We start from the raw sequence: 115,026 nt of genomic DNA on the forward strand, positions 1-115,026 counted from the left end.
AACATTCAAGTCAAGTCCTGGCAAGTGAAGACTAAAGTCATATATAATACAACTTGTACCATGTGCAGTAAAATCTTGTCTGAATAAATCCAATATGGATAAGATTACAAGACAGTGTGTTCTGATCTCAGAGGGAGGTGTTGTACAGTTTGATGGCCACAGGAAGGAAGGACCTCCTGTGGCGCTCAGTGGTGCATTTAGGAGGGATCAGTCTTGCGCTGAACGTACTCCTGCACTTCAGCAGCACGTGGTGGAGAGGATGGAAGCTGTTCTCCAGGATCCCCTGCAGCTTAGACAGCATCCTTCTGTCTGACACTGCTGTCAGGGAGTCCAGCTCCACCCCCACCACATCCCCGGCCCTTCTGATGTGGTGGGGGTGGAGCTGGACTCATGGCATGCTACGAGCACGTCACGTCCCCTCCCTGAACATGACCGGCTTGTTATATGCAAATTAGCAAAACCCGCATAGTAGCAACAACTCTTCCTCCTCCGCACATGTTCACTTAAACTGCGGTTTCTGCTGTTCAGCAGCGAAACGTCTTTAAACCCTGTCTGTCTGTGTCTGTGTGCACTCTGCAGTCAGAGGGCCGTATGAGTTCTGCACACACGTTTTAAAAAGTCCGGGCCGAAACGAATTTTGTTCTCGTCACCTCGGGAACACGAACAGATTTCTCCGTTCTCAGGAAGTATGGAACAAGCTTTATCACACAGCATCAGCTCTGCGCAGCATATGTCCGCGTTCTTTTTCTGAATTTTCGGTCTCGGTTGACCGCAGACTTTCCAACCTTCGGCACTAGCAATGAGTCCTCGGAGGTCATTAACTTCCTCGAGCAGTGTGAGAATTACCGCTGCCGCTTTCCTCCCTACGGATTATATGAGTGAGGTAGAAGAGAAGTTACGGTCTATGGTGCAACAGCCTGATCAATGCCTCAGAGACTTGGCCTATGATTATCAGGCCCTATACCTGAAGTGGAAAAGAGACATGTCTGAGGAAGACATTGTGTGGCGCATTCTCAATAATATTAACCCCAGAGTTGCTGGATGTCTTCGGGGAACTGTCTCCACTGTCGCTCAACTGGTGAGAATAGGCTCAATGGTGGAGAAGGACTGCTCGGGGGCTAGGGAGTATTGGCAGAGAGTCCAAGCTAACTCAGAAAAGCCAGCAAGGAGAGCAGTAGAGACAAGGGGGGCGCAAAAAGGAAGTGTGGGGGTTACAGTGGTACAACCTAGACCAACACTGGAACCTACTTTATTGTTCACTCTTGTCTCCATCAGAGAGGTGGATGGAGTTGCTGTAGTGGACATGGGCAGCACCTTCACACTTATGCAGGAAAGCTGGTGGCAGCAGCTGACTTGCTGAGGAGCCCTTGCGACCTGCTGGGAGACCAAAGTTCGTTTCGGCGGATGACACTGCACACCCAGCTCTAGGTAGGAAGACTCTAGGCATAAACTGGCATGGTAGGCAATGGACTGTTGAAGTCCATGTCATGGAGGACCGTCATCTTGCTTTTCAATTGATTCTAAGCCTAGATTTTCTTTTTCAGACTGGGGCAATTCTTGACCTGGCTAGGAATAGGTATGGGTTGAGAACAGAGCATGGATATGAGTATTATTCATTCCTCTCTAGCCAAGAGGCCAAAAGGCATTGGGAAGGAACAAATGCCTTTACAGCCTCTACCCAGGTTCATCTGTATTATGCCCTACAACCGGGGGAGATGCCTCCATGCTGGGCGGATATATCAGGGCTCTAGAGTGCGACCATTTTGGGCGCACATGCGACCTAATTTCTCAAAGGTGCAACCAAAAAATATCAGAGGTCGCACTGGTACGACCAGCTGTAAGAGGGAGATACGTTCTCCGCGACTCTCAAAGGTCTCCAGCAACAGACACACATCGGGCCCATATTGTGGTCTAAACCAATCGGAGACGGTGAAGGGCGGGACCTCCGTGTGTGTGTCTTTGAAAACGTGTCTGCTGCGGTCAGCTGAGACCGAACATTCAGAGAAGAACGCGGACATATGCTGCGCAGAGCTGATGCTGTGTGATAAAGCTTGTTCCATACTGCACGAGAACAGAGAGATATGAACAAAGTTCGTTTCGGCCCGGACTTTTTAAAACGTGTGTGCAGAACTCATACAACCCTCTCACTGCAGCGCGCACACACACAGACAGACAGGTATTAAAGACGTTTAGTTTAAGTGAACATACAGCGGAGCAGCAGGATTTGTTGCTACTATGCGGGTTTTGCTAATTTGCTGTTGACCTGAATGACTGATGATAACGAGCCATAATGTTCAGGGAGGGGGCGTGACGTGCTCGCAGCATTATAACAGAACAGCAGGTCTGACGGACAGTGTTATCTGACCTGTGAGGTTCATCCATGAAGGCTGAGTCACTGACTGACAGCAGTCAACTGGTGTAAGGAGTTATAGTACATGGTTACATGATGAACGCCCAATTAAACAGTATTGTTATTATCCTGCTATAGTAGAGCATTGTCTGCCAGTATGATGTCTGCATACAGCTAAAACTGTAACAGAATGAAAAGTCCGTCAGCTGCAGCTCAGCTTTAGAAAGAGAGGAGACAGAGAGGAAGAGAGGAAGAGGTGAGGAAGATGAGAGAAGAGATACTGTAGCTGCATTAGAAACGTGTTGAAGAAAACAAAATATATATCTCAATCACAACTATTAAATAAATAAAGGTGTATGTAATTTTAATCATTTTTAATTCACATTGCCAGATAGATAAGTGAGGAGCGACAGCCAGAAAATACAGAGAGAAAGCAAACAGGGAACTGAAGAGTGCTGTAACTTTGAATCTTCATTATGGATTTCTGACAGGCAGAGCGTAAGTGCACAACTCTCTGGGTTCCTTTCTCTTTTTATCACTGTAGCGTAGTTTACCGTAACTTAGCGGTTAGCATTAGCAATTAGCATGGCTTCTTCCACTCGCTCTCCCTCTGCCTCTCCCTCTCCTGCCCACTGCAAGGTGTGTGACATGTTTAGCTATTCCTCTGCCTCCTTTAGTGAGCGTGAGGTGTGCACAAAGTGTACCGTATTTTCGCGACCATAAGGCGCACCGCATTATAAGGCGCAGTGTCAGTTACACGGTCTATTTCTGTCCTCAGCGCATACACAAGGCGCACCGTACTACAAGGCGCAGGTTACGCTAAAACATACCAGTACGTAAATTCAGTAAAAACCGGCTGGATATCAGTGAGGAGCCGGTGCAGCCTCTCTCTCAACGGTGGCAGCGACAGAGAAACAGCGTGTGTGTTTCTATGGGCAGAGCAGTGGCTGCTGCTGAATGCCTGTTGTGATTCCAACTTTATCTTTACACTTTATTAACAAATAAAGACCATCTTCGGATATAAATTGCACCACAGTGATTCCTAATTCATTATTGCTCTGAAATTATGCCGGCTTTCACAAAAGCTCGGACAACAGTCACTGAGACGCTAAGACGCAGAGTTAAGTCGAACTTTATTACAGCTATGTACAATACACTCACATTTTAATCAATCCTCTCCCGCAAACCCATCAAAGTCCTCATCTTCAGTGTCAGAATAAAACAACTGTGCGAGTGCTTGCATACCAGCTTCCCTCTCATCGCTGTCAGAGTCACTGTCGTTGCCGGCTGGCTGTTCTGAAATTACGCCGGCTTTCACAAAAGCTCGAACAACAGTCAATGCAGAAACATGAGTCCATACGTCCACAATCCACTCACATATGGTGGCGTAACTCGCCCGGCGCTGCCTCCCAGTCTTGGTAAAACTGTGCTCGCCGTCTGCCATCCATCGCTCCCACACCGCTCGCAGCTTAGCTTTAAACGCCCCGTTTACTCCGATGTCCAGCGGTTGAAGTTCTTTGGTTAACCCTCCCGGGATAACGGCAAGCTCCGAATTCGTCTGCTTCACCTGGTTTTTTACTCCAGCGGTGAGATGGGCGCGCATGGAGTCACAGATCAGCAGCGAGGGTGATACGTGGAAAAAACCACCCGGTCTCTTTACGTAAACTTCCCTGAGCCACTCTCCTGCGATCGGACCCTCGCATCTCAGCTTTAAGACAGAGTTACGTTGCGCTGCAGAAGCGAAAACCCAGGAAACATCCTCCGCAAGCCGCTCACATCTCTATCAGCAGCGATTCAGTAAAAACCGGCTGGATATCAGTGAGGAGAGCCGGTGAAGCCTCTCTCTCGACGGTGGCAGCGACAGAGAAACAGCGTGTGTTTCTATGGGCAGAACAGTGGCTGCTGCTGAATGCCTGTTGTGATTCCAACTTTATCTTTACACTTTATTAATAAATAAAGACCATCTTCGGATATACGTGGTCCCGCATTTTAATCAGATGCACCACAGTGATTCCTAATTCATCCTTACCAGTGGCTGACTGTACAGAACATTTATTACAACAATAAACAGGAAACAACTGCGCGAGTTCAAACCTGCCAGCTTCCCTCTCGTCGCTGTCAGAGTCACAGCCACACACGTTGCCGGCTGGCTGTTCGGAAATTATTATTATTATTGTTCGGAAATTATGCCGGCTTTCACAAATGCTCGGGCAACAGTCACTGCAGAAACATCAGCCCATGTGTCCACAATCCATTCACATAACTGACGTAACTCGCCCGGCGCTGCCTCGCAGTAAAGCTGTGCTCGCTGTCCGCCATCCATCGCTCCCACGCCGCTCGCAACTTTACTTTGAACGCCCTGTTTACGCCGATGTCCAGCGGTTGGAGTTCTTTGTTAACCCTCCCGTAGTGTACGCTGGCAGCAATTCACCAATCGGCTGAACCGGTGTGTTATGTAGTATCCATCTGATTGGTTCATCGCTGCTAGTGTATGTAGTGTACGTATGATGTACTTAGAGAAGATTGAAGCAAGGCGTCTGGACTTGTAGAGTTTTCTAGAAGACGTTTCGCTGCGCATCCAAGCAGCTTCATCAGTTCTAACTGATTGCTGCCAGCGTACGTAGTTTACGTACCACGTCCCCGTGTCTGGTACTCAACCCATACACAAGGCGCACCGTATTATAAGGCGCAGGGCCGACTTTTGAGAAAATTTTAGACTTTTAGGTGCGCCTTATAGTCGTGAAAATACGGTATATGATTTTAATCATTTTTAATTCCCATTGCCAGATAGATAAGTGAGGAGCGACAGCCAGAAAATACAGAGAGAAAGCAAACAGGGAACTGAAGAGTGCTGTAACTTTGAATCTTCATTATGGATTTCTGACAGGCAGACCTGTTGGCTGGTTTGTCCATAATTTGAATGAGTACTATCGGTACATGTATTTATTTATTTGTATTTACCTGTGTTCATTAAACAAGGTCCAAAGTCAGTTTAGGATGATATGTTATTATTAAGCCCGTTCATATTTCCTAGAGATCAATTTTTGGACCTCAGTATTTCTAAAACTTTGGCTACAGCCCTGCGAGGCCGTCAGGTAAACAGTAGATGTAGCTGCAGATGATGAGAGAAGATGAAAAGAACTTCTGCGTTAGGATAGGTGTCAAGTTAAGGCCTGATCGATAAAATATATGGACAGCAATTAAAAAACAAACTGCTGTGTGATGTGTGATGCGGTGCACCTAACTTTTGTGCCAGTGCACCCAAGAAAAAAAGGTTAGGCGCACCGGTGCAACCAGTGCAAAAAGTTAGTCTAGAGCCCTGTATATCTAAATCAAAAACTCCAGTCTTTGAGGACACCGATTGCCCGGCAGAGCTACAACAGCTTAAGGATGATTGGCCAGCTGTTACTTCTGGGGTCCTGGGGAAGACCACGATGGAAAAACACAAACACAAAATTTTCTTACAAGATGAGGTGCCAGTAAGAACTAGGGCATATAGGGTCTCCCCTATAAAAAAGCAAGTTATTGAAGAGCAGGTGGCCAAGATGTTAAAGGAAGGCATAATAGAACCATCACAGTCGGCCTGGTCATCACCTGTGGTCTTAGTTAAAAAACCTGATGGATCCTATAGGTTGACTACAGACGGGTAAATGCCAAAACCTTACCTGATGCCTATCCTGTGCCCATCATTCATGACATCTTAGAGTCTCTAGATGGTGCCACCTGGTTCAGTTCCTTAGATTTGCAGTCAGGTTATTGGCAGGTGGCCATGGCAGAGCACAGTAAACATCATTGTATATTCCAAGACCCGTAAAGATCATCTCCGAGACCTAGCTGCTCTGTTCCAGAGACTAAATTTGGCTAACTTGAGTCTTAATATGAAGAAATGCCACTTCTTTAAAAGGGAGCTGATGTTCCTGGGACACATAGTCTCGGAAAGAGGAGTCGAGGTCAACCCGGAGAAAACCCAGGCAGTGGCCGACTTTCCAGTCCCAAAGGATTTAAAGGCTTTACAGCGGTTCCTGGGCCTGGCAGGGTGGTATCACAAATGTATTCCCCATTTTGCTAATATTGTGGCTCCTCTAAACAACCTCAAGAGTAAAGGGGTCACATGGAATTGGACCAGCGAGTGCCAGGATGGTATAACTGCTTTAAAGAAAGCTCTGCAGTCTCCCCCAGTGTTGGTCCAGCCAAATTTAGATTTGCCTTTCCAGGTCCACACAGATGCCAGTGACGTGGATCTAGGGGCTGTCCTCACGCAGGTGACTCCGGAAGGAGAGCGGGTTGTCAGGGCTCAGAGGTCCTGAGCGTAATTATTCAACCTCAGAGAAGGAGTGTCTCGTGGTACTGTGGGCAGTGGAAAAGTGGTGCCATTATCTGGAGGGAAAGGAGTTTGTGGTGTTCACGGATCATGCCGCTCTGTCATGGACAGTTAACTGCACAAAAACAACATCCCGTCTTATCCGTTGGATATTACGCCTGTAACAATTCCATCTCACAGTCCGCTACAGGAAGGGATGCTTTAACGCTGCCCCGGATGCTTTGTCCCGGATCTCTATCACAGAGCTACCCTCTCCTTGTCTAATTGTTACCACCAGGAGCCACTCGGGTCTGCCCACCACTCTTGCAGCGATTGCGAAGGAACAGGAGAAAGATCCAAAGGTACAGGAGTTAGGGGAATCTTATGCTACATCTAAAGTTTCCCCGGGTCGCATCAGTTATGTGCACCATCAAGGAGTGTTATACCGGAGAATCCCTCTAGGGGATCAAGGGGAGAAATTCCAGCTAGTGGTGCCGCTCTCTAGTGCAAGAGTTCCTGCGATATTTTCATGACAATCCCTTGGGAGGGCATCTTGGGCAGTTGAAGACTCTCCTGAAGGTACACGTTAAGGCATGTGAGACCTGGCAGAAGTTTAAGGCTGCCAACTATAAGCCTTATGGGGTATTCCAGAACACTGCCCTTACGGCACCGGGAGAGATGATGGGCATTGACCTCATGGGACCATTCCCTAGGAGCAAGAAGGCCAACACATTTCTCTTGGTGGTCATTGACTATAAAAGTGGGTGTAAATGTTTCCACTAAGAGACAGAAAAACAGAACGTCTCAGCAAGATTCTTAGAGAGGAGATCTTCACCCGCTGGGGGGTATCTGGTCTCTGACCGAGGACCCCAGTTTACTAGTACTCTCTTAGAAGACCTCTGTAGAACTTGGGGAGTGATACAGAAGTTGACCACGAGTTACCACCCACAGACCAATCTGACAGAATGGGTTAACCGGACGATAAAGACTATGATAGCTTCCTTTGTGGGCCCACGGCATGACACATGGGACCAGTGGATACCTGAATTGCGCTTTGCCATTAACACTGCCCAACACAAGAAAAACCCCTGCAGAGTTGGCACTGGGGCGAAATCTCCATGGACCCCTTCAAAGGCTTCTCGATAAACCACCGTCACCTGATCAGTGTTCCGCTTACAACCTAGTGGAGAGACAGCAGAAGCTGCTTGAAGAAGTAAAACGGAGAGTAGGGGTACACCAAGCTCAACAATGCCTGCAGACAAGATGTGCACTTCCTGCCGGGAAACTTAGTCTGAGTTAGGTCCCATCCACTTTCCAAAGCCACTGATAAATTTGCAGCTAAGCTCGCGCCCAAGTGGGAAGGTCCAGCCAGGATTCTGAAAAGGTTAGGGCCAGTCAACTATAGAGTTGGGGTGACCCACAAACCAAGGAGGATACCATTAACATGTTCAATTTGAAAGCATATCATGGTGTCATAACTTAGGAGCCTTTGGCTGGAAGGGGGGGACTATGTAGCAGCGCCACATGTGCATTATTTTTTTTATGTTGTTTTCAGGGGGGTATTGCCATATAAAATATCTGCTGTATGTGGGGAAGTGCCGATTAAGGCCATGGGATGTTTTGTGTTTGATTTTCTATTATTGCGGTACATGGACGTTTTTTTTTCTGTGGTCAGCTGATATGCTGGGGAGACAGGGGGGAGGAGAGAGAGAGGACAGAAGAGTAGAAAGCAACAGAGGTGGGGCTTCAGCGGCGTCAGAGACAACGAGGAAACGGGGAGACTATGAGGGACCTGTGAGTAAGTTAAGGAATACTACGGACCATAACGGGTGAGAGGATTTTTTTACGGACTCTGACGGCGGACTCTTTCCTATATTTTTCTCTTTTTTTGTTTTTGAACCACGGACGCTCTGGTGGAGAGGACCACCCGCATGGAGCGTGGCTGGAGTGGCTTTGTTTGCCAGTGGACATTTGGTTTAGCACTGAGTGGACAATTATTTGTAAATATGGATCGGGTCGTGGGGTTATTGTGTTGTGATGAAAATATGAGTTTTGAATGAATACATCAGAAAACATCACTCTTCATGGGTCTGTGGTTCATGTAATGAACAAAGTAGAAAGACAGTATAATCCAGGAGAGTCTGATAACCCTGCTTAAAGGTAACAAAACTTTTGTTGATTTTGGGAGGTTGTTACACAGATAATAGCTACAAAATGTAATGGAGTAAAAGTACATTATTTTTATTTAAGTAAAGTAAAGTAAAATAAAAATTTACTTAGTACAGTAACGAAGTAGTAATACTTTCCACCACTGGGCATGTGTACAGGCCACACACACTACTAAGCCTCGTTTTTTTTACTTGTCTTGAGGAACTTCCACTTTTATTTTGAGTATGGTTCCAAATCCAGACCTCCATGGGTTCATAATTTTGATTTACATTGATCATATTTATGTTATTTTGTTCTCAACGTATTCCACTATGTAATGAATGAAGATTTTCAACTGGAATATTTCATTCATTGAGATCTAGGATGAGTTATTTAAGTGTTCCCTTTATTTTTGAGCAGTGTGTTGTTGGAGAGAAAGAGCACAAATAACTGCATCCTCCTGTGTATGTTACAGAAGCATCATCTAGCGTCATTTTTGATGTCCAGCTGCTGAATTTGTGGGTTTTGGTTGTAGCTGAAGTATTATGGTGGCCCTTGCTGGATTTGTCAAGAATACACTTCTTTATATAGCACTACAGCCTCTTCTTAGCAACTGAAGGCATATAGGGATATTTATGCACTCATGGTGCTTCTGCCGAGATTACATGAATGATAATGTGCATGTGTGTGGGTGTGTGAAGACCTACAGCCTGCATCATTCCAGTTCTACCACCTGGATCATAGTGTGCCTTTACTACATCACACAAGGCAGTGGAAAACACTTTTAATAAGAATGTTTATGTAACCTTGGTGACATCAGTGTGTCCTGAAAGCCGTTTATCAGGTAGCAGAGGTGTGTGCTGCTTGCAGTTGCCTCCTGTTGTGTTTTAGCTCATTTTGCTGCAATCCATTATGCATCCTGCCAGTGTCGCGGTGTGACAGAGGAGGAGATGAGGGTCATTCAGACAGATTGGCCTGACAGTAAATAAGCTCATTTATTCAAACGCGCTCTTGTCCCCCTGCTTTTGTTTTGCTTGCATCCCTGCATCCTTTCGTCCAGGTGTCCCATCCAGATGGAAGGGCTCGGCTGGCTGTCCCATAAATCCCAAGAAAAAGTAAACTACAGGATGAATGGATGACTCTATTTTTATGGCATAAATATGTATACAGTTTATTTTATTAGTCACACTCATAGATCAGAAATCATAGAATATTGAAAAAACATGAAGTTATATTTCTAGTAGAAACCTCCCTAGTATGTAAATAAGGCATTAACAAGTGTAGCTGCTACACTGCTGTCTGTGTGCATCATTATTTGAATGCACAGCCCTATAGAGAAAATTCTACCAAAACGTTTTCCACCAAAGATACCATCATTTTGTTGTGGAACTCTGTTTTCCAAAGGTCATGAACATTGGACACAAATCTCACCTGATGATGGTACTAGTTCCCTAAAGTTAGTTCAGTCTATCATTGAGGGGCTATAATATGTTTGCTATAATAGCTATAAAGGCCTTAGGCTAAATTCTTCTCTGAAAGTGAATTATATCCTTCTTTTGAAAGTGACAAACAAAAATAAATTAAGCACTTTTTTATTTGGAAAAAATCGCTACAAAACAAAATTTCGTTTTTGCTTCCAACTTGTAACAAGCAAAATTAAGCTGATGATCATCAACCCAAGAAACAATGAAGATAATAATTTGGTTTAATCAATATTAAACATTTTAAGGGGGATGTTTTTCCATTATGTGTTTGCAATTTACCATCTACCTGGATTCATTTTGGCCTTTTGTAGCCCCTTGTCCCATCAAGTGCATTTGAGCTCAATTTGACTGAAAGATAAATCCTCCGTTTCGCCCTTCAATTCTTCTTCCTTCTCCTTCAACCCCCCCCACCCAGATACCTATATTTCTTCCTCTGTCACACTGTGCTTTTTCATTCCCTCTTTCTCTATATCCTTGGGGTGACTTTGCAAATGGATCTCTTCCAAATATAGAAAGAGCAGTCTAACCATCACTAGAGGTATAGCCCAGAGAGTAGAGACATTAGCACTGCGGAGAATGCTCCACAGGGGAATCCTAGCTGCAGGAAGGCAGAGCAGTGACCCACTCTATTGATCTGACAGGAGGACCAAATTACACCTCTTGTGGACCCATGCATGCAGAGCTGGACAGATAGATAGCCACGTGTGTTCCTCATGTGCTGCACTCAGGAAAAAACACTGCTTATGTACTGTCCAGTACACAGTATGTTTCTGCAGCTGTACAAACTCTGAATCTCCAAACACACACACACAGACATACTGTACTCACACACAGGCTGCAGATAGAAAGATTTAGTTACAGGAAAACCTTTTATAAAAGGGACATGTCCAAGCTGATCAGATAGCAGGAACTGTAATACGGTAAACTGGCAATAGTACACCTCTTGGCAAAGGTTTTTTTGTTGTTGCAGTGAACAAATAAGAAAGCTGGGTGACACTAGTACCTTCGAAGTCACAAGAAACACAATGCAATGTAACAAAGTTCAGCATGTGCATCTTCACTTGTGATATACACACAACTTTCATATGCTTTTTTTATATTAGGAAACCCAGGGAGCACAATTCACCTGAGATCCAGGGAACACAGTTAGTCTGCAGGGCATGCTTGAAAACCTCTTATCTAGGAGAACAGACCTCCCCATGTCCTCACAAATGTTCCTGTCAATGTTATTGTTCATTGCAGGTGTAGATGATGTTAATGTGATAGTATTTTTCAATTTTTAGACAGTGATGGTATTAGATCACAGATTTTTCTTTTTGGGAATGAAGTGTATAATAAGGCTGAGGTACGGTTTGGTAATCTGGCTGTGGCCATAAAATCAGTTGTGGCCAAGAAGGCTTCATTGTTCCCATTTGGTTCATACCTCCCTGTATATTTAAGTTTCTTGTTTATACCTGTATCGGCCCAATATATCGTGCAAGATGTGTTGTGTGATGAAGCTGCTTGGAGAGCAGCAAAACATCTTCAAGAAAATTCAAAAGTCCAGTTGCCTTGCTTCAAACATCTGAATAAAAATGACGTGGATGACTGAGAATCTTCATCGACATCCCTTACTATTCTGTCATATGGCACACAAGAGGTGTAAGATGCCTGAATATTTATAGTAGGATTATTGATTTGTCACAGTGATGAGGCAATTGCACAATCAATATCATGGCATACTGTCACAGTGGTGATAACTATGACACTGGTGTACTGTGCAGCCTTACTTCGTGGTTTCCTTCAGTAATTCTAGCCTCTCTCTCTGTGTCCCCAGATGGGAGTGCTGGCAAGTGTTGAGCACAGCTTTCTCAGCCGTTGAAGCTTTTGGTTGATCTCTTTTCACATGACTTTTTTTTCTCTTTCTTGAGCCCTAGCTTCAGCTAGGGCCGGGCGATTTCGCTTCAAAATAATTTTTTTTTTTTTTACACAAAATTAGATTTACAATTTTAATTTTTTCCCCCATTCTTAGAAACAACACACATTTTAAAAATGATTTTTTATAAAAAAATAAATCGGCCTACAGAGCCTATTATTAATCGACATTAATCGATAAAAAAGAAATCAAGCTTTTGAGCAACTTGAAACCAAAAGGCCTTTTGTCTAAAGTAAAATCCCATAAAACTGTGCAAAGACATGAAGGCAATGAAATGGCAATTTACAAATGATTTCACAAAAAAGTCAATTGTGTTCATTTACAACTAAATCTGCAACAAAATAATAGTTGCACACAACATGAAGGGGCCTAAATACTTAACTTGCCACTCTAAGGTCATTGTATTGTACATAGAAAGGATCCTTCTGTTTGTTGGTAGTGTGTGCAAGTGCATGTATTATGTGGGTGAGTGTGTGTGTATGTAAAAGAACAAGAGTGTCTGCACTTGTGCGCTACAGAAGAGGATGTTCCCACACGCAAAAACACTCAGTACTAAAGTGGAACAGGTAAAAGCTTTAGGGAGTGAACAGGTGTGTCACTGTCTTGTGTGTGTGTTTACGTGTTGGTATTAATGCATACACGGTAGCTTTGTGTGTGTGTGTGTGTGCACACAGTGTACTTCAAATCTCCCAGATCCATCATTCAGTGCACTCAGGTGTATATCCGAACGTACGTGTTTGCCTGTAAGCACTCTGAAGAGAACATTTGCCTCGGCCATGCGTGTCTGTGTGTGCGCGCATTCACATGTGTGCTCACATCTGTGTGAGTATAAACAAGAAACCTGAACAAAACACTCCGTAATCTGCTTATAGAGGACAGGATTATTCATCCAGAGGGTAGCAAGGATTTCTTTAATACAACCTTTCCTGTCTGGACACGCTGCAACTCCTGTATACACTGCTTCACACTCAGCGAGCTACACAGGTTTAAATTGAATCACTGCATTCTCACACACACACACTGTGGTTCATCAGAGGTCAACCACGAATACACACAAAGCTTCAACACAGCATCTCCTGCAACAAGATAAAAAGGCTGAATTCATGCTAGCATGATGGTTACAAATTCATCGTAGGAAATGAATGTTCCTCAAAGCTAAAACACATTAGCTTCACAATACCATTAGGATATTATATATTATATAAATAATACAGCAGTTAAAACATTAAATCTTACTGGAGGACAAAGACTAACAAAACTAGTCCTTCCGTAAGCTAACTTGCTTGCCTACAGTCAGAGCCGGCCTTTATGGGGCCCTAAGCAAAATTTCATACCACCATATGGTGGTAATGGTTAATATCATCTCGTTTGTATTAATCAATGTTATTTTTTAAAATAGAAAATAAATATATTTTATCATGGACTTTTGGTGTGTAGCAAATATGCTAGTTATTATTGATAGCCCAGGCTAGTATCAGAAGTTAGGAAACCGTCTACTGGAGGGAGACACAGAGACAGAAGATTTGTGTTTTGATGGTACCTTATATTACAGACTTTGCAGACAAACAACATACACATGAAACAAATAATCTGAATGGCCATTTCAAGTAGTTATCAATTTCAACATTACATGGTTACAATCGATGTGATTGTGCCTTCAATGTTATTCATTCAACTTCCCAAACTCTCCCAATGTCCATATGCCACACAGCGGTGTGGAAGTTGTCTGTGTGGAGAGAGACGTGGCAGAAGTAATGCAGGTGGGCAAAGGTTTGTGTAGGCTACAGGAGCTTCCTACCAGCCTACCTTGGAAAGGGGAAAGGGGTTTGAGGTGGAAAAGACTTCCCATCTTGTTGAATTGAGATGATTTAAGGCTGTTCCATACTCCACGAGAACAGAGAACTCGCTCCACGGGTAGTAAAAGTAAAAAAAAAAGTTTGTTTCGGCACGGAGGTACCATACTCTGTGAGACGTGTGTGTGTAGAACTCCTCATATGGCCCTCCTACACGTCACACACAAAAGGTTGACAATGCAATTGTATTGCAAATTGTGAGCACAGTCGTGGTTACCTGGCCTAACGAGCTGATAATGTTCAGGGAAGAGGGCGTACAGCATGACAATAGATAGAAGATCAGTGTAGATGACTGTAGCAGGCCTCTGGTCTGTGTGAGTTTAACTCTGTCAATGTGTGGATGACTGTCTGCAATAATACATCCCGTCTCCCGGTGTTTAATGTGCGCGAGCCACTGTAACGCCGTGATCAATACTGGGGTTAGTTTTTATCGCCACCTTTTGGGCAGACACTTTCCTCTGTGTGCCGTGTTTCTCCTTCCAGGAGCTGTTTGCCAGCTGCTCATCTAAACTGTCCATCGTCGTTGTACTTCCTCCTTCTGTCTGTGTGTTGTGCACCTGAAGAAGCTCTTGCGCTTCTCCACATTGGTCGGAATTTATTGTGGGCGTGATCAATCACAGCATGGTTGACGCACAGCCTTGAGAGAAAAAGTTCTGCCCTGGCCATGTGTATGAGAGAGCTGCACAACGGGCAGTCCGAGATAAAAAATGACGCCATTTTGTGGGCGTAACGTCTGCATGGGGAAGGGAGTTCTCTGTTCTCGCGCTTTATGCTCTTTTGCAAAGAGGAGCCTGAACAGTCACAGGCTGCTCCTCCCAGCGAGCAGGACCAACAGACTCAGAGACTCCTTTGTCCCCCGATCCATCAAACATTTATTTTATTACATTAATATACAGTTTTGTTAATATACATTAACAAAACTGTTAGCCTGCATCAATGTATATTGATATAATATGTACATTCTGTAATATTGAACTATGTTATTTTACAAAAGGCATTAAAACAATACTCTAATGCACAGTGCTAATATAGGACAACAACAAATTTAATCAATTTGCATTGATAAAGTTTCGGTTAGTGGTTAGTGGTATGTAACATTCAAAGAGTAACAGGACATTGTTGGAGTTATGGACACTTCATTTAAGTTTGCATTATTTGAAAAACACAGCTTAAAAGCCCATGCTAACCGGCCCATTCAAATCAATAGGTCCGGCTAGGCTAGCGATAGCATTACAATAGCTCGCGGCTAAGAAGTCAATGCAAAACAAATGAAGCGGCTAATGCTAACGTTAGCTTCGAACAAACAAACACTCACTGATACAGTTCGCTTATGCCTGCCTACAGTTAAAGTGTTATCCATTTAGTTTGTACAACAAATTCAAAATGTTTGACTTTAATCATATACATATTCAATTGTAGTCATAAGAGAAATGGATTTCAAAAAATGCTAAGGCTAATTTAGGCCAGCTGAACAGTTCCTGTTTTAAAAAAATGTTTTTCAATCAATCAATGTTCTCTGACTTGGTTACCACATAATTATAACCAACCAAAATCCATGTGCCATTTAGCAAACATGAAGCCAAAGGGTCACTGCTAACCCACAGCCCACTTTAGAATCCACTGTAGTGGGCTGCTTTTAATTCATCTTCTTGACTTGAGTGTTGTGATGTTATTTTTAGAAACTACTACATTTATTTATGTATAGAAATTACATTTGTTAATCGTACTTCTTGGATTAATTTTTAAAGAGAAGTGGCACACTCATCACCTTAAAATTTAAAATATAGAGGCCATTATTGCTTAGATCAGTAGCTCACTCCTTTTGCTTGTGCTTGGTTTTTGGACTACAGAAAGCCGACAGTACCAATGATGCCTCAGTCAGTGAGGGTGGGACAGTCTTCTATGTCTCATGTAATGAATTTCAAACACACCCAATCAATCTTCTATCGAGGGAAAAAATCCTTTTAACTGTTCCAACCAAATGCCTGATGATCAAAAGAGGCGAGGAGCTGCTTCAATGGTCCACGCAAAAAAGGAATAAACATGGAATCCTGGAATGATTTACAGGACAATGCCCGGACCAACAACACATCAAAGGTAGGTGTAACATCACACTACAAACACAGTGTGTGTATGTTAGTGAGCAGTGGGCAGGTATGGTGTGTGTCTGAGAGAGGGCCGCAGTAAAATCAAGACTTCTGATCTGATTCTCTGATGTGGTCTATGAAACCTTTTTTATATCAGAGACATGCATTCTGACAGGCCTTTTAAAGCACGTTTTCAACAGTAAATCACTTTACTGAATATAACAAGGCTGTTTTACATGCTGTCCCAGCTGTTAATAGATGTGCTACAAAACATCATACGACCAAAATTTGACAACATAATAGTCAAAAACTATGCATCATGAAAATGCCTTCTGTTCCTAGTAATAAAGCTGGGAAACTCATCAAGGACTTTTTGGTGTGCAAAAGTTCATAATTGGCTTCAAAGAAAACATGTGATCGAAATCTGACCATATTAACAAATAAGAACTGCAACATTAACCCTGTCCACCTTCGTTCTGACAGGATGAGCCAGAGTTTGGGGATCCATCAATGAGTACATATCAGCCTACCCCTATGAAAACCGCTGTCATCACCCATCCAAGAGCTGCTGACTGGTAATGTTATGCCTCATTTATGCACTACATCTTACCTGTCCCTATGTGGTACACATTTTAGGCTGAACTGCCCTTGTACATGTTCATGCACTGCATATGTAGCATTTGTACAACACTGTACTTGTTTAAAACTGAAAACCTAAAAATTCTTGATCCTGAAAATCAGCTAAGATTAGGACTGACAGCCCATCAGGATTTTGTTTGGATTCTTTACAGGTCTCAGATTTTATATGGCACTTGAACTGATCATTTAATAAGGGTTAGGGTTAGGGTTATGATTGAAAATGTAGCATATCCCTGAGTTTTATAATTGTTAACGATCATCATACTTTTATGGTTGTGATTTCAGTAGCAGTTAACGTGTATATTCTAAAAATAAGGACAGGTTTTAAGTATTTAGGTTTATTTTAAGAAAGGCTGCTTGTATACAGTTCATTTGTAGTGTAATAATACCAAGTCATTTTTACTTAGATTAATAATGCCGTTCTTGTTATGATCTAAATTTGCTACCATTAAGAATACAAAAAAATATGATTTGCTCACATTAAGCACATTTCGCATATTACTGGACTGTATTGAGTTTGATTTCAAGTAATCTTATTGAAAAATCAGCATTGTCAGCTTGTTTGAACTCCTCTGAATATTTGAATATTTGAAAATTTGGGCAGCAGTGGCTAAGTGGTAGAGCAGGGTTGTCCAATAACCGGAAGGTTGGTGGTTCGATCCCAACTTCTCCCTAGTCACTGTTGTGTGTCCTTGGGCAAGACACCCGCATAGCCTCCAGTGTACTCACTGGTGTATGGTGCTCTTTGCTGGGTTGCCTTAAGCAATTTCCCCATTGTGGGACTAATAAAGTTTTCAAATTTAAATTTAATTTAAAATACTTATTTGGACTGATATCTAGATTTAAAAAAATCATAGACAGAAGACAGAAAATTCTCTCATATTTAGTGTTTATATTATATTTTATAATTAGGCCACCCTTTTTGCAGTGTAGCTCTCATAGGTCCAGCTTTGTATGTTTATTGTCTGATTTAACACAGGCAGAGCTGAATATCAAGAGTCACACAATCACAGACTGAGAATAAATATTTAGTTTGAAGGGGTGACTTGATGAGAACTGTACAGCCACAGCACCAACAAAATGTTACATATTACAGAGAAATAACACTATTACAGTATATCGATGAAGATTATCCCTCCAGGTCCATCCAGGCTCACTTTCATTCAGACCTTGAACTAATGAAGCTATACTATTTTATGTGCTTTGCTGTCTCACAAACTTCCTGAATAATGGAAGGAAAACACACTTAACTCTCAGTATTCTCTCATCAGCACTGACCAAACTGTGCACTTTTAACATTCACTGTGCCTTAATAACTCTAGGTAGGATCAGGATTTTCCTACACGTATATCTAAACCATAGGCGTCGCTACCATTATATCAGAGGGGGACATGTCCCCCCCACATTTTAAAACGGCCCGTTTGGACCCCCCCACATTTAGTGAGTAGGAAACTCCACCTAACGCTGTTTCGATTGCTCGTGAAAAACTCCGTTCCACTTGGTTCATAAGAGAATAACCTCACCGCTGAAATCCACTCCATGTTTACCACAGCGCTGCAATACCGTTACTATAGTAACAGACCTAACAAAGCCAGTGGTCTCTTCGAGCGAGTGTAAAACACCGTAAAGAGAACCGTCGGTGCTGGTCGAAGCTGGAGGAGGTGACGTCAGTGTCATCCCACAAAGTCCAGCTCATGCTGAAGCCTGACTGTTTGTCACATGGCCCCAAGTGACGTTAGGTTGATGTTAAATCAACTTAGAAAAGTTGGGAGGAAGCTACTGTTTACTGTCAGTTACAGTAGACGGTCTTATTTGTCTGATGACATGTTGTTGCCTTTTCTGCTCCCTCCCCACACACAATGGACATGAGGAGATTCCCAACAAAGACACGGAGAGTTAGAGTTGTTTTCAGCATTAACCCATGTTGTAATAAGGGCCAGGTTAGCTCCTGTTAGCCTGCTAGCTTCAGCCTCGCCGAGCCAGTGCACACAGTCACCTGCTCCTATTCTTATCAGCAAGAATAAAACACATGTGATGGACGTCAGGACACAGTGGAGCATTATATGAACAGGGACACACTGATGTAGCAGATGAGGCAGCGCATCATTATAAACACATCCACAACGTTTGTTGTGAATTAAGTAGTTTTATAAGCAAATACAAATAAAGACATGCATCTTTTTGTAAGTTAGTATCTTTAGTGTTTCAGTATTATCTGCATTAAGCAGTTTGGTTCATTTTTCTATGGGATTTGCCAGTTTTTTGTCTCTGTAAATGAGAGAAGGCCTCAGATATGGAGGCTGTTAGTGTAGTAGCACCAGTATGTTTGACAAAACTGTTGTTTCACTTGGAATTAGTTTCTGTTTGTCACCAAGTTTTTGTTGAATCTGTCTCTGAAATAGTCATTAAGTGTTTACTTCTGTAGGTAAAATAGTTTAACAACCTGCTAAAATCCACAGGAAAACGCAACTACTCCATATTATTATATTATATTTCATAATATACTGATGTACTTTTTTTCACCACCCACCCACAGAAGGTGTCCCCCCCACATTTTTAATGCTTCCTACGCCACTGGCTAACGTGATGCTAACGTGATGCTAACAGGCTCTTTCTGCATTTTGAAGCAGTTTTTCTTCCATTTACCGTTGATCTGATCTGACAAACTTGATGTGGATACAAAGACTTTGTTCTTGTCGATGGTCGTTATCATTATGGGTGCTGCTAAACATGCTGCGTTGTCTCTCTGTTGTTGTAGCTGAGGACGAGCAGAGCAGCGTCGTCTGTCATAGACCTGCTGCTGTTGTCATTGTTCAGTTTACTGCTGCTCTCTTTATGTCTTGCTGTAATTACTGTACATTGTGTAATTGTGATATTCTCTCCACAGCTCTGTGATCTTATGACCAGACGCTGCACCAGACCAGTCTTCACCTGCCTGAGGACAGCACGTGATAATAATTGTTATCACTGTTTTTGTTCTATCCTGTATATGTAATGCATTTATTATTCAAATCCAAATACAGTAAACTGTTGCCAGCATATCTGGGTTTCATTATTTGTGCAGCATTTTAAAATAACAAATGTAAGACATTGAATGTTTAATGCAACAGACCACACACACAGTTACAGTTTTTCAGTGAACAGATTATTCTCATGTATGATCAACAAAAACAAAAAAAGAACAGAAGCACCAAACATGTTAGAAGCTGAAGAAATAACAGGTCAGTTCCAGGTGTGGGACGCCTCCCTGCTACACAGGCAAAGCCAGTCTGGTTGGCCTGGTCCGCAGTGTCTAGCTGAAGAAGAGAAGTCAGCTCCTCATACGCCATGACGCCTCCTTCCGTTCTTTCTTTGCTTGCTTCTCTCTCTTCTTGCAATCCTTCTTTTCCTGCTTCTCTCTCTTCTTGCAATCCTTCTTTTCCTGCTTCTCTCTCTTCTTGCAATCCTTCTTTTCTTGCTTCTCTCTCTCCTTGCAATCCTTCTTTTCTTGCTTCTCTCTCTTCTTGCAATCCTTCTTTTCTTGCTTCTCTCTCTCCTCACGTTCTTTCTTTTCCTGCTTCTCTCTCTTCTTGCGATCCTTCTTTTCTTGTTTCTCCCTCTGCTCACGTTCTTTCTGCAGCTTCTTATCTGCCTTTTTTTGCTCCTTCTTGGAAATCTTAGGCTCGCTGAGTTTCTCTTCCAGGAGCCTCTTCTCCTCTCTAACCTCGTTAAGGAGCTGCTGCATGCTCTCAAGGCTTTCGTCTTTAACTGCGAGCACCTCTTCCAGGTGCAGCAGTCGTGTGTGCATCACCTCTGTGCTCTCCTTCAGTTGGCAGTCGAGAGCGTTTTTTTTACTGGTCATAGTGATGATGATGTCTTTATCCTCTTCTACGTGGGAGTGCAGAGTGCTAAGTTCACAGGTCATATCAACACACCTCCTGTCCAAAATTATAGACCATCTCATAGAAACAGCTTTGTAGACCTGCAGCTCTTCCACAGTGTCTCTGAGGCACCGATTTTCATCGGCGGCTTCTTTGAGCTGCACATCCATAAACTGTTGTTGTGAATACATGTCCTCATGCATGCCTGCCAATGCACGCTGTTTAATGGCCAGATCCTCCTTTAATGCTGCTGCCTGCTCCTCCCACTTTTGCTCCTTGTGGGCCATCTTCTTTTTTAGAGAAGCCAGGTCGGCACGCAGCTGATCGTTTTCTGCACGTAGCAGAGCAGCACTCTCACTCCTGAACATATCTTTAGTTGAAGAAATGATCGTGAATGCTGGAAATATTGTTCTGCTGTGTTCTAAGAAATAGTCCTCACTCAATGGAAAATAATCCTGAATGCTTGAATCACTGTGTGCCAAAATGCTCTTGTTTGTGTACTAAGCTCCACGGCGACAACCTTTGATGATGTCATCAAAGGTTGTCGCCGTGGAGCTTAGTTCAGTGTTTTGTTTTGATTGTGGTGTGCCGTCTCCATGGTAACTTCACCCGGTTAGTACGGTAAAATAACACATGAGACGTTTCAGTATATTCACGGCATTCAGATTTGTGATTTTAACAACTAGCTAGCTAGTATGGTATCCAATGATACCAGATGTCGCCTTTCCCTTTAAGCCTCACAGCATGGGATGTCCTGTCCACCATCTGATTTGGTCCAGTCCACCTAGGCTCCGACCACTTCCTTTTTATCACCTTCAGGAGGACCCACTCGGCTGTGTGTGGTGTGGCTCCGCCTGGACTCTCCGTCTCTCCTTTCACCTGTAATGCAAAAGCTGACACCAAAGCTTTAAATTCATTATATTATGGTTTCTATTAACACCATACTGCATACTCTTTCAGTCTCAGCGGGCCAGCTGGTCCGGGAAACTGTAGACCTGCAAGAAGCTCATAGGTTGTAAATCATATGGTTATTAACAGAACATCATACACACATCAAGTCAATAGAAAATATTTGAACCCATGTTAATTTGGTCTGTGCACAGATTTTAGCCCATTTTTTGTTTTAGGTTTTAGTTTCATCCTTTCCACTTTTCCCTGTGACTGTGGCTGATATACTGCACCATACCTATGTTTTAGGCCTAAAGCCTGCTCCACCTTGCAACCCCCCTGCAGAACCTGGGTCAAATACATTAATACCTGTCTCACCCTCTTTTTTTCTGGAACAGAACACCATTCACAACTCCACCTGTTTCAGAAACATCCAGATAAAATGGAGCTAAGTGATCTAGGTGAGCCAGATCGGTGCGTAAAACACCGTAAAGAGAACCGTCGGTGCTGGTCGAAGCTGGTCGAAGCTGGAGGAGGTGACGTCAGTGTCATCCCACAAAGTCCAGCTCATGCTGAAGCCTGACTGTTTGTCACATGGCCCCAGGAGACGTTAGGTTGATGTTAAATCAATTTAGAAAAGTTGGGAGGAAGCTACTGTTTACTGTCAGTTACAGTAGACGGTATTATTTGTCTGACGACATGTTGTTGCCTTTTCTGCTCCCTCCCCCTTTTTTGTCTCTGTAAATGAGAGAAGGCCTCAGATATGGAGGCTGTTAGTGTAGTAGCACCAGTATGTTTGACAAAACTGTTGTTTCACTTGGAATTAGTTTGTCACCAAGTTTTTGTTGAATCTGTCTCTGAAATAGTCATTAAGTGTTTACTTCTGTAGGTAAAATAGTTTAACAACCTGCTAAAATCCACAGGAAAACGCAACTACTTCATATTATTATATTATATTTCATAATATACTGATGTACTTTTTTTCACCACCCACCCACAGAAGGTGTCCCCCCCACATTTTTAATGCTTCCTACGCCACTGATCTAAACTTAAATGAAGAAAGAACATCTTGAGCCACATACTTCACATGTAGGCCTCTATACTGAAAGTACTTTATTAAAACGTTTTTGCAGCATGTCATGATTGCCAGTTTAGTTAGCGTTGTTTTCCTTTAGATCCTGCCCTGATTGTTTTCCCCTGTGTGTTGACCCTTGTGTATTTAAGTCTTGTGCTCCACTTTTTCCATTTGTCCTGTCTTGTTCCTGAGAGGATTCTGTGTTTCCACCTGTTGTTTCCTGTTTCTGCAGTTTGTCTAGGTTTTGACTTTTACTTCTAGCGTTGCTACCCGTGTTACTCTCTGTGTCTGTTACTGTTTCGTCTTGGTTTCATTTCATTTCGTGGCTTCATTACTGGTCGGTCTCTTAAATCATATTATTAATCAATGTCACATTAAAGTAAAAACTCTATGAGCAGTTGGTAACTCACAAACATTATCAAAAGTTTATTGATAATATACAGAGGCTGTGATGTCCCTAGGATATGCTTTCTATGCTGTTCTTTGTTACCATGAAATCGTTACTAGTAAATATCTGAGTTACGCCAATGACTACACTGTCCTGAGAGACAGTCATTGTTTATACCTCAGCAACTGAAACTGCAACGTCACTAGCAAACATGAGCTAACTAGCACGTAATTCCATTTAATACAGTGGTAATGTTTTTAGCAAGTAGCACATGCATTTACAGGGCTTCTGCAATCTCAGTCCATTTTTTTCACATTACTACTCTGCTATGATATGTTGGACAGTTGATATTGAACAGTGGAGGAGTCCTTGTTTTGATATTCTCACTACTTCCTGTCATCTTCTGACACTAGTTCCACTGTCTCACTCTCTCTTTTTCAGTGGCTTTTGACAACACGTTTGCAGTTGGGTCTGTGATCAGTGATCAGTCATCACACTACAGGACTGCGTCCAGACTCGGCAAGCAGAATCCAAACATGTTTGAAAGACTGTGACTGAGGTCGGGTCGGTTCTGTTCCCCTCATACACTTGCAGATTTGCACCTTCACCCCGACACACTAACAGCAAAATATAAAAATTTTCTTCTGTACATGGGATAATCCAACTTCTGCTATAATAACCAGCTGGTGTAACATGATCCATAAATAATTACACAGTGTGCATTCTGCATTTCTGACTGCTAAGGACTTTTGGAGAAAACTCAAATTGATCAGATTTTGCCTTTAGCAGCCTTGTAAGAGGTAAGATTATGTTTAGTGAAGTGGTGAATATAACAAAATTAACATTTTTACAGCCCCAAAAGTCCCCAATTACCAGATAACTGAACTTTAACCCTGATATAATTACCCATAATCTTATGCACTTACATTTAATAATGATGAAGTGGATTTTCCCGAACATAATGAGTTAATATAAGAACACTTCTTGTTTTAATCCTGTATGCTGTCTTTTGACAACAGATTAGGCATTCACATCCCTGCACCCCCATGCTTCTTTTTATACAGCAGTATATACTATATGATATAGAAGATGTGTTATTGATATGATAAGGAAACTATGAAGTAAGTGGTTAAATAACTTTTTTAAAAAATAAAACATGTTGCTCCTGCAGATTTTACCCAAAGGGATGGAGGGTAGAAATCCCTCACTGCCTCCTAATCCAGCACACTCGATATGTCATTGTCATTGTTTCGAATCACGGCTGTCAGACGCTATTGCTCAGGATGAGGATTATACCCAATCCGTCATGAAGGAAGTGTGTGTGTGTTTGTGTAAGCACGGGCCAAGGGACTGAGGGTGTAATCTGGGAGCTCATTCGCTAATGCCACGCTGCTGTCTATCTCTCACATGGCATCATGAGTCTCCAGTTTCCGTCCGTGCAGCCATGACATTATGACGCACCTCTGAACTGAAGGGAGTTTTCTGCAAACACTTTACACTACAGTGACACGGTGTCCTCCTTGGTGATTGTGTCAACTGAATTTCAAGTGACAATCAGAAGTGCCCGACTATTGACTTTTTTCTGGTCTTTAAGAAGATCCAGCTGAGAGGTCATAGAGTGTGACCTTTGACCCCAATCAGCTGGAGTGCTTTTGAGCGTATGTGCATGTTTCAAAGGTGAAAGCGCAGCCTCATTGTTTTTAATGGTTAATGGTCACAATGTCCATCCCTTTGAAGCCTTCTGCAGAGCCATCATTACAACAGAAACGTCTACTCATCACTGTGTTTTATTTTCCCAGAGACGCATTTAAGAACTGTAACTGCAGTCATTTTTTAAACTCTGCTTAACTAACATAATAAATCTCTGTAGGTCCAGACGAAAAAAAGACATTACAACTATACAGTGCTTACATATGGTTATATGTTTTTTTTTTGAGGGTGAAATAGTGTAAAAGAAAAACTAATAATAATAGAATTAAACGGATTTTCACCCACTAGTGGTATGCAAATAAACACTGAGAACATCTTCTCATCTCCAATTACACTTCAATCATTCTACTGATCTTTTCTGATACTGTTCGGATACTCATGCACATTCGAGGAGCATGCCAGATCTGTAGTGAGGTTTTTAAAGCAAGTGTCACAATCTGTTTTAGCAGTGTTGCCATTTGCCGTCACTGCTCAGCATTGGTTATAAAGGGAGGAGCCAAATGGTCTTTCTTTAACACAATACATTTTATTATGTTGAGTCCATTACAGGAATGTCAATTAATGGCTTTAATAGCGCACAACAACCTACAAAAATTGCGCATTCCATATATATACATGCATACGTGTGTATTTGGTTTGTGTATTTGCAGCTCATTCAGAATGTAATTGCTCTATAACTTTGGCATCTTAGTGTGAGGCAGATATTATTGGTGTTGTCAAATGAGTGTGTCTTTGTGACATCGCACTGCACTGAGCTTGCGGGCCCACGGTCTGTTATCTCTTTCAGATCACTTCACTTCTTTTCTGTACACTTCAATGCACTCCACTGACAAGAGAGTAAAAAATATATAGCTGGTTCAATACTACTCTGGCTCTCACAGAGTCTCCCCCCTACTTCCTCTTATTGTAACATCTTCATCCCAGCAGCAGGACATCCAAACAGCCGCGGAGCTCCGGCACTTCTCCCTGAACATCTACCCCGAGATCCACCACTCCTGTCCCGGCTTATTCACCCAGGAGACCCGCCCTCTAGCAGACACCGTGGAGTGGCACTTATCGCACATCCTCGTCTATCTTCGTCTATTGCAACGAAGTTACCCGGGAGAATCCGAAGGTAGATTTTCAAAATAAAAGCAGCTAAATTATTGCAGATTGTTAAATCAATCTCGTTCCGTTCTGTATCCACATTAAGCGTCATTTTGTACACGTTTGGCAAAATACTACAATGAGGAATTGTGTATTGATATTGTTATATGTCTTTTGATGATAATGTTATATAAAACTGGGTGGATTGGACGACTCAGACGTGTTGCTCATTTGTGCATTAATGTTCGTATTTTCCAGTAACAATAATATCCCCAAGACACAAAAAATATTTCGAGAAAATGTAACATAAAACAAGGGTTGGCTTGCTGCCTAAAATGTAGCTGAGACGCCCCTGGCTGAACGCATTATTTTGAAAGTCCTACCGGAAGTGTTATGTCTGTGCATTTTGGAGGGCTTTACGAAGCGGCTTCGACGAACCAGTCATATCTTCTCCCGTCGAGTGAGTTCAGGGCTCACACAGCGTACCTCTCTGTCTCTGCCTCCTCGCTTCAGTTCCTCGTACCTTTGCACCACCACCGGGGGTTCCGCCGGAACGCTCGCCGAGAGAAGAGCGCCATGGCCCGCGTGGTGGTTGAAGGGATGCCGGAGACTGCCGGAGGAGTGATGCTGAATCGGCGGAAGAGCAAAGCCAGGCGGAGAAAGCGAAAGGACTTGTTCGCCTTCCAGATGTGCTTTGCGGGGGTACTGCTGGGGCTCGTCGTGGGACTCCAGTCGGTGGCACGGAAAGCAGGTGAGAGGCAGTTTAACCCCTCCCTTCTTTCTGCAGCTTTGGTTTGTTTTAATGTTCATGTGGAGTTTGGGAGCAGAGAAACAGACTGACAGTGGGTACATTTCAGATATGTTTGAGCTCCACAATGTGAGCTGAACATACAGTAAACCTGTGTATGTTCAGATGGGAAATGGTACAAAATGTAAAATATTAGCACAGGAACTGTTAATGCTAACTGTCAGCAGTGTTTTCACAGCTTACATTAACAATCACTGTAAAGAACACAACAACAGAAAGATGCCTTCTTGTAGCTCAACATCTGTAACTAATCATCCCCTGGAAATGGTAGCAGTGACTGTGCTGCTCTGCATTGCCTGAATGACTTTTCTCTACCATTTTGCCTTCAGACAGCTGGTTTGATCAGCTGGGGTACCTGGCAGGCTGTTTGTTCTGATGACAAGCAGCCTTCTTCATCTGAACTCAAACAAGCTGAGAGGATGCAGTTATGTTGTGCATTTGTATATAGTGTGAGGATTCAGACTGTTCAGCAGCTTTATGGGACCAGCTCTGAGCTCAGCCAATGTTTTGGTGTCTTTTGCCAAGTAGGTCTTGTTAATGGTGGAGTCAGCAGTCCAGTGAATGTTGCTGAATATGATCAGGCGTTGACTCACACTTTTTTTTATGCTGGTAGTGAGCTGAAGCTTCTATTTTTTTGGCGTGCAGCATGTGAAATAATTACAGAGGCATCAGACGAATGACAGATGCCTCAAATGTAAGTGCGGAAGGCAAGAAATTGTCATCAGTAACCCCCCCCCCCCCCTCATGGCTTCACAAAAACATGCAGGAAATGTCCCGAGTCTGGGTACACAGTGTGACATTTCTGTGTTCATCCCCAGTGTTTACATCAGCTCAACCTGTGCTCTGAAGAATACGCATCTGAATGAAAAGAAATGTGCTGTAAGTGTGCACGTCACACTACGTAATTGAGTGATGAATAAATGCAGAAAATGATCTCACGTTTTAGTTTATATTGGAATAGCTTATGTCTGGTGTTGTATAGATGAATGTGATGAGTGATTAGGTCTTCTGTGTTGTTACAGACATAGGATAGCAGTGACAGCCCTATTAGACTTTCTGAACTATCGGAGGTGATGAAAGTCACAAAATAATTGTGGTTTTGTTAGTTTGTTTGTTTAAATGTGACTACTCTCTCAAAGTTTTGAGATTTAAAGTTTCCCAAAGGTAAAGTTCAATGTGGAGAAGTGAAGAAATAGTCGTCTTTTTTATAATTTTGTTGTATAAGCCCACATACACATAAATGAAATATATGTACGTTTTTAGAGTCAGAATAAAACTTTCAACTTACGTATTTTTACAAAATTCTATACGCCTAGGTGTCTAAGAATAAAGTAAATCTGATTTTAGTCACTGTATGCTGATTAAAAAGTTAGATATCTGGTATTAAAAAAAGTCAGATATCTTAACAAAAAGTTAAAGTTTGAGCTTAGAAGTCTGGAGGAAAACAGTCAGAATTCTGATCTTAGAATATTAGTAGTTAAGTAAAGGGCCATAGAACAAATATATTGTACAGTGGCATACATCCTCCTCTGTACTCTTTTGTTCAATATAGATATGTCATTTCATGCCACAGTAGCCTGTTTATTGGAATAAAACTAAAATGAATCAAAATCAGAGTAACTCATGCTTATGTAAGCTGCTTTTGCACGAGGTTAACTGTTGGTATAATGTCCTATAACCTCTGCCACCTCATAACACTCCAGCACTGAACTGTACAGTCATTAGACCAGACTCTCCATGTCCAACTCCCCTCAGCTAGGTGTAAATTGACGGTGTTTTCACACACAGATTCACACACAGGGCGACCAGTTCTTCCATCCATATAGCTTTCACACACATGTGGAAGTGTGTGTCTTTCTCTATGGACAGGCATGTGGACAAGCACACACAACTCTTCATCTCCCCTTGTCCTCCATCTGTCCTTATTTTCATCGCCATCCTTTTAACCCCATCTACCACCTCCCGAAATCACAAGGTAAAAGCCAGATCTGTGCAGGACAAAAGCACTATAGGGGGCAGGATTACCCATACGAGTAAGCATGTGTTGCCACTGCTGTTCACTGCTCTGCAATGTTATAATATTGCTGAGTCCCTCCATCATCCATCTGTGACAAACCTAAAAGGCGTGTGTACTGACCAGACAAATGGTCATGCTATGGAGCAGCCACTAATGGCTGCTTGGTATATCTGGTATACAGCATTAGTCTCCAGATGATCTCATTACATAACTTAAAGCTCTTGTCGGTGGGTCCCTGTCTCTTTGCACGCTAGCAGAGGATGGGAGGGGAGAGCGGAGGAGCACAGACGGAGCACTTTGCGCTGACAAAGCCTCGGGACTTGGAGCTGAATTAGACAAAAAGGAAAAGAGACAGGAGTGGAGGGGAAAGAGGCTGTATGTGTGTGTGTTGGAGGCTGGGGGTTGATGTGAAGAGCAAAAGTGGGAGCAAACGAGGACAGCAGTGGCAGTGATGGTGAGGAGGAGGAGGGAGAAAGTGAGATGAAAAGGGTCAGCGGAAGGAGAGAAAAGAAGCGGGGGTGGACGTGGGGGGATCGCCCATGTGTAGGTGGACCAAGTGAGGTTGGGAGTAAAGGCGGCCGTGAGTCAGAGAGCAAGTGTGAGGATGAAACGAGAGGATGGAGAGAGGGCAGCTCGAGCTGCCTGATCTTCTGTTATGTGACCACTCTTCCCCCTCTCCTCTCTGAATATCAGCTGTGCAAGCTTTTTCATAAAAAGTCCAAACTAATAATGCATTTAGCTCGCAGGGAGTTTCTTCAGCTTCTAATGAGTGCAGCGGCCCAAAAAGCTTTCCTAGCAAGTCAGATTAAAGGATAACTCTGCTTTATCACAACGTCTGTGAGCACAGTGACATCACAAGGCACATTTGTTCGAAGAAACATGGCTGTTTTAACAGAATGTGAGCGTTTGGTTCAGTTCTGTTTCCAGGGCTATTACTTCATCATATGTTAAATGTCCATTTTTTTCCAGCCAATTTGCTCGAACATTTCCTCCTACCCTTACGTTTCTCCCCTCACTCCTGCGACACCTGTAGTATTCTTTAAAATGTGTATGGATATTAGCATGTTGCCTACAGTTGCTGCCATTTTAGTCAGATATATTTGACATGTCTCTTTTATGTGAAATCTGACTCCTACTGCTCCATGCTCTGTGCAGAGCGTTGGGTTTTAGTATAGGGTTAAAACATGTTTTCTGTCCTGTTAAGGTTTTTTATTCCAAGTTTCAGTCTCACAGCAGCAGTCTAATCACGTTAAAGCACATTTATATGCATCTCCAATGGTGTGTGTTTATTCACTTGTGGAGATGCGCTCTAATTTCAGGTCTGATCAGGGCTTCAGTATCTAATTGCAATGTCTGCGATATTGTGATCAAGGACTGATAACAAACTGAATCTAACTGAAAATGAACCAGGCTGCACTGTATTTTTCATTTAAAAACCCAATGCCCGTTAGGCAGGGTATGTAATCAGCATGTGCTCCAACACAGAGTAATGCTAGTAACAAGCCTCTAGAGCAGTAAATGTGGCTGTGATTACAGCACACGATGCACACTTAGGAGGCAGGAAGTGTATATCAGTCTATACTGTTGAAACAGCTCATCTTTTAGGATCGTCATCATCGTTAGCATCATCTCGATCATCACCATTTCAATGGTGACAGTGTTTTCAAGCAATTTAATTGACTGAGGCCATTTAATGCTGCCATGTTTACAGCAAAGTAAACATAACTAGCAAAGAAGGATGGAAAAGGATGTTTGCCAATATACAAATAAATACCTCTGCAGTGACATTTAATACCTCCACACACACACATAGATGACACAAGGCAGTATAGTCAGTGTCAACATACCTGTCTATTAATATCTACCATCTATGTCTTTATGTCAGATCTATGTTTTGCCAGTATCATGGTGCATTCCTCAAGACATTATTTATGGCTGATGTCATAAGATAATATTACAGCAAATGTAGTGGAAATGATGTTACCTTGCCCTGTGATGGACTGTTGACCTGTCCAGGGTGTACCCCGCCCCTCACCTTTAGATAGCTTGGATAGGCTCCAGCCCCCCTGGAGCCCCCCTACTGCAGGACAAAGCAGTTCTGTTGGTTTGTCTAACCATTGTCCTTTTCTAGGTTTCTACATCACATTTTATGTTGCACAGTCATTTTTTGCTTTGACAGTGGTTATATGCCTCACTGTGTTCACCCACTGAACAGGCAGACAATTATCAGTTCAAAAGAAGAACATTGAGTTCTTTAAGAAAAGAAAGAAAGAAGTTAAAAATACAATCCTCTGGATATGAACAGTTCTCGGGTGCATTCAAGAAATACTGATCCAGTCAGAGTATACACTTTATTATCATCTGCCAATGATTTGTTTTGTTGCCATTGATGCACTGTTCACTGTGTTCATTTTTCATCTTGTGTCCCTGCTGCCAGTGGGCAGATTCTGACATTTCCCTCAAATGGACTGCCGCTCTTCCCTGGGTGGTGCCTTTATTTGTGATTGACAGGTCCATTAATTAGCTAGTTGGACTAGAGAGAATGCTGACAGAGCTGCAGAGGTAAGCGGCCCACAGGAGGAATATTTTGTCCCACTGGATGCCAGACTAGACAGTTTGTCATAAACAATGACTAAACTGTTCATCTAAACAAACTGAATGTTCTCTATAAATGCAGAGTGTTTGTGTGTATGTTAGATACTGATGAAAAGGTCAGGAACAGGGAAGGACACAAAGGGACACCTCAGCTGTCCCCTCCTCTACATGCCTCCTTCTGGTTTCATAAGACTTTGGTATCTATCAGGGCCTGGATCAGGGGTTGGCTGGTAAAGAAGACCTGTCAGGGACTGGTTCTGTTCCTGTACCTTGATCTGTGATGCAAGCAGTTCAGGACATTGGTGGTGTGAATACAGGACGTAGTATCTAAAGCTGCAACACTGCTTGGCAGACATGCTGTCATGCTGGCACACACCAGGGCGCTGCACTGTCACCTCTTCTGTTCACCCTCTGACATCAACGCCAGCTCAGGAACACTCTACTAAGAGAGGTCCTGGTTGACACTTGAACCGCTGACTGTATTGGAGCAGTTTGTCCTGTCAACAGATACAGTTTCTATATGTTTCTTGTGTTGGCTTCTCATGGGTTTGTGCTTTAACATTTGAGGATGTTAGCGTGAAGTGAGTTACAGTGTGTGGTTTAGTTAAGCATGCCATTGTTATTAGAGAAGTATCATCTCCCACTTCCTTTTTTTAAGAGTTGCTATGTTATCTCAGACAATCATAAATGTATGCATATGAAGCAAAGATGCGGAAGCAGCAATGTTTTTAACACAAGTTTACACTAGCCATGATGTGATGAGTCAAACTTTAGCTAGTCAAGTATTTAGCAGCTAAAGCTTTTGTTCCTGACCTGCTTGAGGACAAATGGAGCTATAGGAGCTAACCTGTTGAACTTCCATTCATTAGGTTTATACAAGCGGGGATCCAGTACAAAATAAATGTTACTGTGTGTCTCTTTGATGTGTAAACAGGTGTTCATTTGCCATTAACAAGTGTGGTACTCAGCTGCTATGACTGTAAACAAAATTGCATCTTAAACTATCATGTAAACACAAGCATACCTTTAATATAAAGCACAGAAGGTGCTTCAACACCTTCCATTCAGCACGTCTAATAAAATGTGTTTATATAAATCCTTTAAAAAAGAAAACTCCATGTCTGACTGTTGTATTGAAGTGTGTAGCACCTTTTGATAGGAACACTGTGTCAATCTTCATCTCTGTGTACCTCAAGCTCTCATACCTCCACTGTCATCCGCAAACACACACATACACACACCCTCGCACCCTCATGGGACTGTGTCTAATTCAGCTGCATCTGGGTCAGCCTGTGTGAACAGAGAGCAGCAAAACCCCCCCAATCTGAGGCAGGCACAAAACAACGTCTCTCCTTCTTCTATCCATCCATTTGTCCCTCCTCTGCCATACTCTCTCTCTATCATTCCCTCCATCTAGCAGCAGCTACTCTCTCATCTTGCCCCTCTCTCCATCCATTTCGGTGGCACTCAGCTATCATTTCAGTATATCCCCCTGTAGTTGTAACCCTTTTGCCCTTCCTAGCATCCCGGCTACGCAGCAGCTTTTCGGCTTTCCTGCTTTTTTTTCACCCTCTCTTGCTCTTATTCTACCACTATCATCAACACACAGTCTTCTACAGGATCAATTCAAGTACAGTTTGCCTGTTGACTCCACCACTGTTGCATTGTCACAAGCATGATATTCTCCTTCCTTTAAGGTCAGGTTTGGTTTCTACCATCTGGTTCTTTAAGTACCAGAGCTTTCTTGGCCACTATCATGACATAGCATCATGTTTCTGTGATAATGCAGCTTTCTTTAAGCTCTCACTGTGTAGTCTGCTACATCCACACTTATTCCAGGGAGGAAGCATATGAGGCAAGTCCATCTCGACAGGGTTCAAGCTGTGTGCTTACAAAGAATGATAACTGTTTCAGCTTTCAAAGATCCTTTGGCTGTTCAGTTAGTCGATGGTTTAAAGTAGCCCGATTTATATTATGATTGACAGATGGTTCATCCAATCACCTGCTCAAACTAACTAGTTTTAAACTGCAACTACTTAGATGATGCTGTGCAGTAAACACTCTGGTGTGGCATTTTAACCTTCCATTACTGTTGGGCTGACTGGATGCTATACTGGCATGTAACTGGCACATTAAATCAGTCTGGCCTAAGACTGACGTCTTTACACTTTGTTGACAACTTTAGTTTGTAGTCCTTTTGAAATTGTCACACTGCTCCTTTAAAGACACAAAATGTTCTCTCGATCTAAAGGGGATTTGCAGATTGAGGTCATAATTCATTGGTGGTTGTTGTTATGGTTGTCTTGCCAGTATGATCAGCACCCTTCACATTTACATACATTTAATCATTTTAATATGAAAATATTGATCGGTTGCATATTGATAGTAATATTATGAACTGTCCATGAGTGAGTATGCAGAAAGGCAAAGATATGAAGTACGGTACACACGGATTAACTTCTCCACTTAGCTGTGAGTGACTGTGCTAAGCACAGATGAACTGACCTTGTTTTGCACATTTAATACATGCACAACAGGGTTATCCAGGCACACAACATCCACACGCAGTCTTTGTAATGTGTTAATGTTTGTCACTTCCCAGAAACACGCAGACACCACTGTGCAGTAAACAGACGTAAAATGCAGGGAGTACAGCAGTTACATGACAGGGAGGAAGTGTGTGTGTGATGAAGTGGTCAGAATATGAGGTGCAAATGGCCTGCTGGCAGTCATCAGGGAATACAGTGTATGGATTTCTCACCCTTGCAGTTGCTTTTTCTTTCTTTCTCTCTCTCTGTCCCCTACTACACAACCCTGATCTGATGGTCAGATTGCACTTCATTATTGGAGCTCTACTTTGTGTCTTTGTGACATTAAGGCCCCGTTCACACTGGAGAAAGTCATTCCAGCTAGGGTAGGATTGTATCTGGATAGTCTTTAATACCCCGTTCACACTGGGGAAAAAAATCTGGCTAAAGCGGGATTCGGGACTATCCAGATGTTTTTTTTCCGAGTGTGAACACCTCGAATCCGGCAGTATCCAGTTTGATTTCAATCCGGCTAGATCTACCTCTCGTAGGTGGATCTAGCCGGATTGAAATCAAACTGGATACTGCCGGCTCAAATGTGGCTCAGGTGTGAATGCAATTGTGGCTAGCGAATCCGGCTAGTGGCATGCTACTTCAAAAAACTGCACGGCGCATGCGCACACGCGGTCCTACCGCAGCCTGAATGGACTCTGTATATTACGAGGCGCCACCTAGTTATTTGGAGGACAGCAAACACGCTGGATGAAGCCGGATTGAGTGCGGACACAAGTGTGTGCTAGCCAGATTTGAAAATAGGTCTGAACGTATCCAGCATAGGCCCTGTTCACACTGGAGAAAGTCATTCCAGCTAGAGTAGGATTGAGCCCAGACAGCCTTTAAGCTGGATGCGTTCAGACCTATTTTCAAATCTGGCTATCACACAAGCGTGTCTGCACTCAATCCGGCTTAATCCGGCTTGTTTGTGGTCCTCCAGACCACTAGGTGGCGCCTCACAATATACAGAGTCAGTTCATGCCACGGTAGGACCACGTGTGCGCATGCGTCGTGCGTTTTTTTGTCAAGTGTCGCTCCCCGTGAACTTGAAGTAGCACATCGCTAACCGGAAGTATCACATCGCTAGACTGATTCGCTATCTGCATTTGCGTTCAGACCTGAGCCACATTTGAGTCAATCCAGCTAGATCCACCTCCATGAGGTGGATTGAAATCAAGCTGGATATAGCTGGATTCGCAGTGTTCACACTCAGAAAAAGGATATAACCAGATACGGCCCAAATCCCGCTCAAGCTGGATTGATTTCCCCAGTGTAAATGGGGTATATGTTTCAGTTTTAATCGACTTGTAATAAGGTAAGCACTTTGCCTGTCTGCTCTCTGTTTTTGATTTTTCCTGAGAATGAACTGCCCGAATGACGGACAAGGTGTACGCTCTCATAATTATATTTCACTTTAACGATGTATGCAGCCACGGTTGTAGTTAACGCTCCACTCTATTATCACACCGGACTGATATAATGCCTCACATTTATAGCTGCATTAAGGAAGCACAGAAGTGTATATCGGCACCATTATTTTAGATTTTCTTTCATCTATAGCAGCAAATGGTGGTGCTGTACTTAAGTTGTTAGGGGGTCTTTACATAGTGAACAACAGTAGGTGGAATGCGAAATGTAAGAGCAGGTTGTTATTAAACCAATCTGTGCTGTAATTCCATGTGGTCACATCACACCAGAGAGGTTTTATGCTGTAGAATGTTCAGTATTAGCTCAACATCTATTTGCATAACAGTAGGTACACAAAAAATGGTCCCCAATAACTGTCAATGGCATAGAGATAATCAAAGTGCAAATAGTGTCACAGAACATTTGTGATGGAAAAAAACAACCTATTCCTAGAGTGCCAATCGACTCTAGGAGTGTTTAGCTTCAAATACAGAAGTGTTAGGTCTCTTATTCAACTTAATTTGTTACTATTGTGACATTCTTGACATGACATTCAATTGAATTTTTTATTATAATGTGCAGAATACTTCACAAACATGCTTGGTGTTATTTAGAAAGTCCTATGAGAAATTACAGGAGGTGGCTGGGGCGAATGTGACATCATGATGCTCTATGGCTGATTGAATAGTCGATATAAGCTAGGATTGTTTATTTTGCATTGTAGGTTTACTAAGGAAAAGGTCACTCCCAACGTACCATCCTAGAACAGTAGAACCTACAATTGGCAGAATCATTTCTTATGTACTTTTGATGCTGGAAACACATGCAAATAATACATGTACATACATTAGGATAGTTTTGCAGGGCAGTGTATTGTCAGCTTTAATGGGGACTCCTCCTAAAAGAGGAAGTTGCATGTTTGATGATGGATTTTTATTGCAACAGTTTGACCAGTCAGGTTTTCACCCTTTCATAAGCAGATGACAGCAGAGATCTGCTGTTTCAAAGGAAATGTGAGTGCTTGGTTATTTATGGGTTGGGAGTTATGGGAGGTTTTTGGTTTTGTTCTCATGTAAGGCAAAAAATAGTATTTAACATTGAAATAGATATAGTAATAACACTAATGAATAAGAAGTGACAGCTATACTGCTTATATGAATGGTAAAATGTCCCAAATGTAATCTTTGATGGTGCCTGTATAAGCTTCAAAGTTCAAAATCTGCTTTGTATAGTTGGTAAGTGAACATATCATATTGAACATATCATAGCATATTTGTTGTAGACGTGAGGTTTGTACTTCAGTAATACTGCTACTCGGTCGGTTGCAGTGTTATCTACAGCTGTGTATGTTTAGGAGGTTGCTGGTGTGATGTAGGTGTGCCGCACATACAATGCATGTGTAATAAAGTAAGACCTGGATTTATTAGATACATAGACAAATATTTGCATTTGAGTCATGTGTGAAAATGTGATTGGAGAGGGTATCAGTGTCACATGGTGTTTTGCAGACTGTTTAGATTCATTCTCTGACTGCGCACAGCAGCATTTAGTTATAGCCCAGTTTAACCTGCAGTGTACCGCCTTCATCTGCCATGGAATACATTCTTGATGACTGAAAAAGGGCTCAAAGAGTTTCCTGACATCTCTGCTGGGAGAAAATCTGTCTAACAGCAGAAAATTACAGCTGTCACATTTGATTAGCCCAAAAAGACAGAATGGAAAATGCTAAACGTCTGACAGGAGGAGGTGTTAGTGATGGATTTTAGTTTTACTGGTTTGAATCCTGTGCTAATAAGTCAATGCTGATACGGACTCCATGGGTCACAGAAAGCAGACTAGATTGCCACAGCTTCCTAGGTACAATGGAACAATGAAATCAGTATCATTGTGTCCGTGCATGCAGACCCCACAGATGAGAGCTTGTCAGATGGGGGGTCCAGAGAGGCTGTAAAGTGTCATTGTGATTGGAATGAAATGTCAGCACTTTCTCTTTTTCCCCTACTCTCATTTAACAATCTACCTTTAGCAGTGGACCAGTGGACTGCAGGTGTGAGTCACTCGGAGCTCATGTGCTTCCATTGAATGAATGTGTGGGTGACAGGTCCACGCTTTTGTCATTGAATACCAGGCATTAACCCCACAGGAGGCCCCCCGAACACACACCTCATACACAGTCGTGTTTGCGCATAGCACTCCGACAGGCGCTGATTATCCTTGATTGGGCTCATTTAAAGGAGAAAAATGCTCCTGTGGGATGTCGCTCATCTTTACATAGATTTCACCATGTGACTGATACAGGAGGGAGGCCACGGTCAGCTAATATTGGCCTCTCACAGATGTATTGGTATTGGTGTATATGTTGACCAATATGTGGATGATATGTGCCGATTTTTATTTTTACAGAATGTTCTACAGAAAAAAGATATACTTGATATAGTGTCATTGCCGAGCTGAAGATGCTGCTACTCCTTTAGAACTCATTTATTTACATGTCAGTGAGTTTACAAACAGTTTGCATCATGGCTGAGCAGATAACCTAACTGTTGCTAAAATTAGAACATTTCATTTGCCATGATTCAAATTATTACATTTTTTTTTCAAGGGCAATATTGACAGTACTGTGGGGGTCATGTAGCAAGAAGCTGTACCAACTTGGCTGCTAAGATTAAGATTTATTTTATCAATCCCTGTGGGGAAATTAAGTAGACGTAATGATGTGCCTCACATGTGACATACAGAAGTACAGTTGAGAGAAGACAGAGTGTGTCTTGCTCAGACTTGAATTGTTTCAAAATTACTGCATTAGCATCTGTTAAACAGTGGTCCAATAGTTTGAACTGCTGCAGTGTAATTAGGAAGTTGTGTTATGGGGTCATTAGAATGTTCAGTAAGCTCAATTTAATAATATGCACACAAACAAACTGATTCTCGCAGGCTTCTGGGAAATACTGAGGTTAACGCATCGAGTCCTGTTTTTTGCTTGTCTATGTTTAATTAAAGCCTGGAGATAAATAATGAATCGACACGGGAGCTGATCCTGTGTGCAACATCATGGCTGCATGGCACTTTGAACTGAGGCAAGACTTTGTGTTGGTGATGCTGAGAGGAAAACACTATGATACAGAACCTCATGCATTTCAAATCAGACTGACAAAGAGGTAGTAACACTGCGAGAATAATGCTACACACAGAATTATGCATGCGAGAGTGCAATAGCACAAGTGTGTGTGCGCGTGCACTTCATAGAAAGCTGCTGAGCTGATAATTAAGTAGCCACTTGGCTCATCCAGCAGTGGCCAAATCTTACACTAAATGCATGTTTGTTTGCAACGTCACTCTTGAATGTCAACTGAAATAATCAGTTTAGGTGGGTCCTCGATAATTTAGTTCATTATTAGTATAGCATATTCCAGAATACAACAAAACAGTAGTGTGGTGATTTACATGTTGTACTTTAGTGGGATAGTATTGTATATTTTAGTATTGTGGTGTGTAGTATAGTACTACAGTATAGCATGTCACAGTATGGTAAGGGTAAAATAGTGCAGCATAGCATAGCGTAGCATTGCATAGTATGTTCTTTGTGTATTTTATATTCAATTTTGGTATTAAAAACAAAGTACACACTATTTAAAGTCTATGGTTTTACTTATAAGGACATAAACATCAATTGGTCAATAGCAGGTTTAAAATGAGGTCAAAAAACCTCAAATGACACATGAGGAATATTACACTGTCATTATTTATTTAAAAAAATGCTGGAGAAGCCATGTATGACAGACAAAGCATGCCCCATAATTTAGCAGGAGTAATCATGTCTATATGACTTTATCAGCCTCTCATATTGTTGTGGAAGAATGTCTGCCTACCGGTACTCAAACTACAATGTTGCTTTAGCTCATTGAGGTTTTTGGGATCTTTTAAAGGTCCCACCACAGAATTTCATACAGACTGAGGTTTGGACTTTGGCTGAGGTGTTACAATGGATGCAACATTACAAAGCTTAAACTGTGCTGCCATGAAAAAGCTTTCTCCTGGCGACCCCTCAAAACCAAAGCAAAACCTGTTTAACCTGACGAGAACTTTAACGTTGAACGTGCCAACTGAGGTTTGTAGAGTCTGGGATGGAGCTGTTGTTTTTCTTTTTGTGTTTCTCTGAGCATTGCACTGTCTGACCTTGGGACAAATTTACTGGGTTGTGCAATTCTGGGAAGATCAGCTTAAATGTTATCCACTTGTGAAATAATCTTTGAAAAATGATGGACTTCTACTTGTTGAGAAATTGCCCTAGAACCTTTCACAGATTGATGGGCAGCAGCCATTGCTCTTCTAACATTGCTGATATCTTATACGTAAAACCATACAGGCTGTATTTTCTTGTGTGATAAAGTGTTGATTTGATTCAAATAACTTGGCATATTACACTATAGTTTATAGCATGGTTAAGTAGTAAAGTATGAAAAGATATCGAATAGTGTTATGTATAGAATGTAGTGTAATTTGTAGCATGATAGAGGCATGATAGAGAAGTATATTGTTATTACAAGAGAAGCAACAAGCCCTCCTATCTCCTCATCTGAAGACCTTTTTGTAGGTGTGAAGAGATTTTGTAGGTATGTCCCGATTGTTCTCGCTCTGTTAAGTCACTGCGTCTCTACCCCTGAGGAGTCACTCTCACGTGTTCGTAATCAAATCATATGGACGTACACACAAACACATTTACAGCTCATTTATGATGGATGAACAAATCCAAGCAGGGGTCACTGAGTCTGTCTGTGGGCCATGTACACTATTAGATCTAGCTGTGATTAAACATTAGGAGCTATTTTCTATCTCTCACTCTCTGTTGCTGTCTCTCTCTCTCTCTAATCTTTCTCTTGCTCATCGTCGCTCCCCTGCTCCCCAAATACGCCCTGGCTAATTCATCACCCGGCTCAAAGCCTATTTTAGCACCCGCCATGTGTATTCTGGGATCCTCGCTTGGCTCAGAGACAGATGAAAGAGGAAGAGTTGAACAGAGGGGTCCATCCCCGAGGAGGAGTACAGCCATTGTATAAGACTGTGTAGACCTGCTGGTCCTTTTTCTTTTTTCCCTTTAGGTTCTCCTTACTCACTTCCTTCCTTCATCTCCTCTTTCCTTCTCTAGTCTGCCGTTCCCCCTCATTGACTGTTAGGCTCATTGTGCCTGTTCTCACCATTAACAAGTGGCTCAGTTTAACACTAAGCACTTTGATCCATTGTTAAAATGGGGGATTTAATGTAATGCTGCAAAACAGTGTCAATGCTAATCTTCACTTTGAGGCCTACTTGGCTTACTTTTCCCTAGATTTTGACTCAGTGCTGTCTGTGAGGTGTAGAAAACAACTGATCCTCAAAACTTACCACAGAAGCAACAATCCATGAACATTAACGTTTCTGACATTTATGTATACCTAATGTCGATGCCAATCAATAACAATACATATTTGGCACTTGTTCCTTGTATAACTGAATTTAAAAAAGAGAGGTGTGTTTGCTAATGCTAACTGTTGGAAAAGTTATGCTATGTCTGTTTTTTGAATACTTCCTTTATTACAGCTACAGTGCTGCTTGTTGTGTACATTGTACAATGAGTCACTAACACAGTTCAAGAATTCCAGCAGGGTAGTGTTCTTTCTTTTTTTTTCTTAGAAAGCAAATCAGGAGAAAATGACCCCTGTGGTCCTGTGATGGAACCAAGTCTTGTCTTGGTTCCATCAGCACACTCTTGCCAGATTTGGCAGCTAGTTTGCACATGTCCTGTGAATATATCTCTATCTCCAGGGACTGCTAATAGCTTATGTGTATAAAATGAAACGCCACCTAGCTCAATATGTATCAAACAGAATATTTGTAAAATCTGTTATATGACATTCCTGATTAGCTAGTATATAAAAGATTCTGGTGGGAAGATGTCTGGTTTTAAAGAAACAGAAAGTACACACCTTTATAAAGCTGAAACAGAGGACCATTGATCTTTATCTTTGTACACCTTTATCTCTCGCAATCAATTTCTCACAATCTTTGTATACCAACAGCAGGTTTGTCCTTTTCCAATTTTCATATAGGCTTTAAAATCGTATCCCACTGCTGTCTCAGGCTGACCTGTAGCCCTGCAGCTATATATAGAGAAGCCCTGTAAAAGTCCTCATTAAGCATGTGATTGATGAGCTTTGCAAAGACCCGCCATACCTCTCACCGACCTTCCACATTCTGAATCTGTACACTGAGGAGACCCTCCCTTTACATTAGAAATGAAATGAAGCTGCTGCTGTGTCCCAAAGGCTCGGGGTCTGACAGTATTCCTTTTCGCCAGTGAGAATTATTATGCTGTGAAATGTAGGTTAGATGCTACAGATTAAGAGCAAGGTTATGTATCACTCTGTTGTAATGTGAGACTCAAGCAAACACTTGAAGAAATTACGTCAGTAAACAATGAAACAACCGGCATTGTTATTGTTCATAATAAGGTTTCAAGGGCACACATGCAATGTGACACTCACAGGAGGATTAAATGTAACAAGACAAGTTGCTTTGTTCAAATACACCTTCACATGCTACAACCGGTTCATTTTAGACAGCTGAGAGCAAAAGTTTTTCCACATTTTTATCACATGCTCACTTTAGTCACTGTTTATGAGAATCTATATCAAAATTTCCGATTTTCATGAACCTGTTGGCCATATGGAAAGATTTTACAGCACAGTACAAGTCTCCGAGTGTTTACTAATATGAGGAGCTACACAAGTGCTTTGAGCTAAATGCAGTGTCACCATGGTGTTAATTAACATGTTGCTAATTATTGCTTGCAAATAAGCACAAAACATAAAGCACACAAATACAGAGATCATATGGTGAATGCATGGGAGCCAACTGAGCTTACATTTAGTATGCAGCAATTAGTTCATATTCTGTTGTGGTATTTGGAAAGCTCATTCTTCTCCTTAAATTGTAGCATACATAAATTCATTTGTGTTGTGTCTCTACCTTAACTCACCAGCTGGTTAACTTGGAGCCATTGAGGCGGTTAAGTGCATAATAATTGGCATGAAATAAGCTTGACAGCCATGGCTCTTATTTGCTGCTGCAGCCTTGCTCTTTTAAAAGAATTCAGAACCTCTATTGTTTATTTTTGGCCCCCTATAGTAAAGAATTTGGTCATCTGATCTGATAGCTGTTGGTTGCATTGAACTTTGAGATACTTGTGTGCTGGCTACAGCCTTGAGGTGTGGTACGTGCTGCTTACTCTGAATGTCTCTGATATGGCCAGGCTTAGGAGGGAATAGCTACCAACACAGATGAGCATGATATACCTTGTGAGGTGACCATTAAGCACAAAGCTGTGTGTAAAGTGTGTTTATTTTGCTGTAACATTTGAACATTTAACTCATTATCAGTTTATTTCACTATAAGGATCAAAACTTTCGTTCATAATGAAGAGATCTTCACAGAATAAAATGAATGTAAAGTTACATCAACTGAACATAGTGATTCGATTGTTTTTCTCCCTTATGATCAGAACCATGTCCACAGTAACAATGTGTTCAACAGACATAACAGACTACGAAATCTAAGTCTTCAGTGTGTTTATTTCATTACACAGCTCATACCCACCATTCCCTGTCGGGTAAACTCTGCACCAGTCTGCACTAGTTGTAGTCGGCACCAAAATCCGTTGAGTGTGTAAGAGGAACAGGCCTGACCTTAGTCACTGTCATTCAAACATGTTTGTATTTTTCAGGCCAAGTGTGGACATAGTCGGGTAGCGTGAACTGTAATTGCAAACAGTTGTTGCCAATGGCCAATGACTAGAGAGGGTAGGACATGAGAGATACTGTCAGATGATGCCAGGAAGTAGCTGGAATATACAACTACTTAATCCAAACCCGTTTTTTCCAAGCAGATAGCTGCGCAGACAACAGCAGCATCTAGCTGGTTGTCTTCAGTGTTTGATAACGTCTTATTATTCCTTCTTCTTTTTGGAGTTTTTTGTTGGTTGGCTAACAACAAATTACCACCAGCTGATTTGTAAACTGTCACCAACCGAGAGTTTTGGTCCTGTTGGCTTTGGTTAGTTTGAGAAATCATGTAGTCTGTGATCCCTTATCTAAAAATCTGCCAAAGCCAGTCTGTTATTGTCTACTTCTAGTCTTTTCCAAATCTTTTCAAAAGACTGGGAAAGTCATGTGGTGTGTCCCCAGCCTAAAGCAACATGTATAATAACCTTTAGATGCTGTTCTGATGAGGATGATGTTCAGATCACTGAAGAGGTCTAATAACTTTTATTTAAAATTAATGTTTTGTGTAAGATTACTGTATATAAGCTGCCTAAAGCATAGGCATAAGAGGTCATAACGATGCAAGACCCACCTCAACCTCTTTGGTGACAACTGTGAGGCAATTTTCATTGACATTGTTGCAGCAGAAAAGGTGACTGAAATAGTGTGTGACCGTCCACTGTGTCACAGGCTTTGTGTGTGTATCTTCTTGGAGACAAGACTGCCCTTATCAAAAATCTGGGGCCTTTAAACAGAATATCTAATTCCTCTTCAAGAAGATAAGCGTACAGTTTTCCTTCCTGGAGACATAAGCCCACACATCATGCCATTTTAAAGCTGTTTTTTCTTTATCTGTTAATTCTCTGAGTGGCTCTCGTTGGCTGATGATGACACAGTCGGATGTGTGATTGAGCTCTCCTGCAGCGATTAGCCCGCAGGGCTCTTTTGTTCCCCTGAACAATGCAAACACAATCACAGTGCTATTCACCTGCACTTAGCAGGGCCAGAGGAACCCATTACGCTTTTAATTACTCCGATCAGATTAATCATACTCGCAGATGACTCCCGAAATTTAACCATCTGTGTGTGTGTTTGTGAAGCTGTTGGAGAGAACCCTATTGTGGTAGAGATTAGAAAAGCCGTTCCTATTGAAAAGACAAATATGCTGAGGATGTCTCCACACTGAGAAGATAATGAGTGAAACTGTGTCCTTATCTGCAGCCTGCTCTTCATTGAGAGAAGCCAGCATTTAATAGACAGTGTGTCTGCTAGAGGCTATTTCATTAAAGGCTGCCTGATGATAAGTTTGTTTCCTATTGGCATAAATATTGTTTTTGTTTCTGCTGACAGGAAATTTGAATGATGGACTGAGGTTAAAACAGTCCTAATAACAGATTTTCCATCTGAAACTAATACATCACAACAAATGACAGAGAATGAGCCACTGCTTGGTCCAGATCCAGCAGTCTACATTGTGACTTGAAGCACTAATACACTGGTTCCTTTGCAGTGTTCTCCTCGGAAGAAGTAATGGTGAGTCTGGTAAAGTTGTACCTGCTATTTAGAAGTAAATGTAGTTTGAAGCTGTCTCTGTGGTAGGTCTGTGTCCTTGTTAGTCACTTTTGGCAAGTTGAATTGACAGTGTGCAACAAGCCATAATACAGTATTTCCCTCCATCATTGGTTCATGACTACAAAAACACTTAGTGAAGTTTCAGAAAACATTGTGACCCAACCAATGTTGGAAATTTGATCATTTGTTTGAAAAGATTGAACATTTATTCCAGCTATTTCTAGCACCAAGGAGACAGTGTTGAAAAATGTGTGCAGTAAGCGGATACTTAAGCCACTCTTGTCATGACACAACTGAGTTGTACAGTCTTGTGTATTATGTAAATGTTCTGTTTCTTTCTTGTTGCAGTCATCCCCGTTCCACTTAGAATCAGCCTTTTAAATAATCAGAGACTGATCTAAGCATAGCATCCTCAACAGTGAGCAGCAGGCTGTTGTATGTTGTAGGACTGCACACAAGTTGCCGCCCATCTTTTTTTTTTTTTAGATTTTGATTCAGTATCATTTTCTTTTGAATGGTTTGCTTGATGTGAAGCACACTAAGCCAGGTTTATAACAATCTTCCTAAAACATCTTGGTTTGCATGCAGGTTGGCAGTACTCACACCAATACAATCAAAATTTGGTGCAAGATCACAGCTACGTAGTTGGTTAACTATGTTGTTATCATATTCTGTCATTTTGCTATGTAGTTATTCTGTCATTTTGATATGTTGTTACCATATTCTGCCATTTTATTATATTTTGTACATTTTACTCCACAAACACATAATGTATGTACACTGCTGTACCTGTGCAAAGCATGTTATTGTGTGTCTGCCTTTGTCTGCGATCATGTAATCCTTCCAGTGGGATGCACACAGAGAATGCACCAAACACTTCTCTCCGTCCATTTTTGGACAATTTGGGCAAATACGCTCTCATTACATAACTATCTTTCTGAACTCATTTCTACACTGAAGAGACTATTTGTACTGAAAGGTGTGGATGAGTGTGCGCGCGCGCTTTGTCCGACCTCTACACATTAAACATTTCCACGTTGATATTCTTCCTCTCTCAAACACACCGTGGAGCTCATACATTATTCTGCTTGTGCTGCAGTGTGGAGGAGAACTCATGCTGTAGGAGGCTGAATTCTCCCTCCAGTTTCTGGACCTAGGTGTTTGATTGCATCATGTGTATTTGATTGACACGAGGAACACGACACTTATGTAATATGTTCACACAGTGTGACATCATGTTAACATCGTGTTGATTATCGTATGTGACATTTACACTGGATGAGCCGCTCATCCAAAGAGACACCGATCTGCTGTGGGCCAGAAAGAACGAGCAGATTTAGTTCATTTGTCTGCAGGAAAGGTCAGAAAAGTCAAATTAAAATAGAAACAGGATCAGACGGAAGATGATATGTTGTTCATGTGTTGCCATTTTCTCCTTTTACCAAAGATCATGGCAGATTTTTCTGGCATATATGTGTTACATTCCAATACATTTGATCTGGTTGTTTAGCATTCTCTGTACAGCATTGATCATCTAGAGAGTAAATAATTACGCATTTTTGCTGTCGGTACCTATAGATTTTTAAAGAGCAGTCTGCCTAGAAGGCTCTGGCTGTTGCCATGTTGATAGACTCTCTAAACTCCCAGTTAATCCAGATACAGGCAAAGAGGTGGAGCGCAAGTAGAACTAAGGTGGGTGGTAGGCTTGTTCCAGTAAAATATTTACTGGCCATATATACTGGCCACACAATGTTTTGACGTAAACAATACTCATATACTATATCTATAAGCAGTCAATAAAGTTATTGCTGTTGGAAAACAAGGAATGCAATAATAATAGTTGCTTTGCTTTCTGTTGCTTGCTCACTTAAAAATGCAATGGTTAAAGCAGAGCAGCAGCAGTCAAAATTGTGTTACCTTAATAAGTAACAAAATGGTGGCGGATGATTTTGTATTCAAGTGGAGAGCACGCTGAACAATAATGATGAAATATGTGAACTTGTGGCAGCAACTGAAGGCAACACGGCTTCATTCTATAATCTACAGAGCGAAGGTGCCAAATTAAACACTGCAGTGAGTGGAAAACAGAGATTTAATTTAATTTAACTTAAAAGATCAAAGTCATAGCCACCAGTCTGTTCTTGTACATCAGCTGATAACACTGGTGTTGGCACGTTTGTCTGTTAACTCTGGTGGGCAGATAGTCGCATAAGGAGTAAGTACAAGATCTATGTCAGCACCTGGCTGTTAGTGGCGGTGGTCATGAATGGTGGACTAATCTATAGAGAAAGACCATTTTTGGTCAAGTTGGACATTTTAAAATGGAAGATTATGGGAATTTAGTCATTTTTGGAACCCGCCCCCAGAGTGAGACCAATGGCCAGGACTTTGAAGGTGTACAGTGGCATGTCTCGACCATTAAATAAGTTGAAACGAGGTTAGGTTTTGCATACTTTGAACTTTTTTTTATTTCATTTTATAGCTGCCATTTGTTATATATTCTGTTAAATGTTATATTACATAGCTCTCTCAGCTTCAGCCACAGCCCAGCTGTTCCTCCTAATATTTTTAGACTGCAAGTTTCCTCTCTGCTTTAACATTAATTGTCCTACAGCAAGAGGTTAGTAAATAATGGATTTGCAAAAGTTTCACAATAAAAGCTCTGCTGAGAAATGAAGGGTGTCTGTTCCAGTAGAGGACTTACTGCATCCAGCTTGCCGGCCCCCCACATGGGCTACATCTGGAGGCAGAAAGATAGATGAGAGTGAGAGGTGATAAGGGCTGTTTGAGATGACAGTATCCTTACACACTCACAGCAGGAGCAGTGTCTGACAGTGTCAGCTAATGAGTCCATTAAGAAACTGTCACGTCTGTTAAGCAACAATTAAAGAAACCCTTTGATCGACTTTGTAGATATTGATCTTTTATCAAGAAGTATATTACAGCATGCAGCATGACGTTTTCCATTATTTATTCTTACTGGAACATCTTTGCAGAGACAATATCTCTTTAAGGAGAAGGAACCATGTCATTCTAACCACTCTCAGTCATTTTGATTTATTGATGGGCAATCACACAGTGAGGCTTAGCTGAGAGGGAATGAGGTGTGTGGCATGCTGTTTCACAGCAGTGCTGACTGAATATTGCACTGATGTCGCTCTGAGATATTAAGTGGATGTAGCTGAGCGCTTTCAGATAGTGTGTTTTTAGATTTCAGTTGGCAGCATGACAGTTGGGATTCGCAACAAAGCAATGACCGCTCAACTGCCTGGAAGAAGGAAGTTTTGCGTGGAATGTTGCATCCACTGAAGATGCAGCGAAGTTTTTATTATTGACAGTGCACTGATGTTTTGGAGCTTAAACTCCAAATCCCTGAAATAATAAATTAGTCCATGGCAAGGGTGAAGCTTAGCTCTACATGCATGATGTGCCAGAAGGGACCACAGCATGGACGTCACTAGGGTTGACAGATAGGGGGGGCTAATCACCCAATAAGACAATAAGAAATGAAGTAATCATAATGTGTAAATATGTATTTTGTTATACTTGTTTGTGTTTCTTACATTTATTTTATAGAGAAAAGTGTCCGAGATGCAACCCCCCCCCCCCCTTGAATTTTTTTTTTTCGGCGGGGGGGGAATTGGTGTGTGAATATTGCACCTATCAACCACCAATCCAGCTGTTCATCTGTGGAAAAGTCTTCTGCCAGTGACTCTGAAACAGCATCTCAGTCTATAATCTTTTCTTATTATTTCAGAAATAGTCACGCTGTAAATCTCTCTTTTGTCCCTGCAATAGTTGAAAAATGAAGCTGCGCTACATGAAAGAAGCGCTGTTTACTGTGAGCGTCTGAGAGCGAGCTCCCCTGTTCATCTTCGACGTAACGTCCGGGTTAGCGTAACAAAACATAGCACCGCTAATAAGTCAAATAAAAGTTTCCAGTAAGAAATAACATAAATAACAGTCCGCTACGCGTCTATTATTGCGTTCAGGGCTTTTCAGACGTGTAGACAACTCAGCTAGTTAGTGGAGATACTTCGCTTGTCTTCAGAAGACATCTTTGATACACCACGTCAGAGGCACAAGGCTCTACAATTGGATATTTGAGCCCCTTGTGATATCGCTCGATGGTCCGATTGGACACTGACTTGCCCGTAGAATAATACAGCCAGTCTACATCACACAGACATGCCTGAAGTGTCCTCTTTTCAAGGAAAGAAACAGAACGTCTCTAGCTATTAGTTTCCTGATGTATGAGCGACTTTGTAAGACATATGCTCTCATGTCGTATACGAGGTGGTCAACTCCGAAATAATCAAGATAATAATAATACATAAAATATTGCCGCAAATTATAGGGGGGCTTTGGATTATTTTAGGGAGGCTGAAGCCCCCCTAAAATAGGGCTAGCGATGTCTACGGACCACAGCATATTTCCTCCCGGAACCAGACTTCCTTATGTGACTGTAGATATTCCACTGTGGTGAATATCTACAGTGATGGTTTTCAAGTACATATTAAGACAACACTAAATGTGGATGCAAGAATGAATCGAGTCTTGGCTCCAAATGGACTGACTCCAGTGTACTCAATGGCTTATCACACACACAAGTGGGAAGAAATTACTATACCCAGAAGAAAAAAATATAGGTGGACACACAAGACTGAGGGCGTTGGAAAAGTTAAGAACTAAACTACAACTTAAGAATAGGATTTTGGAGTGTACTGTCTCTTTAGGATACTATTATCATTTATACAGATATGATCATATGATTACTGCCCTATGTACAGTAGCTAGTACAACAAGTACAACATTGTATGGACGATCTGTATTTCCAGCTAGCTGAAGAATTGGGGCAAAAGAAAAGATAATGTTAAACTGGAACTCCAAGCTTCATATCAGACCCTGTCATCTCGCATTATACTACTTCCACTCTCATGCGCAGCACAGATACTGGGGCTTCAGCATTCTATAAAAATGTATAAAAAATCTAAAGTAAATTTAAATCTGTCTATCTAACTATTACTAATTTAGTACCAATACCCCTTTTCCTTGTTGATGCTTATGGACTGTAAATAAAGATGGACAACCCTTTCAATACATCATTCATAGGTTTAAGAGGGTGGTCTTGAAACTCATGAAACCCTGAAATCATCCATTCACTCCCATTGTTGTAATGGACATAGTCAGTTCATGGTGGACTGTACTCACATCTTTTTCTTGGCGGTCATTGGTCTTACATGATTAAAGTGAGCTGCCTTGCTTCTGGCTAAACAAATCTTGAGTGCAATGCATGAAACTATATAATGCTAATGTTGTGACCATTGAATGTACACCACTTTTCATAATGCGTTGGGGGATACACTGAGGGCACTATACCAGGTCTAAAAGTTCTCACTACACCAACAGCACTGCAAAACAGCACTATGTAGAGACTATATATAAAACTATTGCTGTGTTTCCCTACCAGTGTACCGCGGCCCGTTGTGACTATTGAAGATCACCAAGTGTGCCGGGGGAAATTAACAAATTTCACTTAATTGTTCTGAAAATGACCCTAAGGTGTTCTGGGCATGTCCTACTGTGAAGAGACCCTGGGGAGACCCAGGACGTGGTAGAGAGACTATTTCTCTCAGCTGGCCTGCGAACGCTTCGGGATTCCCCTGGAAGAGCTGTGTCCAGCGTTATAGCGACAGTTTGTTTATTATTTCTGATTGCGCGTCAGAACCCGCACAACACGTCAGTTTACAACCTAATAGTTCACCTGAAAGTTACTAAGACTTACTAATGGTTCTAAGAGTTACTAATAGTTCACCTAATGGTTCTAAGAGGTACTAATCGTTCAGCTGAAGTTAGTTCAGCTCACAGTTCATGTAGTATGTGTGTGTGTGTGTGTGTGTGTGAAATAAAGAGTGTGGAAACTATAAGTTGTATCCGCCGTGCTTGTTCCGACAACTCGTCCAGAGGGGGAGACTAACGAAGAGTAAATCTGGACAGATATTCTCTCTTAAGTATAGAAAAATATATATGGCATATTGTCCCTCAAAATATTGGTATCAACCTCAAAAAACAATCATTAGGAGTTCTAGGTTCTAGTAAGGAAAGAAAATCACATTGAAAACCAAATCAGAACACAGGTGGTGAGGCAGGATAACCCACAAATATACTCTACACAGGATTAAAATGACTGAACAGCACAGGTAATGTTAAAATCACCCCATCTAACCTCTGAAAATAAATCCTGTTCAAGTGGGGTTATTGACACAGGCTTTAATGTTATGCATCACGCAAGTAATGCTCTTAGCTCCTCTAACAAATGCATTACAGCATTGTATAAGCACTGCTAAAATCACATTCTGTGTCAGTTATTACCTGTACAATCTTGTTTTAGATGCATATTTATATTGTATTATTTATATTTATATTACATTCTACAGGACATTACTGTGTTGTATGCTAGCGCTTTACCATGCATGTGAAATGCAGTGCTAATGTAATGTAATTTTCATGTATATGCATGCATATGTTAAACATACGTAGACAACAGTAACCTAGATACTGTATGCCCTATGAGAAAGAGCCAAGGATGTTTCCATCACGTGTATCATGTTATAGCGCTGTATAGTAGTAGCCACGTGCTCATGGCCTGATTTTTTTTCTCTCTAGGGACCAGGGTGTAACTAGCACTCACACACACACATGTGTACATCCATGCAGGACTTAAACAGCGTAGTAGTAGTTCTCCACACAAACATACCTTACCTTATACAGACACACCAAAAGTGCCACATACCACACGCATCACACACACACACACTCTGTCATCTTTGTGGACAGAGAGATCTGCACCACACCTACATGCATACATACATGCACGCACTTCTCCTTAGGGACACTAATGAAGATAAAGCAGCTTATTAAGCATGACAGTGGGGAGTGATGGGTGGGCCATGGTATGTGACGTTATGGGGTCGGCCCGGACCTCTAGAAATGGTACTTTGGCCAATATAGCACACTAGGGGGGTGGATTGGTGGATGTAGAGCAGGGAGAATATGAAGATATATCAAGATATATCAAAGACATAGCTCCCTTGGTGTTTCGATTCCCTTGAAGCTTTCTTCCTATACATACACACTCTAGGTTGGCCTAGATCTATGGGATGGGTGATTCCTGCAGGTATAGCACGTCATGGTGTACACTCATTCACCTTGTTCTTACCTTTCTGCTTCTCTGTGATTCTGTTTCAGTCTAAAAGCTATTAGATTTTTGGCCATAACTATATTCATAAAATATCATGTAAAGTAGTTCTAAATTGGGGTTGACCAGGAGCTACATTTGTTCATGTTTGTGCTGAGGTGGCACAAGGAACAGCCACAAGATGCATCTCTTTTGGGAGCATCAATGCACAGCAAAGATCTTCATGGAAATCCAGCTTTTGTTATGCAACAGTTGGCTAAAAGGACAGCACCAGAGGGAAGCTGAAAGAATGTCCATTCAAAATTCAAAAAGGTATCCTCTGGGGAGCATGACCATGCATTCTATTGGCTCATAAATGGATTATAAATATCCGTGCAACATTGTGTTCTCCTAGAAAACATGAGAGTGTAAATAAAGCTGAACAAACCTTCCATAACAGGTTTCTGAAAAGCAGTTTTGAAACAATGTGTGGAAGACTCTTAGCATCATCTGCCATCACCTGGTTAATCCATATACGGGCAAAGAAATGGAGCTTCTTGCATTTCAGTTAGACACTATTTCCATGCAGATGCATATAACATAAAAAGCTAGAAATACCATGTTCCATACAAACATTGTGTAGTCTCCCTCTGCAGACTAATATAAATATCAAAGTCAGGTTTTGACTTTGATAGAATCACGTCCCATATTCCTTTCTGCCGCATTAAAGAGCCTCTGGCCTCAGACTGTGTTTACCTGTGTGAGTGACAGTGTTGCACAGCACATCTGATAGCATGTGCTTGTAGTTTGGTTAGTCATAGTTGTGTGTGCTTGTACATGTGCATGAGTTACCCTGTGTTATGTCATGCACCTCCCCCAACCACACTGTGTCTCATCAGTTACGTCAGGTCTCTATGGAAACCCTGGCAGCGGTGATGCATTCTGCTCCACTGGACCACCTTAAAACACACCAAGGCCTGTGTATGTGTTTCAGTGTGTCTGTACGCATTACGCACAAATGAGTACGTGCATCACTATCATGGTGTTATTTCTTGTGTGTGTACAGTCTCATGTAGCACAGACTTAAGTTATTAAGTAATGACAAGATACAGAGGGGACTCCTGTGGAGTGTCTTTCACACTTTAAACTTCACTGTCTTCCGCTCTTGTCACACACACACAGTTGCACTGGCTCAGGGGTAGAGCATACAGTAAGAGGACAAAAGGTGTCACAGCTGTATAGAAGCATTGGCAGTGATGAAGCATTGGCAGTGATGCAGCGTGGCAGATTTCACCCTTTGGTTCTCCTTGTAGGCCTGTACACACTGTAAACAAATGCCACCACATCGCTGTGTGTTGTGTTTGTTTGAAGATAGAATGCATGTTAGTCTTATTGTTTCAGGGTTTCTCTTTTATTTGTGCTGTCGTTTGTGATATTTGTGTATGCGATTTCCGCACCCATCCAGCGCAGTGGAGTGGAATGGATTTCTGTTTCTGAAAAAAAAATACTGTATACCACAGCCTGTAAAACCCAGTGATATTTAGAATCAGCTAGTATCAAACTACTGTACTCCAGTATATGGTGTAGCTATGGTAACAATATTTAGGGAAAGAAATGCTCAATATAGTGTTGACAATCATTTTTTTATCATATACATACTATGGACCTGCTGAACTCTTTCTACATCTGGAGACAAAATGTGATGGAGTCTAATTTGAAGGTCACATGCTAAGAGGCAGAGAGAGGCGAGACAATCAGTTTGCCCTTGGGCCAGATTAAATTAGGTAAATTCATCAAATAAAATATGTTATGTATTTTGAAATTTGATTAAATAACATCACAGAGTAGCACTTTCCTGAAAAAGATAGTCAGAGGATCTACTGTAGTTAAAAGGCTTCATTTAAACCTCTGAACCTAGAGCAGTGTTTTATTACCTACTAGTGTTATATTTTTATACTTCCTGGCTAAGAAAAGAGTAGTTTAAGGGTGTTTTTTTTAAATGGACAACAAGCATTAGGGGTTCAAAGGGTGCCAAAGGGTGGTAAAGAAATATTTTGTCATTTGCATATTATTCACAGCAAAGTTAAAACTGCTGCCAATTACAGTAACATGAAGCCATGAGTATAAAAAAGACAGTAAGAGTAAGTAAGTTAAAAAAAAGGCAAAGGTGCAGGTTGCTGTAAGAAAGAAACTGTCCTTAAATCAGTCTGATGTGTTGAAACAACAGTTCCAACAGGAGGTGACCTGGTTGTGTGAGGTCCTCAGGGATGTTAAGAGTCCTGCTTAGAAAATGTGGTAATGTCCACCAAAGAGGGAAGTGGGCAGATGATAATTGTTTCTGCAGTGAACTGAACTCCACACCAGATGACAGTTGTATTATCTGCCAATGTTAAAATGGAATCTGATGAGTGGGCTGGTGTACAGTACAGGTTTGTATATGTATAAAGGAGGAAAAGAGATGTGAGGGCTGATATTTACTCTGCTGGCGTCTAAGCTGTTGATCCATGTGCCGGATGTCAGAGATGATAAAGAGCTTTCTCATGTAGCTCTCTCAATTTTCCAGGTGCTTCAGTGCTGTGTGGATTAAGGTGGTGATGGTGTCTTTAGTAGCCCTGTAGGCAAACTGATGTCCAAGTGTTGGGGATGCAGACTTTGCTGTGGTGTCTGTAATCATTCAAGTCCTTAGAGGCAGATTCTTCAGGAACAGGGACTACAGTGGCAGACTTTAGGCAGGAGGGTACAATGTCTAATGAAAGAGAGGGGTTTAAAAATATTTGTAAAGACCCTGCAACTTGGTCAGCACATGTCTGCAACACTTTGTTTAGTACTCCGTCAGGTCCAGCTGCCATCCTTGGATTTAATGTCCTGAGCACATGTCTCACATCCTGTTCCTGCAGTGTAGGAGTGTGGATATTGGAGGCACTTGTGGGTTCAGAATGCAGTGAGTCAAACCGTACTTGCAGTTAGGCCTCTCAGCATCTGCACTGTTTTTGCAGCCCCTATAGTTTGGTAAATGCCATATCCTTTGCCTCACCAACAGTCCGATGCCTCACCAACAGTCCGAACGTCTTTTGAATTGCCCTCCTCAGGTCAGCTCTGCTGTACAGGGCTTGAACATGATGATGTGTTTTTTGACTGGTCAGATCACTTTTTGATAAAGCAACCTGACCTATAGCAACATCATGATGTAAGTCTGCCAATATTCCAGATCTCATTTTAGAAATATTTAGACTGATCCAGAGACGTTCCAGTTGTTATTCCACCTGCTGTTTCCAAGGTCATAGAGAAGCTTTGTGACTCGTGTTTTCATCGCCCTTACCAGGATCACGTATGAATTTTAGTGGACTAAATAACAAAAGAGGTAAACAGGATGCTTTTGTTGTTGGGTGCACTGGCCCTATAAGGCAAATGTTATATAAAAATAATTTTAGGGAATAAATGTGGATGGCATTGCCCTGGAGAAATTTTGCTTTAAACGTATGTTTCTAAGTACGGTACACATTCACCACAATAATGCCTTATTGCTGCTGCTGCTGCTGCTGCCGTCATCACTCAGAGTCATCCAGCTCACTTCCTCTCTGTGCTCTGCTCTTCCTGTGACATGTATGCAAAATGTTCGATGTTTATGCATTTTGATAAATATAGTCTAGCATTGCGCTATTTATAGAAGCCCCTGGAGTGCGCTGCACCTAAGTCGTGGGCCTGTTGCATGGTGGGAGGGGAGATGGGTCGGAGGTGGGGTGCTTGAGGATACCGTGACCCAGATGACTGAGCTGGAATGATCGGCCTTGCGGCGTTCAGCGTGCTGCCATACTAATGCTCCCGCAGGATCGTGGTGACACAAGATGCATGTCTCATCTGCCTTTTGTTCTGTGGGGAGAGGAAAGGATCACAGCATTCAGGAATGTCAATTAACTGTGGAACTAAGAGCCTGTGTTGTATCTGCAGAATAAAAAGTCATTATTCAATGCTCATCTGTTAAACAAAAAAAAAAACAAAACACAAGGAATGTTGTTGTTACATAAATTGCAACGTGATGCATTCACTGTCTTTCACCAAAGGAAGTGCCTTGGGTTAGAGCTGCCACTAATGGTTTGTTTGATGGTTTGTTTTCAGTGAATACACCATCCTGACCATTCTACCTTCTCTTTCTTTTTGTGTGGCTGTCTGTTTTTTCTGACTCTTAGGGTACCATGTTTCCAGCTCCGTGGTTATGGAGGAGGCCAGGTGGGAGAGTCGTCACCTTTTGCAGGAAAACAACGAGTCTGACCTGTACTTGGAACCTGAGAAAAACTGCACTGAACCAGGTGAGACTGCAAGGTAGATGAGTGCACGAGCTAATTATGTCATGTGGTGCTTATTTCTGACATGCCTTCTGTGTCTTAATGTGGATTTTCAGTCCGTGGAATGGGCCAGGTGCAGGGACCATATCTTAACAGGAGTACTGGCACTGTCAAAGTCTACATGATGAGATTCTCTTTCTTAAAGCAGCTGCCAGTACTTAAAGGCAGAACCAGAGAGTCAGTTGGTGCCCTGGAGTTGACGTCGTCAGCTGGCTATTCTGGTGCACCGTGATAGGCCTTACATGAGACCTTGTATAGAGACACTTGTGTTGATGCCATAATTCCATGCCATAAGTTGGTCTTGTTAGTCTATATTCCATTTGCCCTGTGGTGTTGTGTGTTTTGGTTGCTGCCATGTTTGTAGGCTGTAAAAGCACACATCTTTTATCAGAATTGCGGTTGTAAATTATTTGTGGTAGAAAAAGTCAGGTAACCACTATAAGAACATATACACACACATACACATAGACATGCACACAAACCCATCCCAGGAGAGCTGGCTACAGAGGAGCTGAAGCGAGGATGAAAAATGAACAGCAGTCCCTCTGATGAGGAGCTGCAGAGAAAACGAGGAGGGATGTTGACATTAAGATGAAAGCTGATGAAGAACTTCTCCCAGGTAGAAATCCCCTCTGCTTCTCCCTCAGACTGAGCGCTGCCAGTGTCACCACGTGCACACGTGTGTGCATCTCTTCCTTGTACCAAAAGCTCTCCGCATGTTTGTTTTCTCTGTGCGCTTGTCAGTGTGTGTTTGTGTGTGTGTGTGTGTGGTTTGTGTGTTTTCCCTGTGGCACGGAGTGTGTGAGTGTTTTCCATGTGGAATCCTGGGGCTTTACAAGGCTGACGTCCTGCCAAGCATTCTCTTGATCTCATTGTAAACACACAGGCCCCATCAAATGCACACACACACACACTTCTTCCTCCTGCAGTTTGGGGATGCAGAGACACTGCGCCGTCTGACTGGATACATACAGACAAGTTATATTTAGACAGAACATAGTTTATAGCCTGTTTCTGTTTAATTACACTTTGTCTCCTGAAACTCTTAATTACCTTAATAGGGATTATTCCTGCTTTCCTGCACTAAAAGGGGCCTTCACAACGTGCTCCTTACGCCTCACTCCCTCCCTCCCTCCCTCCCTCTCTCTCTTGGCTGCTTTATCATCATCTGTTTAGCTCTCTCTTTCCCCCGGAGCGCTCGCTGTCTCCTGCTTCTTCTTCTTCTTCTTCTTTGTGTTTTTCCCCCTCCTCTTTTCTGTCTGCACTGTTTTTTTTTTTTACACATGCAATCATCAGTTCAATTCCGAGAGCATTGTCGTCACGCCCCGCAGAAACACGGCACAAAGACATGCACTCGCTAAGGGAGACACGTGCACGTTCGTCTCTGTGCATGCCACTAATGTGGTAACACGTGCATGCCTGTATCCATCTAAACAAATCTCTTGCCTGCGCGTTATTGTTCTCTAAAGATTTTTAAATTTTTTTTTGCAGTGTGCTTAATTGGATTTCCTTAACTTCCTGTGAGATTAGACTCAAAAGTAAACAACACCATCTTAGAATAAAGATGATTACTCGCTGTTGCATGATATTGCTTGTTTAGGGTTGAATTACTGTGTAGACAAATCAAATTATGTCAGCTTCCTTCTACAAAATGTTGATTTATTGAGGTGAAGCTGACAGCCATTGATAGAGAATGTGCTTGCAGGCAGTGCAACCTGCAACAGTATGGGGGAAATAGCCAAGCTTCTATTTTTAGTGGCGTTCACTTGACAGCCCTGCTGCAAATACGCAACAATGGAGCTGCGACACGTGACTGCAAATTCCCTAAAATAACGTTTGCTCCTTCTGCTGTTGACTCAGGCCAGCTGGGGTCTGTGTGGCTCCCTCAAGTGTGCAAATCAATGGAAAAGTACTGAGTGATATTCAGCTTATGTTTGTGAGAGGCACATTTGCTATATATTAAAGGCTGAACATGCCCTGTGTCAGATAAGGAAGCATAGTTGGGCTGTAAGATGTGTGATGTTCTCAGTCGTTCCTGCTCAGCATCTCCCATTCTGATAAAGTTTGGTCCTCTTTAAGCATTCTGCCAAACTACACTTGAAAAAGGATGTGCATTATTTCTATGCAAGCTTGTAAGTCTGTGCCAGGATCACTTTGTTTTACTTTCAGTTTTGAGGATTGTTTTTATTGCAGAAACCTGGGTTTATAGGAACTGCCCACTATTCAGCCCATAGGATTTATGTTCCCATTACAGTGTAGAATCCAAAAGGGCTCACAAATGAATCAATATTACCTCAATCCTTTGCCATCTTCCTTGTTAGTCTATCCTTTTTTTCTTTTTATATCTTCTTCTTTTGTTCTTCTTTGTCTTGCCCACATTATTGTGTACCTAACCAGGGCTCTAGAGTGCTCGCTAATGCGACCTAATTTCTCAAAGGTGCAACCAAAAAATATCAGAGGTCGCACCAGTGCGACCAGCTGATAGAGGGAGATACATTCTCCGCGACTCTTAAAAGTCTCCCTGTGGTCCAACAACAGACACACATCAGGCTCATATCCTGGTCTGAACCAATCAGAGACGGTGAAGGGTGGGACCCCGCGTGTTTGTATCCTTGAAAATGCGTCTGCTGCAGTCAGCCGAGACCGCAGGAAATCCAGAAGAAGAAGAACACAGACATATGATGCGCAGAGCTGATGCTGTGCGCTAAAGCTTGTTCCATACTTCACGAGAACAGAGAGATCTGTTACCCGAGGTGACGGGAACAAGAACAAAGTTCGTTTCAGCCCGGACTTTTTGAAACGTGTGTGCAGAATTCATACGGCCCTCTCACTGCAGCGCGCACACACAGAGAGGTATTAAAGACGTTTTGCTGCTGAACAGCAGAAACCGCAGTTTAAGTGAACATGTGCGGAGGAGCAGGATTTGTTGCTACTATGCGGGTTTTGCTAATTTGCTGTTGACCTGATTGAGTGATGATAACGAGCCGGTAACGTTCAGGGAGGGGGCGTGACATGCTCGTAGCATCATAACAGACTGAACAGCAGGTCTGAGGACAGTGTTATCTGACCTGTGAGGTTCATCCATGAAGGCTGATTCACTCTGACTGACAGCAGTCAGCTGGTTTAAGGAGTTATAGTACATGGTTACATGACGAACGCCCATTTAAACAGTATTGTTATTATCCTGCTATAGTGGAGCATTGTCTGCCAGTATGATATCTGCATACAGCTGAAACTGTAACAGACAGAATGAAAAGTCTGTCAGCTGCAGCTCAGCTTTAGAAAGAGAAGAGACACAGGAGAAACTGAGGAAGAGGGGTGAGGAAGATGAGAGAAGAGATACTGTAGCTGCATTAGAAACGTGTTGAAGAAAACAAAATATATATCTCAATCACAACTATTAAATAAATAAAGGTGTATATAATTTTAATCATTTTTAATTCACATTGGCAGATAGATAAGTGAGGAGCGACAGCCAGAAAATACAGAGAGAAAGCAAACAGGGAACTGAAGAGTGCTGTATGAACTTTAAATCTTCATCATGGATTTCTGACAGGCAGACTTGTTGGCTAGTTTGTCCATAATTTGAATGAGTACTATCAGTACTTTATCAGTATTTAAAATACTTTTTATTTAACTGTGTTCATTATACAAGGTCCAAATTCATTTTAAGATGATATGTGATTATGAAGCCCTTTTATATGTACAAAATGTACTGATGCGTACAAAATATACGGATTAAGTGTGATGCGGTGCACCTAATTTTTGTGCTGGTGCACCTAAGAAAAAAAGTTAGGCACACCAGTGCAACCAGTGCAAAAAGTTAGTCTAGAGCCCTGCTATATTATATTATTATACTATATATACCACCTGCTTCTACAAAGGAAGGCAAGGAAGCTTTATTTGTGTAGCACAATTTATACAATGGGCATTTCAAAGTGCTTTACAAAAATAAAATGCATCATTAAAAAGACAGAATACTGCAGTGCACAGTTAAAAATGGAAAACAGGAATCAGAAAAAACAAATTAAAAAATTAATCAGTAAAACAAAGAGTGCAGAAATCACCACTGATTGAAAAACACCTGTAGGGGGTGATTTATGTCCAAGGGTACATAGTTTATATCTACGGTAATATTCATTAGTCTTTATTACCAGCACTTTTATGATAAACCCACTGTTTTAAGAAACCAAATTACACTGTAGCCTTGCAATAGGCTGGCGACCTTTTAGGGTGTACCCTGCCTCTTGCCCATTGACGCTCAAGCCCCTCCCCTACGAATCTAGTAGTACAGAACAAACCAGGTTAAGAAAATGGATGGATGGTAGATGGAAATTACACTGTGCATTGACTACTGGCACATAAAATATTGCATTTGTTTACTTTTTCTAAGCATTTTGTGAACTTTTTTTGCAGTCTTTATGGTTGCCATAGTTACATGTGTTATTCTCAGCTCTGGTGAAGCTAATGGAAAACTCTCAGGGCTCTGCAGTGATGCTAGGCCAGAGTGCATAAAAGTACTGAATGTAAACAGAAACGCTTTCTGTCGGTTCACCATTAGCATTTCCTGTTCTCACCACTAAAAAACAAAGATACAATGCATGATTCCACATTCTTTATCATATCGTTATCATTTGGAGATCTTGATTTTGTTATCACAAGCTACACACAGCTCGTTTTGTCGTATTAACGTTGTTATGTATCTCATTATCTCAAATTACTATTAGTATAGTTGTTATCTTAGGATAGAATGCTGTCTTATGCCAGGATACCAATGCTGATCATGTATCCTGGCATATAATAGCATTCTAATTTATAACATGTTTTTTCATGATAACGTCTTACTGTACTTCATCATGTTTCCATGAAAAGCCTTAATGTTCCTCAGCATACCAACACTTTTTTGTAATAATGTTGGGTGAAGCTCATCTCCCTGCAATAATGGTTTATCATATAATTGTTATTTTTTTGTGTTGTGGTGACATCTTAGATGATCTTGTTACTTGATAATGATGGCAATGCTTGTTGTGTCGGTAAAGTTATGTGATTTATCTTTGAATTATGCAGCTTATTTTTTTTATGTCTGCCTTTTTTCAGTCATGTATTTGATTGTTTTGGTTTTTTTTGTTATCAGATAATGATGGAGAACAGAAAATCTGGTTTAACATGCCAAATATCATTATTAAGTATCACTGGTGATCATTATTAAGTTATTGCAAGATGTTGTTATAATTACCTACTGGTCTTAAGAAACATTACAGCTGTTACTCTGCTTTCAGTCATTCACACCTTTTGAAGACATGGCAGGTGCCAGCAGCATTTTGATTGACAGATGAACAAAATAACTTAACAACAAGTTGAGAGCTGCAGATTAGAAAATGTCAGCCGCTTAAATACTTTCTTTAATTAAACTGGGTTTGATTAGCTGTGAAGGTGAAGCAGCAGCTCTGGCAGCTTCAGCGGACACATGAGAGAAAGAGTGAGTGTGCAGGGTTAAACGTTCCTCCCAGTGTTTACTGCAGTAAACTCAGTGTTTACTGTGAGAAGAGTTTTCTCTAATCTGTCAGCGCTGATGCTTTGGTGCGTTCCTACGGCAGTGACCGTCTCCGCAGCAGCGCTTCGTTTGTGCTGTAATCGCTCGGCTCAATGGTACTTACCTCCTCCTCTATCAAAGCACACATCCATACTCACTGAACAGCATGCATACGCAGACAGCTCTGACACTGGAGAAGATTCACTGTGTATGTGAAGCTGACAACTAAAAATAATACAATGGTTTTTTTGTTTTTTTTAAGCTGGTGTTTGGCATCCACGCACATTTTTTTGGTCATCTTCCATCAAATTTATAAAAGTCTTTCTAAGGTCAAACACACTCTGATATGATTACACAGAGGAGTGCGTAGGATTAGAGATAATCATGTTTACAATTGCTGACTTTCTTCTCTCTGCTCATGCGCCGCGAACAACAACCCCAGCCTTATTAAAATGTGTGTATTTATGCGTCTGAGTGTGCAGTTGTTGCAGTAACCTCTGTCTGTCATTTTGCTCTCTGACTCACAAAATAAATCTCGCACCATCACAGACAGCAGTGTGTGAGTGCTTTCCCTGACCTGCCTCACTTGACATGTGCAGTAGATCTGTCATTTATGTCTTGATTTAACATCAAGTAATCACTTGTTACATTTTGTTAGAGTTTGTGTTCTCTTCATCCTGTGTTGTGTTGCTTTTATATGTAATGTTAAGCTCTAGGTTTTGAAAAACAATGATGGTTTGGGCCTTAATTACTGCAGTTATGAGTTCCACACCATGTACATTATCCGCACGACGAAAAGCAACAGTCATGATCTCATGGTATTTTCCACAGTTTAGCACCAATTTATTTAATCTAGAAAAGTGACACAAAGTATAACCTTTGGATTGACAAATTCCTGCTTAGATACACGTCCAAGAGTCTATGCACAGTATCATGCATAAGCAATAGGTTATTGTGATTTATATCTCTAACTGTATGTTTTGTTTTTCTTTATGCTGTTTGCCTTTATCAACCTACAAAGGGCCAGATTAACTGATTTAGATCTATATTTACACTGCATTCATTTCTATTTTATACCCTACAAACATAAAAAATAACCTAGTGGCCATGCCTTTTTTACTGTTGAGCAGCACTTTGCTCCAGAGGAATAATTACAATATACGGTATAAAGCTGTTTGTCTTTTGCCAGACATTCACTGGAAAAAAAGGCTTGCTAATTTGGCCTTTCTATTAGCTTTCCAGGAATTTTCTTTGCATGCAAGTTTTCTCATAATGTACCAGACTCCCAGGAAGTTTTCTAAGCATATTTATTTATTTGACTGAATTGACCTCATGGCACCACTCTCACAGATTTAACACTTTTGGCCCCATTACTAGCAACGCTTGAAGACTAGTTATACGTAGATGTTGCATATTCAACACTTGTGTATTGGGGGTGTGTAATGAAGCAGCGTTGTAACAGTCTTGAGGGGCAGGCAGTGGTTTTTTGTCAGTGCTGTGTGTCCTCCTGTGGCTTTGCCCAATATCCACAATTTCAAATGCTTCTGCAAATCCTTTTAAAAAGGCATTAGAAACCGCTGCCCCTGACTCTCAGTACACTGCGATAAACAGCATGTGTACTGCAGGTTTCCCTTACATGAAGCTAATTATCTGCTTAATGGGACTATTTTCTCTTTTTCCATTACTGCACACTGAAGCAAGAGCAACCTTCAAGGCAAAGTGAGAGTCTGTTTGGAGACAGTTTGGCAGAATGGAGGCAAGAAAAAAAGGATTTTTGAAAACCAAGTTGCAGAGGAGAAAATATGCCATAGAGCAGCGGTCCCCAACCTTTTTTGCACCACGGACCGGTATCATGTAAAACAATACTTTCACGGACCGGCACAGAAAAAAAAAAAAAAAAAAAAAAAACAAAGTGCATAAACAGACTCTTACTCTTATGCTTAATTAGTGGGAGCCTTTGAGCTTTCTCAGCAATGAGGCGGTCCCATCTAGGGATAATGGGAGACATGACACCCGAAGTGTGTTTCTTATGTCCAGTCCACTCCGTCATTTTGTTTTGGCCGTCATTAATTGCTTCAGTCGTTCTTGTTCATGTTTTCTTCCATGGCTTGTCTTTTAATGCAGGGTGCTTGGTCTCGCAGTTTTGAAGGTTTCGTTGCCTCATTTGCGAGTCTGTCGCCACATATCACTCAGAGCGGACTTGGTGTGTGAGAATCACCTGTTGCAATAAATCCGTATTTTAAATAGGACTCCTGATATAGTCTTTTAAATGCGGGTTTCTTTTTCTTTGAAGGGGTAGGCTCCTCTTCTTCTGTCTGACCTCCTCGTTAGGTCTTTCCCCTTTCCGAAGAAGCTCTCCAAAGACGTTTGTTTTTTATTTATTTTTGCTGCTTGTGGGCTTAATTTTGGGGTTCCGTATCCCGTGACCGAGACAAGCGTCTGGGCAGGTGCTTAAAGTCACAGGCGGATGAATCTGATCGATTTATAAATGAAACAGCTGTCAGACTCAGATAATGAATAATATGTTTTGCTCAGTCTTTCTGTGCGGCCCGGTACCAAATGACCCACGGACCGGTACCGGTCCCCGGCCCGGTGGTTGGGGACCACTGCCATAGAGGACGGAAGCAGGAGGAAAAACAAAGGGTCTGCACTGGTATGCCTAGAAATGGTTAAATAGAACAAGCTGATAGTGATTGGTCTTTTGTTCCTAGAGTCTTGGATAGGGAGTTTAGATACTGACATGATAATGCAGTCAGGCAATGGATTCTAAAGGGTTTTAAGGGACAGTGTATCAAGCTGCTACATATTTGTAGTAAACTACAAACTAATGTGCTACATTTTATTTTTAAAAACTTAATTTAAATAGGTGAGCCGTCATTAATTTCCTTAAAAGGCATATGCTACAGCAGTCAGAAACACACCCACATTAGTTCAGGCCAGAGTCCAATATAAAAACAAATATAAATTAAATTACTTATTATTATTAAAATTTTGTTTAATTATTTCTTTGATCTGATTAATGTGATTACTGCTCCTGACCTTTTGGGAATTGGGAGCTCTCATCTGTGAGGCTTGAGCTTACTTTTGTAGTTCATGCAAAAAACCTGCTCCCACAAGTATGTGGATCCAAAGATCAACAGGACTCCAAATGTATACTTATTCATATTTATGTGTCGGAAACAGTCGTCCATGTATCGAACACATCTCCGGTGTCGCAGGTGTCACTTCTACTACTTCATAATATAATACTTGTTTTGTCCCGAAAGTGGTGAAATGTTATTTTAGCTAATTAGTTTAATTAGCCCATAGATAAAACAAAGCATGTGTGATGTAGGCGGAACAAATGTTCAACTTTACCACTAGTGCCCATAAATCTGGACAGATATGGATGCTAACTGCAACTTGATGGTTTAATGGAGGTCGACAACATCCAGGTAGTAATTGTAATTGGTAAATATGCATGCATATCGCTGCACTAGCCTTTCACAGCTACAATTTTTGACAACAGATTTATTGAGGCATCTAAGCTTCCTGATCCTGGCTGGCTGTTGCTGCAGTGCGGCCTTTGGTGCTTGGCAGGGCAAAAGAAGAAGAAGGTTGTGAAAAGCGGGCAGGTCATGTATCCCCGCCGTGTACGGAGGCCGGGGGATCAGCCTGAGGAGAGGCTGTGGGTGAAATCAAGAGTACCTCTGTGTGTGTGTTTGTGTGTGTGTGATTATAAAAGTGTGTTTACCAAGCCATTCCCTCCTTGCCCGCGGTCCATCTGTCACTCCAAGAAAGCTCACTAGGCATGTCAGAGTCTGCAGGCCAGCTGGGAGGGAGTGTGCATATTTGTGTTTGTGTGTTGACTGGGTGGAGGATGAGTATGGAGGGGGGCTGATCTCTGTCACTTCATATCAAATCATTTTCTGTTAAGGAATCCCACCGGCACAAAATAATCTTAAGTCTGACACAGAGAGGGAGAGGCACACGATCAGAACTAAATTGACTAATTTAATTAGTACAACTGTTTATTCCCTCAAGTTAACCCAACACAAAAGTAAACATAGCCAAAAGTGACAACAAAAGAGAGTGCAGGTGTGTTCCTTCCTCACACTTTGGATTTGCTAAATTTTCGGAATCTTTTCCAGCTTCTTCAGGTGTGAAATGACGTTGGCAAAGCTTACGTTTCCATCCACTCTGAGGTACAGCAGGTTCTGCCAGCTTGGGTTCACAGCAGTAACAATAAAGTCCAGCAGCGACAGGATTGTGGAATTAGAATCAAAACATTCAAAGAGACCTCTCAAGCTGCTTCTGCAGTATAATCCCCTTCTGCACTGTCAGTGTGTGAACACTGGCGAATCATTGTAGAGGTGTTTTTTCCACTGCAGGAGCTCAAGGCTGGTGAAAGACAGGGGCAACCTGCGACATGGCACATTCAGCCAGGTAGCATAATAAATCTTTTCACTTTATCAATGGTGTAATAAAACAACAAATCCTTTTATTGGAAGAGAACCAATCAGCATCGAGACCTGCACCTTTTTATAAGTGTCATCCCTGCAGTAGGACATGTAAATGATGAACACGTAAAGCACAATTAAACTAGCATGTAGAGGTCATGTGATGCATGTTCTTTTCCCTGTTATTTCTTTCAAGCAACAGAACAGCTGACCAATGACACTTACCAACCTTTACTCTTTTTAGGAAGTTTTTACCATCCACACCGACTTATCAGGCTCAGCGCACACATGTACACACGCACACACAAGTGTATCAATTGCTGATTGGAAATTTTTAACATACAGCCCAACACTAGACTTTTTATGGCCCTGAGAGAGATTCCTTCTGGGGACAACACATTAATGTGCTGGCCTGTTCCTGCAGTGCCAAAACACAAACTGACATGGTGACCTTTCCTCCAAAATTGTTATGTAATCAAAATACATTAGTTTCCGTGACACTTACGTATTGAGGAAGGCAGGAGCACAATATGGCAGCAACGCAGCATATAAAATATTTTTCTACCTGCTGGGACCTCAAAGCAGGGCTTGCAGGGCCTCCTTGACAACAAATGTCCCCGCCTACATAAGGCCGCATCGAGGCATCTGTTGGTAAATATGTTACTGCGCCATCTATCACCTGTTGCTACGCTGATATTATTTAGTTTTTTTTAATCGGGAAGACGATAGCATATAACGACCTGAGTTGAGATCGTGGTAAGGACATGGGGAGATTAGATAATTTGTGTACTTTCAACTGCTTGTCCACATATTCTGAGTTTCTGCTTTAGCTTCAGCTTCCCAAGGAGACATGCCACTCTTATAACTACTCTTTTATTAAGCAATTTGTTTAAATGCTTATCAAGCCTACCGGTGTGTTTCCACGTGGCTTTTCTGCTGTTTAAAAGTTGCACGTGTTTTTTTCTAGAACTCCGCATCCTCCACCCCCCGGTCACCACCTTGACTTGCCTGTTTTCTGTGGAAAACGCTGCAAAGCATTGATGCTTAAAACACAGGCTCTTTTAAAGTACAATCTAACAAGAGTTGGTTTGGAACAACTGTGGCAGATTGTTGCTTCATTCTTGCTGGACTGGCTGTTCTAAATATGTGTGTGCTTACATCTCCCACCTGCTGCTAGGTTTCTGCTCTTGTATGCAGCAGGCAGTTGTGCTACAGTCCACAAAAGGTGCGATTTTATTCATATGCCTTCCTTTGCACTTACTTTTCTTCTGGATGGGGACATTTCTGCATACACACACACACAAACTCTGACACATGTGGGGATTAAGGCTTAAATGTCATATTACTCAGCAGTGTAATGGCAGACAGCTACACACAAGGTGTCGGATTTCATCAACGTCTGGGAGCCGTGTGTTTTACTGCAGTCTGCTTGCTTATTTATGACACTGGATTATAATTTTAGCAAAATCTGGTTTGAAGATTTATTCACAGCTTCAGCTTTCGCAGTTTGTTTAGCACAAACACTAGTATAAAGATGTCAGCGCAACATCAGGTGATTGTGTGACAGAATGTGTGCAGTGTGCAGCAGTATGCTCACCTTCCTGAATCCATAAACCTATAATTTAACTGGTCTTTGTTGCTCCTTAGCCTTACAGTCAGACAACAATGAAGATCCTCAGTCCCATTCAAGAGCTTGAACCAAAAGTCTTTTCTTGAAGATGTTTTGCTGCTCCCTTAAGCAGTTTTATCAATTCTGTTTGGTGGGAAATACAGATCCTCCATAAATCTTTAAACTAATCTTAAAACCATTTACTCCTTTGTTTCTGCCTCCGCAGCCCTCAAACAGGTAAAGAGTACAGCTCTCACTTAGACTGACCACTAGGGTTTGACATGGGACTTGATTCGGGACTTATTGGTCTTGAATTGGGATCTGTCCTGGAGTTGTCTGTCCTGAATAAACAGGGCTTGACATGAAACTTTTAACTTGGAACTTACAGTAGGACTGCTTGGCTTGGATATAGGACCTGACTTGTTGGTTTTATATTGGGTCTTTACTGGGGATATGTTGGAATTAAAATAGGACTTGTTGGTTTATAAGTTTGAACTTTGATGGCTTGGATCTGGAACCTGATTTGCTCCACTTTGCATTTCCAGGATATATACACTTTTGCTTACAATTTTATTTATTTATGTTTTATTTATTTAACCTTTATTTAAAGGGTGAGAGCAGGTGATTCAAGATGGCGCCAGTGTGTGTGGCCGGCTGTCTGTCTCCGAGCTTTGATTGCTTTTATGCTGTTTTTATCTTTTGTCACTCTAAATGTTGACTCACTGTATGTCTATGATCGACAAACGCTTCTAAATCTGCGATCATTTGTTGAAAACTTTGCTGAGTTTCATCAGGATGGACAAAAACCTGCCCTCCATTACTCTCTGGCATATAGGCTTGTGCAAAATCGTATCTTGTGCAATTAATCGTCAGAAAAACTGTCACCCATTAATATTTGCCACTTATCGATTACGGCGATTAGTGCCTTGTCATGCTGACGCATTTTTGTGAGCCCACAATAACAATAATGGTGGAAGGCAGTGGTATTTAGTTAAATAATGCGGAGCAGCGCGATCCTAACATAAGTTCAACGTCTGTCACTATAAGCCGGAGCACGAAGAAAGTGCAACGAGGACACAACGCCGGCTACAGCTGTATATAGTGCCACGACATGCATTAGGTGAAGCGTGGAGCGTTGGTTGTTGCCATAGTAACTGGATTTTTGCTCGTAGCAAAGGAATGAACTCCGATCATTATTTACGGACTCCACAGCAAGATAGGAAACATTACAACAGCGAAGTCTCCTCCAGCAGATATTGGAAAGAATTCCACTCAGCGATACGTTTAGTCAGTTTGCTGCTTATGACCAAACTAAGCGCTGGAAGAATGTAACGTAGGTTGACTTGCACAGACATACATTTAAATGTGAAATTCGGTCCGGTTCCGGTTTGTTTGTAATGTTTTTTCTGCTGCTGTTCTACAGTACGAGTGAAAACATGCACTAGTGTGTGACATATTCCAGTCACAGGTTCATTTGCACAGACACATTTTTTTAACTTGAAATAATCACTGATGTGACTTTTCTGAACCTATTTGTCCTGTTTAATTTTAATGTTGATATGCTCTGTGACCTTAAGATAAGAACATTTGAAGGACAAAGTTACTTTAAATGTTTGCTTCATTATTATTTTGAAGCAGTTTGTGCCTCTGTTATCAATATATATTTCCATGGCTGGTTGGTGCCTAATCACTACTTACCAGTTTAACCTGTTAGAATGAAGTAGTTGACTGATGATTTGTCGGTATCATGCTAGAACACTGTGCCGATTTAGAGTCAAAAACATGTAAGTGCAATTGTCATCAATTAATCGTCAAATTAATCGTTATCGGCTAAATGCCACAATTAATCGTGATTAATTTTTTAGCCAATATCGCCCAACCCTACTGACATACCAGCTTACCTGTGCCGCACGCCGGCTCCACCTGTACGTAGGAGACTCAGACGCAGTGGAAAACGCAGCAGAAGCCTGGTGAAGCTTAAGGCCAGCTTGTCACTCTCTCGTGCGGAGAATATCGTGATGATTCCACCGTCAGATCGCCTGTCCCTGTCGCCTGGTCAGGCGCGGGGTGAACATCCACAACCTGCAGCCTCTTCCTCGTGCTCCAGCACGAGCAACAGCACTGGAGCCTGCTGCTTTCAGGGTGGCCCTCGTGAATGCTAGATCGCTAGCCAACAAGACTTTCATTCTAAAGGATTTCTTTACTACAAATGAGTTGGACTTCCTCTGCATCACAGAGACCTGGATGTCCGTCGGTGAGTCAAGCGCTCTCTGCGAACTTTTACCGTCCGACTGCACATTCTTCAACTTCCCTCGGACAACTGGCAGCGGGGGCAGCATAGCGCTGTTTACAAAGATTAATACATCTGTAAACAACTCACTCTGACATCGTCTTACTCCAGCTTTGAGGTCGATGTGTTTGAGCTTGGCCCGTATCTCCTAGTGCTATGTGCTATTATTTACAGACCACCAAAATACAGCAAAGAACAACTTCTTGGGAGACTTCTCTGATTTCTTGGCTGAAATTATGCCAAATTACGACCGTGTTTTAATTCTTGGTGATTTTAATATTCATGTCTGCTGTCCGGATAAACACTGACCAAAGACTTTTTAAATATCATTGACTCTTTTAATCTTGTACAGTGTGTCGTTGGTCCCACTCAAGAGCATGGACACACTCTGGACTTAGTTCTGACTCATGGTTTTTCTGTTGCAAACTTAGAGGTGTACGATGCATCATTTTCAGATCATATGCCTGTGGTTTTTGACTTTCTGCTTCCATGTCCTGTTGTCAAAAAGCCGTGCGCTCCTGCGCAGCACCACGTTACGTCCTTCACTGCTTCTCAATTCTCCGCTTCATTCAGTCAAACCTCCGCTGCTCATCCTTGCACCGCAGACGTAGGGGCACTCTTTTCTTGTTTTAATTCTAAATGCCTGTCTATCTTAGACTCTGTGGCTCCTAGGCATTCAAAACCTAGTCCTGAGCCCTGGCTGAATGACGTCACACGCGCAGCCAGGCGTGAATGTAGAAAAGCGGAGAGAAAGTGGAAAAAGAACATGCTACAGGTGTCTTTTCAAATTTTAAAAGACAGCTGGCGCAACTATCAGAAAACTGTAAAAACTGAAAGAACTAAATATTTCTCTGGCATTATTGCTTCCAACTGTAACAATCCCTGTGTTCTGTTTAAAACCATCAACAATGTTATCAATGCCCCCAAAACAGCTTGCTTGGAAGCTTCAGATGAATTATGTGAGGCATTTTTGCACTTTTTTATTAACAAGGTTGAGAGCACCAGAGCCCTCATACACCCCCCTTTATCTAACCCATCAAACCCGATCACTCCCCCTGCTGTATAAAACTCAGCACAGCACAGAAACTGCACTACTGAAGGTTTTTAATGATATTCTTTTAGCCACAGACTCTGGCCACTGTGTCATCCTGGTCCTGCTCGACCTCACTGTGGCCTTCGACACAGTGGACCATGACATCCTCCTGTCTCGACTGAAAGACTGTGTGGGAATCCAGGGCAGTGCGTTACAGTGGTTTGGGTCATACCTGACAGGGAGAAGTTTTAATGGCCGTGTGGGGTCTGCTGAGTCCTCTGCTGCCCCTCTCACCTGTGGAGTGGCCCAAGGCTCTATTCTGGCCCCACTCCTCTTCTCCCTATACCTCCTTCCTCTCGGGTCCATTCCCTGTAAACATGGTGTGTCTTTCCATTTTTATGCGGATGATTCACAAATCTACATGCCCTTAAAACGAAAGCAAAGTCATTCTGTTCAACAACTCTTAAGACTGTGTTGAGGAAATTAAATCCTGGCTGTCAGCAAATCTGCTACATTTTAATGACTCTAAGACAGAGGTAATATTGTTTGGGCCCAGTGATGCCTCTGCTGCTGATGTAGATTTATGTGTCCTGACACAACATCAAAAGTCCACAGTTACAAATCTTGCTGAAAATTGGACTCCAACCTGAAACTTGATGCTCAGATCAGTGCAGTTGTCAAAGCAAGCTCCATTCCTTTCTCGGCATCACTTTGAGATTTTAATTCATGCTTTTATTACGAATCGGTTAGATTATTGCAACGCAGTTTATTATGGGCTCAGCCAGGCTTCACTTGCACGACTGCAGCTTGTACAGAATGCTGCTGCACGGCTTTAAACTGGGACTAAGAAACAAGAGCACATTACTCCGATTTTAAAGTCATTGCACTGGCTCCCGATTCGTTTTCGCATTGATTTTAAAATTCTCTTATTTGTTCTTAAATTCCTTCATGGTCTCGCCCCTCAGTACATGTCTGACATGCTCCAGCTCTACTGCCCTGCTCGCGCTCTAAGGTCAGCTGACCAGTCCCTCTTGGTCGTCCCAAAAACGCAGAGAAAACTCAGGGGGAACCGTTCCTTCTCTGTCGCAGGTCCTAAACTGTGTTTAAACGAATTGCCTTTGCACCTTAGACAGATGGATTCTTTTATGGTTTTTAAGTCATCACTTAAAACACATCTTTTTACTCCAGCTTTTAACTCTGTTTGAGTTGTTGACTTTTATTTTTTATTTTATTTTTATATTTTTTTATTGTTCTTACTCCTGACTGGTGTTTTTATTGTATTGTTTTATATTCCTATGCTTTATCAAATTTATATTTATAAATATTATATATTTATATTTATTTTTATTTTATTAGTCATTTATTCTACACTTGATTTTGGCTGACCTTGTTGTTTTTAAAAGTGCTCTATAAATAAAGATGGATTGGATTGGATTAACAAGGTAAAAACTAATTGAGACCCAGATCTCATTTACAAGGGTGACCTGGCCAAGCGGTCAGCAGCACATGTCAAGAACGGAACAACAATTAAATGAATCAATCAATTAAGATAAATACAATAGAGTGCCATTAAATGAAAATTAGCTTTGCTGTCGATTTTATACCCTATGACATTTATTGGCATGTCACAATAATTCACTATTGTTATTGGCTAGTCATCAGGGTAATCAGTCGATTTACATGATGAATTTCTGGAGGCTGATTGGTCAATCATTTTGAAAATGCTTCAAGGTTACAGAAATGGAAATGCTACTGATCACAATTGATGTCAAACCCATCTGGGAATTTGTTTGCTGATGTTGTCTTCACACAGTCAAAATATCTCCCATATCTCCATGCACACACTGAACCACATTGCAAGCGCACATATACACCAGCACACTGCAGTAGTTTTTCTCTTATATGTATTTTCCCCCTAAGAAGAAAATCAATGTTAATTGACTGTAGCTGTGTTTTAAGCAGACATCTCACTGGCTGAAAAAGATAAATGTCCTACTATGGAGCCCTGGGGGACATTCTTCATTCTTTCAAGTGAATCCACCCCCTGGGTCTGTCCCATAAAAATCAACCTGCACATGTAGGAACTATTGAGAGCGGAGATTTTTCTCCTCATTGTGTAATCCTCTAAGGAAATTACAGAGGAGCTGAATGTCCCCTGTGGCTTTGATCTGTTATCAGTGACCAAAGGTTCATAGTCTATCCAGAGGATGACCTCTGAAATTTTTTGGCATTTTCTTTCTCTTTTTAACTCTTCGGTTTTAATTCAGATGGAAAACGCACAGTTTGTAGGTGATGCTGGTACTGTTTACATTACATTTGATCACATGAAATTCTATTCCAGCCTTTTTAATGTGATAAAGGTGAGGTGTGAAGGGTTTCCTCGGTGGAACATAATATTTTAGTTTCCCCTTTGGTACATTTCAATATTTCATAGAAAAAAATTGTTTTTTTTTCCCCAGATGACGGTAGTTGTTAGTTGCAGTTCCATCTAATTACAGGAAAATATTTGGACTAAAGATTTAACGTGGGAGGTGTTGACAGCATCATTCTGTCTGTGAGGATGCACCCACACAGGTGTTTTCACCGAAGGCTTTCTATTTAGATCTGTGGAGGTGTACTGTCAGGGTGCTTTGATATTTCTCTTGCTAGTTTTGTTTTTTCGTGACATTCAGAAGGCTGAGGCAAAGCATCTGGACGTTTTGCTGCTCATCCAAGCTTCCATGAAAAAAATGTTCACACATAATTTGTTAACAACCACTACTTGAAAGTGATGCAGATGCCAGTGTACCTCACTGTACCACTGAGATTTGTTGTGTATAGTTGTCTTGCCCAGCTTTATGTGCCTTTAACTGAACAGGGGTTCAGAAAGTTTACTATCAAAGAACAACATTTTTCATAACAAATGTCAACCAATGAATTTTCATGTGTTAAAATCCCAGTAATCAGTGAACTGATGATGTAAACAATCCCATAAAGAAGTAGCTGGTTGGGGTTTGACAAAGACAAGAACACTGTGACACCTCTCATAAACTGGAAAGATCCTGGCGGGTAAGCCTGGTATATACTTCTGTGTGGAATCTACGGCATACCCCCGCAGTTGCCCTGATGACATTGATTTTTTGTTGTTTTTTTTTCAATTATATTTATTGAAAAAACAGAATTTACAAGCAGTTTACAGGTACATACAATACAATGCTACACAGTCAAAAAAAAAAAAAGACGTTTGGGGCTAGACGCTGGAGGAAAACATTCCGGTAGTTTAATGGAGTTTCTTAAGGTCTCTCGTTGAGTCAGTGAACCATGGCGACTGAGAGAGAGCGTATCTATAATCACGTCCTTAGTCCACAAAAAGTTTTTAAAACATGCTGCAGGAGTTATCATTTTTCAGAGGTGCACATCAAGCCAACACATACAGCTCTGTGTCATCACAGCAGGTGCTATCAATTTGATGCAGAAGCAATTTTTCTATGAGCTTGTTCCTAGGAAGAACAGCCTATTAATCATAGAGAATTGTAGCTGCAATTTTTTTTCTTTATTTTCTTGTCGATTTTAATGCTTTCCCTTCTTAAACATTCAACCAAATAAAAAACACAAGTGCAATTAAACTGGCTTCTCAGTCGATTAGTGCTAAAAAGCAGCGTGACTTCCACTGCTTGTGGACTACACACTCAGCGCACATCGCAATCACCAAGTAATGGAATGACAGTGGCCAATTGGAAAATATGAACCTATCACCCATCCTAGTTGAAAGCAATGTTCCTTTACCCATATGTATATGTCAGAGAGATAATCTAAAGTCTGTGCTAAATCTGCCCTGAGTGGATGGGTGTTAATGAATACTGCATAGACAGTGTTACAAACTGATCCTGCAGCAGTTTAGGTGATTTTCTTGCGATGCCACTTTATCCCTGGATTCTGCCTTTGTAAATAACAGTAGACCATAGTTCCCTCAGTAAATTCTCTGCATAGCATCATCCACCATCAAACAGAGAGGAGGTCCAATTAGCTGGAATAACTCAAAATGGGGACACACCACTGTAATTATACCAAAAGTATTTATAGTAGACTGTAGAAGACAGCGTGGAATCCCCCTTTAAAGGCAGCACTGTGTTACAGGCCAGCACAAACAAACTGTCAGGAGATAGCAGCACCCAACAACATAACCTGGCAAGTCATTACAACATTGACTGTGTGTGCATTTGTTGTGTGTAATGGAGGTTCACTCTTTAGGACCATTCTGCTGCTCAGGCAAATCAGCAATTTTTTTTGCTGGTGGGAATAGACCCCCCCCCCTCTCTGCCCCCTTTGCTGCCATGGCAACCAGTGAACTGTGTCACCTGCCAGTGGATTTAGTGTGCCTGTGTGTGTGTGTTTGTGCAGTGGTGTGTGTTTTACAACAAAAAGGAAGATGTAGCTGAAACAGAACACACACCATATCCAATGCATATTTTAATATTGCAGCTCCCTCCATGTCTGTACCTTATGCCGGTCAGCTACAAACCTGAGCACACCTCTACGTCTTTCTAGCTCTCTTTCTGGATCTCAGCTGTTGTCTTAGCACCAGTAAGGTTACTTGCTGCCAGCTGTTGGCATACCAGAGGCCTTGCAGCAGTGCTTGGCTGCCCCTCGTGCCTCGGCGTGCTGCTCCGCATTCCTCAGCTCCACGGGGGATGTTTACATTTCCAAACTCTACTAGTGGAAACTAAAGACCCGGAGCTGACAGACCTGAGTCAGGGGGTTCAGGAGGAGGGAGATGAGGACATGGACATTAGGGAAGAGCGCCAATACCTGGCTCTATTTTGGATCTGTTTTCCAAGTCTTCCATTGTTTTTGCATCAGTGTGTCAGCATTCCGCCTGTGCATGTGCAGTCCACATCTTCACTTTTCTGTGATCTGTTTAGCAAACTTAAAAGGGCTGTCAAATATCACACCGATGTCATTAGCAGAAGATTGATTACTTGATGCTAAAGGGTCTTTCTAAAAAGTCAGGTAGTCCAAACAATCTCTGTCTGATTTTTCATTAAATTGTGAAAGTTTATATCTTCCGGGTTTTTTTCTTCTACCAAATGATTGCTAATTCATTTTGCAGTCTACAATTTGATAAAAGGATCCTGTGGTCCTCCTGAGGTATTAAGAACCCTCGAGTACTGCTGCCTGGTTAAAAACCATGTAAGACAAATCATCTAAATGAGTCAAATTTAAGCTAGAACAACTTTTCCAAGACTAAAAAAATCATCTAACAGATGATTCAGACATACGTACCTGACTTAGTGACATGTCCAATGCCCCAAATGCACCGCCATGAAATGAAGAAGAAGGGAAGCCTGTTACATCTACTATTATTATGATTTCTGTGTACATGTACTGATAGAGATGTGTCTAGAAAACATTTGCATCACTCCTGATTGGTCATTTGACCTGGTAGTAAATGCTTGAAGCCTGATGTTAGTGGGTCCTTTGTGTGAGATATTTGTCACAATATAAAAAGGTGCAGAGTATGCCAGTTTGGAGGCATCTATTGTGTAGATAAAGATAAAATATTTACACTCCCTGTTGAGAGGGTAAAAACACACACACATACACCACTATATGAGCTATGTGAGTTTCAGGGATTTGTCAAGGCCAGACAGTATAAAGTCTGTTTCTGGTATTTCTGAAGACATTTGGAGTGTATCCGTCTTCCACTTCTTCTCTCCGCTCGTTTGAGTGCATGGGTAGTGTGTGTAGTTTTAGGCCCCAATGCTGGATCAGCATATTTAGCTCAGAATGAAGCAACAAGAGCAGAGGTATTATCTGTTCTAGATCTCAGTGGTTTGGTTCAATACCTGATTGGCTGTTTTTTTACACCTTTCTGAGATCTAGATAGGATGCATCAGTTTAAACAGAACTGCTGAATCTTACAGTTTTCCCGCATTCTTTCACATTTTTTGCTAAGACTGTTTCCCCTCAAGTACAGACATTCCCCAAGAAAATGTTGGTTTAAAAACATCCCCAAAAAAGTCCTGGATTATAACCTTTATAAGCTATATTTCTTCCTTGTGTGATATTTTTGCTGGCTAGTTTGTCCTTTTGGGATTAGTGAGGGCCGATGTGTGGCTACTTTGTGTTGGTGTGTGCTGTTTTCTTGTCGGTATCCAGGTATCCACCGCCTGCACTTCCGGTGGAGCAGCTGATTTCACTCAGGAGAATGCAACAGCCATGGTGATATTCCCTTAAGTAGACAGCCAGATTCCTAACATTATGTGCTGTAAAAGTTAAAGGCATGCATCTTAAGTACCCTTGGAAGCTTCAGAGCAGTCACTGGGGGTGCAGCTGGAGGTTATTCTTATTCTGCCACATTTAAATCCAAGCGTGTTATATGTAGCAATGATATCATTCACATCAAACAAGTATTTTTATTTCTCTCTCTTGTTTTCTGAGCCTTCGAACATTCTGAGATCCTGATGAGAGTCTCCCACTGCTCAGTTTGCCAAATAAAACCTTTATGATGACTCGCTCCTTTTCTGGAGAAGCCAGTAAGCAGAACATTGGCAACATTTATGCAGAGTCTGTCAAGAGAAATTATGAAAGAGCTGTCTCCTCTCCAGCCTGGTTTATTCTCGGCTCAGATGTTTTCCATGCCCTGAATCAGTAGGCTGCAAGCACATTTCTTTCGTGTTGTAGATATTATCAGTAGGGGCCAGACACTGACGATTACACCATGCACACACACACACACACATACCTGCAGATCTGTATTGCTACCCTGGATGATAATCTTGTCTTTAACCCTTACAGCTCACTGAGTTCCACAAAAAATTTGTGCGTCACCTCAATCTTGTGAGGACTGGTTACCGCATGGTTTCTAATCTCCAGCCAAGATGGGAGAGCTGCTGATGGTGCTGCTGATCAGCCAGTAATACAATATGCACCCCCATGCAGATCCATGCTGCAGTGATGGCATCATCTGCAGCGGAGAGTGGATGTAAAGCAGGATCATGTAGAATAAAAGGAACATTAAAGTGGGTGTGTGATGGGATTAATATCAGGCCCATCTGCTTGTGTACACACAGATGTCATATATATACGATGGCAGCCAGGGCTAATGTGTGGGATGTTAGAACGGCACGAACAATGTGGTACAGTTGGGGTTTTTTTTTGCGTAATGATATAAAGAGGATAGCGTATCCCATGTCAGGAGGGCACATGTTAAAGAGGGGGCATGTAATCTTCCTGTTGGTCAGAAGGAGGATTGTGCTGCAGATTTCAAGGTATTAACTGGTGTGTGCAGCGCGTGAATGTGTGTGAGTGTGAAATATACAGGCAGATTGTGCCAAATGCCAAGTGTCACTTCTGGTCATCTGCTTTGGGTAGTGACTGAAAGAACGAGGTTGAAATGTGTCCCATAGAGACGACAGTGAGGTGATCAGACATCCAGAAAGAAGCTGGAGTTGAAATGCTTCCCCTCTGCAATTAAAATACCCCCATAATTCCAGCTAACACCCGGAATAGAAGTTTCCCAGGAGTGTTCAACAGGGAGGAGAACACAATGGAGTATCACACATTATGTCTTAGCATCTGGCCAGGGAATAGCTGAGTCCCACAGGTTGAATGGAACATGTTGCATCTGCACTAACTACCTGATGCTGCTGCTACCACAGCCTGACCCAGACCCTTTCTGTCCGCTCCAACAGTGAAAGCCACTTATTGGAATTATGGTTACTACAACAGACATGTCCTGTTCACTTGCTACACCTTGTTAGCCCTCTTACCTGTGCTGAGACAGCAGTTTGATCTAGTGCCGTTCTGGAGCCTACACTCTGCAGAGTGCAGTGTAAATGCACTAAATCGTCCTCACAGTGTCCGCAGTTTGTCATGTCTGTTGACATTACATTTGCACTGTCTTTCCCCCTGCCTCTGTTCCTCTGCATCACTCCCTCACTGCACATGAACACACTCTCTGTCGTGTCCTGTCTCCAGCTCTGTGAGCAGCAGCAGAGGGAGGCTGGGCTCAGCTGTAGAGCGCTGCTCAAGTGGAGCTCCATGGCAGCAGTGCATTAACCCTGCGAATTATTAACATAGCAACGAGAGAGCTGAGTGATGCCTCTGCGGACAAAACCTACCTACATGTAGAGGCAAAGTCACATCTACATCTGAAATTTGGCTTAGGGTTGGTTGTTTTTTATGGGTTCAGAGAACAGAGAGTGCATCAGAACCCAGGCAAAGACGGAGGACTGAGGCATCCAAAAAGGTTGAAAAGATGTGGAATGTGAGTGCAGAAGGGAGATTCTCTGGAGATGAACAGGGCATGGGGGCTGGAATCTGGCTAGAAATGAAGCACTGACTGTAGCAGGCTCTATGATCTAACAGTGTACAAGTGTCAGGGCAGAGTAAAGGAAGACGTCTCCATTTTTGAACTGGTTGCAGGTGGTGGGGCTTCCAGCTCCAGCACACCTGTCTCCAGAGGACAGAGAGGGTGCTGCTCAGACACACGGAAAGTTAGAATAAAGGCTAAAGCCAATCATCAGTGCAGATTAGCAACTAGGCCGCGATTAACAATAAATCAATTAATTGCACGATAAATGGGCTCGATACGTTTTTCGGCCGCGATAAATTAAATTTGCACGCTCGTTTGTTTTCCTCTCTGTCTTTCTCTCTCTCCCTCTCGCTGCCAAAGAGACTGGATGACAAAAGGAGTCACTCCGGTGCGTCGTAGCGTATAAAGTGTGCAAAGTCCGGCCGTCGGACTTTATATGACCCTGTCTTAAAATGTGTCAAATCAACAGGTAGTTCTTATTTTTTAACTCATTGTGTAACGTTTACGTGATGTTCTGAGCAGACCACGGTCTGCGTCGCCACGGTGCGTCACAGCGCTGCAGGGCTTGGACGCTGGTTACAGCAACACAGAGCTGTGAAGCTGCACAACACTGGTTCAACACTTCGACACAATTCACCACGAGACTAAACATGCTCATGTATAGAACCTGCTCTCAGAGAGAGTCCGCCTTGTACGAGTGAAGTTCTCTGCCTTCTTACTGGCAGCACTCGCGGCAGCGCCACCCATTAGTTCTCTTGCCCAGTCCTCTGGTGCCATCTCTGCTATCAGTTTCTTTTGTGTGTTTCTGTCTACATGGTGGTGTTTTTAAAATTCACTGCAGCTGTCTGCAGCGGCCTGATGCGCATACACACACGCAAACGCGTGCGCACACAAGCACATGTGCATACAGGTGAGCCCACTCCCAGAGAGTGCGTGTTGTTTGGCTCTGTTGCTCATGAAGTGCTAGTTGGACTGACTTAACTCCATTGACTATGCTCAGATAAGCCATGGTAATAGGCCTACCACTACTCATAATAATAATATTAATATCAACATTAATATTAATAATAATAATAATAATAATAATAATGTTGATGATTGGGGCCTTTCCAATGTTAAATGTTCTTTAGAAATTAAAGTTTATTGATCTTTAAAAGGGTGTACTTATCCACATTATCGCCCTTGTCCACGTTATCATTATATTAGTTGAACATGGTCTCAAAATGACAATATTATCGCTTATCACAATAATTTTTCTTGGCAATTAATCGCCCAGCAAAATCTGTTATCGTGACAGGCCTAGCTGCAACACTTTATTTTCTATATATGGGTCATTTGAGTATATATGACTGTGATTTGTTCACTGCTAAACACTGCTATGCAGAATGTTCACAGTGCATACTGCTGGTTTTAAACACAGATGTAGAAGTCTTCCCAGGCACAGATGCCAACTTGAAATGGAGCTGCCCAGTATTATGCCAAGGAGCTTCTACCACCTGATCTATATAATACAAGAAAAAAATCTAATTTTCTGCATCTTTACACTTGTGAAATTGATTTAAGGACAACTTGATGATTTGAAGAGACGAAGTTGTTTAAATAACATAAAATTCAATTAAGGAACACTTTGCATGCACAGACCTCCCAGTGTGTCTGCATGTATAAAACCTGCATGCTGTTTTTAATTTAACCTTTAAATGTTCTATAAGTAAGAATTTGATTATGTGTATATAGAGCAGTATGGTGGTGCAGTGGTTAGCACAACCACCTCACAGCAAGAATCTTCCTGGTTCAAATCTGGCTGGGTCCTTTCTGTGTGTGGAGTTTGCACATTCTTTGTTAAAGTTCTTGAATCCTTAAATCTTCTCCTGCTTCCTCCCTCATACCAAAGACCTACGTTAGAGTTGTTAGGGACTGTAATGCAGGTGCAAGTGTGAGAGTGACAGGTTGTCCGTCTCTCTACTTTAGCTCTGCGATAGACCAGCAACCTGCCCAGGGTGTACCCCACCTCAGCTAGCCTAATTGTTTTCTCTATTGCTTTATAATGTTCATATAGTTTTGTCATTATGCTAATACTGGAATTCGTCATCATAGGGAAAGCAGGTGCAGTTTTGTGTACTTTGCATGAGTACATGTGTGTACATGTGCATCTAATGACCCTGCAGTCTACGTCAATTACAGTGTGTGTTCGGGCACTAGCGTATCCACGGATTACAGCAGCTCATTTTCCTCCTCCTTCCTTTTATGCAGAAAGAGGATATGTGAGCCTTTTGATTGGAAACTGTCTTAAGCATGTTCATTCATTCTGTGAAAATGATCACCTTTTCTTCTCTCTGTCGTTCTCCCTCCTCCATCTCCACCGACTGCCTCACAACCTTTTCTTTTTACAAGCATTCCACCTCCGCAAATGTGTTTGTAATTAAGCAGCAGGCTCGCAGTCACATGCTGTCAGAGCAGCCCATTACACCGGCACAGTGTAAAGTAAATGAGAACACGACTACGGCACATCTCACATTACTCCCTATTGTTTCCTTTTTCAGTCTTCAGCTGCAGATTTACTGCATGACTGATGATTCAAGACCTTTAGGTGGGTAATGTATATTTTTGTACACACATACACAGTGACTGTCTGCTACAGTGTGCGACTGCTCTTGAATAACAACCCCCTAAGGCATGCACAAAGTTTGGATTGGCCACAAACAGCTCGGAGATACTTTGAATGTTATGAATGATGACAAAATTGATAGGAAAAGTAAGAGTCTGGTCCAGGTTGCGCTGTCCTTTGCTGTGCTTTGCTATAAACGGTTCCTCTGCAGCCTCAGGCCTCAATTAGCACCAGAGGTGGCTCATCGGGGGTGGGGGGTGGGGGGTGGGGTGCCAGGTTCACACTAGCCCACCCTTGAGCTACAGTAGCCTTACAACTAACCCCTGTGCAGCCCTGCCTGTTAGCTCCTGCTAATTGCTAACTGCTGTGTTGTGTGGGGCAAACGATGATTTAGAAGTCTGTAGTTTTGTTTGTTTTTGTGCCCATTTTTTAATCATCACATACTGTTACTTAGAATAGATAAAAGTAGCTTTGGCTATGGAAAGCTGTTTATGGCATTGCTTTAGTCTGCAGAACTGCATCTCCTAATGTGACAACAGGTATACGTGCTGTCCATGAATCTGTATCAAAGACAAGGAGACACTTGCTAACTGGGTGCACAGCTATTTGCACGATCCTCCTTCACAAAACATTCGCAAAAGATCTAGTGACAACGATAGCTGTTGACTGACTTATAGACTAAAATGCTTTGTTGTGATTGACTGCTAACATTTATCATTTATTAACTAAATCAAAAATTCAGAAATCAAGACCTATCCCTACACGCTCTATTTAAAATATTCCCACACAGCTGAGCGGCTCAGCATGTTGTCTTCTTTGTTAACAGTCTCATTCACTATCTTGCTGCGAGTGTTGGGAGCAAAACAAATCACCAAGGTTCATGCATCTCCAATTGTCTGCGAGGGGCCTCATCCATAATGGATGATGTTAATACCGCTTAGTGTCTGTGTTTTTATGTGTAAATATTCCAATAATATGACCTTCTTTAACTTCAGATTGGGGCATACTTATGACTTCCAAACATTAACATGTTATTCTTGTCTGCATAGTGTGCACTTTCTGCACAGTCCTCAGGTGGCAGGAACCGGAATCTGTCTGTGATGACGTCTCCTGATAACTTTGTTCACTGGTCATCAGTGCTACATTTCAAAGACATATATACATTATCAGTAGTCATGCAATATTTTGTAAATGCGGTCAGTAATGAAAGGAGAAAAAATATATTGATTTTTTTATCTTGTATAATTTGAGTCCCAGGTCAGCGCAGGTCATAATCTGATTTCTTGCTGCCCACGTTTTGCTGCCACACTGATTAAATGCCAGTATTACCATGTAACCTTTAGCTAGGAAGCAGCACAAACACACACACACACACTCTAATGTTCAGTGTGTAGTTTTTACCATCTGCAACAAAAAGCAGCTCTTACCGTCACTCATCTCCCTCAGATACCCTCATACCTGCCTCCATACTCAGACATATCCAACCCCCTCCATCCCTCTTTTCATGTCCTTTTTTCCCTGTCTTCCGGTGCCACGTGATTTAAACCTCACCTCTCTGGTAGTTCTTCTCCTACCACTATTGCGTCACTCAGTCAGAAATAGACATGTTTCTATGAATATGACGCCTCTCTGAGGGGGTTTAGAAAAAAAAGAAAAAAAAGCTCCCTGGAGACAAAAACGACGGAGTGTTTCTGACACAGAGTGTACAGGGAGAGAGCAAGAGTACCTATTCCCAGCCAGCACTTGTTAAAAGCATGTCACAGTGGTGAACCTGTCACTGTGGAGACAACCGTGATTGATTCTGAATGTATTCCGTCAAGGACTCTGTGAAACTGAAGTCACTTCTTGATCTGATATGGTCATCTGCTGGGATAGTGGCACAGGGACCAAAAGCCATCCACAAAAAAGATATTTCTTTACACATTTACAAACTGATTTCCTTGTTAAACTTTAGCTGGAACCAGCGTTTTTCCTGTGAAAACATATATTTAAAAATTAGTCAACTTCATTTCGACCCAAGTTGAATTAAGTTACATTAAGTCATTTATCATTTAAAGGCCAGTATCTGCCAAGACTGATGTGTTGGTGATAATGAGGGGCATCCCTAATCAGAAGGCAGTGAAGCTCCTGCTTTCATTCCTTCTTGTGTGTTCTCTGTTAGCCATTTATCTCTGTTTTAAATATTCAGTAATCAAGTTGATGTAGATAAAGAAGTACTCATTTGTTTTAAAATCGATGTAAAGATCATTCAGCTAGCAAGCTTTCCAATATCAAAACATCACTGGATTTTATCAGTTGTGGTCAGTTATTGTAACATTTTCACTTGATTTACCCATATCAAGTGACCCCAAGGGACCCATTAATGGGGGCTTTTTCATGCACCCAAAAAAATAAAAGTCATATAACACTGTACTAACCATGTAAAAAAAATAATCATATTGCATATCAAATTAAACAGGAGAAACTTTACTACAAGCACATATAAGCCATATTTACACACATCAAACATAACTTCAACACCATGCAAATCAATTATCAGTCATCTAAATAAAATTCTCATATCAAAGTCGACACACTTGCCACATGGTTATTGCTAACTCTGTGATACTTCAAGTCACACAAACAAACAAGGTGTCATATGAAAGCTGAGACTTTACCAATTGACACTGTTACAGTTGTTTTGCTATATTATAAATATTTGGTAAATTAGAATAAAAAAAGAATATAAAAGTAAAAAAATAACTAGTTGAGTGAGTAACAACAAATTCTGTCTTTCTTCTGTAAATTTGCAATAATCAGTCATATTTGAGGGCCATACATGCTTGGTTCCGATAGACCAACATGTCTCTGTTTATGCAAGACTAAAAATATTAGGATTAGACATTTATTATGTTTGTGGAGGACTTGTTTGAGGGGAGAATGTGGCAACGGTCGTTTAGTATAAAATGCATTTTCTTCTATGTGGCTGGTCATTGGTGAGTCTAGCACTAATATTACTGCTACCTGTCAGATCTATTGGTTCTGACCTTTTGTTAGAGGTGTCAATCACCCTAATCAACCCGTCCATTGCGAAGTTATGAGCCTGCATATTTGTTAAGGTATTAGCTTAGCATTAGGTGGGCGAGGCCTATCTGCTTTGTGCCATCTTTTTCATTTACAAAGAGCCAGAGGCATACAAATTAATACTTACACAACCCTTTATTATGACACCAAAAGTATTCAAATACACCTAGTGGTTGCTGAGATATACTCAATTCATTTTGGGCATGCCATTTTCAAGCTGATGCCTTAAAAATGGGCTTGGGGTGGAAGGAGTTAAAGCCCAGATGTGCAGACCTGTGCTGTCAAGACCATTTGGACCAGCATATGCAACCTGATGGAGCAGATTCTCTCATGGTGTAGGCCTGGATTTATCTCCAGTATGGATCTGGGCAAACCTTTTCTGCAAGGAAATGCTGTATAGCCTGTTGTGACCCTCTGTACCAAAAGCCAGAGTGGTGATTGAAATCCCAAGAATGTTTTTCTTTATATCATACTGTTAGTTGAGTTGTTGCTGGATTCTTTTGTGGTGCTGCTGCCATTGTGAGATGCAGAACTTTTCCAACATAGCAATGTGCTGTAGCACCCACATCCAATCACACACACATCTCTTGTTGCTTGATAGTGTGATTTAACCCATCACCAAAACCATCCATGTGGTGTAGTTGCCTATACTAATACCCAAACAAAGACACGCCAAAACAGACTTACTAGCAGCAACATATGATTATATATGTATTATACACTACTGTAGTAGTAGTTTATAAGTAGTTAGAAAGGATTGCAATATGTCTGTTTTTTGGGTTTATATAGGCAAACTATGTTTTTATTGAACTGTTCTCCCAGCCCGACCTCCTCCCTAACCAGATCTGTTTGTCAGCTGACTCCGACAATAATGCCCTGACCACGCAATACAAAATGATATTATAAACCATAAACAGGTGACATTTTAGACAATTTTTCCAAAGTGACATACAATAAAAAGTAAACTAACTATAAAAAACTAGTTGTTGAACTCTTAAGGGCCACAACAAAGAGCAGAATGAGTCCTTCCGCACTAACAAGCAGGGCAGGATGAGGTTAGTTGCCCAGCTACTGTAGCTCAAAGGTGGGCAGCTAATGTGAACCCCACACACACACACACACACACACACACTCTCTCTGAGCCATCTCTGGTGCTAATTGAGGCCTCAGGCTGCAGACACTCAGTTTATAGAGGAGCAGAGCAGAGGACAGAGCAACCTGAAGTCACTCCTTCTGATCCACCATCCTCCTCCTCTTCTTTGCTTTATTGTTTCCTTTTAAAGATCTGACTGTAGATTCTTATTTTGCTGCACATGTTTCCTGCAGACATTAGGAGCCATTATGAGGACATGTTTATTTGTATTTATTCATCACTGATGTTAGCGGGCGATTTACAGGAAAGTGTTGTAAATAGAGCCGACCTCTCTTCGTGCTTCCCCCTTGTTTTCCCTAATTTCTACACTTTTTTTTCCCCACTGACGAATGTCCGACGTGTTAGGTAATACCACCCACTTACTTGTAAGCACTTGTGGCAGAAAATAAATGCAACCACATGCTGCAGTGTGTGTATATATGTGTGTAGTTGCATGCTTTCTTTTGCACTAAACTGTTAACGACTAGCAGGCGTAGGGCCACAGGGTCGAACATTTTAGACTTACATCATATTTTTGCAGCGGACACGCACATGGTGTGACCGTCGTAAGCTGCTCAGTTCGGAGAATGAATGCATGTTTGCATTAAACACCGAACCTAAAGGACTCAGAATGTCAGAATGGCCCCGGTGCTTACTGTACCTCTCAATGCATTAAAATGCATCTGCAGGATTAGGACAGATACTGCAAGGCTGACAAGGGGCTGCAACTGAAGCATTGTTTGTATTTTGTATTAAAAATGCACAAAATTCAGCACTGCTCAGTATAAACCAAGCCACGACCAGCGACTAACAAAAAAAATCACAGCACTTATTTGATTTATAAAAAAAACTTTAACTGTTATTGCTTAAAGACATGTGTGAGTACTTCTCGCCATGATTGTGCTGTTTGGTGTGGAAAAACTCTTGAAAATTGCTTTGGGAAATGACGATCAAAGATAGATTTAAAAAATAAATCAATAAATAAGATATATCTCAACTGACTGAAAAATATTCCTGTTTTAATCCTTGCAGAATAGCTTCTGATCCCTGTCATTCCTCACAAAAAATAGGTATTAATAATATTATTGCTGTGTATTTATAAAATCCTAGTCTCACCTATGCATGCTGACATGACATTACATGATGAGTACACATTCCCACTGGAACCTTAATTAAAAAATATGTCTATATATGTATAGTCAGCTTCATTGATCAGTTGTTCCAAGGACAATAAGATTGGACTGTTTTTTGTCCTCACTGTGTCCTCACACTAAAACAGTAAGGTTTCATTTGAATTATTGGCTGAGATATAAAGTCAGGTTTGTCAAATGGCTGATAATTAAATCATGAATGATAATATAGGTATCATGAATAAAAAGCCATCAAATAAGCACATGGTGCAGTTTCACTGTGTGGTTTTGACATGTGAGCCTTGTTGTAGTATCTGTTACTTCTTCCTGACAGCAATCTTCCACTACACACAGCATGCATGTATCTGTCCAGCACAACAGATGCTACCGCATGCTTTGTCATAGATGGAGGAAAAGCCATCTGTCATCTACGTAAAGCAGCGTCTTTTCTGCGGCTCTTAAAACACAGCGGCCTCAGATCATTTTAATGATGTATAGGATTTGTAGGATTTTCGCCCTCTTTCTGTGTCTGTTGGAGCCACAGAGCTCTTACGTAATGCTTGCGGTTTTATGTAAGTGTTGGGGGGGTGGGGGTGGCAGCGGTGCGGATTGAGGTGGGGTCGACTGTTGTTTCTCTGCCCCTGGAGTGACGAACCTTACGTCTCCACTCAGGTCAATCCACATTGATCTCGCGCAGCTTTGGGATTTTACAGCTGACCTTGCGTGTGTGTGTGTTTGGCTAAAGCTCCACATTTGTGTCATTCTCAGAAATAACCAAAATTGCAGCAGTGATTTACTGTATTGGTTCAAAATAAGAGATGGCCAGATTATAGGAGGACCCCCATTTCCAACATCTGGTTTTGCAGAATAAAAAGACTTTCTTGTGATTAGAAGCACTTTGACACTCACGCCGTGAACTCATCTTCACTGCACTCACTTTGAAAGGGCTGGAAATGCTTGCTAACCTCGCAGCAATAAAGCTAAAAACTACCCATAATTCAACTCTCTTTTATTTATCCTTACTTTTTTTTCACACTCTGCACAAGCACGTCATGTTCAGTTGTGACCGCAGTCGACCCGCATTAAAGCACTGACAGCCAGCCCTTTCTGACAAAGTAAAATCAGTGTGATAGTTGTATTTTGCAGTTATAGGGTGGTGCATCTGCATGTTATAATTCTATAGTTCTTTGGATATTGCATCCAAAGCAAAGAGCTGTTTGTGGTAAATTTACAGTTATTACGTACGTAAGTACTTATAGCACATCAATTTTTTCATATATATATATAATTGTTTACATCTATAGGTGCATATGATTTCTGCAGTTGCATAGGCTAACATGAGGTCAAATCATCCTATTAAAAACAATTGCCATAGATATCTCTTTTGGCATTTAGCTGGTTGGTTAGAATTATATGTTTTCAGGTGGCATTAAAAAATGTTAAATAGGGCAGTGTGTTTTTTTTTCCCCTTAAGCTAAATGCTTGCTTCCCATTTTCCATAATTCTTTTCTGTGGCCTTTGTCTTTAATGTGATCCCCCTTAAAACACATTAAAACTATTTAACATGACAGATGTCTTGTACGGAACAAGCATGCACCTAGAGTGTCCTCAGGAGTCTGTATGGACATCTGTGAGATATGTATAATACAAACCTTACCTGATAGAAAGGTAAATGAGTGAATGAAATTGCTGAGTCATACGCGTCTGCTGCTGTAAGATTTTTCCCTGGAATAAGTTTAAATCGCATTGATTTTTTTTCTTTTTTAGATATGAAGATTATGCAATGCTTTTGTCTCACTCAGAGAATATTTAACAAGATTAGTGCAGTATGAGAAGCTGACGTCAGCACAGTCCTGAGGTCATTCTGGTGGCCGCATGGACGCCATTTAATCCTAAACCATGATGGATGCTCATATATGACTGATTGTTTTTGACATTTAAGCACTCAAGAAGCTTTTATCCAGAGTGACAAACAATGGCGTAAATCCTGTATCATGTGACTGTTACACACGACAAGCAACACAATGAGGTGAAAGGTCAAGTCTTACATGAGAAGCCGCAGCAAAACAAACAAAACAAAAAACTCGTCATATCATATATTACTGTTGGGAAAAGGGTCTAAAATCATATTCTAGTGTTGTAATAGAATATTTTCCACACCTGTCCTTGGTTGTCATCTAACACAGACCCTGTTAATACCCACGTGTGTCCCATGTCCACCCATGGTGTCGTATAGATTAACACAATGGAACGATGTCCAAACTCTTAACTGACGCTGCTATATGTCAAAGCTGAGCAGATAAGTGGCGAATGAACAGCTGGGCTCTCCCTGACCTGTGAGATTACCCAGTGTTCTCATTGCACCTGCATGTCCCGTGCTGTGTAGTGCCACTAGAGGTCACTGTATCTGCACTACAGCTGGTTTATCCAAGGTCAAATGTTGAAGAGAAGCTTTTGTTTGTTTATTTCGTTACCTATGATTGGCTAGTTACAGACTGCACTGATATATGTATCCGCAGTGAGTTTCTACTCATATTTAGAATAGTTTGTAATTTCATTGAAAATAAATGGCAGAAAGTGTCCAATGCGAGTTTGTGGTTAAAGATGGAAGGAAGGTCAGAGATAAGATGAAATGATACTACATTTACACATTTAGTTCCATTGTTATGAATTATACAGACTCTAGACAGACTATTTAATGCCTCAGTGTTCATTTTTTCAGTGCTGATTGTTACTTGTTTGTTTGCTTGCTTGTTAGGACAATTTTCGATTTCCCAAAACAGAAATACTACAAAACATACTGACTTTTTTGTATAGTATAAGTGGAACTGCACATGTTAGTGATGAGAGCTATATTGAGAGAGATATATTGGAACACTGATACTTTTTTGTCCAGTGTACACCACTACATTCAATTTAAAATGAAAAACTTAAGATGTGTCAAGCCTTTCTGCTTTAATTTAAACGTTTTGCTAAAAGTCTGGCATTAATCATTCAAGAATTATAGACACACACGCATTTTTGTGTTCCATTTATAACTGAACAAATTGCTGCCAAGCAGTTGCATGGCCTGTTTCCTCATTACTTCATGACTAGTCAGACAGATAAAAGTCCTGGACTTGGTTCTGAGTGTTACAGTTGCATTTGGCAGGCGGTCACTGGAACTCTCAACAACGGGTCCTAAAAGGTGACTGTGCAAGTGGAGGAGGCCATCATCAGGCTGAACAACAAAGTAAACCTATCAGAGAGAAACGGGAACTAAAAAGAAAAGAAAGCTCAGCAACAGACAACAAGCTGCAGACAACTGGTTACACTCAGGAACAGAAAAAGCAGATTAGACCCAGTCAGAACACCTGTCCAAATATGGAATACGATTGTTTGGACTGATGAGTCCAAGATGAACTTGTACCACAATGATGGCAAAGAAAAGTCTAGAGAAGGAAAGGTTGAATGGCTGTTAATGCCTTTTGTGTGTGTGTGTGTGTGTGTGTGTAGGGATAGTAGCTATTTGGTGGTGTGTTGCTCGTTCTTCCCACTATATCAGTGCCAGACTAAAGGGACAGAGGAAAGAGAAAGGACAGCTTTGTGATAATGGTCTCTCTCACACACACTTCTCTGATAGAAATTGTGTTGGCCAGTGTCCATGCCTGCATTGGCCAGGTTCAGTGAGCCTCTAATCTGTGAATTGAAAACACAAAGACTCCTCATGCGCGTTCCAAAAGAAGCAGTCACGCCAGCAGGCTGGAGCTGTTGTTGTCTGCCTTGTTTCGGGGCTGTGGAATCGGCTGAAGCAGCATTTCATCCTCATCTGCAGAGGCCTGACTTGTGTGTGTATTTTTGTGGTGTGTATGAATATGCATACAACATGTGTTAGATGCAAAACAATACAGAGACTGAACTTAATTGTTTTCTTCCCTGCTTGTTCTCAGAATGGCTGTGTAGCTGCACTCTTGGCACAGGCTTTCCTGGCTGTGAGGGTTCAGTGGGAAACACATTCCACTGGAAATGGCCCGGCAATGAAACTAAAGCTGCCGACAGATTTTTTTTTTACCAGCAGAGTTGATAAACACTTCTCACTAACTGACTAAGTGTAGATTTGATGTCTGAGGTTCAGCTGATGCTCTTATATAAAGTTACCAGATGGACTGGGAGCTCTGCACTGTTGGCTTTACTGATTCTTTTTAGTCACGTTTCACTGACATTTTCATATTTAACACATACAAGTAGGCCTGGGCGATATGTTAAAAATAAAGTGTCTGATTTTTTCACGTTAAACACGAGGATTAGGATTTTAATCGGTTTTTTTAACTGTTTGTGGTGCTGAAATAATCAAAAAACTTCTTGAAGTTAAAATCGACAATGTGTAGTTAAATTACATTTTTAGCATACCCACAACCAGAAGGCCTAATGGGCAACTAGTCAGGTCTGTGTCATGGGGCAGGCTGTGGGCATCAAATGAAGAGAGAGGCTGCAAAATGGATGATAATAAAATGCTATAATAATAGGAAACCCCTGTTTTTACTGTGTGTTTTAACTGATAACACTAGCTTAAACACGCAAAGTTTCCTCCTTTGGTTTATTGTTAATCAGCCTCAATTATTTATGCTACTACATAAAAATGCAGTGACGTGGGCAATCAGGAGAGAGTGAAACATCTGTGTTATTAAAGATCTTTGCAGCACCGTAAGGATAGATGACATTTTTGAAAGGCACGCTTGCTTCTGGCTCTGACACCACAGAACTGCCTTTTTAAGGGGCGATCTCTTCTTTAAAACTCAATTTTCATAAAAAAACATATTGTCCTAAAGAGCAAATTCTAATTGATCAACAAAATCGATCGCCCAGCCTTTTGATTGAAGAATTATGGCCAGCATAAATATACATTTTGTGTCCATCTGTTAAGTTAAAAAATGTTTTGTTGAGCTGTTTTAATAATTAAACTTTTTTCTTACCTATTAGAAGATATTTGTGTTACAGTTTATTTGGTTTTTATTATAGCGTTCTTGTAACATGCCCCAAATATGGTCGTGTATTGCTGTGACCTCACCCACCAGTTAGTGCACCTGTTGTTGCCATTTTGGCATTGTCTGAATCCACCTAACTCCCACTTAATCCCAATATGGGCAAAGCAGGTGGAGCTGTGGAGCTGACATTTTAACATGGAGTTCTCTGAGTAGTGACTCATTTTTAGAGCAAGCCAGGCTTCTATGACAACAGTAACCCTCATATGCTGGGTGCTGCTCTTCATCTGCTATTACTGTGCTTTCAGTCCAATGATTGTAGGACAGAATCTCACACTGGTGTGTTCTCATATCACAATCATTCTCTGATGATGGATCCCCATCAAACAGTAAGTGAATAATGGGCACGTCTTCTGGTGCTTTCTGTCGCTAAAGCATGTGTTTTCCATGGCAACGATAAACAAATCTATTAGTTTCCTCCGTTAAAAAAGTGGGAACACAACCCAACCCAACATTGCAATCACGTCTCTCTCTTCTACTATGGATGCATGTTAAGGTGACCTCTGATAGAACATTTGCCTGCTTTGTTGATTTTTTTATATATGGTAAAGCCATGAAAAGCTCTGAGGTGTATCAGTACTTACACAGCAGGTTAGTCATGTGTTGTTAAGGACACAGTCTGTACAGACAGTACAGGCAGTGGGATGCTTATGTGCTGCAGGGCGGCCATGCAGCTGTTAAAAAGGTAAACTATATAAAGAAAAAATTATTAGAATATATATTTATATTATAAATATATATTCTAATAATTTTTTCTTAATACACTTGATAACTAAAGTCAGCTGCACAAATGTTATGGGTTATCTCTGCTGCACCCATAGTCATAGCCATATGTCATTTTTATGTCCCCCATGGAAAGAGGATATATTGAGTAAGCAGGGAGCAGGAATTTTTGTGAACCAACACAGAAGTCAGCATCTCATGGGCCCACTTTGTCTATTTAATTATTGCAGTAAATAAGCCACACAGTAGGATAATCTTGACCCCTAAACACAATCGCCACAATAGAGCTTATGCTATGGCATAAACTGTACCACAGGACAGTCACATGACTACAGTATTTCCTTTAACTTTTCTACAAACACTTTGAGCTGCTGATGGGTTTTAGGACTCATTGTTGCAGCACTGTGTGGTCAAGTGTAAAGAGGTGTTAGTAGTCATACCATGATGCATGGAAATGTATGCTGTAATGAAAATATAATGGATTTCTCAGTTGTGATTCAGGTTAATAACATCAGCTGTGCTAAGAGATCACTTATACTGTGCGATGGCAGTCTCATAATGAAAATCTGAAAATACAATCCAGCCCTAGTAACATGATGATAATCAGCTGTCTACTGTTGACCATTGACATCACAGTGCTTTCTACAGCTAAGACCACACAGAGACAGGTAAAGGTCTCCTTTCATTCAAACCTCTTTCTGCCCATACTCTTCCTTCTTCATCATTTTTCTTCATGCCACATTATGTCAGATTCCAAATTCTCTCTCGCTCTCTCTCCCTCCCTCTCTCCCTCCCTCTCTCTCTCTCCCTCCCTCCCTCCCTCCCTTTCTCTCTCTCCCTCCCTCCCTTCCTCTTCTTCTCTCTCTCTCTCTTTCTCGCTCTCTCCCTCCCTCTTCCTCTCTCTCTCCCTCCCTCTTCTTCTCTCTCTCCCTCCCTCTTCCTCTCTCTCTCCCTCCCTCTTCCTCTCTCTCTCCCTCCCTCTTCTTCTCTCTCTCTCTCTTTCTCGCTCTCTCCCTCCCTCTCCCTCCCTCCCTCTTCCCCTCTCTCTCTCTCCCTCCCTCCCTCTTCCCCTCTCTCTCTCTCTTTCTCGCTCTCTCTCTCCCTCCCTCTCTCTCTCTCTCTCTCTTTCTCCCTCTCTCACTCTCCCATGCTCTCTCTCTCCCTCTTCCCCTCTCTCTCTCTCTCTTTCTCGCTCTCTCTCTCCCTTCCTCTCTCTCTCTCTCTCTCCCTCCCTCTTCCTCTCTCTCTCTCTCTCCCCCTCCCTCTTCCCCTCTCTCTCTCTCTCTTTCTCGCTCTCTCTCTCCCTTCCTCTCTCTCTCTCTCTCTCCCTCCCTCTTCCTCTCTCTCTCTCTCTCTCCCCCTCCCTCTTCCCCTCTCTCTCTTTCTCGCTCTCTCTCTCCCTTCCTCTCTCTCTCTCTCTCTCCCTCCCTCTTCCTCTCTCTCTCTCTCTCCCCCTCCCTCTTCCCCTCTCTCTCTTTCTCGCTCTCTCTCTCCCTCCCTCTTCCTTTCTGTCTCTCTCTTTCTCGCTCTCGCTCTCTCTCCCTATCCCTCCCTCTCCCTCCCTCCCTCCCTCTCTCACCCTTTTTCCCTCTTCCTTTCTCCCCCTCTCTCTCTCTCTCTCTCTCTCTCCCTCCCTATTCCTCTCTCTCTCTCTCACTTGGTGCGCTGCTGTCAGTTCCGATGAGCAGACAGGTCCGTGTTGTGTTTGAGCCACACAGGGCAGGCTGAAGCTCAAGCCGCCTGACTCACAAGCTCTCGGCTGTTGAGAGGGAGAATGTCACTGCACATTGGGTTGTCTTCACGTTACACAAGCGCACGCGCACAAACACACAAATAGTGCCAGGATATTTCCCAGACAGAGCAAGCCAAGCAAATCCCAAATACACACACACACACCCTTACAGGCTATTTTTAGCCTGGCCACTCGTATGCAGACTCATATTCAACAGGAAATGCACATGATGGCTGTGAATGAAGATGCAGCATATTTTGGCATGTTGTGATTGGTCGTGCCGTCAGACTGAGAGGGATTCATGCTGTCACCTCTGTCAGGTCGGGGGTGGAGGGACTGAGCGGTGTCAAAGTGATATCTCACTCAGGGCGGCTTCACACTGAGCATGTGCAGAGCTGCAGATATGGATGTAAACATATGTAAGAGCTGAGTGACACAGAAGAGCTGTGTGTGTTTTTGTAGCTTTGCCAACTAGCAAAAGATTTCATGTGAAATGAGACATGTGTTTCCTTTCTGTGTATTTATCTTTGGATTTCAGCTAATGGTTTTATTGGAACGCACCGAAATGCCACTTCTTGTTCTGCCCTCTTACTGGATATTAAAGTCAGCCCTCCATGTGTCTTCTATCTTGACTTATATCTGTGTATAATTATATTGATTTGTTTATTTATCTTGATGAGATGTCCCATGAGCCCCTCAAGGTATTTTATTGAATTGTCCATATTTTGCCTCCTTTCAGTGTTTTATGATACATGTGCTTTTCCTCTCTCTCTGCAGCAATCCATGAGTTCCCCAGGGATTATTTCACCAACAAGGAGCGCACTGAAGGAGCGGTGGGCCTGCACGTCCTCTGTGTGAGTACAGAGTACCTCTGTAAAGACAACAGTAAAGATGCGGGGGGAAAAGCCTTTAATAAGACACCAAGATACAAATACTACAGTCACACACACAGATGTGACACATATTGACTTACTGCCTATATAATATACTACATGTTAGTCAAATATACAATAAAATAGAGGGTGTAATCCTTGCAGTGCAATAAAAAGTAAACAAACAAATACTATAGTGTAGTATTTTGATCTAATACAGCCATGAGTCTTTTTGGGAAAGATGCAACAAGTTTTTCACACCTGGATTTGAGGATCCTCTGCCATTCCTGCTTGCAGATTCTCTCCAGTTCTGTCAGGTTGGATGGAAAATGTTGGTGGACAGCCATTTTTTAGGTCTCTCCAGAGATGCTCAGTTGGGTTTAAGTCAGGGCTCTGGCTGGCTAACATGCACTGTGAGCTGTAAGGTCTTATATAGACAGGTGTGTGTCTTTCTTCACCAAGTCCAATGAGTATCATCAAACACAGCTGGACTCAGATGAAGGTGTAGAACCATCTGAAGGATGATCAGAAGAGATGGACGCACCTGAGTTCAATATACAGTGCCCCAGCTGCTCCCATGATCATTTGTAGGCTTTTTAATAATGGATTTCTATTGTTAAAAAAAGAGTGTGATGATTTAAATTGTAATCCGGCATGCACTTTGTCCTTGGTTAAACAAAAACTCAGAGTGAATCATTTCCACATTCACACAGTCTGAATTCAGAGGGAATAACCGTCAACCCATATACCCATGAACACATATACAGTACTCACACTTCATTTCTACTCTGCCTTCAAAGTAATTGCAGATGTGCAACAAATTTCTTCCAAATTAAAAGCTTTTTTTTAATGTGAAACATTTGCCTAGAAAGAGAGAGTTTTATTGATGGTTACTTTACTTGGAATAAAATGGAAGTCCAAATAAAGAATACATTAGAGAGTGAAAACAGCAGACAGGAGAGACACAGACAGATCACATTATTTATTGTAAAGTAGTGCAGACACACAAATGACACCAAAGGACTAATGTACACATAGTTAGACTTTACAGCCAAGACAGTAGAACATCATACACACCACCTCCTCGGTTCAGCCTATGAATAGATGGGATACTCTGATGTCTGCAGTTTCATGCACCTCACAGCTTCTTCTGTAATCTAATCGCCACCTCCAGCTCTGAACTAAGACACAAAGCATTGGAAAGAACATAAATGTCCCAAAAAACAAAAACGGTGTGGGTCTATAATTATGTCCACAAGTGCCACAGCTCAGGTTAGCAAACAAGAAAGTGATTGAAAGCAGAACCTGTGATCCCTTTGTAAACACTCAGGATGAAGCACCAATTCTTAAAGCAGGTCTCGGACAGTGTGTGTGTTGCTCCTCACCTCTGTTTGTATGTGTGTGTTTCTTTTTTTTCTAAAGGCTGTCTACATGTTCTACGCTCTGGCTCTAGTGTGTGATGACTACTTTGTCCCCTCGCTGGAGAAGATATGTGAGGTATGAAAGCCACTGCAGGTCACTGCTGCACTTGAACAGAGCTTTCATCCACACACACACACACACTCTACACACACTAATGCTTTTTCTGTTAAGAAAATCTCTGTCTCTCCCTTTTACACATTCATCAGCGCCTTCAATTGAGTGAGGATGTAGCAGGGGCGACCTTCATGGCAGCTGGCAGCTCAGCACCTGAACTCTTCACCTCTGTCATCGGTGAGAAACACACACACTTGTACTCGCCTCACATTTACATAGGATGGAATACCTTGATCTCAAAACAACAGGCTGCATATATTAATAAATATGTATTCACCAAAACAAATTTGAACCAGTAAATCTCAGTTGCCTTCAATTTTTCCACAAATAATCAAAGTGAATTGAGTTTATTCTACTCACATTCTAATAATTCTGCTAATGCAATAAAATGCTTGCAACCTCTGTAGCAAGGTACTAAATAGATCATTGCAATCATCTTCTGCTAAACTGGTAAGCCTGCAAATTATGATTAACTCGTAATAACTATACTCTGTTATTAACTTATTTTACAATGCCAGATCAATGTGCTGTTGGTGTCTCAGCGTCTGTGCACTAATATCATCATAAACAAACTACAACCTGGTGTGATGGTGGACTAGTTTGCCATTAACTTAACCAGCCAAAGTGATTCATGATCAAATGTGCAGCAGTGTGAATCTTCCCCAACAGTAAACTCTCAGCTAACTCTGTATGTGAAAAATGAAGAGATTTGATTTGAGCTGATTCAAGTTTAGAGTAATTGATGTTATCTGGGCAATATATTAAAAACATTACTTCCAGGACCTTTCATTTTCTGTAATCTTTGTAAGAAGATTAGTTGCAGGAGACAATGTGGACCAAACTGGATTTTTCTGTAAGATTTGGAAAAATGCCAAAGCTTGCATGCATGCTAATCAGTGTTTTCTTACCATACAGGGGTCTTCATTACTAAAGGTGATGTTGGAGTCGGCACCATCGTAGGCTCTGCTGTCTTCAACATCCTCTGCATTATTGGAATGTGTGGGATATTTGCTGTGCAGGTACTGAGTAAACACACATGTTTAAACACAGGCAACAAAGAATGGTTAGGTCCACGTTAGACACAGTATAAGACAAGTAAGGCACAGTGACAGGCAGCAGCAGAGCCTTTTCCAAAGTGATGTTGTGAAGTTAAAACATCACATTTCACACTAAAACCTTGGATCAAAACTGTAAACTCTGGCTGAATCAGTGCATGATATCTGTCCTGTTATTGCTGTAATCCCGCTAGGAAAAAGAGAATCATACTTGAAAGAATTTTTTTTTTCCTGTTTAGATTACATATTACATAACACCCAAACAAACACACACACAGCTTGCTTTATCTCATCGGTAGTGTGCTGCAGTGAGTACCTTGTGGGATGTGTTACTCAACAGGACCAAAAAAAGTTGTTTGGTTTCTGCAAGTTTGAGCTCACTCTCTCTCTCACTCTTTGTCTCAGGCGATACGTCTCTCCTGCTGGCCGCTGCTCAGAGACTCCACCTACTACACTCTGTCTATCTCTGCTTTAATAGTGGTAAGAACTGATGTGACATCCCCATATTCATCCTTAAGGCCTTCACTCATAGATTTTCACTTCTCTATGTTTCTCTTCCATATTACAGTTCATATATGATGAGAAAGTGGTTTGGTAAGTCGAACATTATCGCATTATTAAGTATCGGCTGTTTAAATGTAATCACAAGAGTTTACAGTGCATGACTGGATCCCACTGTGTTTTCCAGGTGGGAAGCTCTCACGCTGATTCTGATGTATTTTGTCTACATTTTGATCATGAAGTGAGTATCAGGTCAAACTGAATAATATGGGCTCTAAAGATTAAATACACTGTGGAGGATTTTGTCTTATCGCTATGGAAAAAAGAGAGGGTTGTTTCATCCTTGTAACAACAAAATTTACAACTGCAACTCTACCAAACATGTTGCTGCAGTCGTTTTCTTGGTTTGCTAACTGAGTTAGTTATCCTAAATTTACTGAGTTCATATAAGTTAATAGTTCTTTACTGGCTGGCAATGACACAACAAAGTTGCAAAACTTTAAGACAAAGAATACAGAAAAATCCTTTATTTTCTATCACACTTTTTATAATTGTTGACATTTTCGTCTTTTACATGGATCTCCAAGTTCTTGATGTTCCTTCCCATGACTCTGGTCTCTTCACCAGTTTTCAGTTGGGTTCAGGTCTGGCTCGGTCACTCGGCAGAACAGATCCTTTAACTGAGAAAAAATGTACTTTAACTTAAAATTTGGCCAGGTTATGTATAATTTTAGGCTTAATTGTATATTGTGTAATATTCATTTTAAGAAATATTGATTCTTTAATTAGGGCTGTACAATATGGATTTTTTGCAGATATCTAACTTGGCAATATTGATCAACTCCCTTTTACTTTTCATTTTCAACTAATTGATGAGAACATCCAGCCCATCCTAACATCCACACCATACACCTACAGTACCAACACATGACATAGTTTTTAAGTATCCACTGAGGAGTAAGTGTTGGGACAGTGTCAATGTATCTGCTAAACTATATATTACAAAGACTAACTGATGAGAATAGAATATATTTAATCTTAAAGGACAAATGATGAAAATTGCACAAACCTTTTGCAGCAACCATCTAGTCACATAGATCACATTTTTTACAAAATGTAATGCTAACATGGTATCTTTTCCAGGATGAACTCCCACATTGTTCGTTTCCTGGAGAGGAGAAAGAAGAACTCGTCCAGTTTGAGGAACGGTGCGGCCAATAACGCTGAGCTAGAGGATGGCTGCGATGCTACAGCTGTTCTATTAAAGAAAGGTACGGTCTGACTGCTGTTACCCTGTGATGCAGCAGCTGCAGCTCACCCACCTCAACCACATTGTTTCTGATTACACCAATTAAAAGCAAAAATCCACATTGATTACTAAGATGTTGTCTTTGTTAAGCTAGGCTAATCCCCACCCTGCTCCATGCAATACTTGTACTATTTTCTATTAATGTGTGGCTCTGTAGGTTATCCACAGTAAGATATGGACATGTATATGTACATATGTATTTTTGTGTTTTAGCTTACGTATTACTGAACACAGTAGATGGATGTGCTGTTCAGTGGTCATAGCGTGTGTTTCTGTCCTACAGCGAACCACCACAGGAAGCCGTCGGTGCTGATGGTGGACGAGCTGCTGTCAGCGTACCCCCACCAGCTGTCCTTCTCCGAGGCTGGCATGAGGATCATGATCACCAGCCACTTCTCCCCAAGAACCCGCCTCACCATGGCCTCACGCATGCTCATCAATGAGGTGAGGAGATGTGCACCAGTGCACCGCCGCTGCTTTTGATTGAAAAAAAAAAGAGATTGCTGCCATTTCCAATTTGAAATGGACTGCAGCGTGTTTTTTTCTCAGAGGGGAAAGTGTTTCAGACAGACTCTTTAACAAGGTAATCTAGAGCTGCATGGAGACCCCAGCCTACAAATCAGCTCTGCCTCTGAAGATGCTAGGCATTACCAGCGCAGTGTGCATATACAAAGGTCTGACCAGACACAGTGTAGAAGAATCACATAACTTATTTGCTATTTAACAAATAACTGCAAAGATACCTTTAATTCGTTCAGGTTAAACAGTAACAGCTAATCAGGTGTTAGCACCACTGCTAGAGTGAAAGATGTTAGTATCATGGGTGGATTACTGCACAGGCTACAAGCATTCCTGTTCCTTTTCTAAGGCTCTGTGTCGCATTAGCTGTAGATGGTTGTATATAGAGCAGCTTTTTAAAGCTCCTCATCATGTTTACAGTTGTTTATATGGCATTTATTAATTGCACATAGAGAACACAAAATAGTTATGTCCCTGTCCTTTCCTGACATTAGCATGTATTTTTGTTGTTTTGAACACGTAGATCCATGTCTCACATGTCTGTTACCCGCAGGTGACATGTCACTACTGCAAGTAGCATTAAACAGGATAAACAGGAAAAGTTCAAGATAAAGAGTGGCTAAACAAATATTTTTACTTCAATCAGGTGGTTACTAACAGTAAACATGATGGAGCTCATGTTTCATGTGTCATTAAAAGCACTGTTTTATTGTGCTTGTGATCATATTTATGATGTTAGAGCTGTAGTCCTTCAAACATGATCGTATGCTGCTCTCTGTAGAGTTGCACAGTTTGAACCGGAACCCACTGCAGGTATCAGGTTAGCTGAGTAGGCAGTCCTTAAATGTGCTTAAAGAAACTCAAACAATGTTCCCCAGACATGGCCACTTAATAAACACATCGATATTTATATGAGGTATTAATTTCAAAGGAAATGTAACAAATGTATCGTGCAGATTATATCCTCAGTGATCAGAACCATATCCTAGCAATAACCATACCCCCCCCCCGGTGTCTCATCCAACCACGTCTGACAGCTGTTCCAAAACTGCTGCACTTGAAGGTGGAGTGAAAAGCCTGGCATCGCAGAGAGGAGTGAGACGTGAGAGTTATTCAAATGGAGATAGATGTGCATGCTTTCACTCTGCTCAAAGGCATCCTGCTCTTCCTCTCTGTTATTCATGTGTAAAGTTTGCATACATGTGAGAGGAGTTCTGTCACCTCCACACACCTGGCCAGCTGATGTATTTTTTTAGCACATGGTTCTGTAAAAAAAGTGTAAATATATATGTATATGTATTTTTAAAAAAGTATGTGGCAGTGTCCAACAGTGACATTTCATCCCAGTCCTCCCGCTGTGTTTTGTGTCTGTCTGTGTTGCTGATGTGCAGAGGCAGCGTCTCATCAACACACGAACTTTGACCAACGGTGACTCTGACGTCCCTGTGAAAGCAGGAAGTAGGCGGGGCATAGAGAATGGGCTGTCTGGAGCCGAGAGGGGTGCTCGCCATGACGACCGAGAGGCGGGTAACGAGACAGAGAACGAGGACAACGAGAATAACGAGAATGATGAAGAGGAAGAGGAAGAGGACTCAGAGGGACCCTTTGTGCCCTTCCAGTGCCCAGGTATATATGCTGGACTCAAGGATGTAGTGTTAAAGTGAATAAAGTAAATGGACAAAGTTGAAGTTGACTTGTGTTTGTGTATCTAAGTGTTCTTCCTGGTTTTAAAGGGAATAAACCTGTGTCCGTTTTGCTGTTATCTACACCCTCCTGCTGTGTTTTACCTAAAGCTGTGTCTCACCATGTGTGTGCGTGTATAGCGGGTGCATTTAACAAGCTGAAATGGCTGCTGGCGTGGCCTCTGTGCCTGCTGCTGTACTTCACCGTCCCCAACTGCTCCACCCCTCGCTGGGAGAACTGGTTCATGCTGTCCTTTGTCTCCTCCACCCTGTGGATTGCCAGCTTCTCCTACATCATGGTGTGGATGGTAAGTGACAGACAAATGACTGTTATCATTATTATTATTATCATGTAAGGTGTATTTCTGTGTTACAGGGACCTGGTTTGAAAACCAAAGCAGAGCTCTGCTGTTGGTGAAGTAGGTGCATTAGTGAAGTAGTAGCACATTGACAATGCAGACAGGAAGGCTACAAATAAACACCACCTTTATTTATTTCATTTGCACTCCTGAGAAATGTTACAAACTTCAGTGTGAAGAGAAATAGCAGCTGGTAAACTAAACCTACTCTCATGCAATTCTACAGCCTCCTTTGTAAACAAATTTAATTTATAATATTTTAGCAGAATATTAGCATTTCTTTTCTAATCTAATTTCATTTGAAAGCCATACATCCATCATCTGAACCCACTTTGTCCTGCAGTGCAGGGTCACAGCTATCTATGGGTGAGAGGCAGGGTACACCCTGGACAGGTCACCAGTCCATCACAGGGCAACACACAGACAAGCAACGACACTCACACCTATGGGCAATGCAGAGTCCCCAACTGACCTAACAAGCACGTCTGTAGAATGAAAAAGAAGCCGAAGCACCTGGAGAAAACCCATGCAGGCACAGAGAGAACGAAAAGAAGCTTATTAACTTTTCTTTGCTCTATCTCTACTGCTAGTCATGTCCGCCAAAGGACAGGGAGTGATATCGTGTCTCTGTGTGTGTCTGTCTGCGTCTGTGTCTGCCAGGTAACAGTGATAGGCTTCACTCTCGGTATACCAGACGTCATCATGGGCATCACATTCCTGGCAGCCGGCACCAGCGTCCCAGACTGCATGGCCAGCCTTATTGTGGCGCGGCAAGGTAATCAAACCCAAGCACACAAAATAACAGGTTACCAAGCTGTCATTTAACACACACACACACCTACGGTGTGATAGAAGGCCAACAACAGAATCAAAGTGAAGCCACTATCAAAGAGCTGGAGAGGGGAGGAGATGACAGAGATAGACACGGGTGGGGAAGAGGAGTGGGGAGGTAAAGATCACGGGCCTGTCATTTTTTTCCCGCCATCTTTGTGATGAGCCTGTGAAAGAGGAGAGAGGCAAGACAGGCTGACGGGGTCCCTTCCTCCAGCCTTTCATCTGTGTTTATTCTTGCTCCTGTCATCAAATATTTAAACGGCTCTGTCTGTGTGTGTCTGTATGTGTGTGGTGGTCGCTTGGAGACTCACACTTGCCACACTTTAGTTGGCCATCCTCCGCTTTGTAGCTGCCTCTCCGCTCTGCTCTGACGTTTCTTTGGAGCATCAGTTGGACAGATAGCTCCACTGATCTCCGCTGTGTCCACCTACCTCCAACCTACCTTCCTGTCTCCTCATCGCCCACTCACTTTTCCTGTCAGCCTGTCTCTCTCTGTACCTCTCTGTTCCCTTTATTTCTGCTGCTTCACAACTCCCTCCCTCCCTCTCTCTCTCTCTCTCTCCTTCTCTCTCTGTGGTCAGGGATGGGAGACATGGCGGTGTCTAACTCCATTGGCAGTAATGTGTTTGACATCCTGGTGGGACTCGGTCTCCCCTGGGCGCTGAAGACCCTGGCTATCAACTATGGCTCTGCTGTAAGTAGCACACTGCTCCTAAATCCAAAAAAAACTGATTTATGACACTTTCAGGGTCAAATCAGAACACACACATACAGCGTTCCACTGTTTTTTACATTGTACTAAACTGAGGACATCACAACCACAAACACGTGTGAATTTATCTGGTGAGGGAGGAAATGACAACCGCACAAATATGTTGAAAGTTCTTACTTCAATTAGGACCACAGTAGTAAAAAATAATTCAATTTTTGTTATATTTTACTCTGTGCTGAACTTTTACAGTTAAAACACAAAACACGTCAAAAGTTAGTACTCCCTCTTTTAATTCTTTGTTTTTTGTGTAAAAACATGACAAGGTACCATCTAATTACTGTGGATCTTAGCATTAGACAAGTACAACACAACTTCTATCCACGTTAAATCCAAATAGGAAAAAGAAAGCAATAACTTTACCTAATGACTTTCTACAGTCTCTCACATCACTGTGGAGGAATTCTTCTTCACAGTGTTGCTTCACTTCATTGAGGTTTTTGTACTAAAGCTGGGGACATACTACTAGCCCAATTTTACCCACGATTTCCATTCAGGCAAAGTCTGCACCAGTCTGCACTAGTTGGGGACAGACATCATATGTAGTCGGCACCAAAATCTGCCAGTGTGTGAGGGGAACAGACCCAAACCGATCTCAGTCTTGGTTATTCAAAAATGTTTGAATTTCTCAGGCCAAGTCTGGTTGTGAACTGACAGGAAGTAGCGGGAATATCAAAACAATGATTGACTCCACCACTTGATACAAATCCGTTTTTCTTCTTTGTGTTTTTTCTGAGCAGACAGCTACACAGGAAGCAGCAGCGAGCCGACTTTTGTCAGTGTTTGTTTGTTAAAGCTTCTTCTTCTTTGAGTCTTTTGGCGGTTGGCAAACAACAAATTGACACATTACTGCCACCAGCTGGTATGTTTGCTGCGTTCAACTGGCTTTAGTTGGTTTGGCAAATCCTGTAGTCTGTGGTCCCTGATCAGGAGCAGTTTTTAAGTGTGTCCTCTTAGGCTTTTTTTTTAAATCAAGTCATGTGCTGTATATGTGTCCCCAGTCTCATGCACAGCACTCCAGCCACAGCATTTCACTTGGGTGGAGGTCTAGATTTTGACTAGTCCATTCTAAAACCTTGATTCTTTTATTTTTCAGTCATTCTGATGCTGTGCTTTGGATCATTGTTCTGTTGTACGACCCAGTTTCCACTGAGCTTTAACTGTCAGACAGATGGTCTCACATTTGTCTCTAGAACACTCTGGTATACAGAGGAGTTCATGGTCCACTCAGTGACTGACTGCAAGGTGTCCAGGTCCTGTGTCTGTAAAACAAGTCCAAACCATCAGTCCTCCACCACCATGCGTGACAGTGCACCAACTAGAATAAACAGTAGTAATTTAGACATATTATCATCCACTTGCATAGATCATATCTTCACTAATTCACCAGACAAATGTACAAATGTCATCCCAGTGCCAGTTGGGTTTAGTGATCATAACATGATTGCTATGGCAAGAAAAGTTAAAGTCCCAAAAACGGGACCTAAAAGTATATACAAGAGAATCTATAAAAATTTCTGTGATTTCTGAGTGCATTTCTTGAAGATTTGCAAAACATAAAGTGGGACAGTCTATTTAAGTCTACCAATACAGAAACCGCTCTACACAAATTTATGACCCTCTTTTCCTCTGTCTGTGACAAGCATGCTCCTATCAAAAAACTGACTGTCAGATCTCTTAAAGCACCTTGGCTCGACCCTGATCTGAGATGTCTGATGAAGGAAAGAGATCAACTGAAAAGAACTGCTGTGAATTCAGGGAACTCTGATGACTGGCAAGAATATCGTTCTTTAAGAAACAAAGTAACTAAATTAAATAAACTGAAAAATGACGATACTATCAGTCTAGAATTGATGAAATTAAATATGACAGTAAAAAACTCTGGAGTACTCTGAATAGAATCATGGGTAGAGATAAAAAGGACAAAACACCATTGTTTATCAAATCAGGTGACGGCTTTATAACTAAGCCTCTAGAAATCGCCAATTATTTCAACAATTATTACATAAATAAAGTAAATTCTGTAAGAAAAGACATAAAAAATATATCATGCAGCATAAAGAATGCAATTTTGAATTCTCAGGAACTAATATATTGGAAATTCAAAAGCTTATATCTGAATTGAAATGTGACAAACCCTGTGGTTATGATCATTTAGACAGCAGACTTTTAAAGTTGTCAGCTGCAGTTGTAGCTGGTCCTATTTGTCACATTTTTAATCTGAGTAATAAAGAAGGAATTTATCCGCAAAACATGGAAGGTAGCTAAGGTTAGTCCTTTACACAAAAACAGAAAAGAAGTATTCACTGGATCAAACAGTAGACTAATCAGTATTTTACCTGTACTAGGAAAACTTATGGAAACAATTATATTTAAACAAATTCAAAACTATTTCTTAACTAACAATATCTTTTCAGACTTTCAACATGCTTATAAAACTGACTATTCAACATGTACTGCTCTCACCCAAGTAACAGATGATTGGCTGAAACAAATTGATGATAAATTATTAGTTGGAACAGTGTTGTTGGATTTTAGTGCAGCTTTTAATCTCATTGACTTTGAATTGTTAATTTTGAAATTAGCTGCTTATGGTTTTAAATTTTCAGCCATAAACTGGATGAAAAGCTTCCTTTTTAACCGGCAGCAAGTCGTCTCTTTTAATGGGTCTCTTTCGAGTTGTAAAACATTAAATTGCGGCCTACCTCAAGGAAGCTGCCTTGGACCTTTATTATATTCAGTGTTTGTAAACGATATGCCATATGTCTTAAAACATTTACGCAGATGACACTACAATATATGCCTCGGCAAAGAATGATACAGACCTGAGCTGTGCACTTCAGAATGAGTTAATGCAGATCTCTAATTGGGTAACTGAAAATAAGCTGAAATTAAACGTATCAAAAACCAAATGCCTTGTCAATGGCTCAAAATATGCTCTGAGAAAGGAACGGAAACTACGCGTGTCCTTGCTGGGAGCTACTATTGAACAAGTCAAGGAGGCCAGACTGCTGGGGATTACTGTTGATGAAACACTTTCTTGGACTACTCACATTAATAATATCATAGCAATTCAACTATAAGAAGAAATGCTTATTTTTTAACTCATTCAACAACTAAGCAAGTAATAAAATCCCTTGTACTGTCACATCTTGACTACTGCATAGCAGTCTGGTCCAATGCTTCTAAATCACAATTAAATAAAATTCAGTTAACTCAAAATAGAGCTGCAAGACTTGCAGTCTTGAAAAAACGCATAATGAATTGTCATGGATGAGAGTTGGCGATAGACTAGCTTGTAGCCTGATTCTGTTTTTAAAAAACATTTATACATCCGCTAAGCCTTCCTGTCTCTATTCTCAGCTGGTGCTTGCCAGTGAAGGTCACAACTACAGCACCAGACATGAGAGGTGCTTTCACCCTACCCAAACCCAAATCAGATGTTTAAAAAGAACAGTGTTGTACAGAGCAATTGCTTACTGAAATAAACTCCCACAATATTTGGCTTCTATCACAATCAAAGAAAGTTTCAGGAAAAGGCTGAGAAAAGGTGTTTTACTGAAAGATATTTCTTTGGATTTTGATTAACCTCTTGTAACAACTTTTAGTCAGTCTGTTTTTACAAACTATGACTCAGTTGTTTTTGCTGGGATTGTCTTTTGAACACTTGACTATGTATGTGTATGCTTATCATGATGTGAATATTCAGATTAGCATATGAACTTTTAAATGTATACGTTGTAGTTTTTAATGTTCTAATTGTGGACCCCAGGAAGAATAGTCGCTGCTGAGGCAGTGACTAATGGGGATCTATAATAAACCAACAAACCAAACCAATCTAGCTGACATGGCACAGTGGAGTTTAATGGTATTTTGGTAACAGTATTAGTAGAGGAGTAAAGAAATTAGGTGAAATTACCCTTTAAAGCCCTGAGTTTAAAAAAAAGAAAAAAGGTCATGTTAGCCTCTGCCTGACATTTTTTCATGGCTTAACTTGGAGATGCAATATCAGTCATAATCATCTCTTCATGTGAAATCTGTTGTCGGTGTAACAGAGAGAGAAATTTTTTTATGAAATGATAACGCAGCCTCTGATGGATAAACATAAAAACTGTTATCTGTGCTTTTCAGATAACAATGAACTCAGCTAGCTTATCACTAACATTCACACATATCAGGAGTGAATTAAGGATTTAATTTTGTTCCAGTGGTTACACATGTTTAGCTTTACCACCTGCATAAATGATACTAAAAGGCAGAAAACTGTACATCAAGCAGCTGTTCGCTGGCCTTTAATGCAGCTTCCTGCTGATGATTATTGGCTAGAATGTGTTACAGCCACTTAGCTAAAGGGGCTTTTGCACATCAGAGTGTTCTCAGAGACTCTTACATGTGTGAAAAAGCTAAATAAAGCTGTTTGTGTTTGAGGCTAAGGTTTAAAATGTGCTCATTTCTTTAGCTCTCTGCATCCCTGCTGCAGGCTACATGCTACATTAGCTGCTACTTCCCTAACCCTCCAGAATCTGACGTAAATGTCAGTGGTCATGTGCTTTCAATGTGACTGAGATGTCAAGTTTTGATACAGGAAAAGCAGGCGTTGTCATTGTGGGTAATGTTCCAGGTCAGAAACTACAGGAGGAGACATAAAGGAACCACGAACCAGTGATCCACCACAGGATGCCAAGTGTCCATGTCTCCTGTATAACACCCATTATTATTTCTTCTTGCAGGTCAAACTAAACAGCAAAGGACTGATCTTCTCTGTGGGGCTCTTACTGGCCTCGGTGTTTATGACGGTAAGTGCATAAAAGGGCAGTCCTGTCGTCTCTGCATCTCTGTCCTCTTTCCATCTGATGTTCTGTCTCCACCCTGCAGGTCACAGGAGTTCACCTGAACAAGTGGGCCCTGGACCGACGCCTGGGTTTCACGTGTCTCTTCCTCTACTCTGTCTTCCTGTGTTTCTCCTGCCTCATTGAGTACAACATCTTTACTTTTGTCAACCTGCCAACATGCCGGGATGAATGAGAAGCACACACTCACATCCACATACACAGGAAGTGGTGTTTGCAAGGAATTTGAAGAATTCACTGCAAACAGCATTTGACACACACTCCTGCGTTTGTGAGAGGAGGTCCCACTCTGCTCTTCTTTTTTTTTTTTTTTTTTTTGCTCAGTGCAATATGGAGCCGCTCTGGTGTTTACTCCCCAACCAGACCAGAGCATGGGACTGATTCCAGGAGCAGAGATAGAAATGACTGACTCATTACAATTGCTTATTCACACACACACACAAACTGTCTGACTACTGTTCAGCTCTGACGAGGCCCTTTTATTTTGAAACTCCCTGTATATAGGTGTCATGTTTCCTAGCTGCTATCCTTTCCTGACAGAAAGGCGGGTCTTTTCGATGTACTAGATGAGAGTAATAATGACATAAGCAATGATGTAAAGGGGAGGGTGGGGGTGGGGGGGGTAGTTTAGCACTGTGGTGCAAATAAAGATGAGTTTAGACAGGGGCCGTGCGTCGAAGTCTTCAGACAGAATCTGTTATGCAGATGAGCACATTTCACTTTTTTTTCAAAACCATTATCTATTTTTACTTCCTGCTTATGTCTGCTCAAGCTCCACCCACACAGAACCAGGGCATTACCCACCCACCCCCCCACTTCACCTCACCTTTTTATAAATTAACTCACAGCTTTTGTTCTTCTGTAAATAGCTGCCTGTGTAAATGACCCCTCAGATAACCTATTTATTATTTATTCATGTCGTACGCACATTTCTCCTCTAGAGGTCACCCTTGCGTTTTTTTTCCACAACACCCGAGATCTCTTCAGAAAAACCACTAAACAAGCACAACGTTCCTCTGGATTGGGATGCTGCATGCAGATGTTGCGCTGAAGAGCTTCATAGGCCCGACTCCTGCTATAATGCATGCTGATTATAAGGAGAGCATCCTTGTAAAATGAAGCAGGTTTGAATGGAATCCATGTTTTGTTTTGTTTTTTAGGGGGTATGGGGGACTGCTACCTTTCCCCCCTCCTCCTCCTCTTGAAGACACTGACCAAATAAACTCTGAAACAGCGGTGGCATTATTGGGAAGCAGAGAAACGATGCAGGACTTTAAACCCTCAACTCTTTAAGGTTGGGTGAAGTTTCAACTTTATTTTTATCCAGGAGTTCTTTGTATTTTGTAATGCCTAATGTCTAGATTTGTCCAGAGGTGGTAGGTTTGTGCTACATGAGTATTCCTACTAGTTTTTAGAGCATGTACAATGTGGTGTGTGAAACCCTGCAGGGGATTTTTATTCCGGTACGGGCCAGCGAAGACTTCCAGCACTCCTCAGTGTGTCCAGAGCCTGTTGATTCTCACAGTGTTCATCAAAATGTTTCCTTCACATAGATTCTTTTCAAATGTCAAGTGCCCTACATGTTTTATTTCTTTAAACAAAAAAGAAGGTCTGATTTATGTCAGGTACTTTGTTAATTTATTAACCAGTAATATAAAATATCAAATCTGAGAGATACTGTTTTTTGAATGTACAAATACTTAATGTTGTTTCTATATCATATGTGTTTATTTATTTAACAGACCGGACAACAGGGTTTGAATCCTATGTAATGCAATAAGCTGTAAATATGCCACTTTAATGATCAAAGATCGATTTATAGTAGAGTTTAAAAATGTAAATGATGTCTGTCAATATCAGCTGGTCATACTTTATAGAAGGATTTATCACTGACTATACAAATAATCAGAACAGGACTGTTATTAACATGCAGAACAGCTCTCACCATCATCACGGAGCTCCTGATCACAGCATAACAAGAGGCTATTGTTGTTATTGTTATTATTATTATGAGGCTAAAGACCATTTATAGGCTATGATGAGCCATTTCTGCCAGGAAAAAATAGATTCAAACTAAAAATAATAATAATGGTTTGTCATAGTACAGTTACACATGTTGACTTCTGTGGCCTCACTCACCCTATGTAGCAACAGGGAGAGAACAGTCGAAGCTGATCTGCTAAAATAAATATTATCACTGGACCACTGTATGAGGTCCAGTGATAATATACAGCAAGTAATATGTGGTGGAAATGTTCCGACATGGGATTAACCTATCATAACCCATCAACCTTGTTACAAATGACCAGATTTCCCAAGATGAAACAAATTCTGTGCAAATAGGACTTCACTTAAATCTTTGCTTATTTTGAAAAATATTACCACTTTTACTACCAAAACGTTACTTTTTTATTATTTAGTTATTATTATTATTTATTTAGTTTTTAATTATATATAAGCAAAAAATGAACCATATGTGTATTTTTGTCATTTTTTTCTGACAGAAGTGGCCCAATTTCTTATACAGTAGTTTGCACTAAATTTAAAGAATTTGCCTAAGAACTGCCTAAGTTATATACAATATCATTATTTCATTATGTATATTCAATGTATCCCAAATCCAAAACATCCACAGATCATAATAATACATATCGTAGTCGCATCGTTTCCGACAAACCATCTGTCAGTAACTACTAACTAGCCCAGCCTCCTCAGCACAGTGATGATAAAATACATATGACATCAATGCCTCTTCTGGTTTATTATATTTATGAGAAAATATCTGTATCCTGCACTTTAGCACCAAAACAGCATCAGATCAGCCTCTGTGCTGCTGCTTATACTGCGTGTACCTGCCACCTAAACAAACCAAAACAGCACAGTCACAACGACAAACATCTTGTAGAGGAGATTTCTAAATAATTTGTGATATTCACATGGGTGATTTATTGCTGATGTACATATGTACATAAATAGGTGTAAATGTATTTATATATTTTTTGTGTATATCTGGTGAATATATTTTCATAGATCCTAGGCCTCCCTCGTACTCCCCTTTGTTTTGACGTGTTTGAGACATTTATCGTCTTTTGTTTACTCGCATGGAGATATTTCAATATAATAAATTATTTATCGTAAATCTTAAATGTACTTTGGGATGAGAGCTTAATGGATTTTTAGATGGCACTGGATTTAGTTTGAACTGGATATCCTAGATGACTGCATGCTGTTGCTAACATAGGATATACTGTAATAAGAGTCAGATGGAGAGTGAGCGTGTTTGCAGATGATACGTTTCTGTACGTATCCCAGCTTTACCTCTTCCTACACAAACACAAAAAACAAATTTTAAACAGGATGGTTTACTTTGTGTTTAGATGTTTCAGATGTACTTTTAGAAACCATTTTGCTACCTGAGCATTAATAAAGTTGTCTTTGCTTAAGGTAACATGATGTCAATTTTCTTGCCTTTATCTATTTATTGTTTTACAGTGTAATGTACTTTAAATATCCAAATCAAATTTTCTTTTATTATGTGCATGATCAATAACTGTAAGTCAGTTCATTCGGTGTTCATTTAATATTTCTTTCAACTGGTTGTTTATTTTTCAGTTTATACATTTAGTGTGCAATGGTTGGTTAAGTACCTAAAATGTTATTTATTTATTTATTTGCTTAGATGCATGAAATAAGGTCTGCAGTTAAAACAAGTTATTTTCACATGTTGTAGAAGACTAAAAAAACTATACCTCACTGATAATTAATGAGTTCTATGTCTAAGGACTAAATGGGGCTCCAGATGTCATCATTGTCAAGTTTATTTTCTTATAAACTTTATATATAAAGCATTTGAAAAGAACAAATTTAACACTGTTGTTTAAAAAGTGTGACAAAAATAATGTTTTATTATATTTTATATAATGAATATCCAATTTAATTTCATAGAATCATGCTAGGTGGATTAATGTCAACACTACCAGTTATGACTTGAAAATGTCATACAGCAAGTGACTGTTTTGTGTCTGTAGAAAGCCACAAAAGATGGTTTCCGGTCTGAAAGCTTGCAGTTATAAACATGGGCAAATATAATATGTAATGGAGGTTTTGTGTTTGGTGGTATATTGTCCCTTCGAGGTTGCCGTAATGGCTTGACTTCAGCCTCCAGGTGTGTGTAGGAAGACGAACAACAGGCGGCGGTCTTTGGCGGCAAACCTGCCAATCTGCCTCCCACCCTGTTTGTTATTTTATTAGCTTTAAGTGACGTAGACAGACCCATATGCGCAACACGTGTCAGTTTTGTTAATTGTTAATTTTTTTAATTGTTAATTTTCTTCCGCAGTAGTCATGCGCAGTGAAGTTTGCTAACTTCCACATTACCTTGTTGACCTGAGGTGAGAATCACCTCACAGGTGAGGGAGAGAGGGGAGACAGGAGAAGGACGGAGGAAGACACAATGGATTAAAGCACAGAGAAACATATTTTCTCTTTTTCTTTCGCTTTCCTCTAATAAGTTGGACCGTTTTCGCATGTGTGCGAGTGTTTTGAAGTCTTTGAAAGTCACGGAGTTTGTTTTTTCCTAATGAGCAGTCAAACCACGTTAGCATGTTAGCTTAAGCATTGCTATATTAGGACATGCAGCACAAGGTTTAACTGATGAAGCTGTTTGGAGCAGCGGGACTCCACATGCCTCGCTTCAACCCTCTGAACTGCCAGGTGTCTTTACCTGCACGGACTAATGCTGAAGCTGAAGATGGTTCTTTTAACCACGGGAGCTGAGCGGCCTTTGATGCTTGGTCCTGCCCAGAGCTCCAGACGGTCAGGACGGCTCTTCCACAGAACTCAGTATGGAGGTAAGATGTAACTGTTCCTTATGAGCTCCGATGATGTACAACAAACACTAATGTGTATGGAAATTAGTTCATTAATACAGACAAATATATTTGCCAATAAATAAGTACATACTTATTTATTTATCTCCGTATCTATATATTTATTTGTAATTTATTTCCAGCGTGGCTTTCCTCAGAGTTGCAGCCTTCTGGTTATAGAAGTCCAACAGTAGCAGTAGCTAACCTGCTGTGATAGTTTTCTTAATAACTAGCATGCTTAAAACAAAAGATTAGGGCTCACACTTGTTTTGCTGCTGGATGTAGTGGTTTAGTTTAACCAGGGAATGAATGTGCACTCTCAAGCTCCGTCTCTGTGGCGCTGTTTAAGAGAAAAGCTGAACTAAATCGTAACCTGGTCCGTCTTATTCTCTTTATCTTTGTTTCTCATGTTGAGGGTTGTTTGTGTTTACTGCTTTCTGTTACAGTTTTTCACAGTTGCTTAGACACATTTCTTCAAACTTTCAGCCATTTTCCCACTAACCGACCTTATACATCAAATCCCAAACAGACAAAATTGTGTGCATCCCCTGTGATCTCTGGCGCCCCCAGTGGGGTGCTACACGCAGCAGCTGCCTCGTAGTTGTGATTTTAACATTCTTTTTAATGAAGGGTGGCCAATCGTTATATATGATTAGTTTTTGTTGTTGTTTTTCAGATAGGTGACTGTTTTCCTCCCTCTGATAAAATACATGGACTGAAATATTTATTAAACTTGTAGTTCTGCATTTTGTGTGCATTTAGTCTGTAGGTGGTGACACTTGGGTTGATTCAGGGGTATTTGGCCTTCCCTGTTGTTGGTTCAGTGAAGTTCTGTCAGAAGGATTAGGTTTTTATTCAGCCATCACACTGCAATCACAAAATAACACACGTTGATAGTATTTTTTCAGCCTTGTTCTCTAAAATAATATTTGATATAGATATATTTATTATATCATTTTGAAAACACAAACCTTTTTGGGATAATTTGGTCAAATGTTTGTAGGGTGTATGATAGCTACTGGGCTCCAAGCTTTATGAACACCTTTTCAAGATGTGTTTTTATTGAATTTTGTTGACAGACATCGTTACAAGCCAAAGCTCTCTTTCAAATATTGCTTAGTCTGGTCTGCTACCCATGCCTTCTACTCTAAGGACTACACAGGCTGAGTGATGATGATGCGTGAAG

General features: G+C 41.4%; 1 protein-coding gene across 1 annotated transcript; it reads left to right on the forward strand.

Moving 5' to 3' along the window:
- Positions 1-26,235: 26,235 nt before the first annotated feature.
- slc24a3 (solute carrier family 24 member 3) lies at positions 26,236-112,352 on the forward strand. Its single transcript, XM_028423967.1, has 17 exons — positions 26,236-26,534; positions 55,925-56,044; positions 95,464-95,540; positions 96,981-97,055; positions 97,187-97,271; positions 98,010-98,113; positions 98,555-98,629; positions 98,718-98,743; positions 98,838-98,891; positions 99,794-99,921; positions 100,243-100,403; positions 101,870-102,104; positions 102,302-102,468; positions 103,180-103,294; positions 103,935-104,047; positions 108,853-108,918; positions 108,998-112,352. Exons 1-17 carry the CDS (start codon positions 26,360-26,362, stop codon positions 109,145-109,147), a joined length of 1,926 nt encoding a protein of 641 aa, XP_028279768.1. The 5' UTR covers positions 26,236-26,359; the 3' UTR covers positions 109,148-112,352.
- Positions 112,353-115,026: the final 2,674 nt, after the last annotated feature.

The sequence above is a fragment of the Parambassis ranga genome, chromosome 15 (assembly GCF_900634625.1).
Source record: "Parambassis ranga chromosome 15, fParRan2.1, whole genome shotgun sequence".
NCBI classification, from domain to species: Eukaryota; Metazoa; Chordata; class Actinopteri; family Ambassidae; genus Parambassis; species Parambassis ranga.

Excerpts from the sequence above, each read along its gene's own strand:
- slc24a3 (XM_028423967.1), top strand. The coding sequence starts at position 26,360 with ATGGCCCGCGTGGTGGTTGAAGGGATGCCGGAGACTGCCGGAGGAGTG. Across the intron at positions 26,535-55,924 it reads GTCGGTGGCACGGAAAGCAG|GGTACCATGTTTCCAGCTCC; the intron begins GTGAGAGGCAGT and ends TCTGACTCTTAG. Across the intron at positions 103,295-103,934 it reads CCTTATTGTGGCGCGGCAAG|GGATGGGAGACATGGCGGTG; the intron begins GTAATCAAACCC and ends CTCTGTGGTCAG.